We start from the raw sequence: 143,164 nt of genomic DNA on the forward strand, positions 1-143,164 counted from the left end.
TAAAAACCACACATCATACCCTGTGTACAACTGTTGATTGAACAGAACAATGTCAAGAGAAAAGAATCCATTTAACTGCTTTAGTCTTCCCAAACAATCCCAGAAAAGCCAGTAGGGAACCCCTCCCTAAAGAATTTATTTTTTCCACACAGAAAGGATGAAATCAGTGGATTTCATGCAAATGAGCAAGAAAAAGGACAGTGCACAAGTTTCCTGTCATTGCCTCAGGAAGGCACCCCCCCATCCTGTGAAACAGCACATTAGAGATGGTTTTCTGCAGCTTTCTCCATTGCTGCACAGGTGATTTTTGTCTGCATCCTGATGCTACCACTGCATTATACTTTGACAGACTTGATTTTCCAGTGGTAGATTCCTAGACTGCCTCTCTTGCAATACCTGACCTATTTTCCCATTGCTGCAGTTGGTTATTATGTGAGCAGCTCATGAGTGGGTTCCCTTCTATGAAGTGCTTGGGAACTACAAGTTAAAAACACAGTAATTGCTTGGATATTTGCATATTGCAGACAGTTACAAGAACAAGTACAGAAAACTGCAGCTCCTTCCTATTCCCTGTGCCAGGAGTTGCAGTGATGAACTCGTGCCCACAGCTGCCTGTGGGTCAGCACTGGAACAGCACTGCCATCTGCCTCCTTGGCTGTTTTACAGACTCCCTTGGCCAAGCAGAATTATTGAAAACACAAACCTCCCTATCCCACTGAAATTCCTGCTCAGAATGCTGCTAAAACCATCCTTCTTGTAGCCCTTTTCTTTGACTATTTAATACTCTGGTGTAGCAATTCTCTTTGTTGTAGTAAATTAAAGTGGCTTACCTACATTTTCCTGACCTTTCAGAAGATTATTCCAGATTTCCCATCTACCACTCCTAAACCTGCAGGCCCATTTTCTTCCACACTTTCCCCAACATTTAGGAAAGCCTCCAAGAAGCCACTTGTGAAATCAGTGTGTGTGGCTTGCTAGAAGGACTGGCAGGAGAACAACAGTTCTCATATTTTACATAATGGTAGATTAACCACTGCTCCTTACAACCATTACATGTGGACAGGAAGAAGTATGCATTAATTGAAGGAAAGATTAGAAGAAAATGGGAGGAGAAAGAAAAAATCTGAGAATAGTTACAAAAAAAGATGGAATCTCCATCTACATTCAACTCAGGATGCATATTCCTCCTTCCCAAACACCCTCAAAACTCCTTCCTGAGTCTGATAAACATTTCATACTTTAGCAGATCACATGAGCTCCTGAGGTTGTGCTCAGCCACTGGTACCTCCCCTGTGGTACCCAGAATCACATCTGCATGGACAACTAATCAGAAAAGGAGATTAACTGCAGTAGAAGAATGCTACAGCTTTCCTGTGTGCTTTAAAGGACGAGATAATTGAATATAACCACAAAATAAAGGGACATTTTCCCCACGTTCCTATTAACACACCAGCTTTCAGCTGGCTCCCCTGTCTGTAAATGGTGGAATTCCTAGAAAACAGCACCTGCTTGCTCTGCCCCTCTGGAAGTGTCTGCAAGCTGATGCTCCACCTTCTGCTGCTCCCACAGGAGCATCTCACCAACTCAGAGTGCCCACCACTGCCAAACCCTCTTTTCCCCTTTTGTAAGTAAACCTTTGATGTCTCTGAAGCCAAACCAAGCAGAATAACTTCAAAGTGCTTCAAGTGCCACAGTATTTGGTAGGCAGGTGTGTCAGAATATCCTCTGTAAACACTGCAACAAAAGCCTAAAGCTCCATACAGCTTTCACTGTTACACTACAGCTGATCACCAGGGTTTGTGCCAAGCTCTACTGAAGCTCCTCAAGCCACAGCAGTTTTTGTCCAAAGCACCCAAAAGCCTTAAAAGTCCCATTCCTATTTGCAAATGATTTGACCCTTCCAAATCCCAGCAATAAGATGTGTCAGGGTGCTGAGCTCAATAGGGACCTGAATGTGATCCTGAACACTGGGCTGCCATTAGAACACAGAATATTGATATCCCTGACTGCTCCCCACCCAGCTGAAATGGAATTTGCCTCCCAGACACACACATTGACCACTGTATCAGCTGCTAACTGATAAATCCTTCTGCCTCAGAGAGACCAAACAGAGGATGGTGGCCAAGACACTGCAGTGTCAGACCAGGGAGCCACAGCTGCCTGCAAAGATTGAGCCAGCAGGGCAGGGGGGACAGACCCCACCGATGTGACCTGGGACCCAGAGATGCTGAGCAGGATGATTCACACAGAGCTCAGGATGCAGGATGCAGCTGTGCTAGGAACTGCTTTATTCCATAACAATACTACTGCAATTTTAAGGTTCTGGATTCAGGGATGTCCCACCCCTGGGAGTGTTCCAGGCTATGTTGGATGAGACCCCGAGCAACCTAATCCAAGGAATGACAGCTGCCCATGACAGAGGGGCTGGAATGTGATGGTCTTTAAGGTCTCACATTCCAATCAAATTCCACTTCTAGGATTCTGTGGATTTAAACAACTGAAGGAGTTTCCAGTGCTGCCACAGCATCACATGGTGCAGTGTCTGCTCAGAAGCCTCTGACACCTTGGTAGTGTCATGTGGGAGTTCAGAACCTGAAATTCCCCAGTGTATCTGATCCCATCACAATGAACAGAAAGAGATGAACATGACAAGGGGAAGATGACATCTTTCCACATCAAAAGTAACAAGGTACCTTTTATCTCTATTAAAGAGGTTTGTGAACTCCTAAATGAGCAGAGGATTCTTAGTTTGAGCACCCAGCCCTGCTACACTTTGGGTAATGTCCTCACTACCTTTTCAGACCAACCTAGGTATAATTGTTACCTTCTTTGTGTCACAGGTTCTTAGATACCTCCTAAATGCCAATTTATAATTTTGAATACCCAGCAAAATCCAGCTGGATCTTTGTATTTAAAACACTTCTCCTGAGGTCAATTGCCACACTTCCACCAGCTCCAGCAAAGCCAACACAGAATGTTTTATTTTGCTTAGCAAGGACATCAGGGTATCAAGGAACAAAAGGCAGCTGCAAGGTCTGCAGGACACCAACCAAACAAAAATCCTGGGCCTAGCATGGTGCTAAGCACTATGCTAAATATATTTCTAATGAAAGGTATATCACACAAGACAAACTAATTCTCAGTATGCAACCTGGTCCATTATCTCAGCCCCCAAAGCAGACTGTTATGAAACAGGTATTTAAAACTCTACTTTCTGTTATTCCTTGGTTACATTTAATTCCTTTCCTCCACATTTGCCAACGAAGTTTTTTATAGCCACAGCAAACTCAGACTTTTAACCAAACTTGTCTTGTGTCCACAATAAGCACATAAGAAGGACTTCATGCTGCAGACACTTCATTAAAAGTGTTCCTGAAACTCTGTGCCACTTCTGAACCCACAGTGCTTACCCGCTGAGATCCTTTTGCCCACAGCTGACCTTGAGTGTCCTCTCACCTCACTGCAGAAACCTCACCATGCTGCAGCTCTGTTCCAAAGTCAGAGCAAATTAGAAGCTGTAAATGCAGCATTTATTATACACTGGCAGAAAGAAACACTGGGTCTGGTCAAGGGCTGGGCAGGGGCTCCACACCCAGTATAACAGGTCCTTGTCCAGGCCTGGATGCCTGGGCTGACAATTGGAAAGTTTCTGACCACAAGACCAGGAAAGTTCAAAACTAGCTTCCAAATGACCACAATGGAATGCAAAATAAACAAAAAAAATTCCTCTCTGAAACCCCAATGCTTTTAAAACAGAGCTGAATGTATATTTACAGGGAGTCCATGCTTGAGCCAAGCTGCAGGAAAGGAGGATACAGAACAACCCAGAAGGTCCCACTCAGTCCCAGCTTTGGTTTGAGGACAGGGAAAAAGTACAGAATTTCTTCTGCTTCTGGGTTATGCTTATTTATAAGGAAAGCATAATTATCTGTTTGAGACTGTCAGTTTATTATTTAAAAAATCCCAGCATTGCTATTTTTACTCATGTTTTAAACGTGGACAGAACTGCAGCTTACAAGCAGAAACTCTTGAAGTATGAATAGGTGCCTGTCAAGGCTCAGTGTGAGAAGACTGTACTGCAAGCACAGGGGGCAGGGGGAATGGAAGGAAAAGGAATGGGAAGTGATACTGGATCTGCAGACACACTGCAAAGAAAGGAGAACATCTAAAAACATTTTAAAAATGCAACAAATAAAGTTAAGTACATTAAGAAAGATTAAATGGCCCTTAATTGCTCAGGAAACATTCCCCAGAACACACACTGCTGACTGGTTCTGTTGGTGACAAGCATGACTACACCTTGCCTTTATTTTTAGACATGCTTTTTTTTTGTCAAATCTTATTTTAAATGTAATTATTTGATTAGCTGTTGCCCAGCCAACCCAGGGAATGCAAATACAGACTGTCTCATACAGAGAGTCACAGCTCTCAGCTTCTAGGGAGGTAAACAATGGAGCAGTGTATCCCATTCCCAGCCAGAGGCAGGAACACAAGTGGGATATTCTCCCTGCAAGCCAAAGGATATGGGCAGCAGCATCCAAGAAAGCAGCAGGAAGCTGGCACTGGATGTAAGGCACTGCATCAATCTGAACAGATGATCTCCTGTGAGAAATCCCAGTGTTCATTCAGGGCCTGCCTGACTGGCACAGGGACACAACAAAAATGGCACCATTCTAAATGGGGACACATCTGCCATCGAGGGTGCCCTCAAAGAGAGTGGGATAAACAGCACCTGAAAGGGCCACATCACATCCTCAGCAAAACCTCCCACTGCTGCTCTGCAACAAGGAACACACTGCCAACCATTTCTGTACATCAACACACCCACAGTGGGCCACCAGGAGCCCACCTGGGCACTAACCTGCCTTGGGAAGCACTGCTCAGATGGTCTGAGGGGCTGGTGCCCCTCTTGAAAAGGAAATGCTGCTGATGTCTCTGCCCTGCTGCTACATTCCTGTCAGCAGTGAGCATGAAACAAACCCCTCAGCCTGGCAGCAGCACACAGGGATGAGACTGGCCCTGAAGTGCCTCATGTCTGCGACAAGCACAAAAGAAAACACAAAAATTAAATGTTTTGACAGCACAGAGCCATTAAACCTGTGGAGCAGAGCACCCTGCTACAACAGACATAAAGACTGTTTTGCATTGAAATATGAAGACATAGTCTTTCCTAGATATTTCTCTTCCTTCTTCCCTTTTTGAAGACTCTTTTTCATGTATATTGCAGGGTATGTGTCAAGATAATGCAAGAAAAGATAAAAACCTAACATTTAACACAGAAGTTGACTTCATAGTTAATTTATTCTGCTGTGCAACATGGAAGGAACTGCTAGTTCTTGTTGAGCACTAGTCAGTATTAGCAAAAAATGAAGGGCCATGGCAAGGCAGGAATCTAAGCCCCTGAAATCTAGAAAGAAATTTATTTAATGCATGATGGAGAAGAGATGCAGCTTCCCTAACAGTTTCATACAAGACAGAAACATCTACTAAGCCATCATAATGCAATATGCCAGCAGAGTTTTCAGCACAGGGCCATCAGGTATTAACACACTGCCTCCAGCAAACCCTCCCTCCTCTGGCATGCAGTCCTGGCCACTGAGCATTGGTGCACTCCAGTGACACACATGAGAACACTGCTGAACAGCTGTAGCACACCTTCCCACAGCTAAGGCCTCTTCAGTGCATTCAGATAAAGCTTTCAGTTTGTCCATCAATTCCAGAAGCATAACTTTAGATGAAATGTACTTCTGGGCAGAAAGAGCTTTTGCTCAAGAGAGATTCAACTGCCCAGTCCTGGGAGACTTCCTGGCTTGTGTTCCCATGGCCCTGACAGCTCTGCTCTGCTCTCGGGACCAGCCTGGCCAACAGGGACACAGGAGCTGCAGGAAGGAGAGGTGGGCACTGATTCCAAGCAAGGCCAAGGCTCAAGAAAAAGCAATTCCAAAAGGGTCACTTAAGGGCTCATCACCTCAACTCCACTGAGAGAATGAAACTACTTGAGTTGGAGTCCAAAGATGATTGCTACTCAATAGGAACAGGCAATGAGAAGCATTATGGAAAACCCTTGAACAGCACCAATTCAGGAGGTAAGAGACAAAACTCCAGTGCTGATTTAAAACTGCAGGAACATGAGCAGCCAATATTAAAGCCACTGCCTTGGCCCTCAGTACCATGTCCCAGCATGCCAGGACACACACGTGGCAAAACAGCCAGAAAAATAAAATGCTCTGAATATTCTCTTCACACCAGTTCATTTCCTCTGTGTGTTCTTGGTTCCCTCAGGCTGGAAGTCACACAGATACAAGCTCAACACATGAACTTGGGTTTCTCAAGTCCCACAGTTGCTCACAGAACATAGCAGCCTCCCGGCCAGCTGCTCTCTCCCTGCGGGCTGGCAGCAGGAGACAGCCCAGGGCACTGGGGTGCACAGGGAGGGGTAAGGAGAGTGTGTCCATCCCCCCCTGCAGCTCAGCCCCTCAGGAGCCAGCAGGAAGGGGCACCAGGGCACAATGGCAGCTCGGGGACATCCCTGGCCCAGTGTCCTCTGGGTGCCACCCCTGCAGAGCAGCCAGTTCGTTCCCAGTTTGGATGCACTCCCAGCCTTTCCACCCCACGTGAGGGAGGAGCCTCATCCTCTATCACCAGCCCCTGGGCACAAGTGACTTTGCTGCTGCCTGTCAGGCAGGCACGAGATGAGACAGGCAGATCTTCTGTACAGTCCCTCCAGCATTCCTAGAAACACCACAGCAGCAGGGACAGGGCATTTTGGAGTGCTGCAGTGAAGGCTGCTTGTCTCTCCCTCCCACCTCATTCATCTCCTCAGCTTGATTTATTTGCTGATTGTCAGGAGTGTGAGTAATTGGTTTCTTAGGTACCCTGACAGGAACTGCCTTAAGTGAGGACAGATAACAGCAGGATTCACCACCCTGCAGAAGCAGCACCCACTCCTTCTCCCAAAGCACGAGTACATCACTTCCCCAAGGGAGCGGTGTGAAAGGGAAGAGGGAGCAGAGGCTGTGGAAAATGACAGGAGGGAGAGGCACATCCATAGCAAAGGGGCTGCTGCAGCTCATCATGCAGCTGCACTTCAGCAAAACCCCGAGGAAGGACCAGAGGGTCCACGGCCAGTCTTGTGTAACTTAAGGCCAAGACACCCTGGGACTGTGCCCACACCTCTGTGAACAGCAGCCAGACCTGCAGCTGCAGGGCCTTCCCTTGGCACACAGGAAGATCATCAGCTCTCATTCATTCATTCATTCATTCATTCGTGTCCTTGTCCACAAAAGAGGCACCTTTGGGGCTCTCAGATCCTAGACAGAATCCTGCTGGGAGGGGAGAAAAAGTGGGTCATCTTCATGACAGCTTTTGAAAGCAAAACCAATGCTCTATAGCTCTGTAAATATAAATATAAATATTTATATAAATATGTAACTTCTATATAATATAATATAATATAAATGTATTTTACATGTGCATTAAAACCCAGGTGGCTTTAATTACAGAGCTATCCAAGGATTTACTGCCTCTGAGTCTTTATCTGCTGCATCTCGGTCAAACCTCATAAGGCTGCATCTGAAATCACACTGTGCTAAGAAAACAAATGATTAAAGCAGAGCTAGGGAGTCAGGGGATTAGACTATTCTGCATGGCCTTGAGCAAGTCATTTTTAGCTCTGAGGCTCTAATCTTATAGTGAGCCTGGGGCAGATGAAACACTCACACACCCACACAAACCACACTTAGGTTTTTTCTCATCCAAAAAATAGAGATGACAACACATACCTCTCTGAAGAAGCATCTTAATCACTAATCTGCATTAAATGCTTGGAAATGTGAAGTATTACAATGATTAAGTACCAAGCCAAATTAACACTTTGCAATGCCATCAGAGTCAAAAAGGTAGAATGACAACACAGGCACCCATTGTATTCAGCTCACAATCATCACTGGAAAAATTCAACTCTAGGAAGCTCTAATAGTCTCTTCCCCCCCTAACAACCAGCTGTAACTACAAATAGAATACAAAAGATGAGTGACTAAATGAATTAGTCCTGAACTGCATCCTCTATCTTGTTAAATGCAGGAAGCCCACACAGAGCAGTTTCAAAGGGACTAATGAAGGAGAAAAGCAAGCTCCAGGATCTCAGCTGAACTGCCCAGCTTTCAGACAAAAGGTACCAGTTCTGCAAATAAAAGAGCAAATCTTGCACCTGCTATGATTTAGAAAACAACCTTAAAATGCAAGACTTGTCCTTCATTAGGGCCATGACAACCTCACTGTCCAAGGAGTAGAGTGAATACTCTGTATTCAGCATGAGAGTTTGTGGCCCGCATGCTTTAACAGTAGATGCAGGTCTGGGTTACATTTACTAGAAGTTGCCACTTTTTTGACTAGTTTTCCACTTCCATGCATGTACAGTGTATGTCATAACACAAGTGTGATTTGCATCAGACAGCTGCATTGCAAATCTCTGCATTTTCCTGATCTATAATGCGCTAGAAATTTAGCAGAGGGTTCTCAGCACCCTCTTGTGGAGCTGTGCTGTGGTCACCACCACGCCTCAGTAAAATCTCATTGCAATTCAGAACTACAGAACACTTACTTCTGCAGTAAAGCCAAAATTGGGAAGTGAAATGTGAATGGCAAAACTTGGTAGTTTATTGACTTTTAATACCTGACTAAAACCTGGGTCTTGCATTAAAAAAGCTGCCCAGCTATACACTAGCTCTATTGCAATATCTGAACTGTAATGCTGTTAGTTCAGGGCTGCCAGCAGAGCCTGTTTCTATTAGAACGTGCATCTGTGCCTGCAGGCCTAGTCAGGATCAAAGCTATTGTCATTTAGAAAAAAAATTGCCTCTGCTGGCAGCACCAAATAAGTTCCTTCCAAGAGAAAATAGGATTCTTGCTCTGCTTATTAGGATGCCCATAGCCAGCAGCTCTTCCAACTCTGAACATCACTGCCATGCTCCTGTCAGGTCCGGGAACAAATGGCAGGCTGACTGCTGCTCTGGGTAATGTGTTTGTTTGAGAAAGTGCCCTTCCTCCCCCAAGTGTATGCCTGCAGTAAAATGCCCTGTGGAAGAGGACAGAGATAGAAACAGTCTCTTATTTTGTTCCTGCACATATTTGGAAGAAATGGCCAGTGTCCCTCTGTAAGCAGCTGTTTTCCACACAACTGACAGATCACACCAGGTTTTTAAGCTCAACCTGAAGAATTTGCCTATGTCAAGAAAGACTGTTACATACAATAATTAGTCCTAATACACACACTTGTGGTAAGGGCTTGCCTCAGCAGCTCCCAGCAATTTTACCAATTTTAATTTTAAATCCTTAAAGCACTTGCAGTGCAGGCATTAGTGATGCTGCTAACACTCACAGTGAATTAGAACATGCACAAGGTTTCTTGAGCAAATTCTTCAGATTTTGCTCTTCTAAAGAACCCACAGGTGCTAAAATATGCTCAGCATTCCATCCTTCCAGTTTCTGGGGTTTTTTTTGGACAGCAGCAAAGCAGTTTCTGCTCCAGGTGCACTGAAATTTAAGATGTTCTTCCCTATATGCACACAGCATACAGCTCAGCCCTGGGAACACAGTTCTGCAGGTGGCTGCTACTGCATCCAGCCTCCTTCCCTTTCACTGCACCCACCCCTGAGAACCTCTACAATCCCAGGTCTCATTACACAAAAAGGGTTTAGCAAGGATGCCCCTCAGTCACCATCCCTAATATCCACTGCAGGGACCACGTAATTTCAACATTTATGTAACACTGATAGCAAAATACAAATTCCCATCAGTGTGGATTTCTTCCCTTTGGCATCTGAACAAATTTATGTTTTATGTTTTCTTAGGAAGTACAACTCAGGCACATCCATACACAGTTACCTTTGAGAAAGTGAGTACTATACAATAAAATACTGTGAATTTGATTGTGGGTTTTTCCTATCTTATTTTTTTCAAACATATAAACTCTAATGTACTGCTATTAGTTTTGTGTTCCTGATAGAACACTGTACACTTTTGCTGGATGCAGAATGACTTGTGCAGCTGAATGCCCTTTCAGAAGCTATTCCTACTGCAGAACAAGAACAGCAGCTCCAGCTTTCTGTGTCAGGGCAGACACAGGAGTTACAGGACACAGCCAGGAGAAGAGCAGCTGTACAATGCCAGCCTTTTTCAGCCTTGTACAACTGTGCCTGTGCCTTTTTAAAAAAACACAAAGGGCCAAGCCTCTACTATTTTAAAGGCTTGGCCATATTACTGTTCCCTTTACAACTGTGCTGTGTACAATACAGAACAGATTTGCTACCATACTTTCTGTGGGCTAGGCACAGTGTATCAAAACTAAAATAACTGTTTCATGAACAGCAACCTTTGTATTCCAGAAAAGTCTGAAAGAGATGACAGACTGAAGTTAAGCATCTTAAAAGTGCAGTTTTGAAAAGTGAAATTCTCACGCCTCAGCAAGAGCTGCAAGGTTTCTGTTCATTAGGAAAATGGATCTAAAAATTTGAGAATATTGCAGATGGCTTGTGGGTCTATAAATATCATCACAGCATCAGGGAAAAAAAAAAGGAAGAATGTTTACTCACAAGAATGATGTACCATGGTGACCAGGAAAGCAGAGTAGGGGAGGCTCCTGCTACCTTGTGGCTTTGTTATGATATTCCTTTCACTTTGCTAAAGCTGCTGCTCAGAGAAATAGGAGTAGCTTTGGTAACTGTCATCCCTGTGGATGGCTGACATAATTTGGGACTGGCAGGACATTGATTTTCTATCAAAACTTTAATAGGTCACACATACAAAACAGGTACCAATTGATTCTTCATCTAAAGCAGAACTTACTTCACACAATGCCACTGCAGCCAATGCGATCTGGAGAGCAACTAAGAAAACCTCAGTAGTGGACATGTGCTACTGCAGAGCACCTTACACCTTAGCCAAACTGGCAGGTTTTATTTACAACTCTGATGGAATGAGTCATTTTTAATCATATACTGAATATTACCTACCTCATAAAGTTTTGCTTTTTGCCCATGACTCTTCTTCTTTAGTTTCTGGTCAGACTATCATCAGTTTGTCACTTCCAATGATATGAACATATACTTTCTAATATACAGCTTTCCAGATTTTGGTCAATTTTTTGCACAGGACTCTTCAGAAATGCAGCATCTCAGCTCATCAGCTGCAGCAGAACATCAGTGCACCACAGTTAATTCCCTGGCCATTTCAGTTTAGACCCAGCCACAACTTAGACAAGTCTGACAGCAGCTAAGCTGTTTCCTTCTCCCTATTAAATGTACTAATATACATATGTAGCTTGACTTGGGATTTCTTTTTGTGCAGTCTGGAAATTATTTCCCATTTTACAATGACAAGAGCACAGCCTAGAAATAGATGTGTTTAACTAACTTTTCTCTAATGTCAGGGTAAGGCCTGGTGTCCTTATCCAATGATATGCCATGCAATAACCTGCATCAGCTGCTATGGTCAGATAACTGTTCTGTATCTCCTAAACACTATGTAAAACCCTGAAAGAGATGATGAAAAGCATGTGTGTATGTATGTATATAAACTCTGACAAAAACACCTGCCCCTAAGAAATGGTTCCTCTCTTGAAAACAAACCCAAAAAGGTTAGATGTATGTTAAAGAAAAGTTTTCTCTGTGAACACAATGAAAGAAACCCTCTGCTGTACAAAAAAAGGAAATACTGTATGTTTATTATAATTTAGGAATGTGAGCAGGAGGAAGGGATTTCATAATAGCTTAAAATCCATGGCAATCTCTCCTGTCTTTGTGTCAAATTTTATAGCATATGTGACAGCAGTAGGGTCTGACAGAATTTCTGATTCAATAACAGAGCTGAAGAAATAAACAGCTTGCTTGCAGTGGGGATTCCATTCACAGTTTCCCTACAGGAGAGAGTTAAAAGCGAAAGCAGTCAAAATCTGCATTATTATTATTGTTATACAGTAACCATGCAGTAAGAGTTCTTGTTCCCAGCTGAGCATTCAATGATCAACAGTTATCATTTACACTGCTATCCACTCCACTATGGAACACATAACTTGAAATCCCATCTGCTACACCACACACTGAAGTCACTGACTTCAAAATGGATTTGGCCAAAGAATACTGAGATAGAATACTAAAAATACTTACTCCTTTCCCTCCAAATTTTTGTTCTTGTTAAACTGAGGTTATTTGTATGAAAAAACTCTGCTTTGACCTAGCATCCCATTTAAATTCTGAATTTGATTCCCAACTAGGGAGCACTTGGATGCAAATCAGACTCTCCCATTTTAAGGTACATCCCCTGCTCCCCACAAAAACATGAACAGATATTTTTAGTAATTCTGATAACACAAACAGTGTTCAAACAGTGTGAGAAGGGGTACTACACAACCCAGGCATGGCCAGCAGAGACCCCCTGCAATCCTACAGACTTTGAATAATGAATTACAATGAAGATATACCTTTTCATTGGACAGTTGCACCAGTCCTGTACTAACAGAGATATCAGCAGTGAGATGATATTCCATCCACAGAACTGCTCCATGGCTCTTGCCTTTCCTGGGGAGAGATGCAGGATAAAACCTGTCACTTCACACAATCCTGGCAGCTTAAACACTGCACTAGTGCTTAAGTGAGAGCTGCAAAAGCATGAACTTCCTTCCTTCAAAGAAAGCTGAACAGCTGACTGAGTTGGTAATTGGGGGCAGAAACTTTAAAGTATTTGCAGATATGAAATCCAAAACAAGGCAAGAAGAGAACATGTCATAACTACATCTGCTCAGCAGCACAGCCACTTAACCAGCACTGAACAACATGGCATGAATTACACAGCATACACTGAGAACTTCCTTTAGAAACCCCAGCTTCTACTGACTCTGAATTTAGAGGAAATATTTACCACACACACGGTGTCACTTCAAGTGCCTGCTCCACAAGAGGTCACGCCACTGTGCTGCCTGTAAACACAACTGCTGCAAAGGCACAGAGACCCCACCCAGATGGCTCTGCAGTCTATGAAAGCTTGAATTTTGTTTAATGAGAAACACTGCAGTGTTTGAGCTATGTAAGCTCTAGATAGTTAAAAATAAAACCTTCTCATTTTAAAATTCTTAACAGCATTGCAAGTTTGAACAGAATTAAGTACAATCCACAGTTATAGTTGAAAGTATCTCAGAAGATGTGGCAAAATATAAAGACTGCCAGGATTATAGCTAGAAGGAAGAATAACATATATATTAAAAGCTATTAACATATATACAACAATTATATGCTACTAGCATATAATTTTAAAGCTATTAAACATAATAAGTTATTAATTATTAAACGCAATAATTTGACAAGCTAAGTAGAAGCTTTTTCTTCAAGAACTCAGCAGTAGGCAACAAACAGAAACACTAAAAAACATCCAGATAATACTTTATTTTCTCTAAACTATAAATTAATCTATTTAAATTTTAAATCATGGTCAGAGCTATTAAAATGTTATTTTTTAAACAGAGGTATATTATCTAATCTAATAAAATTAAATATTATTGTATTATTGTTATAGCCTACTGTGAATACCCACAGGAAGCTTGTGTCAGGGCAACTGCCACAATCTCAGGTCACTTATTAAAAACTGCCAAGTACATTTGCACCAATTAAGTGTAATACACTTAAGGAGCTCTAAACTCAACTCCTCTAAAGAGCTTGACTGTGAGGTAAAGAAATGGATGATGACAAGAGTATTTATTGCAGTGAGACAACTTACCTTAAGAGCTTCACAGAGCCCTCTGTGCTGAGACAGTGCTGTGGCACAGTCTTTGTGAAGTCAAATGTCAAAACTTCCTGGGGCTCTGAGAGTGACTTGCAGGGATATTCCCACAGTGGGTGAGGTTCTGCTTCCCTGGATTCCCTAAAGTTCAGAGAATCCTGAAAAAAGGAAGGAATAAAATTAACTGAAAACAACAACTTTGAAATGTAAACCCAGAGTATTCCAGCAATAAAGCTGCAAGAGGGCAGGACTGCACTTCTTAGGCACTAGGGAGAAAATGTCCTACATGCATGAAACCAAATACTGTGACTGAGGCCCTCAGCCCTGAAACAGAATTGGGCACTTTCAAAACACAATGCATTGAAATTTTCTTTTCCCCCACCATGAATTCCATTCTACAACTGCCTGTACTCCTCCAAATTAATCTAGAGCAAAGCTCTAGAAACTGATACAAATGAATCTCAAACAATGGTGTTCTGCCCAATACACAAGTTTTTCAACAGTTACTAAATGCTTTATTAAGCCAAACTGAATTTTTATTTTGCTAAGACTTGTGGTGAAACTGATTTTCTTACTTTAATCATATCATCCATAGTCCGGACATCAAAACCTTCACAGGTGCCACAGGGACTCCGGATTCTCCACAAGTCCTGGAAGAAACAACAGGATTTTCTTTGGCTTTATCAAAGGAAATGGGAAGTCCTGCAATAATTTTAGCTGTAGCTCAGACATTCAATAGCAAACCACAAACTATGTGTATCTTGTTAAACCTAAACCATTACAACTACTGCAAGAATAAGAAAGTAATTCTAGGAAAAGGTTTCATTAAGTTGATAATTCTTTAATCACTATTTTCAACTCCTCTAAAGAACATTTCTTACCATTTCTGTGTGTAGTTTACTTTAGAGCAGCTATGGATTTGCCAAGATCTAACCCTCACAGCCCCTCCACTTTCACTATCCAGCACAGGTAGGTGCTCCCAGCAGTATCAAACACCTCCCAGCCTACCAGAGAACCACACTTCCCTTTAGCCCCACAAACTGGAGTGAGATCATTTTAGCCACTTCATCCCATGCCTCTCATTGACTTTAGCAACCCACTGGACAGACTGACTCAGTTCAACATTTGTCTTTTCTTAGACCTCATTAATGGTCTCTCACTAGAACAAACATTCATTAGCTGTGGATACATACATTTTATTACCTGTCCATTGTCACCCTTAATCTCAAATGTTCCTGCTTTACAAGCTGGCAGCAGGACCACTCCACACTTAAACAAATACTGCTATAATTTCTGCCTGACTAGAGCATGAACTAGAGTGACTTATCAAGAGTCTCTGGACCAAAACAGGCAGGCAGCACCCTGCTTCCTAAATGCAATTATGGATGAAACAAATTAACTTCATAACTAAAGTAATTCCATCAAGTTTTTTCTCCTGGATCCAGGTTCTGCTAATTGCTTAACCACGATGACATATCCATTCTGAGAGGACAGAACAGCCTACAGAACTGGTACTGCAGGAGACCTTGCAACACTGTGTCTGTTCCCTCTGTCTAAACAAGAACTGGTAAATGCAGAGGTTATTTTTTAAATCCCACAGATTCCAGTCTTTGAGTCTAGATTCACCACTGAAAGAAGATAATGTAAAATTAAAGCAATAGCTTTGGGGTAGCCTACTGGAACAAAATAAAAGTTAAATGTTCAACCAAAAATTTTATGTGGAATGATCTCTGAACAAACCCTGTACATGAAAGTATAAAACTGAGGCTTAGGTGACATGAATGTTACTCCACATTCTGCTGCTTGCTGAATAATCTTCAGTCACTCTGCATGCTTTGGTTTACTCATCCAGAACACTAGGAGAATAATGCTTATTAGAAAATGCTGTGAGTTCTAGGGAAGTAAATGCTCTAGATAAGAGAGCAAGGAATGAAAATTCACTGCTTATTTCAATCTGATTACTGCTGATTACTCTAAATATCTGCTCCCTTTTACAGGGTTGAGATTTACATTATTTACTCAGCATATAGTAAAACTCTGTACACTTCTGCAGAAAACTAAAAAAAGGTCCACCACAGCTGATTAGCCCCAGAGGGGAAAAAGAACAAACCCAAAATTACTTGAGTTAATTTGCTGACAAGAGATGGCTGAAATAGCAAAATTCACCCTTCAAGATAGCAAATACTCTCTTCTCAGATGGTAAGCACAGAACATACTGGACAGTATTAAGATGCAGTAAACTGCAGAGGACTCAGTTTTAAATGGATTTGTGTCAATATCTGAACAATCTCACCTGGAACTCCACAATCATCATGTGCAAAGAAGCAGACTGAGGTAGGACAGTGACATTGCTGGCAAGGTGAGTGCTCACAGCTGTCCTGGCATACCAAAAATACAGGTTATGCCATGGCAACAAACTTGTTGTGAAAAACGGCTCTCCCACGAGGACAGAAATCTTGGCAAAGGAGGGAAGAGATAAAAAGCATTATAATAAAGAACAACAACTCACAACACAGCCTGTTTAGATCTGCCAGTGCAATATATTAAGTGAAATCATCTAGACTGCTGCACAGGGATTTACTTATTGTACACTGCATGTACAGCACACTGGACATTTTTCTGTGGGTTTACCTACCACATTTTCAATTGAATTTTCCTACAACAAAGTTTGTGAGAAAATATTTCAGTTTGAGTCTGGAAGGCTTTGTAATGAGTCATAGAATTCTGAAGTTTTGAAGTGTGTTATTACTTCCAAACAGACTGCAATCTTTTTGAGTGGCCTGTGAAAGAGTTACAGCCTTGTAGAACCAGTTAATCTGCCTTAACTACTGGGGCAATTGTGCAGCAGGGAGAGCCAGACCCTTCAAAAACAAAGCAACAACCCTCCCACACTCTTTAGTCTCCTTTATTTTTAGTGGCACATGGTGTGAACCATTTTAATTTTAGATTAACTGGGATATAACAGAATTCATTGTGGTTACAATTCATTTTTACCTTCTGCTCCCTCCCAACCCCTGAAATTCAATATAATGGACAACTGTAACATACCTTTTTATCTTCCAAATGAGAAGGCTTCAGCAACTCAGGACGAGCTTCTATTATTTTAATTTTATCTTCAAGATGATTTGCTTTAAAAAACTAAAATCAAAAAGTAACACACTGTCTTTATAAAAAGCCACAGCTGAGACCAAAATAACAATTTTATTGAAAATAAATCGAAAAAAACCCCAGCAGCCAAAAGGAATTTTAACAAAACTGCCTGATAACACAACAGTTGCCTTGCCTTCATTCATTTGTATTTTGAAGCATATGAGAAGGATAATCAAGAAAGGTAAGAATCACTTCACCTATGCATACACTGCATATTTGGCTTTTCTTTGAGACCAGGCTCCAGCCCTTCCCTGCCCACCATTCCTGGTTCTGCACTTCAGAGAAACAGGCTGAGCCAGATCTCTTTCAGATACACAGGGCCAACTAAAGGAGCCACAGCTCAGTGATGACCCCAGAAGATGCTTCCAGTCACTCCTGAGGCACCAGCTGCCTCTCCTGAACAGCCTCCACTGCACTGGCAGAGCCTCCCTGCCCTTCCCCAAGGCAGGGCAAACATTCCCAACCTGTCCCAGCTGGAAGAGAGAAGTGCTGGATGCTGCTTGCCAGGTGAGAATGGTGCAAGCTTTGGGATGCTCTCCCTAAGCTCACAAACAAACAGCCTGGCTTTCATCACCAAGGCAATGGCAGCAGCAGCTCAAGCAGACAAGTCAAGAGGCATCTGCAAAGAGAGATCCAGCTTTAACAGAAAATGGAATACTCACTTTTTCCATGACAGAATAGGACACACCAGAGTTTTCTAGTGTAAACACCTAATGAAAATACACAGTTAGTCAAACTAGCTTTATAGTTTTTAATTAAAAGCATATGTAACTGAAGAATGAAGCAACATTCTGATGCCCTGGTGAGAACAGTTCATAAGAACCATGCATATATTCCCACTATAACGAATTTTTTTAAGAACAAAACACCCACCAAAACTACAGGCTAAATACTTCTGCTTTCACAGCTATACAAGAAAAAAAAAAACAAACAAAAAAAAAAAAAAAACAAAAAAACCCCAACAGAATGCAAACACTTATTTTCCATTTTTAAGTTGGACACAGCTATTAACATTTGTCCTAAGCACATATTCACTCATGAACAAATGAAGGCATATCACCACTGTGCCGAACTGCAAACACTGCTTAGTATGACCTGACTGTATCAGCTGGAAAGTGCTCAGAAGCCCTTTGCATACAAGAAAAAAAAATTAGTTTTTATCCAAAATCGATGAATTGTTAGGCAATATGCTACATTCCTCAGGATTATATTACTTACACATTCCCAGACATTCAGTTCAACTCTAACAGATTTAGTTTAAAGAGCCCCCCACTAAGTAGGGCATTTATGTGTGTGAGACAGCCAGGCAGCTCTCAGTTACACACAGACCCTGTACTCTTACTGCTTCCTACTTGGCTCTTACACATCTTCCCCTAAAGACTAGGTAATAAATGGAATTATAGAATTGCTAACATAAAAGAAAAATACCCTCCCTGACATTTAGGCATAGCTTCTTCAGAGAAACAAGAAACAAGATGGCAAGCAGGAAGCAGTGGGGAATAAGGAACAGCACTTTCCCTCAAAACTAAACATTGGTAAATGTCCAATCTGGTAATTACTATCTTCCTAGACTTCAGCTTGACCAGACATGAATTTAACCACCCCTTCAGCACAATGTGAGCCTATTCCTCACTTGTCCCTGAAGAGGCATTGCAAAAAGTTAAATAAAAGGCTGGAAATGAACTACATGAGAGAAAAATACCAAGATAAAATGCAAAGATCTGAAAAACAGGACAAAGTACTGTACCTGCTTTGCTCCAAGATAATGAGCGAGCACGGGCAGCAGACTGCCATCACTGATACAAAGGCAAACACTATCTGTTTTCAGAACCTACAGAAAACAAATAGTCATTGTTATCCTTATTCCAGATGGGAAAGTTTTCCACACTTTATACACTTTCATATCGAATAACTGCAAAAAAATTCTCACGTCATGCTCTTGGCTTAGGTCTGAAAAAGTTTGTTCAAAAATGTAATGGATGCCTTTATTCAACCACCAATACTATGTCTAACAAACACACAGAGCTACTACAAATCCTATGCAAAAATGGCTGCTTACCATTTAAAAATTTAATACTAAAGTTTTCAAGACAAAACTATAACTTCCATCTGCTGATGGAAGAAAAAATACACTTTGTGAGCAAAGTCCCTTGCAGGGGACAAACAAATTCCATAAACAATTACATAAATAAGCCAGTGTGTGCATCCCTCAGAGAAGGCAGCAGAACCTGCAGGCAGCAAGACTCACTTTCCTCAAGGACTGGATGTACTGCTGAGTTCGGTTCTGATCATTCAGCTCCCCAAAGCGGGGCCTGTTCCACAGCAGATGGGCACGACACCTACAGACAGGACTCTCCACACAGACATCTGCTTTGTGCTCCTCTTCATCTGCTCTAGCCTCCCCTTCCCTGGAAAAGATTTCAATGTAGTATCAACCACAGCATCAGTAAGACATTTTTGCAAACAGGCACACTGATACATTTTGGCTGATATGCACAGTAATGAATTTGATCTCTGCTGTCACTTTTGTGAAGTTACTGGTTCTCCAGAGACATTTCTGTAACTCTGCATTTTCAAATGAAGAGGGGTCAAAAAAAATTTTCACCTTCTTTAAAAGACAAAACCAAGAACCATCCCCCATCCCCCACTTTACCACTAACTGTGATGGTTAGGCACTTTAGGCTTTGCCCTTTCAGCAAACAGTTGCTTGTTGGATTTTGGATTCCCAAGTAAAAAAGGCACAGCAGATTCAGACATTTTAAAGCTAGCACTGGTTTTAAAAATGTTTGCTGCAATTGCCATGACAACCAACATGATTAAATTCATTTTAATCTGAAGGCAGTAATCTCAAAAAGGCAGTGCTGACTAGGAAAACAGAAAATAAAAATGGAATGGCAATTATTTCACTTCTTTACCTGTATGCCACTTCAGTTGTGCTGTATATTAGGATTTCCAGGAATCAACCAAGATTGTTTTATGCTTCTTTGTCAGAGAATGTAACCAGGTACAAGGCAGGAGCTTGCAATCCAACAGTTTTTAAGCATAATGTGTATTTTCCACCTTTGCAATTGCCATTTGCATTGAAGCAGCCTTTAATATTTTTCTATTCTTTAGGTTCTAAACTTGCATTTCTATAAAAGGAGGTGCTTTAAGTGCAGCAAATACTGCAGCCTGGAGTAAGAGAGCAGCCTTTTTCCCACAGATTGTTACCTGGCTTTCTGCACGTTGTACCACACAGAGTACTCATCACGACAGGCAGTCAAGTACAACTTCTCACCCTGCAGAACTGGCTCCTCACGCGGAAGAAAATAAACACACTGCATCCAGTGATCCCTCCACTGAAAAGGGTAAATACACAAAACCTCAGAAACTCACTCATAAAGAGGAAATGGAAAGCAAACAAATAGCAGGAAATCAATTAGGAAGAATTTGCACAACTTTGAAAATGCATGATTAATTTAAGGAATTTTGTTCAATTTAGCAAGGCTGAATAAAGACCAATATCACATAATGAATAATGCTGATTTCTTGCAACAGAATAAACCCAAGACCATTGGCTTGCTCACGGAGCAAGCTTCTCTTGCAATCAAATGAAAAACAACCCAAAATTCCTTTGCATTTATTAATGCTGTTTACCCTCCACAGTTAGCTGGTGTTAGAAACCTGTACTGAACTGCTGACAGCCTCATGCACCCAGAATTGTCACTCAGTGTCACTCTGATCACAGCACAACTACTTTGTGTTCCAAAAAGCTGGTTTTTGCACTGCAAATATCCTATGCTGATGAGTCACTCTAAGCTGATTGAACACCTCCAATTTGATAATTTCAAATTTTATTCTCAAACATGCTAAGTGTAGACAATCATTTTGTAACTTCCTTTTGACTAAGTTCATCCTACTGATAAATTTATTCACAAAAAACCACAGGAATCTGACTTAATAGTGACAGTATTTCTGTAATTATCTGTATCAATCCAACACTTTCCTACACCAGCCTCTTTTTTGTTTAATGAGAGTATAAATATACTTCCACAAATATAACACTTAATTGGAAATTTAATAGAAGAACTACAAGGAAGCAAAGCACAGACTAATATTTTAACCAGGCATAGAGCCTATTGAAGAAAAAAGATACAGAAATCTTTATTTCTTGAACATAAAAGAAATAATATCTGGAAGGACAGCTTCAATCTTTAAGCTTTACATAAAAGATGACTCTTTTACGTTTAACATTAAAGAAAACCCAAAATGGGCATATGGAAGATGCTTATTTAGCATCTTCCAGTACATTAAATATTAGCCAAGTTCCTAAGCAATTTAAGGCAGAGCTGCTTAAACCCCCCAGTACTCCAAAGAGTTGCTCAGTCATCTGACAATGGTATCTGAAGGCTCAGTATCTTACCTGCAAAACAGAAGTGGGTTTTACCCAGTAGGGAGCCATTGAGCAATTTATCATCCCAGAGGGGTCCATGTCAATATCCCACCAGGAAAGTACAATTTGTGCCTTGCCAGATTTCACAGGCTCCAGCTGCACTCTATAGCAGGTAGAAGCACTCTGTACTGGCTTACTGAAATCCACACTGCAGGGAAGCATGAAAATTGTAAAAAGAAATATTAGAAAGGAAATTGTAAAAAGAATTCTTCAGAAATTCTCACTAGTTTTTTAAGCTCAATACACAGCTTATATGAAAGGCATAACAGGATAACTTTGTTTTGAACAAAACAATGTCTCCCTTACCTGAACATTTTCACCACATCACTGAGGATACTGAAGTCACTTGAAGGCATCTGGTTCAGTTGGATATCACAAACAGAAGGAAGACCTGGACAGTTCTCCATTTCTGAAGGTGGAACAAGTATTTTTTCACCATCCTCTGCTTCAACATGAACAGGAAAGAGTTTCTTCCAGGACCACATTCTTCTGGATTCCACTAACTGGACATAGACTGTTGCCCTGTGAGGCACTGCCTCACACCCTTCCTGGGTGTTCCAAACAAAGGGTAAACACGTTCAACAAGCTTCACTTATTAACATAACTGAGAATTAAATCAACTGAAATGCAAACCCATTTAAAGAAAAGTTGGACTGGGAGCTTTGAAATCTAAAATACAAGTTATTTTAGAGACTTTTGTAACATCAGAGCAATTTGTCTCTCTGTGAAATAGAATACACATATCTGTCCTGTTCAGTGTGGTTCAGCAAGGCCAGATTACTTAATTAACCATGCAACTTTTAACTAGCCTCAGTTAAACCTGCACTTCCATTCTTGTTCTGAAATAACAGATCTACCTTGAGCTTCTCAGGGCAGAAAACTACTAAGCTATCAACAATAAAAGAGAGTTGCTGATTGTAATGAGAAAATAAGAAAAATAATGGCTCAAATATTGATGCAAGGACAACTTTGCATCCATGTTTAAAGAGTGGAAAACATACAAATTGTCCTAAAAATCCCGCTATGAACTAAGAGCCAACCATGAAGTCCAAAAGCAATGCTTTTACAGGAAAAAGACTAATTGCAATTTAAGAGTTCTATATAGAGAGCAGTACAAAGTTATGGAGTGCTATTGTCTTTATATGTGTCTTTTAAACTGATGAATGGAAATCTGAAAACCGAAATAAAGTTCTGCCATCCACATTTTAACGAAGGGAAAATATTAGAAAATGCAAAAGAGAAAGTCCCAAAATTATACCCATAGATTATAAGTCCAAAAAAAAGGATATTATTTAAATAAAGCGTTTAAAATATTTTCACATGCAAAATGCATATGGAGTAGTAAGAGCACAACAGAAAAAAAAAAAAACAACCAAAAACAAACCAGTGCCTGGGAGGTGAAGCTCATTAAATTTAGGATAATTTTTTAAAATATCTTGGGACAAAGTTGTTGTTAAGGAGAGCTTCAAATCAGAACTGGATGCCTTTCTGAAAGACGTTTGTTAACCAGCAAGTTATTGGTTTCAACACAAAGCAACTAGCTGTAATTTCAGAGCCTGTGACTTACAATATGAACTCAAATAGCTTTATTCTAGGAATGAATCTAATAAATTATTGACTGAATAAGAAACTAGCAGAGCTGATGGTGCATTTTCCAAGGGATACAGAAGCCTAAATTCTGTATAATCTCTATTCTACTTCAAAAAAAGGCAGAAGAATTTCTCTAGTGATAGACGTGACACACTCCCTATTTTCTTACCTGTACAAGGTATTTGTGTGCATGCTCATAGGTTGGTAAAGCCCCTTCTCCAATCAGCTCTGTATCAAATAATTCTGTTACCAGGATGTTTGCCCGACACTGCATATCTCCATCTAAAAGACACAAATTAACATTGTAATGTTAAATCTCTTACCTGAATACATAAGTAATTAAAAAACTTATTCCTGTTGAAGAGTCTGCTGAAGACTGGAAATTATTTCCCACTTGAAATACAAATGGCTACTGAGATACTACCAGAACACTTTCTCCTGAAGTAGATCTCCAGTGTTACTTTCTAGAATGTAAAGTATCACTGAAACCTAAGATTGAAGGAGACCTTTAAGATCAAGTCCAACCACTAACCCAGCTCCATCACCATGTTCACCACTAACCCATGTCCCCATGTGCCTCATCTACACGTGTTTGAACACTTCCAGGGATGCTGACTCTACCCTCTCCCTAGGCAGCCTTTTCAATGCTTTACAACCCTTCTTGTGAAAAATGTTTCCTAATCTCCAGTCTAAACCTTCCCTGGCACTACTTGAGGCCATTTCCTGTCATCCTGTCACCTGGGAGAAGAGGCCAACCCTCATCTTTCTCAACAGCTCCTTTCAGGCAGTTGTAGAGATGAGGTTTCCCCTGAGCCTCTTCTCCAAGCTGAACCCATCCCAGCTCCCTCAATGTTCTTGATGCATTTGTTTTAATCAAAAAAATATATAAGAAATAAGAGTAAGACCTATTCCTTCGTGTTTTTCAGGTACTTGCTAATTTTTTTAAGCCTAGCCTACTTTTCTCACCTGGGCCAACTGTGACTTCAGTGGAATGCTTGTTGATTACTTTGATCTTGTCAGAAAAACCATTTTTCTCCACTATCTTCACAGCAGCATTAGCCATGGGCTTGAACACCTGTGAACAGCAAGTGTAACAAAATGGTACCCCTCAAGTCAGCTTTCAAAAATGGAAGAGCATCAACACAAAATGCAATATATTTAGTTCTGAAAAAAAATTAACATCTTCTTATCTTTTCCTATGTTAGAAGTTCACTACCATGAAACAAGGCAATGAGCCTCATTTGAAATATTTAGAGCTTCACTTTTAGTGATCAGCTGCCTCCAATTTAACTTTTGAAACACAAGAATACACACTAACACTATAGCATTTACATAAAAAAAATTCATTTCTTTGTAAAAATAAAGATATCTATACATGCATGAACAGAAGCCCCTAAAGACTTACATGTACTCAAGACACTATGTCAATGAAACCAAAACACCCAGTACTGAAATACTCACTGAAGGATGCCAGAAACCTGCTTGTATTAACAGTGTCATCGTGAAGAGAATTTCTATTTCATTCAGAACAAAAATAACAGAGATAGTACACAGCCTGAAAATAAGAGCATCACAAAGAACATGTTGAATATGTGCAACCCTAACAAACACTCACCTCAATGGCATAGCAGAAATCTGCCCCTGCTGAAGCTGCCATCATGGACAGGAGTCCAGTGCCAGTCCCTATGTCCAGCACAATTGCCTTCTCACCTCTCTCTTTTACTCTGCTCACTGCAGCACGAATACCTTGGTAGTATTTCACATTCTGTGGAAAAGAAAAAAAAAATCAGCAACCTTTTATCCATTTATGTTTTAATTTTTGTGCAGAAATCTTACACTCTTTGTGTGTTTATAATCAGAAAAAGTCCTACAGACACTCCTCATGCCAAGCAGTCACATTTTCAGCAATTTCAGCCATTTTTAGTAACTACAAGGGTACCTAGCAGAATCAGCCCATTTAAATACATCAATATTTATCACAATGTTCATATTACCATTGGTCAATCAGCTATTCATAACATGTGCATGATTTCCATGATTGGGATATATTTTCCCAAGTAAATAATAATCAGACCCATGGGAGATACTACAGGTTTTCTGACTCATTTTCCCCTGCAGGACCTATGGCAGTACAAGAGCTGAAGTATCTTGGTTTAAATTCCTCTCTTCATCTACTCAGAAAGGTTCATACCTGAGAATTAAACCAGAATTAAATGCTGGTTTTTAGTTACAGGCCATTAAATGGAGCTATGAGCACACCAGCATCAACAACAGGAAGAAAATAAATGCTGTCAGCCACAAGATACAGACTGATATATATGGTTATATTTTCTTTATAACAACCTAGTGCAACACATTCCTTTCCAAATGATTTATCAAGCCTTTCCAAGGAATACAAAACCTTTGAACATTACACATTTGCAAGGTCTGCTGGATCCCTTTCTGAACAATTCTAGTCAACAACTTTGATACATGTAACTCCAGTAGCTGTTTTAATCACTCAGACACAACCTGCTGCCTCTACACAGTTTATTAAATGCCTGATCCCACTGACATGTTTTAATTCAATATTAATCCAAGACTCATCATGGAGGCAGCCCAAAAATCTTTCAAAACGTTATTGATGGAAGGCTGACTTAATGGCTAGAGGAAAATGAACATTTGAACTAACCACTCCAGACTTCATCATGCCTGTACATATGGTAGAAAACACCACAGAAGAATAGACTTTACTTTTGCTCCTATAAAAACTAAGAAGCCCAGCTCCACTTTTACAGCCTCTGAAATTTCATCTAATGAGTTCTCTGTCAAAAATGTCAAACACAGAACAGCAAAATTGGCTGCTGAATATAAAAATGTTCTGCAGTAAACAACAGAACACTAGTCAGATGTAAGAAGGCATCTGTTGATCTAAGAGTAGGTCTGGTACCTTAGAAAGTACAAAAATGTGATCATTTAATCTTTCAGAGAAACCCATATAATCACACAGTGAAGCCATTCAAGAGAAACGCAATGGCTCTTTTCCCACCATTCAAAAGGGTTTTGGTTCTGAACTTACTCTGTCCTTATCGTGAAGCATATCTGCATAGCGTGACCTGCAACAAAAGATAATAAAAGATATCCCAGTTAAAATATTCCATTCTGCAAAGCAACTGGTCCCTGTGCCCCACAAATGTACAAACAACTGACACACTCTTTGAGGACCTAAAGTGTTTCTCTAATCTAAGGGATAATGTAATTTCAGTCATCTGGCCACCAGCATATAAATCAACTCATGAACCACTGGCACAAATCCTCTCCACAGCAATGGATCCACGGCACAGACAGACCTAGGAACAAACAGCTGTAAAGTAGCACCTGAGACACACATAGAATCATACAGAGCAATGAAAGACAGACTACTAATGACCTATTTTTTACCAGGACTTCAACTTCTTTGGTTCCCATTTCTTCATGGGTAGCACTACCCAAAAATACCCCAAAATATATCTTCTCACCTTCTCTGGCTATTACACTAAGCTCTTAAAAAGCAAGAACAAGAACAGACAACTGGCAGTTATATGTTGCACTGGCACTTAAAAGAAATTTAGCCAATGCATTTTGTCCCAACTCAGTCAGTGTCAGTATTAGGATCAGCCTCACAGAAAACATTTTAAAAAAACTTAAAAGGAAACTACTTTGGGAATGGCTAACAACATTCTACATAGACAGCTCTACCCTGTACAACACTGGGCACATTTACTGACATTTACAGTCTGTTCACCTCATGCCCCTGGAAGTTCTACAAAGACAGACCCACAAACTGCCCTTAAAAAAATGTTGGATTTGCTCATTTTTCGGTGTCCTTTAAAGAAACAAGCTACTTTTCCAAGCATACCTTGCAATCTCCTGGTGGTAGTCATAGTCCTCACCCTCTTCCAGCCACTCCATCGAGCCAGTGGTTGGATTGGCTCTTCCACAAAAGGTCTTCATGATCAATCTCAAGCCGTATTGTATTATTTATGTATTGTGTGCAGCTCTGCTTTCGCTTCAATATAATACACCAAATACCGGCTGTGAAAAAAACCAAAGCAACCATAAAACTTTTCGCAAACACAACAAGTATCACTTTAGCTCTTGTACATTTCCCCCATTACACCTGCCTTGGCCAGAAGTCCTAGTGACCGCTTTCTGATTTTTCCTAAGGACGTTTTAAGCTAAAATCTGTCACTTAGCCCTACACTGAAAGGGGACCCTGAAAATCATCCAGGCGTAACCCCTGAGAACACAACGCAGGAAAGAAACCAAGGCAGCAGTAAATCCTCATGGAGAGCATCCCGTAAGTGAGCACAGCAGGCCGGCGGCGGCCCCTCTCTCGGAGTCCCCTCAGGGGGGAAGCGGCAGAGGCCCGGCCCTTCCCCGCCTCAGGAAAGAGGTGCGATGGGCACGTCCGGAGCGTTCTCCGCCATCCCGGGCTCGTCCCTCCCCAGAGCCCCAAGCCGGCAGCTCCGCAAGCCGCGTGTACCCTCCCCAGATGCCGCGTGTGCCTACCTTGAGCCCCGCGTGTGTGCCCGCCCCGGACACCGCGTGTGCCCGCCCCGGCAGCGCGTGTCCCTGTCCCGGACACGGCGGTCACTCCCCGCTGCCGCTCAGCCCGACCGCGGGGCCGCCGCTGTGCGGGCGCTCCGCCCCTTCCCGCAGTCACCATGGCGGGCGCGGCCGTGCTGCGTGTGCGGCGGAAGCGCGGCGGCCCCGAGCCGGCCGAGGCGCTGCTCCTGGCCTGCAAGCGGCGCCGGGCCGAGCCCGTGGAGAACAACCTCTTCAAGCTGGTGGCGACCGTGTCCTCCAAGGTACCGGGCCGGGCCTGGCCGGGCCGAGCCGGGCGGGGTGGAGTGGGCCGGCGGATGCTCCTGGAGGGGTTTGGAAAGCAGCGGCTCTCTCTGGCTGCTCCTCGCGGTCTTTCAGGGCTCCGCTGTGGGTGCGGTGGTCTGGAGAGCAGCCCGGCCGCGGGCAGCGCCGTCCGGTGCCCGTAACCGAGGGCACGGCGGCTCCTCCCGCGCTGTGACAGCCGCGGGCCGGGCAGGAGCAGAGCTCCGGGCCGCAGCACGCAGTGACCCCCGTGACAAGCTGTGCGCAGCACTCGCTTTTCTGCACTTTTCTACACTGTTCCTCACTTGGAAACTACGGAACAGTCAATAAGTGAAGCTTGAATTTGTGCTGTGTGAGATGCTGAAGCTCAGTCCTATAAGGATAACAACTGCCATCCAGCCTTTTATATTGAGTAAGACTTGTCCATCTTGGGAAATGGTGTTCTTAGGACACTGTAAATGATACTATGCCCTAAATTTAGGTCCGATGCAGTCTTCCTTTTTGTTTGGAGAGCTGTTCTGTACGAAGTTTTAAAAATCAAATTGAAACAGTCTTAGGACTTCTGTACCTTGTACTCTCCTCTCCTCATAACAAGAGAATATTATGATTGTCACGTTGCTTAAATTTGTTGCAATGTGTTTTTATTTTGCAGGTTATTGTTTGATTTGTCCTTTTGGGTTTTTTCTCCTCCTGATTTTAGACTGACACAGACCTGCCTTTGTTATTCAATTGAATAACAGATGTCAGTTTATGTCTTTGCTACTTAGCTACTTTTCTGCCAAGTTTCAAACCCCTTCCTCCCACATCCAGTTGTTAACCCCTCCTGTCCCAAGCAGTTTTCCTCCCTTGTATCCCTTGCCCTTGTGTTCCACCCCCAGTACTTTTGATTAGTCGAACATTGCATCCTCCCTTGAGACCTGCCCCCCCCTTATAAGCTGTTGTTTGCCCCCAAGTCGTTGCCCGGGACCCCAAGACTTGGGAAGTTTAACATCAAATAAAGTGATCCAGTGCCACCCCAGGCCGGAGCCCTGGAAAAGGGGGACTGTCGTCCCCCCACTGTCACCATCTAGCCAGGACGTGCGACATAAATTAATAGTAGAAGTTACTTGAATGTTGTTAGGATTATTGGTACTGTGGTTCTTCATGCCTTCTGGGAAGGAGTATGACTTGCAATGTTGATGTTATCATTATATTCCTCCTCCTTTTTGTTCCTTTCTCCCAGAATGAGCCAGTTCAGAATTACGTCAAAGATGCCATCAAGCGGGACAAGGCAGCTCAGAGCCTGCGCCCCACTTTGGGAAGCAGCCAGCGAATCCTTCAGGAGCTCCGCTGTGCCAAGCAGGCAGAAAGGAAGGAGAACCGGTACCGGGTGATTTCCAGCCACCGGCCCCACTGCACCCACACAGCTGCACCTGCCACACACGGCCAGGCTGTGCCCCACGGGGACAGGTCAGAGCCTGAAGCACTGCAGGATGCTTCACCAGAGGAGAGTGGTGCTGTGGAGAAGAATTCAGACTGCTGTGGGAAATTCCAGCTGTTTGATATTATACAAGAAGAGGAGACAGTGGGAGATTCCAGTGTAACAACTGCAAACCCACAGGTCAGCTATGAACTTGGGGTACTTGAAGTACTTTGGTATGGCTGTTGAGTGGCACGTGTGGGCAGATTGCTGTGGGTGTTTTCTTGCACTGTAAGTATTCCAATATTTAATAGGAGCTTTAACTAGTTGGAATGTTTCATAAGGATTCTGAGTGCACTAATGTTGAAACAGACAGCGTGCGGAGCTGCTGCTTAAGGAAGGGCTTGGATCACCCTGTTTTTCTTTGCCCTGGTCTGATGTAAAAGTTCTCTTTTCATCTGAAAACTTTTGCCTGTAAATGAGACTTTGCATGACTTTAGTGGAAATATTTTTAATTTTTTCTCTGCAGAAGACCAATCCAGATGCAATTCTCTGCAATGCAGTAGAGATGATCCGTGAGCGTTTAAATGTTTCTGAAGATTGCAAAAAAGAGCACGGTCACAAAGAAGATGAATACGTTTATGACATCTACTATAAGGAAACATCAGCCCCTGACTGGATTGAAAATATCCTTTCTGTACAGCCTTATAGAGAAGAATATGAATGGGTAAGGGTGCAGAAAAACAATCTTTCTCAATTAGGAAGACCACAAATAAAAGATGTTTAAAATTCTGCTCTTAAAAGCTGCCATGCCAAGAAAGGTCCTTTAAGGTAGACACTACATGTATGCTCAGTGACTTCTGTGTTAGGCCTTTTGTAACTGCCAGTCCCACGTTCCTGCAGGTTACTGTTGATCCCAGGACATCATATGACAAAATGGAAGGGATGGTGCTCATGTCATGACAAGAATCTGTCTGGTTTCAAACTGACAATTAAATTTTGGCACAGGAAACTTGAGTAATTTATGTCTTGCTTGCAATGAGGAGACAGCCATTAAAATGTCATTGTAAATATGACTGAATGAAAAGAAGAGCAAGGGGGAACACACAACTTTTACAGTATTTGAGAATTTGACTTTAATCTTCATAAGAGATATTTTTTCATAATAAATTATTCTTCAGTGATTGTGGAGTTAGGAAGTTTAATGTAAGGTTTAGTCTTGTGCTGTATAGTTCCTGTGATCAACAGACTTGTATACTGGGAGCCTGAAATGATTTTCTGTCTTCCTTGATCTATTACACTACTGCTGAAGTGAGTAGGACTAAGCTAGACATTAACACTGAAATGCTGGAGTGGAACACATACATGTGTGACTTCACTGATTTTTCACCTAAAGCAGACTTGAAGTGTTGTGGTGAATGTAGTGACAACTCAAAATTCTTCTGCAGTGTGCCCTGTGTCACTGCAGAATTCCTTCTGCCTGCCATCAGTTACTATTTCCTGGCTCTTTCTGATCTCTACAGTATTGCACAGGTGGATGAAAACCCACTTTACATTCACTATAAACACAGACACTCAGCATTGTGTTTTGTGTTGACATGCAGGTAAATGATGATCCTGGTCCAGAGGAAGTGTATGAAGATGAAGATGATGAAAATGATGAAAATAACTGGCGTAATGATTATCCTGAAGAAGATGAATTCTTGCCTGAGGAAGATGGAGAAAAAGGTACACCTATCATAAATACTGTTTGCTTTCCTGCTGTGCATGTATACATCCTCTCTTTTTTATGTGCCATCCCTAGTAAAGCAACTTAACTGAGCACTGCTGGGGTAGCATTCTGCTCTTACAGTGGTGAAATGTGCATAGAGGAGGATTATCTTTCTTGAACTAGAAGAGAAATTAGTGTTTGTGAACAGACAAAATTCAGAAGTCAAATTGAGGCTGCTGGCATTGCAAAGGTTTGCTTGCTTACAGAAGTAATCTATGACTTGGGTCCACATGCTTCTGAAACACTACCTTCTGAAGTCCCTACCGCAGAGTCCTTCAAGCACAGTTCAAACCTCAGCTCGTACAGAAGTTGTGCAGACTTCGTTAGTTTCTCAAGAAGCTTAAACTAGTCTGATTAACTTAATTTTTTAAGTAAAAAGAAGGGATAATCTACAAGTGTTGATGCTTTCTCTGCAGACTCTGAAGAGAGCTTCAGTGATGAGGACCAATGTTACAGGAGAAGAACATGGGACAAATATCGACAGGAAGTTTTGCACGAATTTGGGTATGACGAGATTGAAGATTTGGGTTCTGACTAACAGCCTGGTTTTGGAGATGAAATGCATACTGAAGGGGAACATTTGTTGCTGTAGGAGTACATACTATCTGAGCAGCCAACTTCAGCTGGTGGATATTAAACAGATAGGTGTGTTATAAATGATCAATCGAAAAGCCAGATTATCAAAATGAGAAAGATTTTATGTTCCGTGATCAAATATGGTCCTCAAAAACCCCCAGCCAAAGAGCCAGCGTCGGCCGTGTCGGGGCTGCCCCCCTGCTATCTGCCAACTTGGGGCTGCCCGGGGGTTCCTGAAAGGCTCCCAGAGAGACAGAGACAGAATGGACCTTTTATTTAGTTTTGTTTTCCCAAAGCTGCATGCCCAAGTTTGTACCTGTAGCAGATGTACAGATATGGAGGTACTGTTGGCAGCAGCCCTTCTGGTCATGACTAACACGTCAGGTTTCACAAGAAGATCGATCCGTCTGCCCTGATGGCAAGTGGAAGTCCTGGAAGGCACCCTATCCTACTGCTTCCTACTTCATTTTTTCTTAAATGTCAAATGTCAAATGTCACTTTCTTCACAAGTGTTTGAGCATATGGAATGCCTTGACCTATCCATTACTCTCCCCAGTGGTTTAACTGTTGGACTAGAACAATGTGCATTTAAATTGTAAATAAATTTTTTTTTTACCAAGTTTTCTTTATTCATTTAAAGGTCACAGAAGTTGGCTGAACACAGCTGAACTCAGGTCACCATTTCAATTTGCATTTGTACATCTTTAAACAATTCCATTATATCTGTTTGGACACATGAAGTGTATTGCAGCACTCTCCTACTTGAGTCTGTAAAAAACAGCTGATAAGATTAGCTCTTAGCTAGTCAATGTCACTCATGAACTGGAGGCTGCAGCAGTACTTAGGCCAGTCAGTCTTCACTGGTAATAACAAAAAGGAGTGGAGGCAAGGTATTTTTGTTTGCTTCAGGGAAAAGTTAAGGTAGTGCAAAAATCCAAATATCCCCACTCTTATTCAGGTCACTGATGGAACTGTGGTGCACCCTTTGAGGTGTGTATTGCTTCAGCCATAATCTTGTAATTCCAAGATTTAGTTCAGCTTAAATGCACAAAACCATACATGTGGCCAAACTCAGGTCAACTGAGACAGGCATTCTGAACTAAGGTAAAAATCTCTGGTATGTTTTTGAAGTACATCTCACTTTGCCAGACAAACAGGCTTTGTATTGCCTTTTGCTGCACCAGAATTCAGTATCAAAATAGTCCTGATTTTAGGCTTACAGCTTTGGAATTACATAGACAATGAATCAGCATGTCTATGCTACAGTAGTACCTTTTACTTGTGTTTTTATTTCTAGTTTTTCTCCCTGATACTTAGCTGTCAAGATCTAGTATCTGCCACAGAAATTCTGCTAGAGAATGAAAAAGTGGTTTCTGGGAGGTTTTAGATGATCACTTTCTAGTGAACAGCACTGAAATCTTTGAAAGAAATTTCGTCTCTGCTGAGGTAACTCAGCTACTGTGTCTTCACTGAAACAGTTAACAAACGTTTACAGGCTTCAAAGTGAACATTTGCATTTTGGAAGCTTCATAAAACCTAGCAGAAATCTGCAAAGCTGTCGCAGTGCCTCTGCGAGTGTGTGCTCGGAGTCACCCCAGCTTGCTCTGGCACAGCGAGCAGCTGGGGACACTGGGACACTCTCCCGTTCCTCGGGAGCTCGGGAGAGCGGCTCAGGCTTTCACCTTTCGGATGAGACAGCAGCACGCCATTGGTAGAAGAAGGAGAGCGGACTCCAGTCGGAGCAAAGGCCAGGTTTATTGTGGAGCTGAAAGGAGACCCTATACCCAAGGGACGCAGCCAACTGAAGACCCAGAATTGGGGTGCACACGCTGGTGTACAGGGGGGAGTAAACCAGGGAGGGGTTTGTCCGCCAGCCAATGGGGATACAGGAGGGCGGGGGATCAGGGAAACGGGCAGGTGGGGGGGCCAATAAGGGCTACCCGGGGGAGGGGCCCTGGTGCCTGAACCAGTCATTCGACGCTCCTGGTAGAAGTTTCTAGAGGGAGGGGCTGGGCCATTGAGTGATTGACAGGACAGAGGGGCGGCGTTAAGGGAAGGGTTCAGCCACTTTTGGGGAACAGGGGGAGGAGGTAGGGAGATTGACATTAAAAAGGAGGGAGGAGGCAGCAGGGGCAGAACCTTTACAACAGGGGGAACTGGGATAAACCAAAGTACAACTTAATGCAACTAAAACATATGAGAACACAATACAACACAAAGTACTAATGAGTTAACAAGAAAAAAATCAACCACTAATCAAATCTTCAGTGGCAAGATGCTTAGTTGATTAAATCCTTGCCACAGTCAGATACATTTCCATGTAGCATACAGAATAAAATCTTTAAGGGAGAAAGGTTGGTTCAGTCTATAAATAATGGAGCAGAACTTAATTTATCATGAGGAGCAGAAAAACAAATGAAGTAGTTTGTTGTTTCCCAGTTTTCTTCTGGGAAAATAACTGAGACAGTACAGCAAATCATTTTATGCAAGCATCCATCAGAATTAAGCTGGAAATGACTTAGTCTTTGGAGTCAAAGTGGGTTTCAGTCTGATGTAATAATGCATTACTTCACCACCTGGTTCTGCAGAAATCTAATTTGATCCATTAGCTCTTACCATTTTTGTACCAATTCTGAAGAAGAAACAGTATTGACACACAGCTTGTGTGAGTAGGTAATGAGTAGGTAATCATTATCCAATGAAAACCTGCCCTGAAAACATGCCACAGTTTAGGAGGATGACACAAGGGCATGACCCACGTTGGAACCCATCTGCAAGTAAGAATATTTACAGCATTTCTGAAAGACCACCAAAAACAGTTTTTTTGTGTCTTCCAGTTCCAGCTCTTCCCTTTCATTTGTGCAATTGCTTTATCCTCCCTCCTGCTTCTTGTAATGGCTTTAAACTTTACTTGGATTTGATTTCTGGTTTCTTTTCTTCATTTGGGTCCATCTCTGTTAAAACACAGTAACAGAGCAGCTGTATGTTTCGTGTGATTGCACCTGCAGAGAAATTGGAGATAGATTAGAACAACAACCACCTATCTCAACTCTAATTACAAAACACATCTGACTAATGAAAGCTGTCAGGAATGCTGTCTCACCTCTCTTAAGGGAAACAAACAAAAAAAGCTAGTACAATAACTGTGTCCCACTCATTTTTAACAGAATTTTAAACTGTTCTGTTGATATCCTAGGGTATTCTGCTTCTTAGGCACCCTGCCAAATAACTGAATTAAAATCTTTTTTCTCTATAATTAAGAGTGTAAAATTGGTGGAATAAAGAAAGTAAATATAATAGCACACAGGGAAAGCTACAAGATTAATAAGTATTTATTTACATACATTCTACTACTGCAGGACCACATCCTGCTTTCAGGGTCAGGTTATGCTATAAACCTTCCTTACCACATCCCTCATTATGGCTGTCTCACATAGTGACAATAACAAAAGAGCACTGATGGAGAAAAATTGAAATTTGTGTAATTTAACTGCTGTCATTCAACAGAAGGCAAAATTCCATTCTTTACTGACATAAAATCTATCTATTTTCAAATAACTGATTCAGTAAAGCTGGACAGTTTGTGCTACCAAGAATGTTCACACTTTTTACAATGATCAATCTTGGCTCAAATAAAGACTTTTTCCCGATGTTTTGGCTATTGCTGAACAGTGTTTGCACAGTATCAAGGCTTCTTTTCTTTCCTCTTACTCAGCTCTTCCTGCAGCTGGCAGGATGGGACAGGGCAGATGTCTGGCAGGAAGATGGCCAGAACAGCTCACCCAAACTATGCAAAGGGCTATTTCATGCTATCTGGTGTCATGTCCAGCAATAGAAAAGGGTTGAGCAAGAAGTGTTTGCCTGTGGGAGTGTTTCCCCATACAGCTATTGCTTGGAGACTGGCTGCACACTGGGCTGCCTGTGAGATGTGTGATTGATTGCTCTTGCAGCAGCAGGGTTTTTTCCCCTCTTCACTCACTAAACTTTATTTGACTTGACCAGCAGGTCTTCCCACCTTTGTAATTCCTGTTCTGTCCCTCATGCTGCTGGGGGTGCTGATGAGCCAGCCCTGGCTACTCAGCTGGGTCAGCCCACCACAACCATTTCCATGAACAGACCAAGAGTCACCTGCTTACCTTTCCTTTTTCCTAACAACATCTCCAGCTAACAAAGAAACTTACCCATAATCTTGTTAATAAATTGAGGTCTCCTTGATGCAGGTAAATAAACTCCCAAGAAAAAGAATGGAATTCCAGATAAAGCAATGGCAATTCCAATCACTGAATTTATAAAGTCACTATAGAGTGGCACTACCACCAGAAATATTGTGCATATACAGAATATTATTGGGAAAGCCAGACTCAGCTGTAGACAGAGAAAAGAGAGCACAATGTTAATGAAATATTCACTGCTATAGTTACAAACATTATGATACAGACTTTTCTCTCTGAAACCTCTCTGTAGAATTCGCTGTTCTTGCTCGCATATATCTGGCTATTTAGGACTATAAGCAAATTGCAGAATTATTTGCTAAATATTGCAAAAGTAATCAAGTATGGTAACTCTGCTGTGCTGAAAGAAAGTGCATAGTGGCATGAAGTGCTTTCAGACAAAACCAGTAAAACTTGGGAAACAAGAATTACTGACTCTTTTGAGTAGAGTATCAAAGTATGAAGTTAAAGGATCAGATACCATCGGAGCTAAAGGTGATCCACAGAGTTACTTAACTTGAGCATTTCCAATGAGAGATTTCTGCTGCTAGATAAAAGGCTAACTACTAGGTTAGGCTCTTGAGACACTCTCCAGTGGGCAGACAGAAAGGGTACTTATTGAACTAGCATATAATAATGAAGTATACTGACACAACAATCTCCTGTTCTTACCTAGCAGACAAGCTAACTTTCATGGTACAACATCAAAGGGAAACCACAATTTATGTCCTGATCAATCTGTAACCTTTACATTTAACATGTATGGTCCAGATTTTAGACAGTACTTTTATTATATGGAAGGTAGGGATTTGAAACAATTGTGAAAGTGTTACCTTAAGAGGTCTTGGCCGATCTGGTTCTTTCCAACGTAGATATAACTGCCCAGCAATAGACAGACCAACAAAAAACCAGTAACTGAAGCTGAAGTAATTAATCAGCTTGAAGACATCTTCCACAGCCAGGTAAATAAGGGTCATAAAACACTGTCAGAAAAGAACAAGAGTAAGAATCTAAACCCAAAGATTTGAAACTTACTGTTTATCCTGGTTTTGCCTTTAAGTAACACCTTATACTCCTTAGTGTCTGGCATAATTTTATGCCTCAAAAAATTACTCTCTCAGCAATCACCTTGATGATAGTATATTTTATCTCTTGTAAATTTTTTTAAGTTTTCCTTTCAATAATTCATATTCTTGTTCTGAAAAAGTTTCCTTAATTCAGTGACTGGATCACAATAAATGACATTCTGCTTCAGGGAACTGGGTTTCTCAGCTGCATTTAGATGCAATAAGGATCTGAGAGAAGCACTTTGGGCTCTAGGAATTACTCAGTCTTGAGCAGCAGAAATCTTTTATACAAAATATGTCAGTTCTTAGTTGCAGTTTCAGTTGGCTGAAAGTGCAATCCATTGTAAACAGAACACATTTCTTATGGCATGGCCTTCTGCTAAACTGATGTTCTGATTTCAGCATGAAATAGAATACGTACATGGACTAGTTCTTTTATACTTTTCTCATCTTATTTTTTATACATATATATCTGTGTACATTTTTCTAGCCCTGTGTTGAAGCTCCATTTTGAGGGAAGCTGTGCTGTGTGTCCCATCTAATTAGTTGAAAAGAAAAGCAAGAACTTGCATTGAAGAGCAGAGCTGGCACAGGTGTGAACCTCTTTAAGTGGATCATAGACAACAGATCAGGAAGGTGACCTTCCCGAGATCCTACAAAAAATAGCCTGAAAAAAAGCAGTAAAACACATGTTGAGACCACAGGCAAGAGAGAATATATTACAGAAAATCAAAGAATAACACCGGTCAAAATAAATATTTACAACACCATATTTCTGTCCTTTAAAGTGGAACCTTCTTATAAAGGTATTTTGTACAACAACCATTGAAAGGTAGCTAAGCTTTTAGAAACAAGCTGTTAACAACCATTTTTTTAAAAAATCATCCTACAGGTAAAATAGGCAGTATCTCCAGTAAGTGAAACAAATTTCTATTGTTTCACAAAATTCTAAAAGCTAGCACCGAAATCATTCCAGCTTAGGGAAGAATAGTTTTCAATGCCAACCAGAAGAGATTGCCAGGTCCCTAAAATGATGTCACTCAACCACATGCTCAAAAAACAAACACACTATTTTATTACCAACTGTTCTATATTGACTGCTCCACCAAATGATCATATTTCTTCTCCATAGAGGCATTGCAAATTCATTCAATGGATAGGAAGAATATTAAAATGCCTGAATAAATCTATTTAAAACTTTTGCTAGTTACATCCACAATCAGTGCTCAAAGAAAAGGTTCTACACAGTATCCTAAGCTTTCTGATTGCAGCTTCATAGCAGTAGCAAGTTTTTTGGGGTTTTTCCAAGTACAAAGTTTTAAAATAGTGATTTTAAAAGGTCAGTAAGTTTTAGATAAATACATTTGAAAACAAAAACTTGCTAGAATTATTTTATCAATTAAAATGGAAGGTAATGCAAACAATCAGAAGGCCTGAGGACTCACCATACAGACAGACAAAATTCATTTGCTCTTAGAATCATGCTCTGCATACACTCAGGAATGCTTTGGGGAAACAAGGCAGTGTTAATGTATGCACAGACACACAGAGGTTTATTTAGATCTGTGGTTTTATTGTGGCTATTCATTATAGGTTGTGTTTAAAAAGTATTTTTGCCTCTCTGATAATAGATCAGCATAACATAACATGTAAAAAGACTTATTAACATTTGCCAAACTGAAAGAGATATGCTCTACCTTGATGATGCTAGAATTGAAGCATTAAGTCCTCCAAAGCAAGAAAAGGCAACAGCAATGGGAATTGTCCAGCTGAACATACCAAATATCCTGTCAGCAAATGTCTGATGAAAAGGAAAAGAAAAGGAAGCATGAAAATATCTGCAAAAAAGAATATGTAAACCCATGACATCAGAGCTTTTGTAATACACTTGTATGGAAAAATAGCAACATAGTAAGGACAGTCCATAATGCAGCACAAGAAAAATCACAGAGCTGTCTTATTTATTTATGGATTCTAAATAAGCACAAACTTCTTTAGCCAAGCATCTGAACTCATATTTTCTGATCACAAGGGAAAAGAAAATGTTTAGAGAATTTTCTTCCCAATCCTACTATATTTTATTATCTAAATGACGTACAGAACAAAAGTGAACATTCTCTGGATTACTAAAAATATAACCTAACCAAAAGAGAAGTGTAGTGAATAACCACTGTCAACATCACAGCTATTGATAGATTCTACTCTAGGAATCTACTTTAATTTCCCTTTTTTTTCAGTTTCCTAAGCAGCATCTTTTTCTTTAGCTCCACTGGCAGGGCCTCTGGACTCCACTCTCACAACTTGGCAAATAACAGAGCAAGTGATCTTATCAATTGCTCAATACTTGATGTTGCTAGACAATACTTCAAGAAACTGTGGCGACTGTCTATGGTAGAGCTCTGAAACCAAGAAGTCAGGAGCATCAAAGTTTCACAGCAAGTGGTAAGAGCCACTGCTTGACAGCAATCTTGGTCTAAAACAAAAATGGGTAATAATTTGCTATATACTGTCCTGGTCTATTCTGTTCAACCTCCTGGATGGAGAAAAAAGGCAGAGAGACCTAAAGTATCAGACAACACATTTGAAACATGAAGAAATTTAATTAATGCAGACTGACAGGAATTCTACCTCCCATCCTGGTCTGAGCATTGTACATATCTGGACACTAGCATGAAGTTAGGCAGAAATGCCCTCACGCTGTGTTCAGAGGATATGGGTTGAAGCTTTCCTACCCATCCCAAGCCTACCGACATATAACTAAATCACTTCCATCATTTCTTTTACAGAAGCAAACTAACAGTCATAGTAGCAAAAAAATCATGTCTACATTAGACAGCATGAAGTCACTATTTTAGGAAACAGAAAGGTACTCATGTATAAGTAGTATTCAAACAAAGATTTGAACATTTTACTTCTTAGCAAGCAGCAGTAATCTAAACCTTTTATGAACCTTTCTCTAAATCACTTTCTTATCTCTCTCTTGGTTTATAAATTTCAAGATCCTCAGACATAAAAAGCATAGATAGTAATTCAGCTTTCTGCAGGTCTGTCTATTATAAAACTTTTCTTCAGTTTTTAGTATTTTTAAATACCTTGCCCTTGACCTCTCCCTCAACGCACTCGTCTTCATCATAACATTTATGAGCTAAGGAGCTCAATCAAAGGTGATAAACACTCAGAACTGGCCTTTATCTGTACCATATGAAGTTATCTCTATTTAATAGTGGTCAAATTTTGATTTAGTTACTCCAGGAACCAGATCATCAATAGCAGTGCACTACAATCTGTTTTCTTAAATGTTTTTATAGGTCAAAAAAGCCTAAAAGACTTAATATAGTTGATTTGGGGTTTTTTTTGTTACATGAGTGCTTGATTTTCATGAGACAAAACCCTCTAAATAATGTCAATCTTTAGGTCACAAGATGCTGAGAAATTCACTGACATAAATGAAGGCTTGGTCAGCTATAGTTTCCTGTTCTTTGTCTGCATTGAAAAAATGCTTTGCCCATCACATTATACAGGTTGTGGGTCAGAATCTAACTCTGCTGTGTTCCATCCTTAACACTAAAAAGCAGAATATATTCCATCCCTTTGTGTCATTTAGTTGAGCCTCAAAGGTAGACAGGATTCCCTGCTGCTAAAGGACAATGCAAAACCACATAATTACTTCAAGGGAACCTTGCCTAAAGGCTCAGAATAATGCATCAATTGTGTCACCCTGGTTCTCTTCCTGAGCTATTTTAGTTTATCCACCTTTGCACAGCTTCCCTCAAAACGGAGCTTCAACATGGGTGGAAAAATGCATACAGATTCCTACAGATATTATAAAAAATAACATAGGAAAAGTATAAAAGAACTAGTCCATGTGCATATCTACTTCGTGCTGTAATCAGAACATCAGTTTAGCAAATGGCCATGCCATTAGAAATGCATTCTGTATACCATGGATTACATTTCCAGCCCACTGAAAATGCAAGTAATAATTTACATTATTGTATATAAAAGATTTCTGCTGCTCAGGACTAAATAACTCCTAGAACCCAAAGTGCTTCTCTCAGATCCTTATTGCATCTAAATGCAGCTGAGAAACCCAGTCCCCTGAAGCAGAATGCCATTTGTTATGATCCAGTCAATGAATTAAGACAACTCCTCCAGAACAAGATTAAGGACAAGAAGATAACTCTAGTAAGCAATTGTAATATTTTAAAGGAATATTTAAACCTGAACTGCTGATTTCTGAAGCCAAACAATAAGTGAAATAACCAGACACAAAACTCCTGGAGGATTTTTTGTTTTGATATATAAAGTTAAGCTACAGATCAAGATGTTAGAGAATTAAGATGTTTAGTAAAATTGCTTAAAGGATAAGCATTTAGAGAAGTAATATTAACAGCTGAAGCTAAAGAAGAGAGAAAAAACCTATTAATGCAATCTTATGCTGAAGGATGCAAATTAGCTAATATATCATTTGGAGAAATTTTTTCCCCCCAAAGATGTTCTTTGCAAACATTTTCTATTTCCCTTTGAAACATCTGGAAATAGGCCAGTGTGAGTGACAGGTGCACTCAACTCAAAGGCTATTTCTGTCCTGTAATGTGTATCCAATTGTTCTAGGAGAGGCTAATACTGTTCCACACATCTTGGAAAACAACATTTAATTCATATGAACAGTAAAACCCACAAATTATATACAGACCAAAATGCTACAGATTCAATGTATTCTGGATGCAGGCTATGTTCTGCATCAACTGTTGACCCAGCTCAAAGCCTAAATAAGTGATTTCCCTAGAGCTGTACAAGTCAGACTCTTCAACAAAGAGAGTAAAGTAGTGACAACCTCTACCAAACACTGTCATTTCCAATCTACTTTCTAATGCTGTAGTTGGGATTCCTCACAGAGCAAAGGGTAGAGAAACTTCAAGAGCTAAACTTGAGGTGAGGCAATACAAAAGACTATTTTAATTGAGAATCATCTAAAAAAAAGTTCAGCTTGGTTTGCCAAGTAGATCTATCTGCCTGCAAAATGATCTTTCAGGAAAACAAAGTTGAAAAGTACCTGAAGTTTGCTAATCTATCTATTGATATTAACATGAACATAAAGACCCACCTGCCTTTAGGCAGGTGTTTTCTGACAGGGTTTCACCTTTATTTATAACAAAAATCAGCCAACTTCATTACTACTACTCAGGCACTTGAGTACAAATTTATAAATCCTTCAATATCCTCCCTTTAACAGATGCCAAGAAATGTCTTCTTCAAAGCTCAGCTATAGTCTCTTGTAAACAAAGAGAAACCCAAAGAACTCCACAGCATTTCTTGCTAAAAGAGTTACTGAAGTCTAAGTAAAAGCAGCCACAAGAAACATTCACTGCAAGCATATCAGAGGATTACTTTGCATAAGAAGGCAGGGTAGAGGAAAGTACAACACGAAATCAAGTTATCAAGCATGCACACTGAGTGCACTGCACCAAGAAGGGAAAGGGGGAGGGAAAAGTAGAAGAGTTAGTGGTTGCTTTCTGCTAAAACCACAACTGTAAAATCATGGATCCTCCAGAAATGAGCCAGATCTGGGCTTTGAGCTGAGCTCCTCACCAATTCTACTTTAACTGCCACTACTTCTGGGAGTTGTAAAGTGCATTTATAAAAACAAATGAGCTGGCAATGGAGGAAAGAATAGAGCATTCACAAAGGTATGTGGAGGATGACAGAGGAGCCTACCTGGAGGCAGCTATAAGCAGAAACATTTAGTCCACCATAACAGGAGAAAGCCACCACTATGAGGATGGATATCATCTCAGGATTCTTCTGAGAAAGTCTAAAGAGCAAGAAGGATTAAGAGATTAAATTGTCATCTCTGCTATAGTCTGACAAATCCTGTAGTCCAGACTTGAATTATAACTGCTTCTAACAGCTTGGAAACAGAGAATTCAGAGAAGTGCTGATGTAACCCTTGCAATTACAGATACAGTTCTTTTATGCCCTCCCATCCATTGAATATGTAAGGTATACATGGATACATGCACACTGTAGGACATGCAGCTGGAATTGTCCCCTTTAGTTTTGACTCTTTTTTTTTCAAACATCAGGGAATAATAATGAAGGAAGAGGCTTTCCAGCCAGGCACTTCTAAGCTGAACTGCCCTTATTTAATCATAACTAAAATGTTACATTACTCCCAGAAGAATGGTCAAAAACTGAATTACAGCTTTGTTTCAAGGCATGAATGACTGAATAAACTACATTTTATTTTTGTCTTGGGGTTAGTTTGATCTCATGATCATCAGCTGGTAAGTTGTGAATGGTTTGCAAGAACACTTTTTTGTCCTTTTAAAGGTCCAAACAACAGTTCTGTACAAACAGGTTGAAGTAAAAGCAGCAGAAATTCCAGCATCAAGAGCTGCCACAGCAAAATACACAGGATATTGCCTCACACTCAGTAATTCAGGCACACAGATGAGTAGCAAGACTCACAGTCATATTACAAATCACAAGATGAGAACCATTTCATCACACTTAGCTGCACATTAGAAGTGTACTTAGAGGCACACAAGAAATGTCAGACTACACTGAGAGCACATGGAGCCACACAAGCACATGTGAGGCTGGCAAAGCAGCACACAGTATTGATTGGAGAGAAAAATGGAGAAATGCAAAGAGAATGTAGCCTAACATGAATAAGAAACTTAAACCAAAAAAATACCCAAGGATTATCAGGTGTTTCTATTAGGAAAGTTTAAAAAGCATCTACAGAGCCTTTTCATGTAACTCATTTCAATCCTATTCCCCAGGAGCTTTTCCAGACCAAGGTCTATTAACATTCTGACATGAAAATCATATAGAACAGTAAGGGGATATATATGAATATATATATATGAGCAATCTGACTGGTAGTTTGGAAACACAATTAATTCTTCTTTGAAATTTTTCTTGAGGTGAAGTATAAATACATTTGCACATTAGAGGAAGATCTGGCAGTCAGAACTACAATATGTTTTCTTAATTTTGAGCTTCTGAGGACTCTAGGGTGCTATTGCCTAACAGAAACAAACTCTTGATTTATGGCAATGAGGAAGCTGCACATGAAAAAAAAAAGCACCTGAGCAGAAGTTTTGTCCCACTGCCATAGATTACATTGTTAGGATACTATATGACATCTGTCCCCAAATGAGATTTAATGTCACATATATTAGAAGAAAGAGCGCCCTTCAACCAAACCCAGAAAATTGTAAAGGTGCAAAAGAAAACAATTTAAATGTGTGTCCTGTAATTCTTGTTTCAATTACCATGCTGTTGATCAATTCTACTCAAACAGGCATAATTCTCTCATTGTATTATTGGCAACACCTTTACTGGGAGAAAAAGGTACCAGAGCAGTAAGAAGTCCAGCATTGTCACTTCATTTTCAGGTCACTGAATACAATCTTATGGCAAGAGAAACAGCACTACTCTGCTGTATTAATACACATGCATTCCTGCTTGCATGTAAGTTCTCTTCTGTACAGCCCACATTAAAATTTCCAATGTCAGCTCCAACAGTAAAACATTCCATTTATATTTTCATGGAGGTGCTGAAGCTATTTGATCTAACCCTTCTTAGGTGTTTATCCTCTTCTTAGCATCTTTCATAGCTAGCTGTAGAACAATGGTTCAGTGTTTCCCAAGTCTCTTACCTATCTCATACTGAAAATATAATATATCATTCTCAAGTTCAGCTCAGCTTTTCAGCTTGGACTCCAAAGCCAGAGAACTGCCATGCAGCTGCCATCAGGAGTGTTGCATTGGCAGTGAAGTACAGCTAGCTCCAAGAAAGAAGGAAAATAACTTTCTGAACAACTCTCCCTCTAAAAGCAACTGCCTGCCCCTAATGAAGAGTTCTTCAGTTTGAAGGTATGGAATGTGCTCTTCATCCAAAGAAACCTTACTGGGAAGTGCCTGTGCAAGCAAAGAAGAGGAACATGACACTAATGGCTAAGGACAAGCAGATTTTCCTTTTCAGAAAAGAAGCCAGTGAAGCCAATGAAGGAAGAGAAGTAATACCCAAAAGGTCTAAGAAGAACTTAAAAATTTCCATCTGAATTCCATTAGAAAAAAGATACTCAACATTTATTAAATACACCAAAGAAGAATAAAACAGCTAAAACACACAGCCTCCCACGTTCCAGTTCATTGAGGGAGCATGGCAAAGCAAAGCAAGCCTGCTCTAGAATATGGGAGCACCAGGGTGAACTGATGGATCTACACTGGACTCACAGGGCGATACTCAAAGATGCAGTTGAAGTCATCCTCTTTATCCCCAGTTTGCTGACAAAGTTGTACAGCTCCAAGAAAGATGACAGCTGGCTATGCAAGACAACTGTTTGCTTCAACCAGTTTTAGCTCTTCCAAGTAAAAGAAGTAAGCTGCCAAACACCACCTATTGTGGGAACTCAATCAAGCCCCACAGACATGACCAAACACAGGAAGCAGGTATCAAGCTGTGCACTGGCAGCAATATGCTTCCTGTCAGGAGACAAAAAAGCCCAGAAAGTGCTTGTGGAGCCAGCTGCCACTTTCACAGACAATAGTAGTCTCAAAAAACGTAAAAAAGGTTCAGTAATAGTGAAAGATGAGGTAAAATGTCTGCTCTTCCTTATTTGTGTTTGTGCTACAGAGTAATTTTCATCTCCATAAAAGTTAATAGCAAAGGTTGTAATGGTTTCCATAAGGAGGTAAAAGAGAAGTCAACTGTGAAACTCTGACAGAATCACTGAAAAAGGGAGTGATTTGACACGATCAGCAACCATCTGAAGAGCATTTGCAGAACTTTTAAGCTGGCTGTTGCTGTATCCCTTAAATTTCTTCAACAAAAAAGCTTCAAAAAATCCATTTCTTAGCCCCAACACTGGGGCTATACCACATGAAGCCAATTGTGTTGTAAAAGGAGGGCATTTTATAATTTCTTTTCCCATATAACCCCTTGAAACATCTGGGGTTTCTTTTGCCTCACAGCCACCAAGAAAAACAGCACACAATGTGATCTGGAAAGATCCATTTAATACTTCTTTTACTCAGAACTTGCAGTCCATTCAGAAACCGGAAATAGCTTCACTCCATCCCTTCAAAGCCTCTTCACTGAAAAGGAGAAAGCCTCTTCACTTCTTCCCAAAATAGCAACAAGGAGGCTGAAATGTATCTGCTGATTGATTACAACAGAAACTCTAAAATGTAGCAATATTACGACCATGTTTCTTTAAAAATTCAAGGATGTAATTTTCAACCTACACCAACTTGCACCAACTACATCAAGGGCAACAAGCAATCTGTATCCTGTATTACATGTAGAATATCTGAGCATATAAAAGTGTTTCATTTTCATCAGATTTTTTTGAATAGCTTAATTCTCACCTCCTTTCTTCATTCATCCACTGAATACAATGCTCTAAATCTTCTTACAGATTCCACTGAGGATAAAATTCTCTTCCATCACCCAGAGAATCTGGTTTTTACTCATATCCTTACAATGATTTTTTTAAGCATCTCAAACACTCACTTGTAACACTTGGTCAACTTACCACTGCCACAGCATCACTAGAGAGAACAGCGTGAGCATCCAGCACTGTATAGTAAGCTATATTGGTCATAATATAGATAATAGTCACAATTGGCATAGACACTGCAATAGCCAGGGGCAAGTTCCTGTAAGACAAAAAAAATACCAAAACTCCAAAACCCACAACTGTAGAAAAAGAAAAATTACATTGGTAACAGATTATTTATTTGTATCATTTACAATACAGAGAAAAGTAATGAGACAGCATAAAGATTTCAAAAAAGGTATCTCTGGAATCAGAGTTTGGTTTCTTCTATAACTAGAAATTCTAATATAGAAGACTGGAAAAAATCAGATTTTTGTAGTAACTTAGAACCTAAGTTATGTGTAAAAAGGGATTCTCTGCAACTGCTCTACAATCACTCTAACTTCAAGGTTTCCACATCTGTAGTAACAGCCTTCAAACTTACATGCTTTAAATGATTTCCTAATGTCCAGGTTAATTACCACACCTAGAACCCAAAGAGGCAGAGCTCTGAGGTTCTGCACTCCTTCTCCCTGTGGAATGGGGCTGTTCTTTCAGCACTTACTTCTGGAACTTATGCAGGAAGATTTATTAAACCAAACCCCTGTTCTTCTCATCTGCACTCATCACTGCAGAGAACAAACTAACTGGGCTGCACAACAGAGATGCAGATCTAAAATTGCTGAACAGCTATGAGCCCCAACATGTGGTGTATCCTACTAGCAAACACATGTCTAGAAAGCTGTACAAAAACAAGTCAAGAGTAACAGGAAACTGCTAACCTTTAGATGTGAGCAGGTAAGAGTTAACTGTGAGATAAACTCACAGCCATGAGTGTGCAGCTCCACAGAAACACATTTTTAATGTTGGGCTTTGGCTTTTCTCAGTCTTGTTCTTCCCTCAAACATTACAGGAATATTCAAACATTTCAAAAGGGGAAGCAGAATTGAGAGTTACTCTCACATTTGCCCAGTTTGAAATCAAACACAGCAGGATGACATTGAAGTGCATCTGCCACAAACATTGTTTTTAATAACAACAACAAAAAAACCTCCAAAAAAACCAAAACCCCAAAGCATAAAAATTATCAGTCTGACTGAAACTTTGAAAGTTTCCTCAAAAACTTCCTGAGGCCCAGAAGTCCAGCTGTTTCTGTCTGCTGCCATGGAAGCAGAAAAACAAACAAAGCCCACAATCCTCCATATAAATCAGTAAATTAGTAACTGGGAGTTCTGACTCTTCTTTCAGGTTGCACGCTCATAGTAAGAGACCCAAGAATCCCAGCACAGAGAAGAAAAAGAAGCAGAAAACTCTGAATTTCATTCAGAAATATTACACAATGTAAGAAAAATCTGAAATAGCATTTTAAGAGCTTTGCATCATCCAAGATTAACACCAAGGGACAATGTCAAACATAATTTGTGGATTGCAACTTTTGGGTGGGCAAGCATGAAGGCACTTCCAATCAAGTGAACATGAAAAATATGTAAGTCTTGTAGTAATTTTGTAGAAGTCCAGAATACCTCATTATTCCCAAGAACTGTCAATGCAGCAAGCTGGAATTTGAAGTTCACTTTACCAGCTACCATTCTACCAAGAATGAAGCTTGTATTAGGCACTGATGCCCATCTAGAGCAAATGATTATGAAGAAATTTTTATCAGCTAATATCCTGTGAGAAAAATTGTTTTTCAAAACAATGCATCTAATAGAATAGCTATCAAACTGGTAACAGAGAACACTATACTAACTCTAGAAAAAGCCATTGCAAAAAAAGCTTTAAAGCAGAAAAAAAACATAATTTGAAGACCAAATGACTTATGAAAATACAAAATGTGTGTTTGCAAGAGGATTTAAAGAAACAAACTGTCAATCTGGAATTCAATCTAACTAAAAATAGCTAGGTTGTCTTTAAAGTACTTATCCACCATTTTAATAGATAGCTTTCCTGGTTAGATAAATTCCCAGCATAAAACTCAACATCCAACATAGAAGGGAATAAACTGCAAAAGTCAAAATCAGTTGGGAGAACTAAAAAAACCATCTCATTCTTCTTTCTTCTCTATCATTCAGCTATAGCAATCTGGATGCAAAAATTATCAAAGGGGATTCTAGTCTAACATAAAGGGGTCTGCTTACAGACTCACAACTGGGCAAGATTAGCCAGTCACACTTTTAGAGTATAAATTCATGGAAAATATTAATATTCTTAAATATGAAATCAGAATGATTGCATAGGTAAACACAGACAACATTTAGGTTCCATTGCAACAATGACACCTATTATAATAAATTGTAACAACATCTTGAACTGAAAGCTTATCTAGCACTGAATACAGCATCCTGCAATCATCTGCACTTAACTGTTCTTGTGTTTTAATTTCTTTTTCACTTTTAATGGAGTTTAGTAAATCTTTGCTGGTGGACATCCACAGCCTCACCAGTAGAGCAGTTCTATGCATTTCTGTATGAGCTCATAATTTATTAGTGAATAACAGCCACAAACCCAGCAACCTGGGAACCATCCCCATTTAGAAAGCTCAAACCACTTACCTTTCTGGGTTTTTGATTTCTTCTGTTACATAATTGAGTGTATCCCAACCAGAGTAAGAAAACAAGGCAGAATATAATGCAAGGGAGATTTCTCCAATATCAGTAGAGGATCCCTCAAAAGAGTTCTTAAAGTGCCATGTGTGTCCTGTGTGGAAAAGATGCAGTGAAGGACAGGATACTAAAATACAGTAGTGAGTATTATTCCATGTGCCACACAATTACAAAAACACCTCCGAAACCCTAATTCCTTCAAATCTGCTTATTAAGAACTTTCTTACAATTCTACTCCAAGTTTCAGCCATGAAAATAAGCATGGCATTTAAAATTACTATGAATTATTCTGTTTGTATGATACCATTCTACAATTAAACACCTGGTTTGTCCACAGTAGCACAAGAAATTCAGGAACATTAAATTCAGACTAAGCTATAAACAAATGGCAATGACAGTACTCAGAGTTAAGTGTGGGGTTTATAACATATATATATTTAGAAAATAACCCACTAAATTCTTCTATATCCTTTTAAGTTTTCAAACATTTTGCCTAAGCAGAAAATAAAGATTGCAAGTGACTTAGATAACTATGACAAACACAAACACCTACAGGGATGTTTAAGGTTTTGCTAGAAATAATAGAAAACTGAGAAAAATTAACAGATTATAAAGTATTCCTGTTAAGATAAAATTTTCCTAAGCTAAAAGAGTATGTGTGGTTTTTGGACCAGTATTTGTGAAAACTTGTGCCATCATTTGACTGTAAGCAAGTCAAGACAAGTTCATCAATCACAGTTTAATATTCAGACTCTCTCTCTCTCTCTCTATATATATATATATAAACACACACAAAACCACCAAAAACAGAAAGGCAAGTTATTGTGCAACTCCAAAGCATGCCCTATACTATGCATCCTGAAGTGTTTAGACTCCATTAAAACTGTAATATTTGAAGCCTCTAAAATATCTCTACTTATTTTTCTTTTCTCCTTTTTATCCCAATCAGACATTGCTACTCCCTTGGCACAGACACAGGTGGAGCAACTGCTGAGTTAAGAACAGAAAATGGAGACAATGTCAAGGAAATCAGATGTGAACAAGCTTGGTTTCTGTGAAACAAGGGATGGGCAGATGTGCTAAGGACTAATGCTGGTGCTCACATATGCCTATTCTTGATTGGTTCACTATAATTATCTTGCTCATGAGCTTTCAACAATAACCAGTTAAAGCAAAGGACATAAATTGTCTGATTGCCAGGGAAAGGCAGCCCTTTATGGCAGCTTTGAAAGCAGGATAATTTTCTTAAGCTAACACAACAAAAAATTCATCCCAAAGGAAGAGCTAAGAACAAAACTAAGTTCAGAATTTCTCTTAGGCACAACTTGAAGGCACAATGCCCAACACACACAGACTTTCTAATTCTCAACAGCTATAACAGAACTCAGGCTTTGAGCAAAAACAGAGCTGTAGCTTCACAAATCTACCTACATATTCTTAGCACATTTGTGCCCTAAGTTCAGACACTTTCAGGCCACAGATTCATTTTGTAAAAAGACTATTCAATTGATTTCACAGTAAAGTAGATGTTCCTTAGAGAAATTTATAACTTTCACCACTCCCGCTGTATTTTGCTGTCTCTGTGTATTGCTGTTTTCACTTCCTTTTTAATTCTGTACTGCAGGCTGTAAATAACACAACATTGCTGAGTAGTCAGTTACTTCCTTTCACCAAGTTCAAAGTCAACTGAGATAAGATGGATATCTCACGACACAGTATCATGATAATGCCTAACACTGGTATTATGGGTATCTTCAAGGTGGCTGTATTATACTTTTTTTACTGAGGCATTTCCTAAAACATACAGAGGTAGTTCACAGTCCTTAGATCAGTCACTCAGCTTAATTGATAAGCACAAACCTTTGCTTCAATTTTACAAGCTTACCCTGGCAGATTTGAACAAGTCCGGCGATGATGATGGCGATAAGAGCAAGGACTTTAGCGTAAGTAAATACATCCTGCACACGTGTGCCCCACTTCACATAGGCACAATTTATAAATGTTAAAAGACCTAGGGAAGGAAGAAAAAAGAAAAATTAAAAGACTATTTGAACAATGCTCAGTTTAACTCACTTTTCAAAGCTTTTAATTGTCATCTAAATATGCACTGACTTGTTATACTAATACTTAGGTTAAACTAAACCAAATACATTGGGTCCTGAAAACACACTGGTTCCAACAAAACAGCAGGAAACATGTTTTAAACAATGTTTCAACTGACAGAAGGAAATACCTTCCTGTTCTCTGATTACATGTCCATTTTCATAATGTTACCTCTCATCAGCTGTGCTCTGCAACTACCCTGAAACTAAAGAAATTGCTACATGAAATAATTCATTTCAATGTAACAATATTGTTCTAATAAATGAAAGATTATCTAGAAATTCCTTTGGGCAAGTGTATGAAAAGAGTGTTTGAAAAGGTTTCTTTATGCTTCATTGTTAGGTTGAGGGTGAGTTCAGCATCCATGGAGTAGCTGCAATGCTAAGTATGCTTACAGGTGATTCAATACTCTTTTCCAGTTCTACTGAAGTGTATTATGGAGAGAGAACATATCAATTTTACAAGGGCATGCACTGAGAGGACAAGGGGTAATGGCTTTAACCAGAAAGAAGGAAGATTAGATTAGATTAGATTGGATTGGATTAGACTAGGTGTCATCAAGAAATTCATCCATGTGAGGAGGGTCATGAAGCACTGGCACAGGTTGCCCAGAGAGGCTGGGGGTGCTCCATTCCTGAAAGTGTTCAAGGCCAGGTTAGATGGGGCTTGGAGCAACCAGTGATAGTGGAAGGTGTCCCTGCCCATGGCAGGGAGTTGGCACGAGATGATCTTCAAGGTCTCTTCCAACCTAAACCATTCTGTAGCTCTAAAGAGCATGTGCCTTACAGCTAATACAACAGAAGTCTGGATTTTTACAAACTGGTAGGAAGTAATGAGGATTCTGAATGCCTTTAGTCCTCTATCCAAAAATAAATTAGTCAGATGTATTTCACAAGAATACAATGAAACTTGAAATGAGACTTTCAGATCTCACGAATATTTTGTAGTTGCTGACTAAACTTACTCACATGACCAACTTCCCCAAGACAGTTCTCATGACTCTCAACATTTTGCTTATGCATTCATTACCTTTCTCTGAAGTTGAGAACCAGACAACCTTTGCCTGAACTCAAGGACTGGATACTGAACAGGGTTCAGTATCTTCAGTATTCTTTATTTAACAAAATCGTAATTTGGTACATATTTTTCTTAGCTAAATTATCACTATATAATTGAAACTTCTGTATTGAAAACAGTATTTCTCCCAAATCTCAGTTTTCTCTCTAGCTAGTGAAAAAGTGTTTATATACTACTATACTTTTTATGTCCATAGAATCTTCTTGTACTGTGTATTTTAAATATGCATATAAATAAAAACTAAACTTGATTGTTTCAGGAGTAAGATAGCAGTAAATAAAAATTATATATAAAGATGTGATATATTATTTCCTTTCCCCTAATCCAAGATTACCATGACACTATTGAGATAAAAACGACCTTAGCACAGCTACCAAATTGAAAACAATAACTTTTAGAAGCTAACAAAAGAAAGGTAATGATCAGATAAGCACAGCACTAGTATGTTACAGTCTGGACAAGCTGGGTGAGCTTCAACTGAGTGTGGCAAGATGAGGGAGGGAAAAAACCCAGTCTTATCAAATTTCAAAAGTCAGAGTCAGGACTGCTGCAGCTCCCAAAGAGCCTTCAGGGAAAAAAAAAAAATAACAACTCTGCTCAGTCTTTGCTCTTCAGTATTAGTGACTGGAGTATTTGCTTGCTGGATTTATTTCTGCCATATTTTTTAAAGCAACTTTCATTGGGATTAATTATTATTAGTGAGTTAGGGCTTGGTCTCTGATGATGAAATGATACTCTGATACCTTATAAGGGAAAAAAAGAGGTTATATTCTGAATAAGCCACATCTCTCTTTTGGTAAAAATACTGTTTTCTTCAATTTAGTTATTGTTTAGCCACTTAAAGTTTCTGAGAACTGTCAAGTTTAGTTCTGCAGCACCCCACTGCCAAAATGATTGTCAAAGTAATGCTGTATAACACAAAGGCTGTTTTCACACTAGCTCTGGTATTGCTATTACTAAAATTTAAAAAACCCAACAAACAAAACTAAAAGTAAACCCCAAAACAAACACACCCAGTCTTACATACAATCTGTACCTAGCCAATGTGCAGACTTCCACTCCCAGCAGCTTCATTATTAAGGGATTAATCATATCCAGAGCTAGGGATGTGACAAACAACATCAGCGGTGCCAAGACAGGGAGAAGTCTAAGCTTTAACAGCTAAATGAAGCTGTACAGCAGGGGTGAGTCTTAGCACTGACACTCAGAGCAGGGCAGAACAAGCATTTAAACCATAAAACAGGCTGTTAAAGTAAATTGTTCCACCTGCCTGAGAGTGATCCTGCTGTCATGTGTCTCCACTAAAAAAAGAGGTGCTAAATCCTCTTTATTAACAGCATATGTAGAGGACATCACAGTATTTTTCTATAACTACTATATAATAATTTCAATTCAATCACTTTATCTTAATTTATTGCTTTTTAAACAACTCTTTTTTATAAGGGCTAACTGCCCTCAGAGTGAGGGGATACCTTAAATGGAAGAGCAGATTCTCCCACACTCCTTAATTTGTGCCAAGACACCTTGGGACAATACCTGTTCAAGGAATGTGAACATGACACCACAGGCCCTTCACTCATTTGGAAGAAGGAGGGAACAGAACTGATTAAACTGACAGATTTCCTGGAAAATGTTTGTGATTATTTTTCCCCCTACCTGGTCCTCAACCAGCATATTAATGCTTCCACAGCAGTAAAAAATAACAAAAATGGAAGGGGAAGCTGCAATCATCATAAACCAGTTACAGAGGTCAAATATCCAAAGTACATGCTCTGACATTTCCCTTTCCTTATCCTTTATAGACAACTTAACAAGAAATATTAGAGCTCTTCCAAAAGATGCCTCAAACAGGAACCAGCTAGAAGCAGCACATATCCTTGCAGCATATTGTTGGCAGTTAGAGTCCAAGTTCTGTGTTAGATTTTTGATAGAAAATCATGTCAATACAGGTGACAGGCTCCAGAGCACACAGCTGTGGATCAGTACATCACAAAGCATTGTCCTCCACACTTGCTGAAATACAGTTTTCACTGTTTACTGGAAATGTAAAATATGTATATAAACACTTTTAATAGGAAACACCTAAAATTAAATAAGACACACAGTTCAAACATACAGTTTCATTCTTTTGATACAGCAGAAGGATGTGGGCAGCTGTTCCTCTATATTGACTAACAGAGCTGGCTATATGAATACAAATATTTCAATTTTATGTACATACAAAATTTCCACTTTTCAAAACAGCTTTACCACACATACTGCTGTACTGATCTTACAGTCAATCCCAAATATAAAGAAAAATCTTGAATGAATGATTTTTTGAAACCAGAGTAGTAACTGAACCATGTAACTGTTGAGAAATTATTGCAAACCAGAATACATCAGACTTTATAGCATAAGAGCCATTCTGCAATAGCTCTTAAGACCACATCAAGAGCATCCCAAGGTTTAAATACGTCTCTCAAGTCAAAACAATTTTTACCCCCATTTTTGCCAGGTAAGTAAGCCTGGAAGAGTTCAACACCTTGTTCTGCTTTCAACTGAGAAAATGGTCATTCACTGACTGAACACCTACAAGTTTCTCATGCTGGGATTGTTCTTTTCCCCACTGTAACTCAAACCACTGCAGATCCAGTATGCACCAACTCTGAGTGTGGGTAAGATGTTTTAAAAAAAACATACCCTGGATAAAAACTTACCACAGTAAATTTCAAGAAATACTTACATTCACAAGCAGCTGCTATGAGACGACAAGCCACATACGGAGGGTCACAAGAAGGGAAGAAAGGCTGCACGATGTAGTTAGCAAAGGTGATGGCAATGATTGCTTGACTAGTTGGTTCAACAATCAGGAGTGAGGTCCACAAACGAATAAAAGCAATGAAGCTCCCAAAAGATTCCAAGATATATGCATAGCTGGCTCCCGACTTTGTAATAGTGGTTCCAAGTTCAGCATAGCAGAGAGCTCCAAAGACTGAAAATATCCCTCCAACTGCCCAAATTATTAAAGACAATCCATAAGATTTGCTGTAGATGAGAACTCCTTTGGGCGACACAAAGATACCTGAACCAATCATGTTGCCTACTATAAGGCTTATCCCATTTAATAAAGATATTTCTTTCTTCAGTTGCAATGTATTTTCGTCTCCATCCTGTTTTCCTCTATGATCTGTCCTTTTTGATTTGACAGGGCTGTATTCAGCCAGTGAAATTTGTGATTTTGTATAATCTGTCCTTTCTGCCATAGTGGAAAGACTGTGAATTCTCCACGACTCCAAATCACAATCTAAAACAAAATATAGACAGCTGAAATTAATTTTATTCTTTTAATCCCAGGACTTTCTTGCAAAATCTTATTTCCACCTTTTTACCCTATGATTTACAAATATAAATTAAGGTATTTCCTTTTGTTGCTTCATGTTTGGTTCATTTTACACAAAGTCAAATTCATGCACAGTTAAAGAACAGAACAAATCCAGACAAACCAAGAGACAAATTCCTATATAACTTAGAATGAAAGAGGAGCTGCTACCATCAGGAAAACAAAAAACAAAACTGTAGGAATGACAGAATTAAAGGTCTCCTGTCTTGAGAAAACCAGAAGAAAGACCAGAAAGAAGGACAGTGAGACATTATAGATAAGGAAGCACCACAAGACCAAGATGGAAGTTCTAAGCATGAACACAGATGTATTGCAATACTAAAACTACCAAGCCAAGTACTGTGCCTACACAGGTAATTTATGAGTGATCTAGCAACACATTATCAATTGCTGAGGGCCACAGGCAGAGGTATTCACTCCAAAATGCCCTTGATCCAACCCCTGGACTCTGACTGACACCACAGCCCTTCACTCCCTCTGTAGAACTCTTTATCCAGCTCCCACTGCCTCATCACTCAATTATCTAAAAGTACAGACTGTACATAAAAACCCACAGTAGTTTCAATCCAAATTCCTCCATTAGCAGTTGTATTTAACATTATCTGAGGACACAGAAATCAACGTTTTTCTTCTGCCTCAGAAGTGACTGACTGGCACAGAGCCCCCTTCTGAAGTCTCCAGAAAATGCTCCCAAATGCCTTCCAAAAGCAAGTTACTGCTAATAAAATCTCTCAGCTCAAGAAGACATTGATAATTCTGAATAAGACCCATTAGATCCATTTTACACAAGTTTAAGATCACTAGCTTATCAGTTGCATAAAAAAAAGGGCTCTACGTATCTACCAGAATTATTTTCATAACTATTCATTTGCCCTGCCCCTGATTAAACCTTTAGTGTATACTTCAGCTACTTACTATAGAATAGAAAAAAAAATTTGAAAATCTGGGTCAATTAGAATAAAGCAGCTAATCTAGCGTGGGGTGGATTTTGTGCTTTTTTGGGGGCAACACTAATTTTACAAAAGGTTTTCTAAATGCAACAATAAACTTGTCAACTGTGACAACAAAAGACCTGAATATGGGAATTTTGAAAGTCAACATTCAGTCACCCAAACCACACATGCATCTACAAGCTCTTGTAGGCAAACCTTTTTGGAGAGAGTACTCCTCCTCTATCATAAAACCAACACCTGTATACTAAAGCACAGAGAATCTGACCAGACATCCCTGAACTAGAATGAAAATGTGAAAATTACAAAGATTCTTTTCAGTCAATTAAAGAAGTAACTTCTACTGAAATGGAGTACAATTTTTTATTGAAAAATATTACATCATTAATCTCCAACTCATGAATCTTTAGCGACTGTGTTCTTTTAAATAATGCAAAGTGAGACCCTCAATCTGTTTAGTTGGATGCCTTCTGGTTTATTTTTCCCTCAATACTACAAATAAACACTTTAAAGATGCTGAATTACTAAATACACATTTCATCATTTATATGAGTCAACATCAAATCTCACAGATACATCAGAAGACATCAAATTTCACACTTTTAATCAAACAAAAGTTTTTCAAACTTCCAGAAACTAATCCCTGCCATATCAGAACTTAAAAGCTTGAGTGTTATAGTGAGGCACCTCCAACAAAATTAATTTGAAGAGAGGCATCCCCACAGTTTCTACAGATGAGTGCCAGCAAAACTGCAAAGGAAAAGCAAAGTCAATTGATCACACCAGTTGTTACCTGTTTCTCTTGTTATTTATTCTTCCATCTACCTTGTGCCAAATTCATTTGCAACCACTTAAAGCCTGACTTTCTGTTAGTGATGTAGTAGAGCAGTTTTCAAAAATACACATGCTCTATAAATTCACAAGATTGTTTGCTTTACAAGAGGAAGTTACTATCTGTAAATGCATATAATCATTAAGCAATTATAGATATGGTGCAATCATCAGAAAGCTCTGCAAAACAGCAGAACGAATAATCAAAGCAGATGTTTTCATGACCGATTTGGCTGTAAGAAGTGGATTTAAAAAAACATTTGTGACCCATAAAATTATTATTCAACTCCAAATTGAGTCTTTTCATTTCCGTGAAAAGAACTCGGGACAGGACACCAGTTGCAAATGTTTTTTAGAAGGCAATTCACCCTGAACAGATGTCAGCAGAAAAAACTAGAATACTACAGCTATTATTATGACATCCAGCTACCATTTGAAAACATGCCATGTTCATTTTCAGCCCTTGAGCAAAAGGACAAAACTGCATAAATATGTTAAGAACTGATCATGAATGTAAAACACTGTTTTGGTGGTAACTACACAGCTTTAGGATTTCTTGCTCACATATCCTAATCATCATTTCAGTTTCCTCCTGAACACCTTCCAAAGTACAAATTCATCAGAAGCATACACATTACTTGGAATACCCAGGCATTTTGATGATTTAAGTCAATTGAATAATTCTAATCCCATCAAACCTGGTGTGTTAATGCAGAGCCAGTTTTGCACAAAGAGTAACCATGATTGATTTACCTCATGGTCTGGAGTTCAGAGGTGCATTTAATTACCTGCAACTGCAGACTCAGTCACCGTTCAAATGCATCCACCTCAATTAGCAGCACGTGACTGCAGTTCTATACAGTTTTGTTACCTATGACCTTGACTGTTTCTTGCCCTACTATCTCCACCCAGGAAAGAACAATTTCAGTATCTCTCAACCTAGACTCTTTTGTCCCCCAATTCTCCTTCTTCCCCTCTGAGCCTGCTTTTGTTATTCCCAACTTTGGGAATCTGCCAACAACTAGGATTTGCCTGAAGGTGTGTACAACAGCTCAATGAAGATTTGATACTTCATTCTCTGCCCTAGTCTTGTTTGTTTTATTTTGAAGCTTTTTAAAGCCTTCAGGACAGGAATTGCTTGTTTGCCCGACTCACGTGAGTCACCACGTAGTACCACCAAGTACTTCACTTAAGCCTAAGAAGAATCAGAATCTGCAGCTTTGACCAATTGCAAAAAACTAACCAAGAAAGGGAAAGCAGAGACTAGAGAAAACTGAAACTATGTCAGAGAAAAAACACACATATCAAAATCCATTTTTCTGTCACAAGATCATTATTTCAGTGGAAACAGAAGAGAGGCTTGGAGGAGGAGAAACAGAGACAAATAGTAAACATTTTCTAACGTACAATAATCCCAATATACAGCAGCTAAAAATACTTTCAGAACAATCTCTAACTCTGCCAAAGCCTGACCACAGGAGTGCTATGGCTAATGCAGGGCTCTGCCTCCACACAAGCTAATCAACATGTGGATTTCCTCATCACTCACCCTTGTGCAACACAATGTCTTCAACTCTTTTTTTTTTTTTTTTTTTTTTGCTGATCACTGCAGCTGTGAGGAATCTTTTTGCTGATATATGTAGATTTTGTTTTGTTTTTTTTTTTTTTATGGAAATGACTCTGCTGTTGGTATAGAAAGCTATGATATGAAACCAGGACATAGTGACCTGAAACTAGGATCGCTTCACTGTTTCACCAAAAATGTATCTTCTGGTGAGACCTATCACACTGCAGCCAGGTCCCAGAGGAGCTGATGAAGGTTAACATGCAATTAGCAATGTACTAACACTGCATTACAGGGTGGCCCTCCTTTAAGGGGGGGAAAAGAGGAACCATCTGCCAAGATCCCCTTTCTCCCACCGAGCAAAGACCCGTCAGTTGTTTGACCTCGGATGAACCTGCAAGTGATTTAATGACCAAGGTGAAGTACCAAACTGCTAAAAGCTTACTGTGTTTGCTGTGCTTTTATACAATACCTGCTCATTAGCAAAGATTTCTGGTGCTCTTGCTTCTGTCTTCCTCAGCTGTTGATTGCATAAAACAACTCCCATTGTAACAGAGCTTTACATTGGCTGTTCAAGTATACCAGATGTAAGGCTCCTGTTTCTGAACACGACTGGCCCTATGAGCAATATTCAAGATTGCTCTATACAGGCAAACAGCATCAATGTCTTCAGGGAGTTAAGCACCAACAGAGCAAAGGCTGCAAGTCCAGAAACGCTTATTCGTTGCAATGTATATATTTAGGCACTTCATAGTCTGAACATTTACAGGGAAAGCTTAGAGTTTGTCTAGGACATGTTTTTCTTTTTCTGGTGAGAGAAGAATCCCTGCCCTACCATATATACGCTTAACAGACAGGAAGCCCGTGCAACAAAAACAAGTCCCACTGTTAAGATCTGCTCAACCAAGTATTTTGTGCTTGCATATGCAAACATACAATCTTTAGCACAATAAAAAAGAAATCCTACCAACAAACTTTTGATCAAATAGAATTGGCTGTAACATCCATTTAATAAAAAAGAACAAGTTATGTTTATCATGTAAAAAAGTATGAAAGAGAAGTTATTAGGACAGTCTTTACACTTGATAGTTATCAGTATGGTAGTTAAGGAATATTTTCATATATTTCATTTTTTTAATTATTTACACATTTCCAAGGAAAAAGCCAGAAGTAAGCTCACAACAGGGACTTTGATCATTTAGGCTGGGAGTGCACAAAGCTGCTGCAGTGACAGGAACATCTGGTGAAATTTATACAATAAGCCCCAGGTAAAGACAGAAGGAACAATCGTAGAGTTTGTTAAAGTAATTCACCTTATTTTTCATGCTGGGAAATGCGGAAACCTCTTCAAAGGAGGAAAAATAACGCCAAAAGGCACACGCTACACCCATGTGTACTCTTTAGGTGGCACTTACAACCGCACCTGATCAGATTGCAGTTAATACCCTCCATTTAAAAACACATAAAACAACCAAAATCACTACTAAACGTCAGCAAGAAAAGGAGTGCTGTCCTGAGGGTCTCGCTAAGCCCACTTCAGCGCCCTGCCAGCTGAACTGAGCAGTGACAATTCTCTGCATCCACCACCAAAAGGCACTAAAGGAACACGTGGCTTCACAAAGCCACCCTCGAGTCGCCATAAGCGTGACCCCAGGGGCTGCGGCCGCCGGCCTGAGCGCCGGAGGGCTGCCGCAGGAGCGGGGGCATTTCCAGAGCTGTCATCGCCACTCTCGGAGGCCGCTCCGCTCCCCACAAGCGGTGGTGACCCACTTTATCCTTATCAAATAAGCGAGGTTCACACAGCCCCGGGAAGGAAGTAGCTGCAGGCACCCGCCTCACACGAGGGCTGTCAGAGTCGGGGCGCCCTTTAGAGACAACACAGAAACACACACGGCATTCATCTGGCTACCACCGCACGCTTGCGGCAGCCAGGGTCGCCAAAGCCGCCGCCCCAGATGCTCCACAGGGCAGGCGCTGCCGCCGCAGCCCCTGCACTGAGGCCGCTCCCTGCTCGCCTTCCCTCAAGGGGAAGGGAGCTGAAGGAAAGCGGGGAAGGAAAGCCGAAACCCCACCCGGGCCGTGCCGGCCGGAACCGCGTTACCTCCGCTCCCGCGGAGCTGTCTCGGGATGCTCCCCGCCCGTTGCCGCCCGACAAGCGATGGCGGCCCCTCAACCCCGCCCCCCCACGCCGGCATCGCCGTCGCCGCCTTCCCGCCGCGCCGCCCCGGCACCGCCGCCTCCGTCACCGCCTCCGTCGCCTCCTCCGTCCCCTCCTCGCCCTTCCCCGGCAGAAATCCGCTACCTCCCGCATGGTCGCCCCGAGGGAGAAGCCGTAAGGCGCCCACCAGCTCCGCGGGGGTTGCGCGGGACCCTCCGGCACCCGCTGGTGCGCAGGGAAGTGTTTGCCGGGCCGGAGCTCCCCCCGGCCCCGCGGAGTTCGCGTCGGCCCCTCCGCTACCGGTGGGTGAGGAGAGCCGCGATCGCCTCCCCCGCCGCTGCCGGAGCGGGGGACCAGCCTCCCCCTTCCCTGCGGGAGCAGGATGAAGAAGAGCCCTAGCGCTGACGGTACGGCACGGCGCCTTTGCCAGCCGGGCTGGGGGCCCTGCCTCACCCCGCGCTCCCTGAGGGCCTCGGGGACACGGAGCTCTCGTGGGGCCCCGGCGGCCGCTGCACAAAGTTCCATCCACATGACTTACACCCGCATGAGTTACACCTCCTGAAAGGCCCTCACGCTTGAGACTGAGGAGCCTGAGAGGGTGGAAACCCTAAAATATGTTGATATTTTGGGTTTCTACTGCATAGGTCCTATGCGGCAGTCATAGAGGATATGGAAATGAAAATAGAACAGTAGCATTGGTGTGTTCCAGCCTCCAAGAGGGGCATAGCTACACCCAAAATTTGGCCTTGTTAAAATAGTAATGGACTTCCCAGAACTGTGATTAAAAGTGACCCGTGGTCCCTGATTATAATAGTAAGGACTTGGTCATTCAGCAGATTTATCTGGGGTGTAATGAAAGCTTTCTTGTCTTCCACTAGCAGATTAATAGTTTTACCCTAAGCCAGTGAACCCCAGGCCACAGCCCCCTCTTCATGTTCTTTTATCGCCTTTTTGCTGCTCCCTGCAAGGCAAAGGGATGGTTCCGTGCCTGGAAGAACAGGGTTCAGGAGTCAGGGTAGTCTCACTCTAAATAATTTAATTACTCCTCCCTTCCCCTCCCTTGTTATCTACCATCTGACACAGATAAGTAAGACGTGAAGTTTTTCAAGAGGGTAAAAATCTTAGGGGCAAATAAAAATTGTAAGGCTGTAAAAGAAGAGGGAAAGGCAAACTATGCACTGTAATACCCATAAACGTGCTAGTAAATGCAATAGTGGAGTCCAATTTTATTGCCACAAGGCTTACGTTTCTGATTTCCGTTCTGCTTCTTCTCTCAAAGTTTGTGTGTTTTATCAAGGAGTTGTTTTCCTTCGTTGTCACAGAGACAATCAAGCTACCAAGCAACTGCTGCACTCATCTAGATCTCCCAGATATTCATTACACTGTGTTAGGATAAAAACGAATTAAGAAAGTTGTTTGGATTTTTTTGTTAAAAGTTGGCTTTTTAAGTGCACACAAAGAAGATAATAACATTAGAATTTATTTCTAAACTGTAAAGCAAAACAAATTCTCATTTGCAGGACCCTGATAATCTCAGCTCTTTAATTATGTTTGTCTCAACTCTTTGTTTGGCTTGTCAAATACAAAGTATTCTAAATCTATTACCTGCTGAAGCTACTGACAGTGTTGCAAAGCAGCAAACAAAACCAGTCTGCTGCCTTCTGGGAGCTTAACAGCCCTGATAGGCGACTTCTTTGTTTTTAAACCACTTATACAGGACTGACAGAAGATAAAAACATGGATGACATCCCCAGAATATAATCAAATCCTTACAATATGAAACTGATTGCTGTTACAAAGATAATATGAACCAGAAAGCAGACATTAGATGGTAATAGTGCTAAGTGATTCTACAAATGTGCTGGTGCCCTCTGTTCTGTAGTGCAGGATTTTCAGCTACATGGGTGTTTGCAACAGTCTCACATGTCAAATAAAAGGTGGATTGAGTGTGAATGTAAAAGATGCAGCTGATTTCAGTTCTTGGTAGACTGCATTTTAAGCTCTCCCATGATTGAATCTACTGTAGACAGCATTCACTCCTCAAAAAAACGGACTCATAAAATGCGAGCTAATTATAAAATTGCCTTTAGAAACAAGAAATACATGAGAATTGACAAGGCATAGGAAATAAATTATTAGGCATATGCCGGAAGTATAGAGAATGACATTTTTTCCTTAGAACTTTGAAAAGTATTTGTTAGAAAAAGTGCCCATATGAGGTTTCAAAATAGAAGTTCACCACCTGGATTATGAGAACTTAAAACACTGTAGAGGTTGGTGTGAGAAATCCAAGTTAGGACAGCATCATAAGGCTAGACAATGCTTCTGAAATGTTTGCATGTGAGCAGAAGCAAACCTCAGAATAATCATCCAGATAGATATTTTTGTTCATTTTGGTAAGGTTCATATTTTATAAATTACTTTTCCATTTTACTATGGAAGCAAAATGTAAATCTGGACTCCTTTATTTCTTCTCTTGTTACAGATTACATAAATTGTGTGGCTCTTCCCTGATGCTCCATAAGTGGCCACTGGTAAGTTATGTTTGTACAGGAGTGTGTATTCTCTAAGTGCTAGCAGACAAAAAACAGCTAAAAAAGATTTTGTTTCCACTAGGGTTTTATCTGATACCAATTTAATCAAGTTAAGATTTTATCTCCTTCAACTAATGAGAACAAAGTCAGACTTAGTTTTGCTTAAGTCTGTGAGTTTTGCACTATCTGCTTTTTTTGTTTCTGACTAATATTGCCACTAGATACATCTTAGAAAATGTAATTCAACTCACAAAGCTTGAAGAGTAAAGATTAAAGATTAAATACCCCCAAACAAACCAGATTGAAATAGCATCAGATTATGGGAAACCAAATCCACATGATACTCATTAAATGGTTTTGGAACATGAAAGAAAACCAAGGTAAAAATTCCTATTAAATCCAAGTGAGTTTGGAACCTCGTACATCAGCTTTGTGCTTGTTCACAAGTTCATTCTGGTGAGTTTAAGCATATCCTCACAGCATAAGTCCCCCAAGAATGTGTTGCTCATGCACTTAATTAATGGAAGAATGAGCATGCACTGAGCTCCTTAAGGGTCAGCACTGAAGGGGTGCTGTGTAAATGTAAGCAGTACTCCTTGCAGCTTGGAGCTTATGATGGAAATATTGCTTCCAGCCATGTGTTTGATGGTTCCTTTAGAAATTTTACCATACAGAGTGAGTCCTGGGACCACTTTGATGTTCGTTTTAAAATGTACATTCTGTTGACACAGGAGTTATTCACAGGGGTCATGAAATTATTCAGGACAGTACATCTGGGAGTTTATCCAGATGCCAGCAAATGACAATTTTTATAAGCACTTAAAAGCAGACATTATTTTTTGTTAGTTTTTCAACCTTAATAATTTCAAACAACAAACACAGTATCAACCATGTATTTCAGGAAACAGAATCAGTTCAAAAATAAATGTAAGTGCACCTGTTTCTTTTCTTTGGCTAAAGCTGAGTGACTTTGTTTACAAAAACAAATTCACTGATCCTTTGCCCTTTGTTTTTACCTTCATCTTTCTATCACACAAATTCTGCAGTAGGTGCTTTAAGCAGGGTAAGTGTGACTTACAGATGAGAGTGACTATAAGCACCAAAGTGCTATGCAATTAAAAAAGAAGGTCTAAATTTAGGTTTCTATATTTACCTTCCCCTGCTCCTAGCTGCATGTCTCCTCCTACTCCAGTGGCCTTCAGCGTTTGACTGGTGCTGGCACTTGCCCAGCCCCCTCTGTAAGGCAGTTCTGCTCGCTAAGCTGGCAGAAAACAATACTTTAATGAAGGTTGGTTTTTTACTATCAAAATCACAGAAGTACAAACATGGAGTAAGCTAGGAGCAGAGGAGGAGGTGGTAGAAAATATCCCATTAAGGAACAGAAACGGTGGGATGTCTCTGTCTTGTCCAACTGCAGTTATCTAATGCTCTGAAGATTAACATTAGTTCTTCCTTTATGGAAAACTTTGCTTCTATATACTTAAGTTTTTAAAAACAGATTGTAAAATGAGCTTTGACATCCCATCTTTAATTTTATTTGTCCTATCTGGTTCTGTTGCCTTTCAGGTGACTTTTCATTTTCACTGCCTTATCTACTCTCACCAAAGTTTATTATTTGCTTACACATATCTTTGTTGCACATTATTGCAAGCTGGTTTTGTTCAATGCTGTCCATGCTGCAATGCAGAAATGGGAATAGATGTCTTCTAAAACATGGACAGGTTTTCAAATGTTAACTTTGCTAGGAAGGCAAAAAAACACCAGGAAAAAATATCTCCATCTTCAGGTAAACTTTAAAGGTCTCTAGGACTTTTTTATCACTATTTTAATTAATGTCACAAACTTTGTAGTTTAATTTTACATTTCTCTTGTTCATGTAATCTTCTCTATTAAAAGGGGAGTGAGCAGTACATAAAGTTTTTCCCAGTCAATTTTGGGAGTTTATTTGGAAAAAATAGTCCCTTGTACATATACTTGTTTTAAAACAGATGGTTTGACTTAATGTTTTAGACAACGAAATCATTCAGCTTTGAGACCCTACCCTTTGATTATACAAATTGTCTTATCTATGTTGAATTACTTCATGAGCATCTGGCTATTTATTAATGAGAGTGAATGAATCCAGTCTTTGTTTTCCTGGAAAACAACATGGCAGTTAGAATCATTGTTTCACAAGTCTTATAACACTGCAGGGATTTTTAAAGATAATGCTCTTTGTCCATGTCTAATTTGAATGCTATTAAAAGTGATTATGTATAAAAACAAACTAAGGAGGATTTGTAGCTGTAAAAAATAGCATCTTAAGGATAAGGATTTTTTCTTGTTTCAGGTCCCGAATTAGCATGTGGATACTATGACTGAAGAATATGAAGTCCTTAATGTTGTAACCGAGTTCAACAGCATTTAAATAAATTTCTTCTGGATGAGACAGTTTAAAGACATCTGTTGGGTTGGGTTGTTCTTTTATCTTAAGTAAACTCTGGCCTTCTAATACAACTGCTCAGACTTTCTTCAAAACAGTAAAGTTCCTCTCTGTTATAGATTCCCCTGTATTATTGTCAGTTCCTTATTGATATACTTGTGGCACCTGTCGCTCTCTCTCTGATTAAAAGCAGGAGTATTCTGAGACTCTGATCCTGCTCAGCAGTAGTTGCATTGACACTCTGTTTGCAAGCAGCTGGAAGAGGCTGAAGCCAATGTCATCATTTTGTTTGTGTTATCATGCTGAGTCCAAACTTTGCCATTTAAATACAACCAGGTGTTCCTTAGCAGAGCCATTTTGAATGCAGAATATTACAGTACGACCCCATCAGTGCTGATCCCACTCTTCTATCTTTGCTTTTAGTGTACTCCTGTTACTTTTCTCTTAATTACTGAATTACCCTGAAACGTTTGTACAATACAAATAAATTTGGACCTTTAATAAAAGTCCTCTGCTATTTTATTTAGAGACCTTATAATAACACAATACTTTACAGTGTAGGAACAGTTGTTGGATGAACAGAAGTAAGGACAGCCTTTATTCCCTAAATTTTCAGACTTCTGGGGGATTCTGTAGTTGTATTTGATCCAAAGTTTTCAAAAAAATAATCTCAAAGACCTTTCTGTATAGATTCTGCACAGTGTGTGCTAATCAAATGTCAATACATGTTGATCTCATACATTTTGCCTCTAAGGGGAACAGACTAGTGTATATGTGGTAAGAGTGACAAATAAGTTCTAATTAGCGTGCCTTGTAAAAGAAAGAAAACCATTTTGTTTCACAAACATAAGATCAGAACACCTTTGAAGTTTTCACTTAAGTTCTTGCCCAGGGCTCCATGTTCCATGAGCAAGATTTTCAGAATGTCTCACTATTTAAAAGTATACCTTAAGAATTGAGATGTAAAATATCTTAATGCTAAAAGAATCTTTAAGAGTAGGGCTTTATTGCCAGTACCTTTGCCTTTGCAGTAAATAGGATAGCCCTATTAATGGGTTTATCAGTCTTTTGTCTGCCAGCATAGTTGTTCCAATTTCAAATCCACTCTTTGCTATTATTAGAAGGCATCCAGCCCTAAAATTAAAATTATGGTTGACTTTGCTAACTTTTCAGAAATGATTTCTCAGCAGGTTATTTGTGAGTGTTTTGCACTTTGCTCCTTTGTTCCCCACTTGGCTCTTGATTACTTGGTATGTACAGTGTCCCACAGAGCAAAACGTAGTGGACTAATTAAGAACTACCAAGAGTTTCTCAAGTTATGCAAGATCCCCAGAACTATGAAAAGCCTTTTCAGATTCCTAGTCACATACTGTGAAGTGCCATAAATCGAACTTTTGAAAACACTGAAAGCTGTGCTTCAGACACTTACAGGTATACTTTAGTTCCAGAAGAAAGTATTTACTTTTGTTAAAGTTTACTACTAGGTTTTTTAGTACTTGTGTTTCTTAGCTGAAATCCCACAGGCTATGAACATTCTGAATACCAGTAACATAGATTTAATGACACATGATCACTTATTGGTGACATTGGTGAAACTGTAGTCTTTACTTTTACATGAGTCTGGAAGACTAAATAAAGTGAGAGCAAACACTTGGGCTTTACTGTTGGAGCTTAGGCGGGAGGATAAAGGAAACTAAACCTCGTGTGTCACATTACACTCTGGAGGTCAGGGAGTTATTTTTACCCCAGTGTCACTAGTACAGGAAAATGTGGAAGACCTCTTCCACATATAGGAGATGGCCAAGTTATTTGTTAAGATGGGTCATCAGCGTCATCTTGTGCAACAAACCTTATGGCTGGAGTCCTGCAAGTGTCCTCACCCCACACATCGGTCACTTGGCCACGTAGGGTACTCGGTGTCACACTTCACAAACAACTCTGTGTTTGTCCTTACTACAAAGGACACATTTTATTGCTGAAATGTTGTATCATTGGGGAAATTGTTATTTTGTATTATTCTGTGCTAGAATGACATACATTGTAGATAACTATGAGGTTGTGTCATTAAAACAAAACCCAAAGATTCAGATTAGGGGTTTGTACTGAAGCAATTGGGAGCCAGCTACATTGCATGCTGTTAGAGTTAAATCCAATGTATAGCATACAGTAAAATTACAGCTGTGAAACCCTGATAATTGCCTTTTATTTTGTTCCTTAAAAAGGCTTTGTCCAAGAAAAACACCTGTGATTAAAAACAAACAAGAATAATCCTGTCTACATGCCCAAGCATATATTGAAGTCTCAAATGCTGTGAGTGCACCTTTCCCTCTGCAGCTGTGTCTGTGCACAGTGACTGGGACAGTTCCTTGGCACTTTTACAAGCAGGAGAGTCCTGGCCACAGGCCAGGTGCTCCTTCTCTTGCTACTGAAGATGGACAAAAAGAATACTGAACAAGAAATGGCAGCTTTCACTGATGGGGTCTAATTTGGGTGAAGAAGATGACAGTTACCATAAGATTTAAACCAAAATAAATAGTCTCAGACTAAGAATGCAGTGAACTTGGCAGTGTTAGGTTTACAGTTAGACTCAATGATCTTAAAGGTCTTTTCAATCTAAATGCTTCTCTGATTTGAAGAATTCATTAAATTGCTATATTGATATGCTAGTAAATAGAAAACAGGAAAACATTCTTACTTAACACATCAAAATGTAACAGCTGAGGAGTTAAAATGCTATCATATATCTTACAGAAAATTAAATATAACTTGAGTTTGAAAGACATAATATAAAACAGCATCCAAATCTCTCCTCTCTTGTTCATTTCATAAATTCTCTATATAAGGGAGAGTTTTCTGTAAACAAATAAATCTGCAGGTTTGAATACCAGTACATGATCGATTGGAGTGGAGAGAAAAGGTTTTAGCCAGAGTTGCCAGACTGCATTTGAACCAGCTCTGCAGGAGTCAGAGCAGAAGGGAGGAGAGCAGAGCAATGCCTTGTTTTGCAGAAAGCCTCCCTGAGTTGAAATATTTCTTTGGCTGTAAATCTTTTAGTCTCATACAGTGTTTAATAAAACCTGTCCAAGACATGCAGTCTGTCAGAAAAACAACTGAATTTCTCTGTGAGGTCACACCCATTCAGCACAAGTAACAACCCTTTTTTTTTTTTCTGTTATTTCATTTGCATTTGAATATGTCATAAGAGGTTCTTGTTTTATGTTCCTGTGGTTGCATGAGAAAACAGGGAAGAAAATACATGAATGTGAAGTAGCTCTCTCAGCAAACATTTAATGGACTGGACAGAAATCTTGCTGGATAAAGACTGCATTTTAATAAAAATGGAAACATTTTCATTATATTTGAGAGAATATGACCAGCCATGATCTGCTGTTAAGTAAAAAATGTAGGAGAGCCGTATTTTCTTTTAAGAATTCATAGCAACACTGTAAAGGGTGGAAATAATATCCAGGGCTCTTGAATTCAAGTTACCTCTATCCCATTGTCCCAACAGCTGACCTGATAACAGACCCATGCCTTCACAGGTGGGTGTTAGTGGAATGAATAGTGATTGAGTTAAAGGGCAGTTATAACTATCCATGTTATTTAGTTCCAAGCAAAAACACGTTACTTTTTCCCTTAAATCACTTCAAATATTTATAGTTTGCATAAATAAACTAGACAGGCTGAGGGAAAAGGTTTAGTAAATCAGTGTTGTTTGCATGAATTTTGTCACCTAAAGAAGGCTTGATAGGTAAAAGAAAGTTCCATGAATATTGCTAATTTCTCTGGGTATGGGGAAGGAGCCTGTCTTCATGATGGCCTTTAAATCTTTTTTAAGCCCCTGCTTGAAAGCCAGTCCAGAATGACAAGGCACAAGAACAGACCAGGTGCTATTTCCTCACTGCATGTTCACTGCCTGTGCTCCAGACTCTGTTGTGTGCCCTTCATCTCCTGTTTGCTAGACCAAACACACACAATTTTATCAGCTTGTCCCTAACATGAGGTTTCCTCACTGCTTATCAAGCTTTCCTCTCTTCTGGGTTCTGCTCAGTCCATGCTCAGAGGTGAGCACTGTTCTCTAACAGCTCCAGCTCTGCCTGCAGGGAATGGCAAACCAAGGAATAGCTCCTTTGGCACCTGGCACACACAGGGGAGCAGGCAGGCACTCCCCTCCTCATGCTCTCCTTCCACATCCCTGGGCTTCTGTGACATGAGCCTATCACAGCACATGGAAGTGGCATAAAAACAACTTTCTTGGGAACATATTTTGCAGCTGTTACAAGGTCAAAATTCTCATACAATTGGGGTTTTTAAAAATATTTTCCAGGTGTATTTCTTAGTTACTTTTCTCATTTTGTCCCTCCACCAGGTAATGTTCTAATGAACTGGAAAAAACCCTTTGAGTCCCTTTTTGGCAAAAGGACAACAAATGTATTGTTAGTAGTCGTTCTGTTAACTAATATGGCATTTTTTTCTTGGTATCTAAAGAAAGAACAAACTGTACAGAACTCTCTAAAGTACAGCCAGGTTACTTCTGAAAGGGTAAAATTCAGGCACACTTTCTGCTTGTATGAATGTTGCTTTTGCTTTGTGGAAAGTTCAAGTACAGCAGTTGGAAATAGGTGTTGAGATACTTTGGAGTGTTACCACATTTTAAGGGTTAAGTTCCTATTCTAAATTACTGCCATTTAATTCATCCTGGTTGAAGGAGTCCAGAAGTTCTTTAACTCATGCATGCCTTCTCTGAAAGAAGAAAGGTCATTCTTAAAGCCCAGGGAAAACAGCAGTTTGAGGCTACAGATTTCTGTAATATTACTTTGCATGTATTCTTGGCAAAGAGAAATAAAGGCAGGAAATAAAATACTGCTCACAAATCGTATCAGGACAAGAGCTGGAAATACTATGGCTAAGCTTCTGATCTACCATTTTTGCTGGGGTTAAGCAAAATGCCGGCAATTAATATGTTCTTGCAGCTGTGCTGAATTTAATGTTACCCAGTTAAATCATTAAATATGTTCTTTTCAAACCTTGTCAGGTAGTTTAATTTATGGTGGACTTACCTTCAGAATCCAGGAGTTTTGTTTAACTCAGCTGACATACCATCTGTCAAGTCAACCATGAGCTCAGTTTAGGGAATGTAGTTCCAGACAGGCAATGAAGGAATTGCTTCTCTAGAAAAGGAACAAAATCAAACTGTGCCAGGGCCTTTTTAGCACCAGTAAAGTATTTTGCAAAGGGGGAGAGGGCTGGGCACAGCTGTGTGCAGGAAAAGAATGAAAGGGAATATAGTCCCAAGGCAAGATTTCCTGAGGCATGAAAGACACCAGCAATCCTGGAGACAATATGTATTACTGGAGGAGAGCATAGTTAATAGCTGTAGAGCTCTAGAGTCAATAAATAGCAATAAAGAAATCTAAATTTTCTGTGCCTGTCTTGATGATGTTTGAGTCCTTCCCTAACATACCAGGCCCACAAGTATTTATTTATGCACTTCACATAATCTTCACATGTGACGCTCAAGTGACTAAGCCTGGGCAAGCATGAGAATTTTACAAGGTTATGTAGGACTCAGACTCAAAACAATAAAATAAGAACCCTTGAGATTTAGCATGTTTTCATTAGTGCTTTAGGTTTTGTGCATTTTGGAATATTTATGTGGTATAAAATTCTTCTGTATATGTTAGCAGTCCATTAATGCATTTTTTCTAAATTTGGTAAATTAATATTTTATGAATATGTACCTGTTATCTTCCTCTGATGTTCTCTGAAACTGTTTTTAACAGGCCCTGGTAAGAACATTTGAGTGGTATTTATAGCTTTGTTTGCCTTGCTCTCTACTGGAAGAACTAATCTCTTAAACATTTTATTCCAAGACCTCAGATTAATTTTCCACAAATAAACTTCAAACAAATTCTAGTGCAGACATTCTTACACTGCAGAAACTATCTCATCTCAGATAAAAGTATGGTTTAGTTAGGACAAAGGGCAAGGGACAGTCATCTTTTTGCAAATCAGCAAAAGATAACTACCAAAAGATTGCAACCAGTTGCAATCAAGAATAAAATTACATTTCAATACATCACAAAAATAAGCATCTGCCTACTCTACACACCATTCCTTTAATAAATTCAAATAGCTTCATAAAATGTGTACAGCTTGTCATTTTTAATGACTATTAATTCTTTTCTGAGTAACTGCAACAGAGTTTTACTAATCAGTTTATATGATCAGTCCTGAAGTGACTTGGTTTTATTATCCTCCTTGCTGTTTTCTAGAGATACCCAGGTTTCGTATCTCCTTCCTGCAACTCCAGTTGTTCTCCACATTCAAGTCTTCCCATAGATACTAAAGAACAGTTTGATTCTTCTATCTTTACTCCTGCTCAGTGCCATTTATTCTACATTGTTTTGTAGTATCAAGGTAACTGCAGAAAACTGCAGAAAACCCAGAAATCTTAGCTAATGAACAAGCTTGGGCAGGAGCAAAATACCATCAGCTTTCAGCAGTTTGATATTTCATACCAGTGATCAACATGGGACATTTTTAACAGCTCACACTACAGGCCTTAGGAGAGTATGTATTCTTGGTCAGAAAAAATGCTGCTAGTTTTAGATCACTGCATTTTAGTTTGGTAGCAAAACTTTTTGTATTAACAACAGTTTCATTTCAACAAATGTGTACCATCCCTTGAAAAATACCACACTGGAAAAGGAGACAGCTTGTGCTCCCACTGTTTTGATGCCAGTTCTTCTATTAACAGTTAAGACTGGGCTTGGGTTTGGCATCAGATTTTATTCTCAAGTAGGCAGCTGCTTCTAGAAAAGAGCCAAAATTGTTTCTGTGTCAAAACCACAATGACAAAAATTCAGCATAGCCTGCCAGCCAACATATCTTTCACAGGAGTATAAAGTGTCCAGCAGAACAACTAAATGGAATGATTTTGAAAGCTGCTATTAAGTTTCAACAGTATTGCTAGTTTCTCTTTTAAAGGTGTGTAACTATTTCCTTCAAGTGAATGTTTATCTGTTTTACTGAGTATCTTATGCCTTCTAAAGAGGCAAAACACCATGACAGCAGTTCCTTTCCTCACAAGCAAGACATCCTTTTTTTACCAGAGACTGTTGAAATTTCCCATTTAAAGTGACAAAAAAATTCAACTGTGAAATAGATATTTAGCAGATATTTAATATCTGTGAATAGATATTAAAATATATCTTTTAATAAGCAAAACTATTGTCAACATATTTCGATAGACATTGCTTTTAATTGTAACAATATTTTAATTCAAGGCAGTTTTAAAGTTCAATGCAGTTTTGTAAAAAAAAAAAAAAAAAAGTTTATGGTTCCAGCAGCATCATTGCTGGAAACTTTGATGTAACACATTTCTTATTTCTTAACTGTGCCCAGACAACACATCATTACTGCATTTGCAATCAGCCAAATGACTGAATTCAATGAGAGCTTTGAAACTGCAGAGAGAACAAAAGCACATAGGGAAACAAATAACATGGTTTTACATTTTAAATACCTGTAGATGGTATAACAAGTTCTCATGTTCATCTGGTGCCATGAAGCTTGAAGAAACTCCACTGGGCCTTTAAAAATCCAGCACCCTATATCATTATTTTCATTATAAAGAAAGCAATCTTACTATTTCTCTTTCAAATTATGCTGGTTTTTGCTGGGATAGAGTTAATTTTCTCCATAGGAGCCAGTATGGAGCTGTATTTTGAATTTGTACCGAAAACAGTGTTGGCAATTCAGGGAAGTTTTGTTATTGCTGGACAGAGCTCACACAGAGCCAAGGCCTTTCTGCCCCTCACCCCACCAGTGAGGAGGCTGGGAGTGCACAAGGAGCTGGGGGAGGACAAGCTGGGACAACTGACCACAGCTGGCCAAAGGGATACTCCAGACCATGTGGCATCAAGCTCAGCTAGGGGGAGGATGGGGAGGATGTTTGGAGTGATGGCATTTGTCACCTTAAGTAACCATTACGTGGGATGGAGCCCTGCTTTCCTGGAGATGGCTGGACACCTGCCTGCCCTTGGCAAGTGGTGAATTTATTCCACGTTTGCCTTTGCTTGTGTGCAGCTTTTGCTTTACCTGTGAAATTGTCTGGCTCTCAACCAACACACTTTCTCACTTTACTGCTGGGGAGCATAGTTGTTCACTGGGACAAATGTTCTTTTCAGCATCCAATGTGAGGCTTGAAGGGTTCAAGGTAACAACAGATTTTACTGGAATGTGCTGGATCACATTTGTAGCTGCTGTTGCTGTTGATCTATTGACAGACTCCTGTGTTTGCCATGGGCCTTGTTTGCCTTCTGTACACGAGTGTCTGGTGCTCGTTAGTGGCTGGGCTGTTGTTTTCACTGCCTGTTGTACCACTTATCATCTTCCTCCACTGTGCCTGGGAACATTCTGATAACAGCAGTGTTTCTGTGCTGCTGTCCTGGACAGACTGGAACTCCATGTGAACTCAAGTCAAAGGGTCCATGACCTGAGGATGAGTTCAAGCAGCAGCAGGACACTCCAAAGCATCTGTGACCATGGGTGAGTCCAGGCCAGAGCTACAAAACCTCCCAGTATTCCCAGGCTGTCTCCCATTAGACTACAACCATGACAACAGTTCAGCAGAAGCACCATTTCAAAATTATCATCTTGGCACCTCTTCTGCCTGGTTCAATTTTACATTTGAGCTGCAGACATGTTTAGAGAGATACAGGGATGTAAAGTGTTAACGTTTCTCCTTTAATGAGTACTCCAAGTCCCACATCTCTGAAGTACTGATGAAAGTACTGCTACATTTTCATATGACCATTTGTGAGGAAAATGAAGTAATTTATATGCATAATATAAAACTTCCAAGTCTTACTTAAGGCACTACTGAAGAAATATTTCTTGATTGTCTGAAGCCTTTCACTGTAACAGCCAGCTCAGATATGAGTGCAGTGAAAGGCAGTCAATTTTTTCTCCTCATCCAGTATTCTGTTGTTCATTATCCTGATTTGGAAGTATTTATAAATAGCCATTCTTCCATACTGTGACCTCCAAAAAGTAATGATTCATTTTCCTCCCTTCATAAGAAAAAAACCAAGGAAATAAGGTGTCATCTCACTTGAACTCTGTTTGCTCTGGCACATATTGCACTTTTCCCATCTCTGAGGTCCAAATCAGCATTTGTTATACCAGTCTTGGCAATTTCTGCTGGCAGCAGTTGACTTGACCTTTTTATCCAATTGCTTTTTCCACTACAGTACTCAAATAATGGGCTGTAGGAAGAATTGCCTTTGGTCAATGGCTCACGAGACACCAACGTGAATCTTTGCCATCACAAATTACCAGAGCTCAGATGCACACAACAGACCGTGAAAAAAATCAGTCACAACAACAGCCTGTTTACCTTGGAAGGACAGCCTGGGCATGAATGACTTGTCCCAGAGGACTACGCTTGTTCACTGAAAGTGCAGTCACTACAGCTTGTGCTGCCCTCTCCCCGAGGCAGAGGCAGGTGTCCAGCAGGGCGCGGGCGCGGGCGGTGACGGTGGGGCAGGAGGCGATGCTCTCGTAGTCCGCTCGGGACAGCGCCTGCTGAGAGCGCAGCACGTCCAGCACGTGGTTGAGGAGTCCCTCTGTCATGCAGCTCAGTATGCTCTGCCTCTGGCAGGCAAGGATTTGACAGCAGTTTCCATTGCTGCAAGGACCTTGAGTGAAAAGGAAAACAAAATGAGATAAACCAAGTGCTTTTGTCATCCAGAAATTGTTAGCATTCGATAGCATCGACACCAGAAATATAAACTTAGTAGAGGAAGGAAGGAGGAGGAGTTAGTTTGTTTGCAGTCTAGTCCAAAAGTATTTTCATTTCCTGTTTGAAATTCACAAAGACCAGGTTACAGCAAATAGGTGTTTCTAAACCTCTGGGTGCTCAGATTGTGTGAGGGAGAAGATTTTCAGGTCATGCCCTATTCATCTAGCATCTGTATTTGACTTTATACAAAGCATCTTGACTGGACACACCTTCTCCTATAGAGGTGGAAGGACAGGTAACAGGTACTTCAGGGTAGCAGGCAAGTTTGAAACATGTAACATGAAACCAGGACAATGAATATATGTCAAAGCCAAACTAATACCAAAAGTAATACTCTTGATAAAATGGTTGAGAGCTTTGGGTTCTGCCCCTTTTCATGAGGTGATTAGAATACCTAGTGCTGAAATTAGGGGTTTTAGTGTACAGTAAAAACCATACACCAAGAGAAAATTAATAACCAAAACTTGTGTTGCTTTGGAGAGTGTGCTTCTGTCATTCTGATTTCTGATGTTGCCAGGAGAGTTCTGTGATGAACTTTTCTTGAATGGTCTAGTCTGTTGATTTATTAGAAATTATGTCATCACTCAAGTAAATCACCATGGAGAAGGACAGCCAGCTAGGCTGAGAGTTGTTATAGGGCAGTTTGCAAAAAGTTAGCACAAAAACCTCACAAAGCTTTAACCACAGGCAAAGAATCTTCACAAATCAAAACTGACCCTTTCTGCCTCTGTTCTGCCTGAAGACCTGAGATGATGTGAGGGCATGAAGGGTCCCCTACCGCCTGTTTCTGTAGGCACTAGCTACTTTTGCAGAGGTAGGCAATATGCAGCTTATGATTGCAAAAGAATATTCCAGACATAAGCAACTAATGTATTTCACATTAATGTGTGATGTGGTTTTTGTATTTTTATCATGGTCTTTTCAGAACTGTTCTCAGCCTCACTGTGGTCCTAAAAGAAAACAAGGCAATGTTCTCAGGGGTCAGTGCCTGAACTTCTGAGAACAGAGGAGCAGATATACACAAATAGAGAGACATTTGTATCAAGTAAGAATCAGTTATTACTCTGAATACCTGAAAATGTGCACAAAATTTAGAAATATCTGTTTCCTCCAATTAAAACAATTCAATCACTGAGATGTGGCCAAGGTGAGTACTGCCAGCTCAAAGGGGCAAGGGTGCCTTACCTGTCACTGCTTGTCCAAGGTGCATTGGTTGTGGTCTGTGCTGAAGAGCCAGTGCTGGAGAGTTATGCTCACTGCTCTCTTTGCCTGCATTTGAGCCAGATGAAGGATTTGTGCAAAAGGAGCTTGGTTTTCTTCTCTCAGAGCCTGGGCGATCTAGAAAAAGTTTAAGATGAGCAAGATTAGACTTTTGAATTGAACAACAAGAAAACATTACACATATGTCAGCCACTACAGGAGACAGGAACTGAAGACTGACTTGAGATTACTTTGGCTCTTGTTAATACATCATTATTCCTAGGAAAACTTTGGCAGTTATTACTACACACATCTGGCTTTTCTGTCTGTAGGAACTTGTTATTGAAGTTATGGAACATTTTATTTTCTCCATAAGTCTGATGGCTATTGATCAGAACTGAAGTGCTTGGAAATGCAGATGTTGCCCCAGGTGAATTGACTTCTAATGTCTCAGTTTTTGTACCTGAAGGCATGAGAAATACAGGCTGTCTACTCTTGACACAAATTTAAACACTTAGGACAAATCCACATTGGAAAGGTAAAGAAAGTTATCTATATAGGAACAGTGATTATCAGGAATTATTCATATGTTCCTGCAACATTGCCTTTTAAAAAATATCTCCAGATAAGATAAAGGCTTTAAAGATATCTCTATTTCTTAGCACATTACAAAAAAAAAAAAAAAAAAAAGCAGTTATTCCTGGTGGCACAAAGCAGCCTGATTCCCAGAAGGGACGTTCTCGCAAAAGCAGCAGGCAATATTTGATGTGTGAGAGAAAGGCAGCTCTACATTTACAGCTCATTATTCTAAAAAAAAATAGTACTTTTTTTTTTAATCTATACATCTAAGTGGAAATCTTTGTGGTGTCTCTGGTTTCCTGCAGTGAACTCATGCTTCAGATGATACCAGTAGAGAGCACAGCTTTCATCTGAGAAGCAACAATTTTACATGAAAAATTACATTTCTATACAAAACAACTAGTAATATTTGTCTTTTTCTTGTAACAGCTGGAGCTGAATATAACTCAAGACAGTGACCTTTGGTTGCATTCTGTGGGGTAGTACTTGACACACCCTTCTCAATATTATCTCTTCCTGCTATATTTGCACAGCTATCAGGTGGAACAGTTGACAAGCTTGGCACTACAAGAGGAATTTTCTTGCTGATTAAGCGGTTGCCTTTTTGTGGACAGATGATCTGAAAGAGATCAAAATAGAGAAGAGTTAACTTCTTGGAAACTTGTGTTCCAAAACCTTTTCTAAAGAGGAGAGGTTCAAAACAAACCCTAAGAGGAGGAGGTTGTTTTTGCAAGAGCAGTGTCAGAGTGAGCTGCTTGGAACAAGCTAAAGCAGTGGGGTTTGTTGGACGGAGTTACCCTGGCCAGGAACATTTTGCCCGAGTGTTTGCATTACACAGCGTCAGGCTGTCAGGAGGAATAAGCAGCTGATGAAGTACTCTGGAGGCTCCTGTGCCCCAAACTCACCTCGGAATTGCGGGTGCCTCTCTGCAGGGTGTAGGTCTCTGAGCCTTTGCATGCGTTAAGTGCTCTCTCCTGGAAGAAGAAAGCCACAGTTACTGCAGGAAATGTAGGTGTGGTTTGTGCCTTTCACAGCTGTCAGGAGCAGCAGTTTTTAGTAACATAACTTCTACTGGCAACATGTGTTATACTGTAAGGTACACTCAATGAACAGCACAGAGAGAATGGGCATGGGATCTGACAAAATTCTACCCTGTTATTCTTCCCAGTGTTTCACATTTATTTTAAAGCCCAGTGTTGAATCATGCAGGGGAAGGGGAATATAAGCTTGTATTGAGACAGACTGAGCTAGCTGGAACATGATTGCCTTTAAGTAGCCAAACAGCATGGCCATCCTGTGTTCAGTGTGCCAAACTGTCTGCAGTAAGGATGTGTCAATACCTGTAACTTTTTTCCAATTCGTACATCCACAGCAGATCTGTTAAACTATTTTTTTAGATTTTATACTTCAACAGTTATGAATCAATTTCCCAGAAACTTCAGTTATATTTTCAGAGTAAGTTTGGATTTATCAGTTCAGTTGTTTGAACAAGAAAAGGTGCCTGCTAATAAAATAAATCTTCACAACCTAAAAAATTAAAAAATAAAACCTTGCTCTAGGTAGATTGAAGCATTAAATTATGCAGTATTTGGCAGTACAATCTTAAATAAACTTCAACAGTTGTAAAAATTACTTTGACTCTAACTATGCCACCTATTAAAGCATTGATCAAGGCTGTTCTATAAGCCCAGAATGTGATTGCAACTTATAGAAATGGTCCTGCATGCATCAACATACTCAACACACAGTAATGCAACCAACAACACAGCATGGGTTGTGTAACTCCAGCTAGAGTCAGAGTCTTGTCCAAGAGCCAAAACATGTCAGTGTTTTCCCCCAGTGCCTACATTAACCAGCTAGGATGCAGCTCTGCTTGTGGCAGTCACATTTGTGCCAGAGCTCCCATGGCAGTGTAAGCAGATTTGGAGTTACCTCCATCCCTGTGTCCTTGGCTGTTCCCCATCCCCTCCTGTGGAGTTAGAGAGCCCTGAGACCCTGGGATGAGCAGTGCCTTGGCCTGAAAGCCTGGCAATTTAGAAGAAGTGAAGGGTACAGGGCAGTGCTGTTACTGATATCGCTATAGGTACCAATGATGTTCAGGTTTTGAACTAAATGCTTTCTAACCAGTAATACAAAAAAACTGTCCTTGGTTCTAGCTCTAATCTGCAGCACTTGAGCTGATGTTTGTCCTCACTCCCATGGGTTTGCCAATCTGACGCCAGGTGGCGACCAGAAAGAAGTTGTATTTTTAAAATAGCAGGTAGCAATTGACTAATATTCTAGAGAACCTCACCATATCCTACAATATAGGATATATCCTATATCCTACAATTTCTGAATGAACCTGAAGTGCCAAAGAGAGCTCTCTGGCATGACGAGTAAATAAGAAAAAACCTTCACTAGTCTTGGGTCAGAAAGATTGCAATTGAATGAATCAAGTAATGTTGTAGGAGAACAAGAAATCTTGCACTGACCTTTGCATCCATCAAACTGTAGATTGCTGCAGAAATTACCTCCTTATTTATACTAGTCAAAACTCCGTTTAGAAGGTGTACACATTCTGCAGGGGTAATAAAGCATTTTAAATATCACATTGTGTATGAAAGCATGTATACATTTAGGCATCGTCATATTGCAACTAACTTTACTATTAAATTGAGAAATTGGATGAAATAGAGGAAATTAGTTTAATACAACTTCCACCTCATACTTTATAGTAAACCAAATTTTGGAGACAAATAAGTCAATTTCTGGTAGGAAGCTTCAGTTAGAGGAAACATCAAAGGCAGTCTGATGATCTAAAGACCACTTTCACTTCAGTTGTTCAGATTGCTAGAGCAATGCTCCTATAAAGACTGTCTCCATTACAGAACTTGCACAGAAAGAAATCCTGAATGTTACCTGCAGTATGTGGTCTATAATCTGGTTCTTGATGCCAGCACAGAGCAATGAGGTGCAGCAGTCTGTTCCTCTCAGGCAAATGGCTTGGTATGAACTTTTCTGAAATGCCTGGCCGCAAACTGCTGCAGATTCCTCTCAAAACATCAAGCAGGGTTCCTTGACCTGCAATTTAAAAGAAAATGTCACTGCCAAAAAATATTAAAGACCTCTTAAAATGACATCCAATGTAAGTCATATTGTGTATTTTAAAAGGAAAAATATATTAATGCTCTTGTAAGTAGATGTGCTAGCCCTTAACATTAGCTATAGTTGCTTATTGCAACAGGACTTCATCTTTCAGGATTGAGAACTCTGTTCAACGCTGAGTCACAAATGGTTATGTAACTTGTACTGTAAACTACATGCACAGATTCCTCAGGAATACATGCTGTTGTTTTAAGCAGAGTTTTATATAAAGCTTGCATTACAAGAATGGAACAAAATAATTGCAAAAAAAAGGAATCTGCTTTGAGCAGCCTCAAGATGGCAGCCATAAGCTGTATGGGCATTTAGATATTATTCCATGCAGTATTTTTGAAGGTCCTCAGTAAAATGCAGAAGTCCTTCAATCAGTTTTGCCATGCAGAATGAAGCCCATAGCAAAGAAGCCCTTACTGATCTCCACTTCCATGAAACAAGGATTATTCCTAGACAGTGACAATTATTATAAAATTCTTTGCAAACTAGGTTCTCTAAGACTGCTCACACTTTCACCTAAGAAAGTAAGATCTCCTGCTTCCTTGAGATAATTCATCATGAACTGACATTTCTGGATTGGTATTTGAAACTCACAGCAACTGTAAAAATTACTATTCTGCTCATTCAAGTAGCTACTTGTCACTGATTTTAAAATTCCAGCTGACAAATATGAAGTGACATTCCTTCTCACTGAAGGTCCATGGAAAATCCAACTCAGTGGCAGTGCTTCAGCAAGCATAGATGGATGATACTAGTGGGGGAAGAAGCTCTGCCTTTTCCCTTCAGAAAGAGCAGCTTCTTTGGAAACATTTAGGATTTAGTGAGGAATTGGAATATTTACATCCTCTAATGTGGAGCTTTGTACTGTAACAGTAAGAGAAGGCAAAGGGACATCTGAAAAGATGGTGTTTTTATCATAACTGCACTACAATAAGGGAATTTGTGGACAAGGTGTGGACAGCACAAAGTCTGACATAAATAATAAATACCTTCAAAAGGTTTCTGTCTGCTGAGGCTCTCCCAACACAAGATTCCAAAACTGAAAAAAAAACAAAAAACAACAAAACAATGAAAAACCATTCATTAGTTTGCAATCTGTATCTACATTCTCGGTTCCAAAAGCAAGTTTGTGGCTTTAAGAGAAAGGAGTTTTTTCAAGACGAAGTCTATCCAAGTATTTTCTAATTCAATGAGACCTTTTTCCAGTTCTCAATTGAGTTGCTCTTATAAAATCATCAAGTTGAGGGGTTTTTATTGTTTAAATATAGGCTCAATTAGAATTACATTTCAGGTTACTACCTTAACTCCATTTGATCCTGTGAATTTTATCCTCCCTTCTCTATCATTATTGATTTGTTTTCGGGTAATTTCAATATCAACTGGACTTTTCAGCAGGTACCAACAAGCACATCAGTTAATGTACAAAAACTTGGTTCTGATGCACTATGTTTCTATTTTCTTCAGCAAATTTTGATGGGGCTCCAAATACCTTTTTCCTTTTCCAACATCCTAGAAGTAGTTGCAGTGGGATCATAGATCTGTACATATAACTCACAACTCAGATGCTATGAAATACAGTGGTTTAATGAAAATATCAAAAATCAGAGGCAGAAAAGAGGAGGCTGCTGGATGAGAAAAAGCAGTCTACAGATAAGTCAGAAACAAAACAATCAAAAGGGGAAGAGACAGTCCTAGGATAAACATGTCTGCTTATTTATATATCTTGCTGTAGTGGTTGCAGTAGTAAAAAGAGCCTCCTCTTCTGCCTTACTTTCACATAAAAATCTGGAAAGTATTAATGTAATGTGGACATACATGTAACTTAAATGTACTTTGTATTTCATGTATGACAGATTTCTGCCTCTTCTGTTGCACCACTGTTTAGATGCACACAAATCTCATGCATCTGAGTCACATCTCAGCACATTATTATATAATGTAGTATATAATAAATGTATACATTAAATTATATATATGAATGCAATTTTGGAAAATTAGTATGCTACCTGAAAGTAAGCCTCCACTCTTCCTGTGCAAAACTTGTGTTTGTGAACAACATGAGGTTATTTATAGGTCTCCTCAAGTGTATGCATTATTTGACTCATCTTAGAGCCTGCCTCTATGACAATAAAGCAAGAGTTTAAATGTATAGGTTTCACAAAAGCTCAGAAATCAGAAGAGTGATCTCCTTAGAAGTTATTCAAAATAATAGACCACAGCTCTGTGTGCTGGTCATGATGATGTGTGTCCCTCCAGACCATCCAGACCAGTGGCACCTCGAGGTCCTCTCATTTATTGAGGCAGCCACAATGGATGTAAAATACCCAAAAGGGACATGTGGCAGTGAGAAATCTCCCTCCTTGGTATAAATCACTTTGTTAAAAAGTATAGGTGCTTCAGTGGCTTGGTAACTCATCCCAGCAGAGATTCCACAGGATCTTAATGGCACACTGTTGAGGGAAAGGCCTGATCTAGGCATAAACAATTCTTTCTGAAACTAAAGCCAGCAACAGTTCACACTTATAAACTATGTGAAGCAGTTATGAGGCTTCTAAATATATCTGAAAGTTTTGGCAGCTGTTGCACTTTTAAAACATTCAAGTCCATTATATAAATATTTATATGAGTGACTTTGAGAACAAAGTATCTGATTCACCAAATATGGGAATTTAAAATCTAATTCACTGCTGTAATTGGCCTTGTGCCACACTATCCTACTGCATTATGTATGTCTGGCATTTTTACTGTAATGTCTTTGAAGAGAAGAGTTTTGGCAGCATTGTAGAGTGCAGCATGGACTAGGTATGACGTGCCCTTAGAGACTCCATTCACCTGTAAATATCACCTTCCTGGGAAGGGAGGCCTCCTTCAAGTATTTCAGGAGGAAGATACACTAAATTCTGGCAGTTTCTCTGCTGGCAGTTCTGCAGGTCTGACCTCAGCTGCTGTTTCCTCCAGTTGGTCAGGCCATAATCTGATATCTATGGAAATGCCAGCAAAAGTAATTTTAGTAACAATAGAACAAGTCTTGATATCAAATGTTGACTATTAAGATCAATATATGCAACAATAGGACAATCACTGGATTTTATGTTAATGGACTAAAAGTAGAAGCTCCTACCTTGGCTCTGTACTGCACATCCAAAAGCACATTGGAAGGTTTCAGGCTGCAGTGGCAGAGGGCAGGTTCAAGGCTGTGAAGATGATGCAGCCCTTCAGCCACATCTGACAGGATCCTTATGAGTAAGGGAAAGGGAAGCTCTGGGTACAGTTGATGCTAAGAAACACAAAATACAGGTTTTGGTACTGTGAAGTTGTTGCTATTCCCGTTTTCATTTAGCAACAAACAGAGCCACAATACAGAAATGCAATGCAGAAACTGAAAAACAGATTGTGACTACTGTCCACAATTTACATGCTGATTGTTCTTTGATCTTGTAATTAATTTTATCACCTCAAAGATGACATCTTTTATCTACCTCATGGATGAGAGATTGGAGGGATCCATTGTTCATCCATTCAGTCACTATCCCCACAAGTCCATGGCACTGGTAAATCCCAAGGAAAGGCAGGAGACATTCAGACTCACAGCGTCTGAGACTTGCTATGTCCTGAAGTAGCAACTTCCACTCTCTGTAAAAAAAAACAAGTCAGAGGCAGGTTAGACTGAAGAAAACTTCAGCAGGAGATGAGAGTATAGGATGTGGAAATGAGAGAGAATCCTATGGTTGAGCACAAGCTAGCATTATTTTACCAATAAACCCAATATCATATAATCTTCCAAACAATTGTAAGAACAGGAAGCAGTCATAGTGTAGTGTATTTTTTCTGATATATGATGAAAGACCTCTGGATGCTTTAGTATGAGTGTAAGAGCCCAGCTTGAAGAAGGATTGAAGTGTGAAGGCAGGAAAAAGCTGGAGTATGTTAAATGCTAAACCAAGAATAAAACAAAGATTTCCCTTTACTGTTCCAAATAACTTGTATTCTTTTGCTATTAGTGACATCCACATTTGCAAGGAGATGATGTTTTTCCATGCACATCTCACTGCTGTGAACCCCGGCCATCCTTCCCTCCTCCCATTTCCCCTGCTCTCATCTGTGCATGCTGGTTTAGATTAAACTCAACTGAAGTCTCTTCAAGGACCTCTAGAAAAACAACACCTTAGCATACTGGTATTACTGATCCAGGTTTGTAGACACTATTCCATTAGATTAATTATTGACTTCAGGATTAAACTACTTCATAAAAAATTGTAAAAAACCATAGAGCTTGTTTCTCAGTAAAATTGCCTTTGTGTTGCCTCTTAGCTGGTGAGGATTTCTGGGAATGGAGATGTGCTCAGGGATGAGGTGATGCTGGATATGCCAGGATTTGTTCTGGTGCCAGCCCTGCAGGTCTGTGCTGCCCACCTGTGTGGTGGGTTGGGCAGATAAGAGCCATACCTGTCTGTAGTGTCCTGGCTGGTCAGCAGCTTCACAGAGATGGGAGTGTTCCAGGAAATATGAAAGGCTTTGAGGGCAAAGCCTGAGCCTGTCCTGCTCAAGGTAAAGCTTTCCAAATCTTCCTGGGCTACCACAGGTAATGGATTGGCCATTTCTTGATGGCTTGGGGGAAAAATGTGGCAGAAAAGAAAAAACTTTTAAGAGGTTTTTTTGTCACAATTAGCAAAGCACAGTGAAGCTCCACCAGTCCTTACTTCCCAAATAACAAATCCAACAGCCTTCCTTCCACCACTCTGTGTCAGACTTTCCTTACAGAAGGAAGAAAAATGCACTAATTGCAAAGGAGTGTCTGGACCATAATTTGCCTTCTGAAGCTGCAAGGTGCTAATTAATTGCTCATCATTATTTCTATCTGATGCCTTTAAAATAGTAGACCAGTATTTATAATATGAAATGTGATTTTAACATGATACTGAATTATGTAGACAACAAAATAGCATCTTACAGTTGCATATCAGGCAAATAATTTCTCTGCTTTTCATAAAAAAGGCAATTATTCAATAACTGATGTCAGCATGTTCTGTATCATTCTTGCATACCATCTTTAACACATCATATGTAAATGCAAAAGCAAAAAAAGGAACATTTTCTGCGGTTGTGACCTGTCAGAATTCTGCTAAATGGAGTTGTGTCTTTGTAGCTGCCAGTAATTTGGGCAGTGCAGTGTCTATGCTGGACCTCTCCAGGGCCAGCTGCACTTCTCAGACCCTTTGCATGGCAACACACACAGATTAGACTTCTAAACTTCTGGCTTCTGCAAAGCCTCACTGTGTTACTGCGTGAGTAACCCTTCTAACTACAGCTGTGAAGCTCCATTAGACTGGAGATAGCCAAAAAGTGAGTGGTAAAGGAGGAAAACAAGCAATCTAAGATAACAGATGGCATAAACCAGCTGGCAGTGGTAAGGATTACTGCAGCCCAGTGGTCAGTGAGTCAGAACTCCTCAAGCTGGAATACTCCCTTTGGGGTCCAGTAGACCAGGGCTAGAAAGGGAAACAATGAGGGAACTGAACTGACTGTGAAGGATTGTTGAATGAGAATTGTGTCCTTTGAGGTGTGCTCTACAAAAAGAGCCTTTCTGCTGGGATGCAGAAGGCCTCAAAGCCCAGGTAACTTTTTCTCCACAAGTAAAATAGAAACAAAAGCCTGAAGGTAAATTTGCCTGTGATCTTGCTTCTAGTTCATGACCATTTTATTGTTGGTTTATCTCAGTCTTGTCCTGCAGGCACATTCACAGTATAAGCTCAGTTTTGCCTCTAACCACAACCAAAAGGCAAAAAGCAGCAGCTGATTTACCAGTTGAGCCTTAACCATGTTTGATTCTGGTAGGAAAGCACAGTTGAACTTTTTGCTTTTTTGTTAGATTATTGTAGTTTGAAAGCAATAACTGCCTTGGGTGCTTCTCTGAAGTTTCCTTAAAGAAGAGATGAGGCTGACAGTTTCATAAAATTTGAAAAGGTTCCTCTGAAGGAAGATAATTTTCTAAATGAGCAATTTATTCCTTAAAGTTGCAAACAGACCACACAAATCTACCAATCCTGAATGTAAAGGAGGTAATCAAAACGCTGGCAGAAGAAAAATTATGTCTCATTTTTATTCTATACAGAAGTAAATAATAATTTAAATAGCCAAAAAAATTTACTCAACTCCAACCATAGTGCAAAGAAGACCAAATAATGGTTTTACCACCTAAACCATTCCTGAAAGTATTTATTTTTATTTAAAATTGAATCAAGCAATAATATAAGCCTTTTTTAAACTCTTGTTAACTGGCTAGTGAGACAAAAATTAAAGCTAATCATCAGCTCCTATTTTGGATTTGCAAAATCTAATAAAACTGGAGATTTTTTAAAGTCAAAACAGAAACCACTTCAATGTTTATTGTTACAAACCATGTCATGATATGCTAAGCACCATTCTCCCTGTGTTTGAATTTCTACATCTTTGTATTGCAAGGTACCAAGATATTCTTTCAATAATTCTGCTATTTTGAATGCTTTTTCTCCCATATCTATTAAAAATCTCATTATCAACCCCCAAAATCAATATTCCAGGGGTCACCTATGCAAGGAAACAGTTTGCATTATTTTTTTAGTAAGACACTGAAAGTCTCAGATAACTTTGACATCCTTGCCCAGCTGTGCAGGCAGAGGCATGAAGAAGACTGCTATAAAGCCATTTATTTCAAATTTCTAATTATAAGGTAATTTTTAAAAATTAATTCATAGCTAAGACATTTCCTTACTAAGAGAGAAAATACGTTAATGTGCAGATGTCTCAGGGAAAGAAACTGGAAAAAAAAAATCAACTTACCTCTGGGAATACAAACATAAAAGTACGGAGTGATGGAGTGAAACTGCTGAGACGCCAAGAGCGAGTCGGCTTTGCACCGCATTCAAAAGCAGCTCTGGATTTCCTGCCGGTGAGTCAGCTGGGCTGTTGATCTCTGCTTTATTGGCTGCCTGCAAACACAACATTTCCTGGTCGGATACACAAACTGTAACTCTTTAGTGCCTGCTGATAAGAGCGATTACAGAGACAGAGGTTGGACAGCTGCTTCTTCCACATCATGGAATACCAAGAGGGAGAGGTATAAACCAGTGTATGGAAGGTATAACAGTAATAGCAGATTGTTATAATAATATAGCAATAATAACAGCCCGGGTACAGAACGATGTGGAGCTGTGCTCAGACTGTGCAGTGATACTGGTCTCTGCAGTGGGGCAAGCTGACAGCACAACTTAAAAACCCTGTCAACTTTTTAAGCCAAGTCGATCTTAAAAAAGGAAATAAATGCTGGGTTTCTGGTAGGAGGGTGGGCAGGCACAGGGTGATGCAGTGTTACACAGAACTCAGGTTCAATGGGCTGTCAAACAGCCCTCCCAAAGAGGACGTAGGGGTTAGGGTGAAAGTCAAGCTGGTCAAGAGCCAGGAGTGTGCTCTTATTGCAAAAGGAGAAGATTACATGCTGGGCTGCATTAGAAATGCAGCCAGGAAAGTGAGATAAGTCATGGTGCCTCAGTGCCCAGAAATGGTGAGGCTGCTGCTGAAATACTGGAATGAGCTTTAGGGCCCTCAGTTCAAAGCAAATGTTGAGGAACTGGAGAGGACACAATGCACAGCTGCCAGGATGGGGCCCTGGAGCACATTCCTTACCCCAGGGGCTCAGAGGGCCAGCCTGCTGGGCAGGTGTCAGAGTCCTGCAGCTGTTTGAAAGTCAGTTATGAAGACACAGACAAATCCTTCTCCGTAGTGGCAGATAACCACCAGTGGCATAGGCAAGTGTCTCAGCTTCAGAGGTTCAAGCCAGATGGTAGAAAAAGAATCTCCAGGTGAGTAATGCAGCTCTTTATGGGCCACCCAGGTTTCAGAGCCTCCATCCTTCAAAGGTCCTGTAGACTTAGCTGAACAAAACCCAAACCATGGCTGAGCTGACCCAGCACTGTCAGCAGTCCTGCCTTTAGCAGGAGGCTGGACTAGAAATGACAAAAGCTCTCTGCACCTTTAATTTTGTGAAAACCTTAGAGGGCCTAATTGTGTTCCTGCTAGGCCCCTAAGGTTCACGTTCCCACTGAAGGTTGATGGTTCTGCTGGATGCAAGATAGAAACTTGGAGAGAGAGCAGTTGTTTCAGCTGATCACATTTCATGCAAATGTCTCTATTTATAGAGTCTGACTTAAAACCAGTGTCAGTCAATGAGACTCTGTCCACAGACTTGTGTTGGTTTTGGATCAAATCCCAGCCTCCGCCTCTGGCAGGGAGGGAAGGAGCAGTGAGGCAGTTAGCTCATCCTCCTGTGATCACAGGAAAGCCCCTTATGGCATAAAATCATGTGGCCAGGGCTGTGTGGCTGAGAGGAAGCACACCAAGAGTGGGAAGTTCACAGTGTCCTTCTGCTGATGCTGGAACTCTGCCCAGCACCAGCTTGCTCTGCCCAGCACACCCCTCCTGAAGGGAAATGTAGCATGAGGGAGCAGAAGCTGCAAAGGTGAGACAAGAGTCCTGTAACAATCCTAGAGAAGGCTGGAAGCATGTCAGGGTGTGTTGCTGGCACCCCAGGATCCTCCTCCCCTTGGCTTTGATTTATCAACACCACATTAATTTTTGTCCATATTCGATACTTCTGTGGAAAGTACATTAAAAATGTTTTCCTCTTTATAAGGTGTTGGCCTGTCTGGCTCAGACTGTGCTGCAGGAGAATCACAAACTCTTCAAAATCCATACAGCTAATTAAGGAAAGTTCTTCAGAGGAGCTTTGTAGATTAATTTGAAAGACTTAATTTTACAGAAATTCTTTGACACCTAAAGTAGTTTCAGTTACTTCTGTATTTTTAGAATATCATATGATGAGGAAACAGAGTACTGGAACAATCCCAGATTTGTTTACTCCTTTTGACTATTGTTTTCAGCTTAAAAAAACCCCTTAGTATAAAACCAGAAAACTTAATTTTAATCCATATGTCAAAAAAGCAGAAATTTACAGGCCAATTTGCAGTGCAGGTCTGAGCTAATGAAACATCATTATTAACTGAACATGTTAATTTAAAAAAATAATCAGTATTTTACCTAAATATAATTTATCCAGAGAAATGTAAAGCTTCTCACATAATATGAATGCTTATAAACAATGGGCAAGGAAATCCTCTATAGGCTCCCTCAAGGCAGAAATGTCTTATGCAGAAATCAGAGAGTTAAGAAAACCAAAGTTTAGTTTGACTGTAAATTGTTGCATTTGTTTGGATTTTGGTTTACATTGTAATAATGTAAAATGCTTGGAGTAAGACCTTGCAGCAGAGAGTAATGGGTAGGACAGACATTGAATCATTCTCATCTGCCATGCACAGCACTCATTCAGTGCCATGCTGGCAGCTCAACACACTGAGGCTGGAGAGGGGGACACTCCTGCCAGAAACAGCAGCTCTTGGTGCCAGGGGCTGTGTGCTGCTCCCAAGGACAGGGGGAGACTGAGTTCCTCTGGAAATGCCACTGGGTGCACTGCCAGCCACAGGGAAGGGGACACCACAATGAACAGAAAGGGAATCTGAAGAGCAGCACTGAAAATGATCAGTATGTGAGTGCCTGCAGGATTCCTCCCAGTGAGTGAACCCAGCCCTCACAGAGGGCTTGGCAGAGAGCACCTGACTCTAACTGCAGGAGGAATTCTGAGACAGTAGGTTACTTCTTACATGTACATTCCTGCTAAATGACAGCACAAGTCTTTCAGCAGAGTCATGGATCTAAAAAAACCCCAGAGACCAGTTTTTATTCTGCTCAGAAGACAAAACTGGCCCTCAGATTGTCAAAGAATGAGCAGCTAAAAACCATCTTATTTATTTATTTATTTTGCAAAGTATCCAAATAAGGTCTTTTATAGCATAACCATAGCAATGCAAGAACTAGAATTTTTGCTTTTTTAATGCAAACTTTTGGATTAACATTTTGTGACTCACTCAGAAGCTAAGAGAGTTTATAGGGTACATAAATGTGTTCTTAACAACATCTTAGCATCCTGAAAGCAGGAGTAATAATATACCTAAAGAGAAACAGTTTAAGACACAAGTAGTTTATAAGTCTTCCCCTCATAAAAGTCAAAAAGAGTGAACCCAGTTACAATCAAACTTAGAACAAAATGAGGGGTTTACAAGCAGCAGCATTAAAGGGCCTTGCCATAAGACAAAGCACAAATAGAGTGAGTGTGTACAGTGAAAGAATGACACAGGACCAGAAGACTGGAGCACTGAGATGACCCAAATACCAAAGCCTCTGATGCATATTCAGTAAACACTACACTTGGATATCTCAGAAGAGTTCCCAGCACCATTTCTCAATCTGGCTATTCCAGTTGAGCATCTGGGCAGGATAGCTTGTGGCAAAGAGGCAGGTTCTAAGGTGCTGTTTTCTTTGGCATCTTCTCTATTTCAGGAGGACTTACAAGAAGGTGATGTTAAAATGCTGTAGGTTTGAGATTTGCAGGATTCAGATGCTGTGCAGTTCAGTTTCATAAAAGCTGGGCTGTTGTACATGAGTGCAGCCAGTTATTTAACCATCTTGCTCTGGAAGACAGAACTCCAAGCAGGCAGAATGCTCACTCACTGTAATGGGATACTTTAAGATACAAAAAATTATGGTGTCCCTTTTCCATTTCATGGGTTTGCAGTTGAACTGAACCTTCCTTTTCTACTTTGTTTTGTTTTGTCAAAAAAAAATGTTTCTTCAGGTGCCCATACCATGGTATTTTGGGAAATATTCACAACATTCATTAGCCATTAATGAGATGACTAAACGAAAATTACCACATCTTCTGGCCTTAGGCAATTTCCATAAAGTGAGTAGTGCCAAGCACCTCTGCTAGTTAAATTCTACCAAAGACATTTATTGATTCATTACCCAATTATTTATACAGTGAAATCTTAAACAGGTATGATGCAATAATTCATGTAATTTGGAACAAGATGAAGAACTCCCAGACTCCCAGACTACAGAGGGCTTAGGGACCACACTTGTTACAGGTGCCCTAGTCCTCATCCCAAGCATTTGGGATCTATTTTGGAACACAATGTCCTAAGCAGTGTTAAGACAGGGTGGAGGAATGCAAAACCTCCAGGCCTGTCAATTATGTACCTTATCTGCAGATAAGTAGTTCTAGTAAGCTAATGATGAAATGTCAGAGGCCTGCATTGTGTGACCTTGCTGTGAATGTGTGGCAGGGGTGAGGCTTTCATTAGCACCTTTCAAAGCCTTCACCCACGCCAAGCAAAACTCAAGCTCTTCTAGCAAAGACTTGGTGAATGCTCCCTTAGGCTTGCTCCCCTAAGGATGCCTGTCCCAGGGGGAGGAATACTGCAGCCATATTCACCAATCCCCAGAGGTCTTTCCTCCAGGACAGCACAACAGGAATATATTTTCCAATGCCATGCCTGTCTCCTGGATTTTTCCAGCAGAAAGTGGGCAACATTTTAATTGGCTTGATTCTGAGAGTTGCCTTTTCTCTACCTGGCAATTCTGGAGTGTGAAAATACACACCTGGGCACAAAATATCAACAGCATTTTTTTAAAAAGTCTGACATTGACCAAATGCTGTTTTTCAGTTGCAGGGCTGATTTGGGTTCATTTGGAGATTTTTTTGTTTGGTTGGGGTTTTTTTAAAAGTTGCAACAACATGTAGATTAAAAGCATCTGAAACATACAGATTGCTACTGGTTTCCTGTAAGTATTGGTGTAATCCAGCCTGCTTGGAGGCCACTCAAATGGAGTGTCACTTCTGAATGGCTGCAGTAAACATCTGTGGGCTTCCAGACACCTAGGAAAACACTCTGCTTAAGGTGAAATATATTCTTTCAATTTGGTCATTAGCATACTGAGCTGGAATTAAGTCCAACACTGCCAGAGATGAGAACTTCCTTCTCTTCTGTGGAAAGCAGCCAACTAAAACAGAGGATGTAAAAAGTGGAAAATTTATCTTGATTCCCAACAGTTTTTCCACCACCAGTTGTATAAACCTTTGCATACCAAAAGAGCCTTTGTCAACCCTAAAAATTTTACCTGGGCTAGAATCCAACATGAGTGATGTGAAGAGACAGCATCTAAAAAAGTGAAAGGAGGTATTTTTAAGCAAAAAAAAAAATTCTGCTTATGGAACTTCAATACATTTCAAAAATTATTAACGAAGTAGTTTTAACAGATCTTGCAGTACTCAAGGGGCTAACTAATTCTGTAATTTCAGCTTTCATTTGGAGGCTGCCAAATCAAAACCTTCTGAAACTCTATTCATTACAGACCCAAAACTTTGGAAGACAATGAAAAGAACGCAAGACATTGTTTGTTACACACAGTTTTATCAACTGCATATTAGTTTGATTGGCTGAGTTTTTGAATGTTTGTAACACTACAAACAAGCTCCTCAGAGGAGGGGGAACATTGCAGTTCTTTGACTTCTGCTTGGCACTTACTTCCAGTAAATTTTTTCGTGGCTTAGTCCGGGAGATCCCTCTCACTTCTCCTGTGAAAGTGATGAGAGAACAGGGACACAGACACAGCTAGAGAGACACAGGCAGTGTCCACACAGGCTAGAGAGCCCCAGTGCTGGGTGCCCTGTGCTCCCTGGGTGCTAGCATTCTTTGGAAGTCAGCATTTCATCTGTAGCAAAGACACTGGAGCCAAAATATAGTAACAGTCACAGAGTTTAAGAAAATGTTGCAGTAATGCAGCATTATCTTTTGGGATTGATATTTTGACTGTTTTGACTTGTCAGTGGTCAATCCATTTTAATACAGGCAAACAAACTTCACTGAAAAGTAAACAGTTCTAATAATATAGCTGGAGGTACTTTTTTTGGCTTTTGCACTTTAAAGCTGAAAATAGCAGTGTGGCATGAGTCAGAATAGCCTCTACTGGGTGGACTTTGTTCTGTTGTGTCCTTTCAGGAAGTGGCAACAAAGAGAAATGACCTATTGCAAATTTCCCGATTGTACTGCAGAGACAAAATCCCCCGAGGCTTGTGCATGTCCTCAAGTGACACGTACTCCCATTCGTACTCCCATTTCCTCTCAGCTTCGGTGGCACAGGAAAGCAGGTATCAAAACAGACAGCTCCATGGCAGACACTGAAAGGAAACATTTCTGATTCATGCAAAAGCTGATAACCCCTAACACTGGCAAGCTTGGGGGAAAGCCCATGGTTTTCCCAGCTAACACAAATGGAGGCTCAGGTCCTTGATTGTGAGGAACAGCTGGCATTAAGTGAATTTGCACATCTCCAGGACATGTTTTCCTCTAAAAGCAAAATACAGCAGCAGATGTTTGGCAGTGTGCACACCAAACTCAGAAGCTCTCTGGATTAATAGTCAGGGGTGTGCTGCCCCTCAGAAGCAGCTCAGGAGGATGAAGGAAGGCCCAAAGAGAAGGCATATGAAGGTCAGAGGGGAATGTCCAGTGCCACAGCCCAGAGGCTGTGGGAATAACCCCAGGCAGCTGTACATGCTGGCAACAAGCAGGTGGAAAGCAGCTCTGCAGGAGAGAACTTTGGGGTGCTGAGCAGCTGAATGTGAGCAGCAAGGAGCCTTTGTGGCTGATGGAGACCAGCTTCCAGAAAAACACTGCCAGCAAGTCAAGAGAGATCTTGCTCAGCACTGCTCAGACCACATCTGGGGTGGCATCCCCTGCTCTGGGCTACCCTGTGCGTGATGGACATGGAGTAAATCTAGCAAAGGGTCAGGAAATTGATCAGATAATTGGATTATCTGACGTGGGAGGAGAGGCTGAGAGAATAAAGATTGCTTAGCTTCATGATAAAGCTCAGAGGGATCTTTCTGATGTACATAAACACCTGATGGGAGGAAGCAAAGATGGGACAAGACTCAGTGTTGCCCAGTGAATGCACAAAAAACAGTAAGAAGAAATTGGAAGTACAGGAAACTGTTTAAACATAGGAAAACACCATAAAGGTGATTGAACAGTTAAACAGGTTGTCCAGAGAGGTGGAAGTCTTTGGAGGTGTTAAAAACTCAGCTGAACATGGTCCTACAAACACAGATTGATTGAATTCTTTGGGTTTTTTTAAAACCAACTTTCTGCAAAATAACAGTGAAGTGTTGCTCTAAGAAAGGATGTGACATCAAAGACTCTCTTGTGCAATGTCCAACATTGTTTTTAGCATTGCACAATTAGGAAAAACCTCCACTGGACCTGTTAACCCCATTTGATTTGAGTTCTTACATATGTCTCCATCATACAACCAAAATAAGCTTATCTAACAGCTTTAAAAATATTTTTTCCTGCCCCATGACATTATGAGGAAATTGGGGTCAAAGGCTCATGGGTTTCATGACTACTTTTTCATGCTTGCCTGTAGAAAACAATTGCTTAATTTTCCTGTCCTATATCTCCAATAGGGTCAAAAATTACTTGTGCTATACCTGGTCTTAGCAATAGAACTGGAGACTTTGCTGTGCTACTGTAACTGTAAAAACTCAGTTCCTGACACTGTCAAAGAGAATCAGCTGATTCTCTCTGCAGTGAAATAAAAAGGAATGAAGCCATCAGAAGTGGTGACAATAAGAATTGACAGAAATATTAGGTCCTGACACACCAACAAAGCAGCTGAGGGTTTGAGCTCAAGTGCATCTCCTGAGCCAGTGGGCAGAGCACGTGGGTGAAGGTCCCAGATGAGGCAGATGAGGACTGGGGGATTCTTGGTGCTCTCAGGCCCTGACAGAAGATAAATCCCAGTAGTCACAGCTTATCTTCCCTTAAAGGTAGGCTCTCTGAAAGGGCTGTGTTTGTATTAGAAGGTTCAATGGGGATTTACTAGGCTGTAATGAATTTTTAATCTGTAATTGTTTAATAGGCTTTGGTAGGATCTGTTTCTGAGTGTCTAACACTGATCTTGAAAAGAATAATTTTAATAGCATTGTAAACCATAATTCTGCTTTCTTGTAGTTCTTATTAGATGTTGGCCAAAGCTACAGAATTCAATACTGTTATCTCTTCTGAAAAGGTCTCTAATTTTAGTGCTCTGGCTTCTCCCTACTCTTTTGGTGATAAGCCCAAAAATGCATATTTTGACACACTAGTGAATAAGTTTTGTTCCTTTTAGCACAGGGAATATTTCACTGACGTTGGAAGTTTTGTGTCTGTAATTTCCTTCTAGAGAAAACAGTAATGATTTATTTAGAGGAACTTCATCAGCTGGTGGGAAACCATGAGGAAAGTATCAGAGAAAACAAGTTTCTCTAAATAGTTTCTGATAGGCTTTGTATGAGTATCATGAAATAAAAATAAATACTTAAAGGTGAATAAAGATGCTAAAAAATAAACTAACCTTGTTGAGTGAATATACCCAATTGAGATTTAAACATATTATATCCCATTTGCTGCTCTGTTTCGTCTTGGAGAGAATACTTTGAAAAATCAGTGTACATGCTGGATCTCAAAGAAAACAGTGCTTTAGTTTCATGAGGTCACATGTGTCAGTTTGAGAATTAAAAAACTTTGCTTATTTTTCAAGCCACTGAGTTCACAATGCTGTATTCCACGAGAATAAAAAGTGTTGAATGAAATTTATTTTACCTCCTTGTAACTTGATATAATTTTGTCCAGCTGCCACATTACTACGACTTCTCTCTCATCCTTTGAGTACTGGGGAAAATGTGGTTGTGTTTCTTTTCTGCTATTTCACAAGTGGGGTTTTTGGGTGAATTTTTGTAGCCTTGGGTGAGTTTTGTAGCCTAACTGGCAAACATCCCCTTTTACTCTGAGCATGTGGGAGTTAATTTCAGTTTCACTTTAGAGGGAAAGCTCTCCCTTTCAGCACAGGGGAACATAACTGCTTTTCCTTTTCACCAGTTCCACTTCCAGGTTGAATCTCAAGATGCTTAGCAGTGTTGCCCATGTAAGGAGGAAAACAAGGACTACAGCAGTTTAAAAAACCAGCTTGGAAAACTGTTGGTTTGTTTTAGGCCCTGGGGCAGTTCACATGTTGAGAACAGTGTCTCCCTTTCTGGGCTCTATTGAGTAGCTGCTGTTTTCTCTTGCTTTCCACAAATCTGCTTTCTCTGCCCCGTTTTTACCTCATTGCTTGGGAACATTATAAGCTGTAGCTGAAGCAAGGCTGATGTGCATTTACAGTGCTTAGCACAGAGAGGTTCTCAGAGAGATCAGAGTCCCTGGAGCAGTGCTGAACAGGCAGGTTAAAAATGCCACGACAGAGATACTCCAAGTGGAAGGCACTGCCAGTAATGGTAACAACAGTGAGATGTGTAGGGGACTGGGGGTGACACGGAAAACAAGAATATGGTATTTTCTAACATTATCTAAGGAGGTATTTAAGCAGGGAGGCACATGTGAACTGGATTTGGAGCTCACAGCAGAGCTGGTCAGTAAGGAAGGGGGCAGAAATCATCCCTTCTAAGGTCAGAAGAGATAATTTTTGTAAGGCTGTAGGAGGCAGAAGGGTTAGAGGGTTCCAGCAGGCATCAGGGAGGGTGCTGGGTGTGGGCAAAGGGCTGCACAACAGCAGGAGCCTTAAGGGACTGCAAACTGCAGGATCAGTGTGGGCATGAAGGATTCTGAAGAGAACTTGTCCCTCCCTTGTCTGAGTGCTAGAACAGCTTCCAGGGCCCTCCCCAGCTTTGTCAGGCACAGCCTCTGCCTGTGGTACACACATCCCCAGGGCAGGGATGGGAATTATCCCCCCAGGAGGTGCTGGTTGTGCTGAGCACTGCGCTGTGCCTCACACTGAAAGGATGCATTCAGGCTGCTTAAAACCCTCTCCTTAAAACCCTCTGCTGGAGGCTGGATGGAACTGCTGGGGTGGGCAGCTTCAACCTCCCTGGCTGTGATGGGCACTGAGGTTGGAAATGGTGCATTGCTTCGTGTGATCCAGAGTGTAAAACAAACAAACAAACAAAAATATTAGGAGGAAAAGAGCAGGTCTGTCTCATTTTAGTCATGGCAGCAGTGGTAAACTTATTTGTAATTCAGAAATCTAAAGCCAATGTACAAACCAATTATTGTGCATTGATGGTAAAAGCAGGAATCTGATTGCCTGTATAAGCTGAGGATGAAAAAACACATTAATCCTGAAGTAACCATAGAGACTAATAAACAGTGTCAGCTGTAAGTAACATTTTCATTGGGCTATGAATCATTTGCAACAAAAAGTTCTCAACAAGGCTGCTGAAGAGATCTTGAATCTCCAGATACTTCATTCTGCCAAATCTTAGAGTATAGTGATAATGCATTTGTTGTCTAAGAAAGATTTAGTATATTTTTATAGTCGTTGTTTCAAAAAGTCAAGCAGCTTTTTATTGAGTTCCTAGATGAAAGATATAAGCTGAAAAACACCACTTTACCTATTACTCCTGAAGAGGGATGGTATCACAGTTGCTGCTATGAACACCAGGCTGACACCAGGCATGAAGGAGACCATGGATCCAGCAAGCTTAGCAGGCACATTTGGAACTCATTTGGAGGACAGCACTCAGGAATGCTTGTGAATATACTTACTGGTACAGAGTACATGCTTGGTATTCTCAAAATAATATATTCATCCCAGATTTCTGGGTTGTTTTTTTCACTTAGCCCCAAGGAATGTTACAAACACAGTGCCAGTATGGCAGAAGTACAAAGCATTCTAAACATATAAATCCAGATTATTATTTGGCTCAACCATGAAATATGTTGTAAGCATTAAATGTTTTGTAAAACTTCCAGAATTTTGTGAAACCACAAAAGTGTTGGTGCCAAGATTTACAGAAGGTGAATCCTGACTAACAGGATTAAAGGGAAAATGCGATTACAAAGGAGTTTGGTTGATGTAAGTTTTGAAAAAAATCACAGGAAAGGGAGTAAAGGGTTCAGCTGCGAAGCAATCAGAATATAAATTCACAGAGTAGCTGCATAGATAAACATTGTCAGAAGTTTCACAATACTGTGAGATTTCAAATAAAAGTAAAGAGGTCCTTTACAAACCTTAGGCAGACGTGAAGGGGAGGATGAGCTAGTTTGCAGGAAAAGCTAGGAAAGCAGGTGCTGGGGAGAGCTGCCATTTATTGGATTTGTCACTAGTAGGGCTTCATGGGGGTTTGTAGAAGACTTAATATCCCTGTCCTCTAATCTGAGAGGGAATGTGAAAGCTGATAAAATTTTGTGACTGATACAAAGAAAAGTGGTGAAATATTAAAAAGTAATACAGAAGAGAACTAGGTTGTTTGCTTGCTGGGCTCATTCTGGCAAAAAACATTTGTCCTAAATGTAGGGCTGAAGCTACTCCATCATGCAGAAAAAAAAAAAAAAAAGAAAAAAAAAAGGAAAAAAAAAAAAAAGTGAGCTTGCCTGGACAATAAGACTTATCCTGGAAGTCAGTATCTCCAAAACTGAAATGAAGGCAAGGGAGATAGAAACAGGGTGGTGATGTTTGTGTAGAGAGCACCAGCAAGGTGGAAGTCCATACACAGCTCCAGCACATCTCTAAAAAGAATGCCAAAAAAACCTGAATAAAACAAAGAATGGTTTGCCAGAAACATTCTGGTTCAGCAAAAACACTTCACAAGAAGACATTGGAGAAGGTTACCTTTCATTTATCAAAAAGAGAACAAGACATAGCTTTTTTAGGGGGGTTAAACTCTTCCCTGGGAAAGGAAAATGGGACTTTCACAGAAAAAGTAAGAATACAATGATGAATGAATGCCTGAGACAGAACCACACTGTTAAATAGGGACACACCATTTTCACACTGTGGGACTGATGACAGGAATCTGCTTTGTTTTGTTGCTTGTGGCTGGGGGGTTTGAGTGCCAGTTGGCTCTTGCTGCAGCCTGGTTTCACCACCCAGGGCTGGAGTGAGACCACCCAGCTTTGCTCTGTGCCAGCTCTGGGGTTTTGAACAGAGGGCAGCAATGCTGGCCCAGTGCAGGGGCCAGACTCAAATTCCTCACCATGAAATAGCCAGTCCCTTGGAGGACTGAGGGGAAAGAGAAGGTTTAGTCATGGGAGGGAAGGAGAAGGAACATTTTCCTTCTTTCCTCTGCTAATGTAGCAGAATTTGTGGTTGCTCAGGACTTTGTGAAGATGCTTTAGGACAATTGTTTTCTTACAGGATCAAGTAGAGTCACAAGCTGAAAACAAGCCTCCTGTTTTTCCCGTTTGTATTGCTTTTCCTTGCCACATGGATGGTGTGGAGCATAATGTACAGGCATTCTGCTTTTTACAGGTGGTTGATATTCTTCTGATCTGGCACAGGAAAGGGAAAGTGTCATCCTGTGGTTAAAGAATGGGGCTTGAAATCATGATGTCCCCTGAAACTGATGCCTCTGCCATAGACTTTGGGTGTGACTGTGAGCACAGCAGGATTTGTGCCTCAGGTTCCTTCCCAGTAAAATTAACAGAAATGTTTTTATGAGGGTAGTTCAGGGTTCATTTAATGCTGATACTATCCTCGATAACCAGTGAAAACTTTCAAAATAATTTGTGGTATGTTCATGCCAGTAACTTCAAAAATAATCTTCTGGGGTTTGAAGCCCTCCTCTTTATTAGGAAAAAGAGGAATGTTCTTAACTTGAGGCAAATATGCTTGTTTTTGAAAAAAATTATAGTTTTAACTGATGTGAAAGAGAGCTAACAGTGGGTTTAATTTAGCCATGAAACAGCATCAGCTGTGCAGCAGAGGTCACTGCTGCATCACTTGAATAAATTCTACCACGTGCCAGATAGTCCTGATCAAAAGGACTTCTGGTCTACTAAAAATATTTTGATCTCAATGAAATTAATATTTCCCTGAAATTTTTATTTCTTTGAAACAGAGAATAAGCACCAGGTGAGCTATATATACACAGCTTGTACTGCCAGGATTCTGCAGCTGTTTGAAAAACCCTGGACAGCTCACAGATGTATAAGGAAATCTCACAGACATTTATAACACACTAGATATTTTCACATGATGTGAAAATACTGTTAACACACAGAAAATTGACATGCTGAGCCAAGTTAGTATTAAAGTAAATTTCTGGACTTCATGACACAGGTCTGTACATTCTGGCTCCAATCTGAGAGGTTATTTAAGTGCGTCCCCAATCTCCCTCAGGAGGGTGGTGGAATTCAGGAGGTGCATTGTGAGATCAAGAGTTGAGCTCTCCAGAGAGGCAGGACCAAATCTGCACTCTGCCTTTCTGCATCCCATGCTCAGTTCTCCAAGCAAGACTTTCTTCCTGTGACTGATTCTATTTAACTGCTGGTTAAGAGAGTAATACCTTTGGGCTGTAATTTCCAACAGGAAGTTCTGGATTATTGGATCCTTAGCCCTTCAATACAAGTCACAAGCTTTCTCTTCTCTTTAGCAGTTTACAGCTCTGTTTGGTGCTGTGAGTCCTCAGGCTCTCTGAAGAGCCAGTCCAAGCTATTTATCAAATGAGCCACCAGCACAAAGAAAAGTATAAACATAAAACTAACAAATGTGGATCTGCCCATACCACTGGTAGTTCTGAATGGATGCAGAGGATAGACCTCCAGTCATTATGGATTTTGCTGGATTCAGTTCTCTCTGAACATTGTTAAAGCAGGATTGAATATGGATTCCATCATCAGTTTATACATGGAGCTTGTATAACTCTTTCCTGGAACTTCACCAGATTTTACAAAGTAGATTTTTGCATATTAGGATCACACATACGTGTTGGCATGAGATAAAAATTCCTACAGTTAATAAATAAAACTAAAATGTCCCAGGAAACCATAACATAAGCCCTGTTCCAGAGTGATTCTGGCACTTGTCCCTGGCCTTAAAAGTCCTTTATACTGTTCCATTATAGTCCGATCTGTTCCTAATTATTTAAGAAATGAAGCACCTTGGAAAAATTCCCACCTGATGCTGTGGAGACCTTTACATAACTGTGAAAGACAGCAAACCATTAGCAGTAGAGGCTGGAGAGCAGAGTAAGAGCTTTAATCAAGAATGGGAATAAGTGCAAGAACATGTTGGTGATTCCAGCAAGTTGCACTGGAGCTGTGCTGCAATCACACTCCCAGTTAGCCAGGAATGTCTGGAGCAGATGCAGTGTTCAGCTGTCTGAAACACTGACACTGCAAAGCAGCAGAGAGGAGCTTTTCTAGAAGCATCCAAGGGACTTGTGTGCCTTCCAAAACCTTACTCAGAAACTTCTGTGTGTAGGAAATGAGCTATAAAAGATGATTAGTGATATAAAAACAAACAAACAAAAACATTGCTTTAATATTTTTGTTAGCTCTTAAGTAAAGCAAAAAAATGTGAGATATTTCCTGAGTCAATAGTTGTTCTTGCCAAGGGCCACTATTAGCACTCAGTCAAGAGTGGTACTTCTTCCTCATGATCCCTGACCATGCTGAAATGGTTTTAAAACCTCCTGGTCCTTGCCCATGGTGTTTTCCTGCTCATTCACCTTCCTTCTGATCATTCTCCTTGGTGTATCTTTAGTAGTTCTTCCAAATCCTTTCTCCAGTTTTCTCTGTGTGGGAGGCCCAAATGCTTTTCTGCTCTATTTTTTGCTATGATTCATATACAAAATTATCCACCATCACCTGTTGAGGACTAAGAAAGCTACATTTTCATTTCTACCTTCATCCAGAAGAGAGCCTTAGCTAAAAGTTATACTTGTGAATAATTTAACCATGTGTGAAATCCAGCATGGCTGAACAGAATGGTTGAGGTTGAAAGGACCCTCTGGACACCACCTGGTCCAACCCCCTGCTTAAAGCAGGGTTAGCTAGAGCAGGGTACACAGGGCCATGAGCAATTAGGCTTTAAATATATGCAAGAATAATCTCCAGAACACATTCCAGTGTTCAGCCACCTTTACCATAAAAGCAGGGCTCAACTTTCTCCCACCTTCTGTGAGTCATTTTGTTCAGGTCCCTGTGGAGCTCGTTGTCCTGCATGTCAAAGAGCTCACTTTGGGTTTGGATTGTCACTGGAAGCAAGGAGAAGACCCCCCCAGACAGTAATTAAGGTCTGACCATGGTGGTCCTGTGCCAGACACAGTAAATTAGGGAGGGAGGGGTTGTCCCCCATCCCACAAGTGTCACTGTCATATTTTCTGAAAAATCCCTTCACCAGGATTTCTTCTCCTGGAATGCTGAGAAGCCTCAGAAAAGAATGAAAACAATAATTATCTGAGTGCTTTAGAATGTGGTCTAGAGATTATTTACCAATAAGTGCATGCTTGATTAGTTCTGTGTGAATTGTTTCAACTTAATGGCCAATCACCATGGCCAGCTGTGTCAGGACTCTGGAAGGAGTCACAGGTTTTTATTATTCAATCTTGTTAAACCTTCTAATGTATCCTTTCTCTATTCTTTAGTATATTCTTTATTCTTTAGTATTCTTTAGTTTTGGTATAGCATTCTTTAATATAATATAATGTCATAAAATAATAAATCAACCTTCTGTGAACATGGAGTCAGATTCTCATCTCTTCCCTCATCCTGGGGACCTCACAAACACCACACACAGGGGCAGCTGCTTTCTCTGAGTTCTTATTTTAGCACTAACAGAACCCTGCACCTGCTGAGGGAAGCATGACCCTACCTTTGCCAAGCAAGGAATTGCAGGGATTTACCAAAAAGGCAATTGCCTCCTCTGCTCCCCTTGACCATAGAGTTTTCCCAAGAAAAGTCTCCACTGCCCCAAGTAAAATACCTTCCCATCCCCAGTGCATACAAAATTCTCCTTGTTACTATGGTGAAAGGAGTAGCCGTGACTCTCCCAGCCAGATCAGCATCAACTTCCCCTCTGCCCTCATGCACAAGCTCCTCAGAAGACAGAAAAATGGTCAGCAAGACAAAATCTGCAGGGATCCTGTAGAAAAGGGTGTAGTCTTCCTCTGAGGATCCAGTGGAAGAAGAGGCAGCTGCTGTTGCTCTGGGAAATCCAGTGGAGAAGCTGTGCTGGTGTTCCAGAATCTGCAGATTATATCTGGGTAGCAATGGTTGGCTCCTCCCTCTGGGCTGACATCTGCCGATGGGATGCTGCAGTTCTTATCAGTCGTGCAGTGACATTCCCTCTGCTGAGGGAAGAGTGGTTGTGATCCCTCAGAGAGAGATAAGGACAACTGCCCATTTGACACAAGACAACTGCCATACAGATGGTGGTAGAGTACATCTTGCCTTGCAAACTGGAACAGCCAAGCAGAAAGATAGCACAGGCAAACAAGCCTGATAATGTTGCAAGAAATAAATGCAATGAATGCCATATATCTCCCCATATAATAATTGCAATATATCGCCCCCAAGTAATAAGTGCAACATATCGCCGCCATGTAATAAGTGTGATATATCTCCCTCATGTAATAAGTGTGACATATCGCCCCATGTAATAATTGGAATATGTATTGCCCCCATGTAATAAGTGCAATATAGCACCCCATGCAATAAATGTGATATAGCTCCCCCCATGTGATAAATGCAGTATATAGCGCCCCATGCGAGAAATGCAGTGTCTATAGCACCCCCATGTGATAAATGCAGTATCTATAGCGCCCCATGCGATAAATGCAGTGTCTATAGCGCCCCATGCAATAAATGCAGTATCTATAGCGCCCCATGCAATAAATGCAGTGTCTATAGTGCCCCATGTGTTAAATGCAGTGTCTATAGTGCCCCATGCGATAAATGCAGTGTCTATTGCACCCCATGCAATAAATGCAGTGTCTATAGCGCCCCATGCAATAAATGCAGTGTCTATAGCGCCCCATGCAATAAATGCAGTGTCTATAGCTCTCTTGCCCACTCCCGCCCTCCTTGCACACTCGCGCTCCCCCTGCACACTGGTGCCCGCTCTTGCACACTCTGTTGTGTGCACTTACTGCTGTCAGACAAGCTGGAGGACATGTGACACCCACCCAGGGCGCTGTGCGTGGGTGTGAAGGGAGAGCACAGCTGTTCTCCACACCCTGCTGCCCAGAGAGCTGGCTGCCCCTGCTCCTGCCTCAGCACTGACCACTGCAGAGGGACCAGTCTCCACTGCAGCAGAGGGTGGGCACCAGGGTCAGGATTGCACTGAAGTGTTTTCCTAAGGGGACCTGAGAGACACAATCAGGTCAGGAAGGGTGTAAGAGTGGGCTTTTCTTACTTTATGTCTTTTGAATAAAATGAGTTGAGTTTCCTTGTCCTGTGTTCACACCTGTGCACAGGTCCAGCGCTATCCAGCTGCAGCCTCCCTGGCTCACACTTTCCCTAGTTTGCTGACAGATTCTTCAGCATGAAACAATTTGATTGCCATTTATCATAGTAATAGCTAGGGATTGCCATAAATTATTTTTGTGTAAGGGAAACACGGCCCTGGGCCTAGCATGAGCAATGCTGCTGTTCACCATTCGTGCAGGTACGAGCACTGGAAGGTCACAGACTTTAGTAATACTAAGAGCACTTGTTACCCTATTACTCACCTTTTCTGGGACTGTGCCCCAGCCATGCTCAGGATGGGAACATGGTGACAAGGACCAACTCTGCTCTCAGCAGAACATGGGCTGCCAGCTGCTGCTTGTCTCACACGCAGTGCCAGGGCTCTGCTCTCACAGGTTCTCTGAGCCTGAGTGGGTCTGGTTTTAAGTTAAGATACACATAGTCATATCTCCCTGTAGGTATACAGTTTGTGATAACTGGGAGTGGGGCTGTGGCCAAGCCTCATCCCCAAGGGGTACAGCTGTGAGCAGCAGGTGAGCAGCATTGTCACAATGAGCCATGGAGTGCCCAGGGGCACTGACCAACCACCAAAGGTTGGTGCTCACAGGGCACCCAGGTGCAGTGCATGAACAGGAGGGCTATAAAAGGTTGGGCAAAAGAACAAGAAGGGTAGATGCTTGCAGCCTTTTGAAGCTGTATGGTGTTACTCTGTATATCCTGGCTGTCTCACCTGGGACATCTCCCTTCCTTTTTAACATAATTATTCACTTAAAATGTAAGGAATTCAACAAGGACTACAGCTTACACACTGTAAATCTCTATTCAGTGAGAAATTTTACCCCAGTTTTATATTGCATCTTTGGTTACAAAATCTGAGGGACAGCATCACTTCACCCCATGTTAAGCACTAAGTTGAAACCTGGACTAGAGAAGAGAGTCATGTGAACCATGAAGATCACACGTGTGTGACAGATACCATGTGTCCCCCACAGCAGCACCATTACAGACATCCCTTTCTTTTGTTCTTTCTTTTAGCTTCATTTAGAGTTCTGAGGCATCATTCAGACTGGAGTGAATAAATGAATTTTTGCTGATTTTATTGGTCCTTCAGTTAGGGCCTGAGAGCTTGTGTTAGATGCCAGTCTTTCCAAATGCACACATGTGTGTGCATTTATAAAAACAAAAGCTTAGGCAGTACATTAAAACCATGGAGATGGAAATCATCTGTTTATCCATACAGCACACTGTAAAATGAGGAAAAGTTAGCCACATTCTCCTGAATGTGTTTATTTTTGGTATAAAAAAATGAGTTTCAGAGTGTTAGGGTAGTCTTACTGAAGTGATTAATTTCTTTGCCTTCCTGAACAGACTGAGAGGAGTCTTGATGGGGTTTACTTTTATAACTGTGAGAACCTGAGGGCAGGTTTAATAGCCTGGCAGCCTCACCTGGGATCTCCACAGCCCCAGGAACCCATTTCAGCTCAGCCCTGGGCCCCTGGGCCCTGCCTGGGCTCTGGACGTGCTATTTCTGTGCCTATCACTGGTGCTTGCTGCTCCTGACCTGGGCAGTGAGTTTTTCACTCTGACCTTGTCCCTGTGGTCCTGTTCATCAGTCACTGACCTGCCCCTGACCTTGGTTATCCTCCCTAGAGCCAAGCTGCATATTGAATTCTGGGCTTGACCTCGGGCTGGCCCCGTTACCATGAGCCTTTCTCATGATCTGGGCTCTCAGATGGCCCTGCCTGTCCTCCCTTGACCTGCTCAGAGGTGCCTTCAGGCAAAGCTTCAAGACCATTCTTACAACTAACTAGTGATTTCCATGAACAGCCTTGATATTTTGCTGTTCTCACTCAGGCTGGAGTCAGTGAAGTATTAATCATGGGGTATAAAGCAAAGTAAAACCCCAGCTTGTGCTGTGGCGACTAATATTGTCATTGCAGCCACAGAACAAAGTTAATTGCTGTTCTCTGCCTTAGAGAAGGTGCAAACAAGGTTTTCTTTTAAAAAAGGTGTTTGCTCCTGATTCTAATTGTCTGTCACAAGAAACAGTGTGTTGATACGACTGAAGGCAGAGAGTGTGTCTGGTGCAAAACCACTGACAGGAAAGGTGAACAAAAAGAATGTCTTAGCTTTTTCTGTTGCTGATGGTTTGCATTATTAAATCATGTTCTGAGAATCCTTTTCTTAATTTCAGCATGGCTTTGGAGGTGACAGTGGAACACAGATTATAGAAATGATTTCTGAGTTGAGATTTGAAGGTTGTTCACAGTGAGTATGGACAAGTACAATGAGATTAAATTCACTGCAGGAGCACAAGGAGGTTGTTGCTTCCTCTCAGTGCCAAGGCTTCTTCATTTTAACTGCAATGATGACTTGATTTTTAAACATAAACATTAATTGAAAGAAAATTATTTTAATGGGTTTTTTATAGCATTGAAGTACAAGATCAAATATAGGTCAAATACATATAGGTCAAATAGCTCTTGAAACTCTCCTGGAATTGTACAGTAGCGACATAATCTGTGACAGAGTAATTGGATCTGAATCTTCTGCTGAGTGATCTTCTCTATAAATAAGTTTTTATTCCAGATCTCAGGAGCTGACATCAAGCCTCAGATAGCAGTGTTAGAGTTGCAGTAACATCAGCTGCCAGTGGCACTATTACCATAGGTGAGACAAACTCTCCTATGTGAACACTCCAGTTAATCTTTAAAACCATGTTAGGCAGCTGTTGTGAACAAAGTTTTGATTTTCTAATTGTACCATTCTGTCAGAAACCTGGAAGTGTGGAGTTTTAGCAACTCAAAACTCTTGCCTGTGTTTTTGACTGAGAATGCCACATGACAGCAGTCAAGTTTGCTTTTGGGCTATTTTTAACAACAATTTATTCAGTGATTCTCAAAGCACTGATTACACTGGAATCCATAACATCTGCCAATGTGTAATATCTGAAACCAGCTGAGGATTTTCCCAGTCAGGTGACTTGAAATCACATCTTTAATAATGTCTTTATGCACCCAGAAATGACAAAAAGCAAAGGATTTCCAGTAGCTGAGAAGTGAAATGAGAGATGATACAAAGATGCTGTAGTGTAAAACATGCTGATCTTTCTAGCATTGCCTGAGTGTCTGAGGTAAACTAGTTGGTTATCTTTGGAGTGGTGTGACTGTATTTATATTTGGGAATCATAACAGCATTTCTACTGTGCATAAACAGCAGTGATGTCACCTAGAAATGAGCACCTGATATTGGACTGGAATGCTACAAAGTGTTTTTTCTGTAGTACAGAAAAGCAGACCTGGTAAAAAAAAAATCAGGAACATTACTTTTGTCTCTGTATATTTTTTAAATCATAAATTTAATTGCTTTTCTTGCTTGCACTTATCCTGCATGGACTGGAGATGAGTTTATTATTCATGCTCTAGCTATGCAGCCAGGCCCTGCATTGGTGCTTTCTTGGGAACATTGTGGGCACAGGATTTTTCTGTCTGCTGTAGCTGATGCTATATTATTTATGTTATTTCAAATGCAAACCCTCCTACGTAGTCCCTGTCATCCAGAAAGTAGCCCATAGCAATCTAGAGCTCTCTTGTCACACCATGTATTGTTTGGGGGGTGGGGGGTTAGCTCTTTTGGCTGCAGAGGAATGGTTTCTGATTAAGCTGGGCTCAGTAAACCATCTTCACAATATCCATGTATCCATAATGCAAACACTGGAGTGAGAGCCAGCATCTTGTGTTGAATGTTGCTGTATTCTGCTAATTCCTCAGGCTGTAATGACAAAATCTGAAATGGACCATGATCCTACATCTGAGTTTCTCTTGTAACTGGACTTAAAATGCCTTCTCTGGTTCTTTTGGTTGCCAATGTCTCCCAGGAGCTCAGACTGACCTTCCACATGATGACCTCCCACCTCAAGTATCCTCATGGATTCTTTTCACTACTTAAAACCAGATGCATTATACAGCTCAATTTGTAATGTGCTGCCTTTGATATTTCAGGATTTTAAATCTGGAATCAGGATGGACATCCCCAGGTACCAACCCTCTGCATGCAGTCACACTGTGTAATCTCCTCCTGCTCAGCTTTTATGCTTGTGATGCTGTTTTTCTTGGAAATTGCATCTAGACAAGGTTGGTCAGTCCTGTTGTGAGGCTGTATGAGATGAAAGCTTCAGGAGGGATGGCTGCAGGCTACTCAACACACATGTCAGTGCTCTGAGTGTGCCAGCTGGAGTTCACAAGGACCACGCTGGGTTAGAGGAATGACAGTGAAATACCACTGGAAGAGAGGCAGTATTTTTATGGAGGGTAATGTATCTTATTGATGCAATACTAATGTAACTGTATATAACTTTAAAAGCCCTCAAGAAACCATGAATATATAATTCTGGAATAGGTTCAGTTTCTTTTGTGGTGTCAATATATACCAAGTACTGAGATTTTCAGACTACCCAACCAGAGGCATGAGTAATTTTTGAAAAAGGCCTCTAATTATGTGGTTAAAAAAAATCAGATGCTCTTCATTATATGTCTGTAGGAATGATCTTTTTAAACTGCTTGTCTTAGCTCTTGAAGCTGTAAAAGGAGTTGTGATCATGTTTTTCTCAGTGCTGTACAAACATGCTTTGAAAAATATTCCCTGGCCATGCAACAGAACTGCAGTCAGAGGACAGGAAATTCAGAGAATTCAAGTGACTCCTAAAATGTCATTCAAGTCTGGAAATAACCATCTAGGTTGTTCTTATCTATCAGATAATGCTTTTGTTAACTAACAATGTAAACTCTTCCTTTCACATAGGTTCAATAGCCTTCTGTTCCTTCTCTGCATCTTTCCACTGGTTGTGACATCAAGAAGTAACTCTTTATGCTGGAGTGATTTTGTCAAGACATAGGACTTCCAAATCTTTGTGCCCATTGCTTTTGAAGTCACATTCAGAGTTTAAATTACCACATTTAATATCTAGGTATAGCTGAAAAGTGCTCTGGAAGACAGCACAGACAGAAGCAAAGCTCTTTCTGCAGCTGTGAGGTGGCTGTGGCAGTGTTTGAGTGCTGGACAGTGAGCAGAGAATATCCAGGGAGTTGTAAGGAGCTGTGTAACTGAGCTAACCCCTGACAAGGACAAAAGCCTTTTCATCCCTCTCATTGCTTAGTGCTGATCTTGCTGAGGATGCATAGGTCAGAAAGAGAGGAGGTGCCCAAGTTGTGGATAGAGAACTGCTGTGGATAGAGAACTGCTCTAACACTGTTCACTCTCTTGGAAAGCTGGATGCCTTTGCAGAGCAACAGACCCATTCCACTTTTGAATTCTTGGATAGGAGTTTTTCATCTTTGATTATGTAGTGAAACTGAACTTGGAAATGAGGGGAATGTGATTACAAAACTGTGGATACTGTTGTCTTTATTGAGTTCAGCACTGCTTGCAGCTGATCTGATCTGAGTTGCCTTATACAAGTTTTTTCCAGGCCTTTTTGCACACCTTTTTTTTTTTTTTTTTAGCTAATCAAACACCCTGAATGGGGCAGTTAGAATAAGGGTAAAGGTGAATGGAGCTTGCTGGCAGACATTTAATGAGTCAGGGAGGAGGAGGCCAGACAGAACACACCTGATCAGTATGGTCTTACCAGCATGGCTGAGGGCAGCATCCCATTTTGTCAGCATGAATAGAACCCTGGAGCTGAAAGGTTAAAAATGTACCTGCCAGTCTCAAACTGGCATGTCAGAAGTTGTCTGCCCTTCTTTTGTAAGGGGCTAAAAATGTGCAGATGCTAGGCTGGAGAAATTAGAGTCCATCTGTGCTGCTCAGCAGCAGTTAGGGGATTGAAAGAGCAGCTGAAGATGTTTCCAAAGCAAGAAAGGGATCTCTGAATGTCTGTTTGCACATAAATGGACACAGCATGTGGTGGGCTGAAGCAGACTGTTCAGATCAACTCTAAATTATTTGTGCAGGCTGCTGCTGTGAGCCAGAGGAAGAAAAGACTTGCAGCTATAACTTAAAGAAGCTGCTACCATAAATACAGCTGCAAGCATGTTGAGGTTTCTATAATCTATTTGGTTTTATTTACTAACTCAATGTTTTGCACAAACTTTTGATACTCTTGCATCATGTAGGGCTGTGTGTTTACTGTGTGAGCAATTGTGCGCCTTGTTTTAGTTGTCTCGGTTTCTGAGAAGAGTCTGGAGAGGTTATTTCAGGACAGGCTAGGAGTACATCCATAAGGAATTGAGAGGGACTGGCAGTCCACAGAGGTGTAGGCTGTACTTTTCAAACTGGTTAGCGTGACTGTGTTTTACCTCTGTACATGGGCTTTTAAAGTTTCTGGACATTCCTTTGATAAATGTAGGATGGAGAGAAGCTAGTCTAGCTTAAAGCTCTAGAAAAGACTTATGCCCATTTTTAGTATTCATTTTGGTTTTTCCATGCTTAGAAACTCAAGTAAGTTATTTAGGAAAATGTAATGTCCAACTATAAAAGCAGCAGTCTGATCCTAGTTTGATTAATCTTCTTTTTACCAGGTTTCTTCCTAAAACTGTGAGATTACTGCCTTGATGCATGGAAAAGCACTGTACTTTTTCCTGTATTACAAAACCATCATGACATATCAGTCGTACAGGAAGGCTAATCCAAGTGCCCTTGAAGCTGGTTGGAATGTTTACCTTTGCTTGGACAGGCCTTTCTGTTTAGGGTGGTGTGATTTGGCTCAGACCTCTTCTAAAAGCAAAAACCACAAGATGTTCCAAAAGTAAGGTTTTGGTGATGTGGACAGACACCTTACCCACCAACAGCCTCCCTCCTGTTAGTGCTTCAGATGAGGAGATTGAAGTGAGTAATTAACATGTATGAGCTGTATTTACAAGCTGAAAAACTTTATTGTTTCTTGCCTAAAAGACTGACTGCCTTGCTCAACAATGAACAAAACCTGTGAGAAAATGATCCTACTTTTTGTGACAAATGTAAGGAACTAACTGGGTAAGGTTGTATGCAATTCTGGCAACTACCTTATGGTGTCTCAGCTAACAAATTCCCTTTCATCCATCACTGATACTCAGTGATACCTGACACTATACTTAGTGATACCTGACACTAGATTGTCATGATGAAACTCTGTAAAGCTGAAATTCAGGCTTGTTTTCATGTCTTGCTCAGACACGTGTATGTTTTGGAGTTCTTTCGAAACAGCCTCATGTTTGTAAGGTTACATAAACCAGCAAGGTTTTGTACAAGTTAGAGGGAGGTGATTTCCTCAGTAGACAGGAAGGCATCTCTGGAGATGTGGGGTAGTGCAAGACACCCTGATCTGCATTTCCCAGTTTTAGAGTGACTCTGTGGAGAGCAGTGTCCTGTGGAACAGGATGTGCGGTGTGGCACCTCTGCCTGCTGGTGGAAGCTGATTGCTGCTGAAACCAGCAAGTTTCCTCCAAGGAGCTACTGCACCTAATCAGCTGGAGAGATGGGTTTGTTTCCCCTCAGGGTCTTTTCTCCCTCTGCCAGCTGTACCGAGTGAAACTGCCTTCCTGTGCAGGCACATTCTTGAGATGCACCAAACACTCCTTCAGCAAGTTGCTGAAATATCCGCTCTGCACCAGTGAATGTGCCAGTGTTATTCCCAAAGAGGTATTGGGCAACTGATTTCCAAAGACTTTGACAGAATCTATAGAAAACTGGAGCTGATATCAGGCTGTGAATAGTTTTGCCTGACTCAGTTGTTTCATTTCCCAGCAGAGTCCCAAATGCAAGCTCTCTGCTTCGTGCAGCGTTACTTTTGACGAGCTTATACCTGTACCATGGCACAAAGCCATCTTTTGCAAGTTTTAGAAAAGAATGTTGCCTCTTGGATGAAGAAATAAGGAACAAGAAAAAAAAAATTTGGCAGGTTTCAGTGAGGAATTTTTGTGAGGAAAAACCCTTGGAGGCAGCATAGTTGCCCTATATGAGTCATCTGAAACACATAACTTGAACTGGGTAGTAAAGTAGTCATCCCCATCTCAGAAAATTAAGTTAATTATTATTTCTAGATGATTAGAAAGAGTAGGGGAGAATGGATAGATGTTTAACAAGTTGACCTTCCAAAGTTCATGGGAGTAATTTCTCAGTACAGGCTGAAGATAAGATCAGAAGCTGTGAGACAAGCATGTCTCCAGAATAAATGCAGCATACAAAGAGTTTTAACACAGTCCAGCAAACATGCTGAAACAGACTACTTGTTTTAGCTATTCCCATATATACTAGGAAATAAACCCTTGTATATTGGAAAATATGCAAATTTTCTGTAGAAACTGCAGTTCTGTAGGAAATTGCAACACCTTGGAGATGTGAAACTGAGAAATGTGAAATGATAAAGACACAGAACAGCTGTATCACAGGCTGTGCCTGTAGAAGCACAGGGCTTGTTGGGGGTTTTGGCAAGGACTGAGTGCTCTGAGGTGCACTCTAGCCCAGTGATGCTGCAGGGTTTAGCCACTGCAGCAGAAGAGATGCCCCTGTACAGAACATGCCTGAACAGAGCTTGGGTGTGCTCCAGGCTGTTCCATGGCTGAGGGGACTGACAGATGTCTCGGCCCAAAACGAACCCACTGAGAGCTTGCAAATGTGAATTCATTCCTGGGGGATCATATGCCACAACTACAAATGAATCTGTACTGTAAATAACTATAAATCACTTAGACAGATTAGCACTTTTAATGAGGGGCTCAGTACTTCTGAGGAGGCACAGAAAGGTGTGACACAGGTTGGTTGCCTGCAGCACAGTAAGAAATCTGGATAATTTTTGTCCTGCTGAAGCACAGGCCAGAGATATGTGTGCATTTCTTGCCTCTAATAGGGCAATTAATAAGCAGACATTTAATTTCTGTATCTTTAAATGATTAAAAGTATCTGTTTGATAACCAGTCACACCTAGATGTGAGTCAGACGGGACAGATTAACACCCTGTTCAGATTAGAGCTGTTCCTTATATTATATCATTCTCTTATTATTTTGTAAGAGGATTTCTGCTATTACATGTTCATTTGTGTGCCACTTGGTTATTTGATGGGATGTTTTTCTTTTTTGCTACACTTCTGTGTGTTTGAGGGGAATGGTGCAAGCTGAGTGCCCTCTCAGGATGCAGCTCAGTAATGACACTCCAGCTTTTATTGTGTTCCAAGACTAACAGCAGTTTGGTGACAGCTGGGCAAGTTTGTTTACACTTTCCCAAATGTCAGAACAAGGAGAAAGCCATCAAGGCTTTATACTGAATGCACGTCATTTGCAAAATATGAAAGCACTGCAAAGCTGAGTGGGACTCAAAGTCCTCTAGCAAGGCTTTATGGGAAAATAAAAAAACAGGGAAAAAAAGGCATTTTCTAAAATAGTTTGCATTAATAACACATTCAAAAGTGTAAAATTTCAGAAAAAATTGAGATGTGTATGGCAAGCTTGCATAATTCTGTAAATAAGTGCAACTTAAATTATTTTCTAAAGTTACATTTTTCTCATTCTTTCTTGAGATCATTAACTACTATAATAGTTGACCTCACGGTTGATATTTTTATTCACAGGCTGAACTCTTGAGTTGAATGAAGTGTCATGTGTGCTCAGGTACACAATGGGAGAGCATCAGGAGGGGTTAGCACTGCAGTGTGGGTAGCAGAGAGAGAAGCTTTGCTGTCCCAGGCCCAAGAGTCCTGTCTATGTTTCCCAGGCACCATAAGCATAGGGAGACTTCTAGAAGTCCTGGACATTACCTTTGTGCTGCTTTACATCCATTGTCCCCATTCCAGGTGAGGGAAAGGTTCATTACACTCCCTGCTGGTGCCTGTACTTTGTCTCTTTCAGCACAACAGCCACTCCTGAGGCAACCCTAGGTGAGACTTGGCATGAGCACCTCATGAATGCTTTATTCAGGTGAGAGGATAAGAGCAGATCAAGATCAGGCCAGGGGATGGAGTGCAATGAGAGCTCTTTGAGCTTCTCTGTTGTGTTTACCCAGGGGCTCCTCCCCCCTGAGGGACCAGGTGAGAACATGCTTTTTCCCACACTCATGCCCTTCAGTTATTTTGTTGAGGTTTCTTTGTGAACCAGGAGTATCCAGAAAGTCTCCCAGGTTTGCCACTTTGCTTTTTATCAGGCATGTGGCTGACTGCATTGGTTTGAAGAAAAGTCTGTGCAATGCTTCTGTACTGGGCTATTACTTCACACTTTTGCACAATTCCTTTGTGTTTTCTCATGCTCTGGCACGGGTCCAGGCAAGGAAGCTCAGCCAGAGTAGGGACAAGTCTGAACTTGAATCTAAGGTCAAGAGAAATGGTCCTGTGGAAGTGTCAGCTCAGTGCTAACTGGTGGTGAAACAAATTAAGTGCTAGGACAGGATGGAGGCCAAACCAGACAGCTGATGCATAAACCCATGGTTCATCTGGGCTTAGATGGCTGGGTTACATGCTGTTCTTCTCAGCATATGAGATGAGCATCTGGAGAAGAAAAAACAGGTTGATACAGGGCATGGAACCATTTCTGTATTTGGAATAAGTCAGAAGACTGAGAGAAATCTAATAGAAATGTGTAAATATGATGCTGTGGAGAAGGATCAGTTGTGTAATCTCCCTTTAGCACAAGTGCTAGAGGCCACATGTGAAACTACTGGGAACCAGATGAAAATAGATGGAAGGAGCTACAAGAGAACAAACCTCCTCAGACTTGGGCCAGCTGGCTCAGCTGCACATACCTGGAGGCAGGGGAAGACAAACGACAAGCATCACACACTTGTCCTGTTCCATCCTGTGGGTGACAGCTCTGGCCACTGCTGAGGGGGGCACAGGAGGCTGAGGGGACCTTTTGGGTCCTTCTGGCCTGCCCTGTGCATGTCCCAAGGGGCAGGGCAGCTCCACTGAGCTCTGGTCACCCAGAGCAGCTCAGGGCCACCTTCAGGCACGCTGAGCTGCAGCAGCAGAGACAAGGGCACGAGTTTCTGTGCCACAGCTCTGACCTGCAGTTATGCTGCAGTTATAGCTGCAGTTATTTATTGCTGACAGCCCTGAATGTTCCCCTTCAGGGTGGCAGGGGTATAAAAAAGGGCCGTGGAAAATGCCCCAGTCAGAGCTCCCAGGGACAGACACCAAAGATAGCCCAGGCTCTGGTCACCTTGGGGCCACATCATTCTGCCCTGGCAGGCACATTTCAGGCTGGGCTGATAAGCAGAGCCACTCAGGTACTTCTCTGTCACAGCACTGCTGCATGGCCTCAGCCTGAGGTAAAGGGTCACTTCATATTACAATCCCCAGGCTCTTTGGCAGAGTTTTACCTGATGATTCAAACTTAGCATTTTCACAATCAAGACAAATATTGACCAGGCAATGAGAAACACCTCCTCCTTTTCATCTGTGCTTGGGACAACTCCTCTGTGGAAAAAATAAAAACTGCAGCTGGCCTGACAGCTGCCAAAAATGTGAGTGGATTAAAAATAAGTTATTTCTCATGATAAAATAATTATTGACAAGGGTGTGAGATTAATCTAGAGTGTCTCTACTCTACTCTACTCTACTCTAGAATAAGCTGCTCAAAAGACAAAAAATAAAGCACACTAAGAAAACACCAACAAAAAAAGCCACCACAAGAACACCCAAACCAACCAACCAACCAACCAACCAACCAAAACCCAGCAGAACAGTAACAACAGAACATGAACAATAATTCAAGCAAAAATACACCTGCAACAGAAATGGTAAGTTTTTTGTAGAGTAGCTGAGGATGAGAAACAAGGAAGATATCGCTAGTTAAATTTCTTCAAAAAGCAGAAGTACAACTTGAACAAGATCTTGGAGAAATTGGATTTTAATCTGGCACAAGCTGAGTATGTCTATTGACAGATAATTCAGCACTGCACACTTGTTTCACTGACATATGTTCAGCTTTAAGCTTTGACACGTGCAAAAAAGGAGTGTCTACCAGTTAAATGTGGAATTACATAAATTGCAACGTATTTCTAAACCAAATGCTTTGGGGAATTAGTTACTGAATAGCTTTATTCTTCTGCAGAAATCCTGCCTCTTTCTTACCTGTAATCCACTGTGCAAAATCTTTTCAGACCTCATAGTAAATATTTTTTATGTTCCTAAGACACAGAAATGACCCCAGAACATATTCATGTGTTTCAAAATAGGACATTCTGTTTTACAGGCAGTAACAGCTCATTTCGTGTTCCAGCCACCTTAAGCTGGTCTAGAAACATCTGTCAATTACAGGTGAGAAACCCTGACCTCTGCAACGATTTTGTTACACTTCAATGCATTACTGATTTATTGTGACTAAGTGATAAGATTGTCTATGTAGAAGATGCTGGCTCACCCAGGTTCATGCAGAATAGTCCCAGGAGACTTTAAATTTCACTCCTGCCAGTCAGTGTTGGAGCTACTGTGAAGGGAAATTGGGGTCTAAGAAAATACCACTCCAATTGACCTTTTAGTGTGCATGAAAGGACTCTTAAGAAGGAAGGACTTGAGTACAAAAAGCACTTTGAACTTGGACTCAAAGCTATGGCAGAAAGGAAACGTTGCAAGTCAGGAATATCAGATTGGCTAACCTGGATCCAAGCAGCTGTTATCTCTGATAGAATCAGGTGCTTAAGAGGAAGATGAAAATAAACCCTGAGGGCAGGAAGCTGCAGGATAACTCTAGTCCAGTCCTCTTCTAAACCTTCACAGCTAAAACATATTGTGCTCTGCTACAGAAAATCTCATTTTTCTTTGACATAATTGAAAATGCTGGCTGCGTACCTCTGGGTGCCCTTAGCTTTATGTGTTTCAAAGCCTTTAAGGAATGCTAAAAATCCTTTATCTTGATTAAGTGATTCTTGGTAAAGTAGAAAAAACTAAAGTTGCCTTCAAGAGCTGCAGAATGGCTTTAGCTGTGGCAAAGAAATGAATACAAGAAACTCCAAAGCCTTGCTGCAACCCTGTTTATGACAGTTTCTGTTGCTGAGTTAAACGAGCTCAGAGCATCACATGCTCCTTTTCCATCTTTGAATTACTCACTTGTAGTTGGAAACTACAGTTTTGCCCTAAGGAATCTATGTACAGAGAAGATGCTCAGTGCTCACAGTTCAGCTGTACCTACTATATCCAGTTTTCTTCTCTGTTAGTTATTCCACTCAAGAAGCTATGAACATCAACTTCTGAAGGACATTTTGTGCTTTGGGATGTATGCACACACCATAGTATTCTGCAGCAGTTTATTAAATTAATCAGTTGCTAAATGCACTAAAAGAACATAACTAAACTATGACTGTATGACTAAAGGCTGTAGCTTCAAATGATGCAGCTCTCCAGAACTCATGTAAATATTTAGAATATATTGACATTTAGATAAGAGGAAAATTCCCAACCAGTTTAATGTGTAGTTTAATCTTTGACTAGGTCATGGATGCTGTTTGTTTGACATGAAAGTGTATGTGTTTACTTTTCTCCAAAACATCAATGATGAGCTCAGGATGGAGCTCTGAGGGCAGAGCACATGAGCTGAGCTTTCCTCTGCCTGAGGCATTTGGGAATGGAGAATCTGCAAAGATCCACTCCTGGGAAACATGCATGGCTCTAGTCCCTGGAGCCTAAGGACTGCACCTCTTTGCATCCTACTCATTTCTGAAAGGAAGCACGTGTGCTGGGGAGTAGAAAGCACCCTAGATTTGGCTCTCACCCAGCCATCTGAGGAGGGAAATGGTGATCCTGGCCCATTCTCTGAGGAAATGCCTGCACAGCCACTTGGCACTCTACTACTTCTCCACAAGGATACACCACATGTGAACTATTCTTGCAAAATATCCACTGCTGGCTCTCGGTGTTGTACTGTTGTCTCTTTCAGGGTGTGCTTGTGGGGACTCCCTTGACCACTGTTCCTGCTCCCTAAGCCTGGGCAGACAGGAGGTGGGGAATGTCCCAGTGAGGCACTGGCACTAGAGCACACAGTGGGTGCTGTGCACAGGTCCTTGCTGCAGGGTGGCCAAGGGCATGACTGAATGCAGACAGTAAAGCTTCATAGCCCTCCTGGGCAGTGTGATTGTCACCTCCCCAAGTTTATTTCCTAACAGCAGCTTTTAAGACAAAATGGTGGAAGTGGCTGATGCTCCTGGCCAGTGAAGGGTGGTGAAATTCTATGGTTTCATCTCATTGCTTTGGGAAGACAACCCTCTTCAAACAGACAGGGAATGACTTCAAGGTAATGAATTGAAAGCAGGGAAAAGCAAAAATCACCATCTTACAGCAGTTCCAGCAAAATGTAAGGTTTTGCTTTTTACTTTCCTCGAACAAATTAGCAAGTTACTAAAGCAAAACCATTTCAATCACTTATGTGACTGGGAGGTCAATGTTCCTGTGAACAACAAAAGGGTGCAGTGAACCTTCATTTCTCTTCCTTTGGACCCAGCTGCCTAAACAGTGCAAAAAGAGGTATGAACACATAACAGATATGGCCTTGGCAGGGATATGGGAAAGCTGGGACATGTGGTCTGGGCCAAATCTTTCTTTAGAGGAAGGCATGTGAAAGCACAAACACATGTAGGAAGTTTAACTGAGAGCAGAACTGGGTCTCATACTTCCAGCATTGCCTAAGCTGCTTTTTCTGTCAGACCTAGCAATTGTCTGGGGCTTCCCAGCCTTTTTTACCTCTGTCATTCAGCAGAGCAAGCCACACATCTCGGACAGCCACCAGAAGTGGTATGGCCACCACTTGCTGCTTCTGACTGGGGGCTGCCACAACATTTACAGGGAACATCCTGCTGATGTGGTCTGGGTTGTGGTGTTGGTGACAGCTGTAGGCTTTCTTAGCTGAAGCAAAAAGAAACCAGGTAAACTGTCACAGAATTGATGTCAAACCATTTATTATCATTACATATGTGGCTCCTAGTTTTGGTAAAAAAGCTAACATATACACTCTAAGTGTAAGCTTTTCTGGGTGATAAAGGTGGAGATGCTTTAGGCAGCAACAAAGTGAAGCTGGATTTTAGGTTCTGCACTGAGACCAAGATACTCAATCAGATTTTCCAGCACTTGATTTTGTATTTTGTCTTAGATTAAATGATGTGCATTCTGTGTGTGAGTGAGTGAATGGAACACTTAATGTTCTCTTAGGCAGAAAACATGCAGAATTCTAGATTTCTGTTTTACCATAATTGAGAGAAACACCAAAGCATCAAAGCACTACTGTGGCCCATGGAGGATCACACTGGGAGTGTTCCTCTCATTATGAAAAACCAACAGAACATGAAGTTCTAATGACTGAGACAATGTAGTTTGTCAGGATAATTTAGCACAGTCTGGTACACCTTAAGGCTGGCTGGAGGGAAGGGTGGATGCTGGAGAGGTGCTGTAGGAAAAGTTCTGCCATGAGCTGTCAGCAATGAATTCTGACACAGAGCATAAGCTCCCCAAAACAGGAGACAGCAGAATCAGGGCTATCTGACAGGTTTCATAAGTAGGAGATGGACAGGTAGAACTTACATAACCAGAGGTGAAAAGTCAATAAGTAACAAGGAAATTTCTTTCTAATGAAATAAGAGTTGGTTCAGGTGCAAAGTATTCCCCAGTACAATGTTATGGCTTTGTCCTTAAATATGTGCTCCAACAAAATGGCTTTGTCAGTTCAGGAAAGAAATAGAAGTGAATTGCACAAGTTTGTAGGTCAAGGGCTGGCTGCAAGGCCAACTACAGATTGCTCAATTACTTCTTCTAGAAAGTTCATCGGAAGTGTTGGGCTGAATCATTTGTTTGAGGTCAAGGTACTCTAGGAGAAACAGTTACTTTGATATATGTCTATTCTGTGTGATGTGTTTCTTGGGATATCAAGACAGGGATATCAAAAGGGATATCAAAAAAGAAGCCCCCAGTTGCTATGTTCAATGGTCTTATTGTACCAGCAAATAAAGGGCAGTGGGTTATTGTACATTAATGTTTTCCTGTAAAGAACTGCACTGTGCACAAAACTAGGATAGAGCTTGAGGTTTTAGAAAGCAATCCTGGCTTTATTTCCAAAGGTAATAGAGATTCTAGTTTTGTCAGTTCTGGAAGGAAATGGACAGAATCTCCTATTTTTTACAGAGAGGACAACTTTATTTCTGCAGATTTGCACACACAGGAAATATTCCTTATTTTCCTTAGTACAAAGCCAGCCAAAGCATCATATATGTTTTTGTCTTGTATCTATGGTAGCAAGTATGGACTTGAACATCTTTGTTCTACAATGTTTGACACACAACACTGCAATGTATTAAAGACAGATTTGAAACACCTAGTAACAAGGCAATCTTAAATCACCTAAGCAAACAAATGCCTTAATTTCTCTGAAAGCTTAATTTTTCCATGGCTGACATGGACACACTGGTTACATGCCAATAAATATCTGAATAATGCATATAAAAGCCTTTGCTGTCAAAAAATCAGTATGAGTTATTTAAGAGCTCTGTGCAAATGCTACCTTGGATTAAGGCCCAGGAAACTTGAAAGAGTCCTTACCCCTCTCCCCCCACCCTCTTCAGTCTGACAGCATTTACTGAGTCAGATTTTTTTAAAAGATTGACTGGTAACTAAACTTTGAGTGAAATAATTGCTTCACATTTATTAAAACAACTTATTGTGGTGGAATTAAAACAGAGTTTTGTATTAAGTATTCTGCTCTGATGGGAGTCATGAGAGCAGAGAAATCCTTCTCATGAACTGCTCTTATCTTTTAGATCACATGAATGAAAGTATGCATTTGAACTGTGTCTCAGCAGTCCTATTTCCTGGAAATTGTGGTTTCCAAACAGATGGCCTCAGAGATAAACCTGCTTCATTTACTACTTGAACTGAACACTTTGGGATAAAGGTATTTCATTTGTGAAGGGCATTTTAAATTTAGCAAGCCAGATCAATTATTCCCTGAATTGAGTAAGATACCTTGGATGAAACCCCTGGTGAGTTCTGAGTTTTATGCAAGCAGTTTGACTCATTTTACTGCTACTGTGCAAAAGGCTTATAACATTTTATCTCACTGAAGAAAAAGAAACACAAACTGAAATCAATCTTTTCAGACCCACTACATATCTGTGTTGTCCTGAGGGTTAATAATGGAAAATTTGTACAGTGCAGGACTTCTGACAGGCATGGTTCCTGTAATCCTGCTTTTGCTGTAGTCACATTAGTCAGCTGAACATTACTAAGGAAGTTTCTCTACATTCATTCAGGAGCTGGGAAGGGAAATATTCCTGCTGACTCATGCTTATTAGTATTTTCCTTGCTCCACCTCCAGTGATTTTGGCTCCTCCTCTCCTCTCTTTCTGCTGGTTGCCTACTATATTTAAACAGCTGTCTTAGAGCAGAGAGAGGATTCCAGGCTTGTAGTCTGGTTGGCTCTCCTGACTGTACAGTCATTTTCACAAAGATCCCACCTCTCATCAGACCTGCTGCTAAAGGTAAGAAGGCTCCAAATAAGTACAGAGAGCTCTGTCTGGTGTACCCTAACATCAGTTTCTGAGTATCACAGGGGTGTTTTTAGAAAGCTGTTATTACATACCACAAAGTAGAATTTTTTCCACATAGTTTAATTGTGTTTGGGGGGTAACTGGCCTGACATGCAAGAGTGATGCAGTAAGGAGAGAACAGCTTCTGAAACTTGTAGGGAAGTATAAAATGTAAAATCTATCAAGATCTCTGCCTTTTTAAAAAAAGTACTAACTAGTTAAATATTAACCTTGTGACACAAGTGAGTTGATGAGGAAATTAAGCTGAAGAAAACTATTGCTGCATCTCTGTTGGAATTGTTCTTTAAAACTGAGTGTTGTGGTGCCTTTTCTAATCTCCCCCAGTGTTTATACCCCAACTGCATTTCTCTCTTGAGCTCTCCCCATGTGCTGTTCTGGCCACACTTGGTGATTCTTTCTTTAGCAAAACCTCATGGCTGTTACAGGGAGAGCTGTCTGCATATGGCTGATGTAACCTGGCTTTTTATTTCCCCAAGGATCACAGAGTGTCCTTGTCTTGCTAAATGTGTCTTTGCTTTTTCATTTGCTCCCTTAAAACCTGTTTGAGGCTTGCAGCCTGGAACTAGTAAGAGCCACACTGACCGAGTTTGTGAGTTATGGTCCCTCTAGACATGAGGCTGTGTCAGGAAGGTATGCAGAGTTTGGCCCAGAGTGAGCTGGGAGCTTTTCAGCCAGAAACAATTATGTAACATCACACAGACACTGGAATGCTTTGGAAGCAGCAAGAAGCCAAGTTGTGAAACTTGCTGCATTCTCCCAAATGGAGAAGGAAAGGGACATTAATTTAAAGTAGGAAGCTCAAAGCAGGAGCCAAACTCAGTGTCACAAAGCTGACTAAGTGTGAATGCCCAGCAGCCCACACTACATAAAAGGAGGGTGAGAAGAGCACTCTTAAGTTTCTTGCTATTTCAGGCTTTTCCCTGGTGCTAACTAGTTCAGTTTAGATTGGCAATCAACTCCAATGTCCTGTTGCTTTGCAGTGGCCTCTGCAAGAACAGGCTTTCCTCTACACTGTATTAGCTGCCCAGGTTTTGAGGTAATGGAGTCTAAGACTAAGGGAAAAAAAAAAAAAGGTAATTAAGTAATTAAAATAATCCACCTTAACATCAAATGGCAGGAAAGGTCAATGTTTGGCCTGAAATTAAATTCCTGAGATGCTCTGAGTTTTACCCCCAGAAGTCAAACCTTTAGCCAACAGGAAGGGAATAGCTATAAACAGGTTCAGCACCAGATTCACTTTCTACTTAAGAATTAAGAAAATGTTAATTAATAACTATGAATTATAGAGATGGCAGCTATAGGATGTGAAAGAGACTAACCCTAATTACATCAGACTAACAATTGTGCTCCCCTAGCTATTAAAGTTTGGTTTAATTGCAGAAAATGCTCTTCTATCATGTGCCAAAGGTGCAGCAAGGAGGGGGAGGGTGGCAGCAGGGAGTTATCAGTGCGCAGCGGCTGCCTCTGTGCTTTATCAGGGTGGAGAGGGCTGGCACAGTGCAATGGCCAGGAGCCAAGGCAACCTTCCTCTAAAGTAAACAGCACTGCCAGCCTCTGTTCTCCTGGCTTGTGCCTTTTTTGTCCCCTTCAGGCCCCCCCAGAAAGGTGCTGGCAGGCAGCAGCATGACACTGTGCTCATGCCTTACAAGCAGGCTGGCAGGCTCTTCTCTGAGTGTGCCTCTGCTGCTGCCCTGCAGCTGCTGCCATGTGCTCTGCTGGGCTGCTTCAGCAGGCCTTGCTCCCAGCAAAAACCCCACCTGCAGCTTTCCCATGCATGCTGCTGCAGGGAGCTATGGAGCAGAAACCTGGGAGATTGCTTCCAGAGATCCTGCTTTCCTCTTCCAGGCTCCCAGTAGTCTCACAGAAATAAGATGTGTACTCTGTGTTAGGAAAAATTAATAAGAACTTCTTGTGTAATACTGTGATGGAGAGGGGGTTATTTGTTATCATGGAGAAGAAACTTCTGCTGATCTGCAGCTAGGTGCTGTAGTTTACTGGTTTGAGGGGAACACCTGACTGGTCACACCAGTGTCCTGTTCCTTTGGTGTCTCTGGCAGTCCCAGCTGCTGAATTCTACTCATTGCAGCTCTGGAGCTTTGGGGGAAGGAATTATTTGGGGGTAAACTTGCACCACAGTCTGCTGAAGGTGGTGCAGGTTTTGGTTAACGTGGCAGAACCTACCCAAAAGGCTAGGGAGAGCCTTGGGTGGCTGGGCTGTGCTCCCACAGCATCCAGGGCTGTGGGGAGGCCTTAAGGGGAGTTCATCTTCCATAGTGAATACAACTACCTTTGAGTTCCAGTTAAATTGGGAACATAAGTTTCATTGAGATCCAACTCTCTTCAAAGCTAGATACTTCAAATTACTTAAATTAGAAAGCACGACTATAAAGTCCTTTAAATGGTTCATGTCCTGTCAGGCAAAATGCATAACAGTCTTAGACTAATGCTTAGTTAAGTGGTAACAGGCAACCAGTGTCACTAAACTTGGATCCAAAAATTTGGCCAAGGCTGCTAGTTTTGAATTCAGCTTGTAAGCCCTGTGTGATGAGCCCAGTTATTTTGGAATGGAGCTGTGGAGCCCAGCCATGGCTGTACATTGGTGTGTATGAGAACTGTCACATCCCTGCGAGCAAAGGCACTCACAGCACTCCTGCTGAAGCCTGGAATCTGTGAACTGTAGGCTCACTGGTGGTTTCCTGGCTGCCCAGTCAGTCAGTCAGCAGTGTGCTGTGCTTTGCTGTGAGGTAAATGTCAGCCCTAAAGAGGGGCATTACGCTGCAGGGAGACATTTGCTGCAATAGCTGTGTCAAAGGCAGTGATGTGCCAGGCCTTATGGAAGTGTCTGGTGCAAAGATCTGTCTGCACTTGGAAAGGGTGGGGAGAGTGTGCCCTGCTGGACAAAGTCATGCCATTCCATGGACTTTGCTTAGCTTTCCAAAATGACAGTAAGGTTTTTATAAAAGAGAGTATTTTCTGTAGAATAAATTAAAAGCTTATGCTGAATTTCAGAAATTTCATGTTTATTGTGCTAAAAATAACTTCTCTAGGTTAGTGACAGTGGAAAATTAAGTCATTGTTTGAGTGGTAGGATTCCTGCAGGAATGGCAGAAACATTCACTGTTCATTAGGGGTTTACATAATGATTAGATTAGTTTTGTAGATTCCTCTCTAATGACGCCTTGGTCTCCGAGATAATTATGATGCATATTTTGTTCAAAGACTTGTTATTTACTTGTTCAGACCTAGAACTCTCCATCCTCTGGAAAACTGAGAAAGAAGGTTCCAGAACTAAGCTAGGACTTCTCAAAAAACCCCATAGTGATAGAGTGGTACCTATTTGAAAATTCAGCCAGGAGATTTCCAGCCTCTGGGCAAAAGTCTTATGTCAGGTTTGCTTCACTTATCAGTAAATGCACAAGTTACTGTAGAAGTGTTTGTGATAATGGTACAGTCTTCTACAGACTATGGCCAGAAATGAAGTTTCTATAAACATGTTTCAACACTTCATTTAATGTACTCAGAGGGTTGCTAAAATTGCCAGCTGTCCTGGAGTAACTGAAATTCATGTCTGAAAAAGAAAGATGACTGTTCTCTCCCCCTTTTGTGGGGCATAATCAGAGAATCATCCTTTGATTTTGGGGTCAGGAGGAGAAGACAAGGAGATCTGTCCTGAGTGTTGAAGTGTAATGTGACAGTCTGCAGTGCAAGGGTAATAATACTTTAGATCAGTCTGAGTTATTGGGCTGGAAAAAATCTTGTGGGGGTTTTCTTGTTTGTTTGCTTGTGGTTTTTTGTCAAAAAATGAAAATAATTCAAAACACATTTGTTCCAGCAGGTAGATTCCAGAGCATAAATGCTTCCAGATGTGAAGATGTGTCCATTAGTGACCAGACCCTCAAACAGGAGTGGGCTCAAGACACTGCCTGTTGTGATCATAGGTAAGCCTTCTCCTGCCAGCACTGCTGAGCTCTCTTGTGCTCTTGTTGCTTTGGACTTGCTGTCTTTAATTCTGTTCCACTTCCACATCTTCTCACTCAAACCACAAATGCCTGGCTACTGTTTCTGCATCCTTTCCCAGACAGCCAGACTTCCTATAACACCAAGGGACTTCTCAGAGTTGTGAGAAGTGAGGAACGTGATATTTTACAAATTAAAACACATATCTATTTTTAATGGTGAAATTGGTAACCTTTTGAGCATCAGTTCATCTGAGCCTGCTTTTTCTCTGTTGGATATTTAGAAAGATTTGAAACCTTTTCAGTACAGATAGGTAATCACCTTGCTGGGATTATCTGTAGTGCTTGAATTGAAGGTAGATTTGTGTGAGTTTTTCCACCATTATGTCTCCTTAGAAAGAACTCCAGATGCAGTTAAACTTTCTTGAAATTTTTCAGAGACTTCTTTTAAAACATGAGTGAGCTACACTGATTTTGTACAGATTTAATAGACTGATAAAATGCAGTTTTCTACCAGTTAAAAAAACCCCAGGTTATATGGTAACTGTCTTGCCTCCCTTGCAAGAGGGAGCTTGCAGTGTGAGGTGATTCTTGAGCAAAGTGATGATGTCAGAGCCTTCCCCTCTGACAGCAGTGAGCTGTGGAGGTGCTGGACCTTGCTCATCTGAGCATGTGTTCCATGCCCTGCAGAGCTGGCTTCCCTCCTTATCTGGCATTGAATTCAAAGCACCCAAGGGAGCTGCTCCAAAGTTAGAGCACTGCATAAATCACCCCTAATCCCTGCTAACAGCAACTGTGACAGGGATACTGCTTCCAGCAAGTTCTTGTCTGAGAATGACTTTGTGCTGCTCAGTTGTACAAGTCTCTAGATGGCAAGGAGGATATTTTGGTACCTCCCCAGTGCACCTGTACAGGGAGCCAGGCTGGAGATGCCCCTAAAGCCTCAGAAGCAGCAGTGTGAAGGGGTGCACTCTGAGGAGGCTGCTGGACTGAAGCAGCCCAGCTGTCTCACTGCAGCTGGACAACACTGCATGAAGGCTCCAGCTACTTCCCCAGGCCCTGCTCCAGGAAGGCAGTGTGCTGCCTCAGCTGTGCTGGCAGCCTCATGGAAGCAGTTGCATTTTAAAATATCTTGAGCCCCAGATGTTCTTGTGACCATCCATATCAAACTTAGATGTGGTTCAGAATAAATCCTCTGTGTATTGCTGCTGTGTGTTGAGCTTCAGGTGGTCAAGTTTGGCTTAGGTACCTCCTTGTACTTCCTAAAGCAAAGAAGTGACCTGAAATTTGTTATATTTTACTATAGCTGCAGTTTAGTTTGTTTTTAGTGTCTGTTGCTGTTGGTTTTGGCTAACTTTCCTGCAAGTGGAATATTCCAAACAGTGACCTGCAGCTGCTGGTTTGTGTCAGCACAGCAGCCTTTGTCCCCAGCTGTGACATGGACTGCCCTTCACATAGCTCACTGCTGGCTTTACAGCCATGACCTCACTTTTTCGGGATCCTCAAGGATCAGCCTTTGCTCCAGTCACCCTTGAGCACTGGCACTGTGTCAACAGGCTGCTGTCACTTGGGCTCTCCTCCCCTCTTCGTCACTGCACTGTCATGGCTTTGGTCACACAGCAGCAGAGCCTGGGCAGCCAGACAGGCTGGCAGTAATACAGACACTGTAAATTATTAAACATGCTGGAGAACAGCCATGTGCAAACTTTCCATAGGCTGCTCTCACTGGGCTTTGGAGTCACATTTATCTAGTTTTTCCACTGGCTGTTGGGTGGTCAGCAAAGGAGTTCAGCCATCCAGTGACCTGTTCAGTGCTGTGTTCTGAGGGCTTGTCTTGGCATGGCAGAGAGACTTTCCTTAACACACTGCAGTACCACAGTAGGGCTGGTTCCCATTTGAAAGTGTCCTCAAGACCCATTAGTCAAAGCTGTATTGCCAAATATCCCTTAAAAGATGGAATTTCCTCCTGAGAAGAACTGGTTCCCCTCCACTTCAATAGTCACAATCTTTTCTGGATCTTGTATCCTGTGCACAGTGAACTACTCTGCACTGGTGTGAAATGTGCTTCCAGGAGAGCTGAGGCCCCTGGTCAGCCCATGATCAGTATCTGGACCACTAATTTTAGAGAAATAACTCCATTCATCACCATGCTAGAGACTTCAAGCTTCAGGTGAGGGCAGCCTCTGACTTATTTAACCCTGTGTCTTTTCAGCAAGTTCTAAGGACCTTGCAATGCAAATAGGAGCAAGTGAGGTAAAGGGTAAAATGTCTTCCCCAACTCCGTCCAAAAAGTGCATGCTGGAACAGGAAATCCCCTGTATCCACAGCAGTGTCATATCTTTTGAATTGGTCTGCATCTTCTCAAAGAACTGCTCTATCTCCAGAAGTATAAACTCTTCTCAATTGTTTTTTCAGGGAATGGACCATCAGGAATCTGTCTCTCATATTTGCTGTCAGGTTACACCCCTTACTTCAAAAGACACTCTCTTCATCCTCATCCCATTCTTCAGAGAAAACTGGAAGAGGCACCAGAAGTCTCTGTTTTGGACCAGGTTTGTGTAAAGATAAACTATGACATCCCAGCAAAGCATCCCAGGGGTGTATCATAAGTGATTACCTTGTTTGGATTTTCAAAGTACACAGACAGAATGAGCCTTAAGCAAATTTTGCTTTGTAATCCAGATCTCCCTTGTCTGAAATGCCAGCATTGCTGCTAAGATCCTCGAGGCAGCCCTTGGGCAAGAGCAGGTCTGTGTGCCAGTAAATGAGCTGCCAGAGCACACCAAGCCCACTGATCAGAGATGCTGGAGTCACAAGCAGTCTGCTGCCTGGCACTACATGCCCTTTGAGCATCTGGTCCTTCTCTCTCTAGGATCTGGAGTATCTGTCTGAAGGCTTGGAGGGACGATCCCACAGCCCTGTGGCTCTTCTGTTTGACACTCTGCAGCGGCCAGACACAGACTTTGGTGGGACAGCAGAATCTGTGCTCACCTGGTGGCATGAGCCTGACAGAGCCATCCCCCACCTGGTCCTTGGCAGGAACGCTCCTGGAGGTGCCTGGCACGTAAGTGAAGTGGAGCCAGCTGGGGTCTGTGTGTTGTGTAATGGCCAAATGTGCTGATTGGAGAGAGAAAAGCTCCTCTAAAATCCCAGTCAGCTGTGTTACATCATATATAGACATATATATTATTTTGACAAGTGGAAGTTTAAAAGGAAAACAAGCCTTTATATTCCCCATCTCTTGTTCTTTTTGGAGAACATGGATGGTTTCATCCATGACAGCAGATCAGAGGAAATTACTGATTTCATCATTTGTGCCATATTGAAACATGGAAAATTTGCCTTTCAGTTTTTACATTAAAAAATTAAAGTCATTTTGCTTTGCTTCTCGTTCCAGTCTATAGAGGGCTCTATGGTTACCCTGAGCAGAGGGGAATGGATGGGACTCCCAGATCTCCCTTTCAAAGAATGGTTAAAGCAAAAGAAAAGGTGAGATACCCATGTGTGATCATTTGCAAACATCTGGAGATTTTTAGAGAACCTGGAATGGACTTCTTAAATGTAGATACCCATCTGTTATGGATGATTTTAGTAAGAAAAAAGACACTCTCCTGCACCCCAAAACCAGTCCATTCTAATTGAGAGATTCAGATCAAGTTGCAGTGCTGCTTGGAATGTGTCCTTCTCCACACCCACTGGGGAGATGAATCTGTGACCATGAGTTCTGAGCAAAGCTTGAAAACATGGTCACCTGGCTTCTGCTGCTGCTGCCCCTGATGACAAACACAATCAGTTCAGCTACTGTGCATTCTGAGGTGCTGCTTCTCTTTACATGAGTCACAATTAATCTTAAGTCCAAGTGTTAAAAATGGAATGGAAGCAAGATATTAGAGGAAGGCTTAAATAACCAACAGTGTTCTTGGGGCTGGGATTAATGCTACAGAAAGCTGCCTCTGTTCAACAGCTTCTGGACCTGACTGTTAGCTCTGTATGTCAGGAATAACTTTGCTAAGTCAGGGAAACTAGATCAGTCTTCTCTGGTAGTGCCAGGATAGATGGCTCTCGGATACATTCAGTGCAAGAGGGGACAAATTCCAGTCTCTTACTTAACTGCTGCTTGACCTTTGTTTGTCCTTTATTACAGAGGCCTCAAAAACAATAGAGCCACAGCAGAGGACATTGCTCAATATTACCAGCACTATGTGGTGAAGAAAGGACTGCAGAAGAATTTCAGATGTGGCACTGTTGTGACCTCTGTGAGGAAAGTGAGTGCAGAGAGCATCTCCAACCACACCCAGAAAGATCTGCAGGAGGATAGTGGCCCAGTCTGGAACTCTAATGAAAAAAGTGCAGAGGTCTTTCAGGTGGATGGATTTTTCAAAACTGTGGAAGGTGATAAAGAGCCCTTCTCCATCTATGCAGAGAATGTGGTCTTGGCTACAGGAACATATGACAATCCTACCTGGCTCGGGGTCAAGGGAGAAAACCTTTCCTATGTCCACCACCAGCTGTCTGCCTTAGAAGAAGCAGTGAAGAACAGCAGTGTTGGCATCATGACAGATCCAGTCTTGATTGTAGGTGCTGGTCTGACAGCTGCTGATGCAATTCTCTTTGCTCACCATTGCAATATTCCAGTAATCCACGTTTTTCGGAGGCGAGTCACTGATCCTGGCCTTATTTTTAACCAGCTCCCCAAAACAATGTACCCTGAATACCACAAAGTCCACCAGATGATGAAAGAACAGACAGCTGCCTGTGCTGGGCCCTATGAGCACTACATCAGCCTCCCTGAACATCACGTGCTCTCCTTTGGCAAGGACAAGAAATGCATCTTTCAAGACAAGAACGGCTGTCAGAAAGCTTATAAAATTTCCATGGCTCTTGTTCTAACTGGCTCAAACCCCAACCTTTCCTTTCTGCCAAATAATGGCACTGACTTGGCTCTGGACAGTGAGCAGCCAGTCAATCCAAAGAGGAATCCCATCGATGTTGATCCCTTCACCTATGAATGCACTCAGGAGAAAGGGCTCTATGCCCTGGGACCTCTGGCAGGAGATAACTTTGTGCGCTTTGTTCAGGGAGGGGCTCTGGCTGCTGCCAGCTCTCTGCTAAAGAAAGCCAACAAAAATCCCCCCTAACAAAAATCCCCATCCCTGTACCAGCTGTACTAGGGTGGGTTAGTGCTCTTTCCATCAAATCATCTGATTTGTATGTCCTCAGTTCTAAAGGCCATTCCTGGTATTCTTCAAGGTTATATGGAGAGTTAGTAAGTTCTTGCCAAGTTATTTGAGAAGATTAAGTGACCAAATACAGGGTGGGTTCCACACACAGCAGTATTTTCAGTTCCTGGGAATTCAGCTCCTTTTCTGCATAGCTGTGCATGGTTACTGGGACTGAAGCTTGTGCTTGGAAAAGCAAGGAAAAGACAGGAAATGCTCTTCTATCTAAAACCCTCCAGGTGACTGAAAATTGGATTGAGGAATCAATGTTAATTATTTTCAGATAGCAGGCCCACAACACTGTGTCTGTTGGTGTCTTACAGTGTTTTACCATGAAACAAAGTAAACTGACCTGGTTTTATTTACCCCTGTGGTTTGGCTGTATGTCCTTGTTAGGCCAGGAACCACTGCCAGGTGCTGCAGGTCCCTCTTTGGCACATGGAGAGTATTCTGCCAGTAAAAACTGGCAAACAAACACTCAAAACTGTATTGTCTCACTGACACCAGCAACAAGTAATATATGAGTCTTTTAAAAAAATCAAGAGATTCCTGTGATGGGTTCTTCTCCTTCCTGAGGAGAAATGGTACTGGTTTGCAAATACTTGGTTTGCCATCTTGCAGCTTCCTGCTTTCTAAATCCTAAACCTGTGATAGCCAAACTCTTGGCAGCTGCTGTAGAGACAGGCAGAACTAAAGGGGAGCTGCAGGTCCATCTTGGGACTGCCCATGTACTGTATGGGGCTTCTGCTGCATAGAGCATTCTGGAAAGGTGCAATATGTTATATACTGGGTGAATTACTAATGCATTATGTTTTTTTTTTTTAAATAATGTTATTTGTATAAGAGGGGAAATGGCACAGTCACTTTTTGGTAGCTTTATACTATATATATATATATATATATATATATATAACTTTTTATACTGTTTTTCTAAAAGATTTTTATTGGCAGAATATTTTGCTATAGTCTTTCAGTCTGTTCTGAATCAGCTGGGGTAGATGGCAATGATGCCTTATGTTGTAAGCAGCATTCTCAACAGACCTACCGGGGCTTTCATACCTCTCACAGGAAAAATTTCAGTCATAGCTCATTTAATTTGGTGTAAAAACAGACTCTACTCCCTGGGCCTGCACTGAAACTCACTGACATCAAAAGGTCCTGAAAAACTGAGTGGGATGAGACATCTGCAAATGAACTGGCCTGGAGTTGGGATGTGAGAGGGGCTTGTCTGTGAAGTTACTGTATCAGTTACTGTATCACTTGAATCATTTTTCTGACTGACTACTCTTATATGAAACTTTCCAATAAAGTGTTTTCAGATTTACCTTGTGTTTGCTTTAACTCTCAATCCCTGACCCAGAGAAGACCTAATGAACTTTTCACCATCTTCCTGGTGAGTACCAGAGCATGGTTTGTGCCTGCTAAATCCTTCATCCCTCTGTTCCCTAGGAGGACCCTGCTGTGAATTTTCTCTCTGTTTATCTTTGTCTCTCCAGTAGGATGAAGAACCCTTGTGAAGTGCTGTGCCTGTCTCTTGTGAGGCTAAGAGAGTGCCAAACCAGGTTATTTGCCAAGCTTGCTCTTGCCTGAGGGTCTTAGATCTCTTTCCTGGTCACCTGCTCTCTCCTCCTGTCTGCAAAATAACCCCAGATCACAGCCCAGACCAGTAAATCAGTTAAGACAGTTTAGATCAAAAGGGACATTTGAAGGCGCCTGGTCCAACCCCACTAAAGTTAGAAGTTGCTCAGTTAGACTTGGTTGCTCAGTGCCTTGTTGGGAAAAGCTTTGACTATTTCCAGGACAGAGATTGCACTATCAACATCTGATTGCCCCGTTCAACATTTTGTCACCTTTGTGGTCCAGAATTGTAGGGTATTTTCTTAACTGGTTGAATTGTCCCTATTGCAGGTTATCTACTGCCTCTAGGTTTGGTGGTTTTGGCTTTTTTTTCACTGCACAGCTCTGAGAGGAGTCTGGTTCAATGTGTTAAAATATCAATACTCATTTTTCTCTGCAGGCTGAGACTGAAGTGCCCTCAATATTTTGTGACCACACAAGAGCAGAGGGAATGAGTTTCCTGGTCTGTGTCCTTGCTCACTGGCCAGAGGGGTGGCAATGCCCCCAGGGCTCTCTTTGGCAGCATTACTCTACATGAGCTGGTACTTTCCCCTGACTCTCTTATCCTGGCAATGTGGGCATTCCAAAGGAGGGATAATGTGGTTCTGTGATCTTCTGCAGCTAACCTTTGCTAAAAAATGTTCCGTGATCAATGCTCACCTCTGAAAATGCTGCTTTTGGCTACATCTTCCTGTCTCAAAAGCAAATGAGGAGGAGAACAAAAGGCAAAGAGCATTTAAAAAACCAAGGGGCACTGGCATGTGCTGGAATGAGGTCACAAGATTGGTGTCAAGTGAAATGCTGCCCTTCCCATCACGAAGATCAAAGTCACAGTGTTCATGCTGATCATTCCTGCATCCCATTTTGCATTATGCTGAACTAATTTGCCTGCACGGGAGAGCTCCTAACTAGGTCAGCAGCCTGAGCCTCGGCTGGGGGAGCTGAGTGTCTGTTTGAAATCACCTCCCTTCCTGCCCAAGAGGGACAAGCTAATTGCCTACCCCGTGCAGCACCGGAAAGGGAAGTGTTTTTCCACAATTGATGCTTAGAAAATATCCTTCATTGTGCCCCCAAGGGATGTCAAAGTAGAGAATCTCAATAGCAGAATTGGTGGTTTAGTCATCATCTGCAGGTCCTCAGGGCAAGGCTGTGTGCTTCCAATCTAAGTTGTCATTCAGCTCTCTGTATCCAGGGAGGCAACTATGAATTATTGTTCCAAAACAATCAGCTGTGAGAGTCAACAGATCCCAGCTTTGTTATGAGTGCAATTCACCCAGGCATTATAACCTTGACCTGCAGCATGTGACAGGACCAGGAATAAAACCAGGCTCCTCCTGGGCCCCCTGCACAGCCACACTCTGCCTGTGATGGTGACACAGCTCTGTCAGGTGACACCCTAAATGCCTCCCCCATCTCCACTGCTGCTGCTCAGGCCAGCCTGGAGCTTTCCCTGGGGAGCCAGCTGGGTGTTTGACAGCTGAGACCACTCTGCCTCTCCCCTGTCCCCTGACAGTCATTTGGTGTCCCCTCCCTGCTGCCCACTGGGGAGCTCCCTCAGCCACAGTGACCAGAGCAGGTCCCTCAGGGGAGCCTTGAGCAACTCCCTGCTCAGCTCACTTTGGGTAGGGCAGATTGGTTTTTTCATACAGAGCTCTAGCTGCAGCTAAGAAGTGATGTTCATCACACCACAACAAGGGCTCCATGTCAGGGACTCATTTTCCTTCTTCAGGGCTCCTCAGCCTCCTTTGGTCCCCAGTTGCATCCTTGCAGAACAAGCTCCTGAGCCCTGCTGGTACCTGCCAGGAACAATGGAAAATTATGCCTTCAGAACCCAAATGAAGATTTGAAGTTTACCAAGAAGACAAAAACCAGAACTGTGGTTTTTGATTTTATTGTGTTTGTGAGTCCTTGTGGTCATGGCTGATGTATTTTAATCACCTGTGGGTGTGGCAGAACTGAGTGTACAAGCCTGAACTCAGATACATTCATTATGCAACTAAAATACAAAGGTACTACTTCTGCTTTTTGCTTAGGTGAAGGTCTTGTGAGATGTCAGAGCATGTTGTTGAGAGCTTTTGGTTCTTAAATGAAGGGAAGGGTGGCCCCTATTTAAAAGGAACCATCTTTTATGTATCACCTAAATTGAAATAATTTCAGTAAAATAGTCTTGGGAGCTCCTTTGATTGTTCAGCCTTCACTTTTTTGGCAGCACTTGTGTGTTTGAGCACAGGACTACATCCAGCCACATCTTGGCCAGACCACTCTATTTAAAAGGTCTTGAGAGCATTATGATACATTGCAAGTCCAATGATTGCCCAAGTCTTAGCTTTAAAAGGGCCCTTAGGGAGCTGTCAGCCTGTTGCAGATGTAGTGGTTTAAATTAACCTGCTTTATTTGTGAAATACAGATATTTGTGGGCAGGCCAGCAGCCAGCACATCGCTGCTGACTGACAGCTCCTGGGGTCAGGCTAAGCTGCTTGTAACTGGGGACACCTGGGGAGTGGATGCTGTGGGAGAGCCTTCTAGCAGAAGAGGTTTCAAGGTGGAGCAAACCCTGCAGGCTCCAGGGAAAAATATCTGACTTCCAGGGCTCTTATGCAAGGCACAAAGGTGGAAGAAAGCTCCTGGCTAGAAAGCAGCTAAGTGGGGAGAAAGAAAAAAAGAGCTCAAATTTTGTTGCTGTTGTAGGCTGGCTCCTGCCTTCTGCCAGAGCCTGGGAAGCTGCACGGATCCTCTGTCCAGGAAGAGTTTCCTATGGCATTCCTGGGGACAAGCTCTTAGGGCTGGAACAGCACCTGGGCTGTTTGATGTGCAGCTCAGAGAAATTCTGAGAAATTCTTCTCTGGCATAAGAAGGAAAACCCCTCACAGGTGTTCTGCCTCTGTATGAAAGTGCCCTTCTGCTCCCACACTACACAGCTTGGCTTAGGAAGAAGGACATACGAGTATATTGATTTACAGGAGCACAGCAGGCAGCCCTCATGAACTTTTTGCAAAGAAAGCAGAATGGGTTTTGTTTTCCAGGCCAATTTTTTCTGGTTGCATTCATTTCTTGGAAGCACTGTCAACAGTTCTGCTTTGTTTTACGTCTACACCACAGCAAGCTGGAAACGGGGGAAAGGAAGGGAATCCTGAGCCAGGCAGCAACCATGCACGGGCAGCATGGCTCCACAGCCAGCATCCCTGCCAGCTGGGAAAACTGCTCTGGAAGGTGACAGGGCTATTTACTTAAGATATTTACCCTGCAGGTGAATTTCCATATCTCAGTCTCACTGGAAGTGCAGGGGCTGGGAAAATGAGGGCAGGAGTGGAGTTATTAATTGTTGCGGTGTTGTGAGGGTTTTAGGATGAAGTGAGAGATGAGAATTGATTATTTTCAGAAGGTTGATTTATTATGATATGATATGATTTTATATGAAAATTATATACTAAAACTATACTAAAGGAAGAGAAAAGAGACATCAGAAGGCTAGAAAAGAATGATAATAAAAACCCATGACAGACTTAGAGAGTCCGACACAGCTGGTTGTGATTAGTTATTAATTAAAAACAATTCACATAATAGATAAACAATTTTCTAAATCACATTCCAAAAAAGTAAAACATGGAGAAGCTGAAGCTTGTTAGCTTCCTAAGAAAAAAAATCTTGACGAAAAAGATTTCATAAAATATAGCAATAACACAGGAGCCTCCTTTAGAGCCGGGGCTGCATCTGCAGGGGCTGCGATGCCTGGGGCTGGGGTGCTGGGGCACAGCAGGGCTGGAAACAGCCTTAGAGCCAGGCTGGGCACAGCCTTAGAGCCAGGCTGGGCACAGCCTTAGAGGCAGGCTGGGCACAGCCTTAGAGCCAGGCTGGGCACAGCCTTAGAGCAGGACCAGCCTTAGAGCAGGACCAGCCCAGCCTTAGAGCAGGGCCAGCTCGGGGGGCTCTGCTCGGGAGAAGCTGCTGATGCAAACTGGGAGTGAAGCTCACCAGGGGTTGTGGCAGGGAATTTGCTGCTGATGACGAAGTGTGGGTTTGGGGATTTTGTATTGGGTAAATTTGCAAATCTGAGTTGTGCTTTTGTAACCCACTGAGGCTTTTGCCAGAGAGGCAAACTTTAACCAGAGGACAAGCAGAGGGCAGGATGGAATTATTCCTATAATGGCAAATAAATAGAAAATCAGAAGAGCTGCATTTTTTTAGGAGACCACAGGCAGTTCTAGATCTAAAACATTCATTCTTTTTGAGAGCCAGCCCAGTGGAGCAAACCTCATTTGCAACTTGGCACTAATACCCGAGTTATCCAGCATTACAGTAACTCGGAGTCAGCAGAGGTCTCAGAGGCACAGGGAGCTTTCAAAGGTAATAAACCAACCAATAGATCTTTCTATTGAAAAAGCCAGGGAATTTCTATGCCAGAAAAAAAACCCCAAACCTTTGGTATTTTCCTGGGGTAATAAATGGACTTTTCATTTTAAACAGTGAGGTCTAGCAAAGCCAAGCAAATGACAAAGTGGTGGGATGCTGAGTGCCGATGCCCCCATGGCTGCAGTGCCCCGGGAGCACCCTGCTCTGTGCCAGGTTCCTCCCATCCCTCCTTCAGGAATCCTGCTTGGGGAGCAGCAGGGACACAGGGCCTGCCAGGCCTTGTCCAGCTGGGAGGAACAGGAACACACACAGAGTGTGATGGACATGGTGACCCAGAGAGGGATGAGGTCTCTGTCTTCCCAAGCTGCAATGGTGGCAAAAAAGATGGACACGATGCACAAAGTTAACGTAGCAGTGTTGTTTCTAAGTAAATCTGAATTGGTGGAAAGTTTATGCCATGTGAATCCCTCATGCCGTGCAGCTGAGTTTTCTTTTTTTTTTTTCCCTCTGATCTGGTTGCTGGGATGCCAGGGGTGGATTTCCTGTGTTATCACACTGCAGCCTGGGAAAAGCAGCAGTGCTGGCAGATGCTGACGTGTCTGGCTCGGGGCTGGAGGGATTTCACAGCTGATGCTGCTGCGCAGCTCTGAGGGTGGGACAAGCTGTGGGCTCACTCCCAGAGGGAGTGAGAGCCCTGCCTGAGCTGGCAGCCCTCACAGGGCAGGTGTGGGGGCCTGCCTGGGGCTGGCACAGGGCAGATGGGAGAGGTTTGGCAGGGTCTGACTCTGCTAATAGAAAATCCAAGGAAAGGGAAACTGGATATCCGGGGAATCCACTGCTCAGCAGTTTTCCTGGTTGGGAAGGATGGTGTCAGCACAGCCAGGAGGGCAGAGCCAGCCCTGGGCTCTGGGATGAGAGCATGGTTTCAAGCTCAGATGTTGCAATTGAAGTTTTCCCTGAGCCCTATCCAGCATCTGTTTGCCAAACTCCCTTTGAAGTTGCCGGAGCAGCTTTCCTGTAAATGCTGCTCTTGTTACAGAATCTCTGCCCAGGAAATTACAGTGACAATGAACAGTGAGACACTTGAGCAGCGAGAGGGAAGGGTGGCATTTCATGTGAGTGAATGAATTACAGGTGATGGACGCTGCCTGAAGTACCTTACTTGCAAAACCATCCTCCATGCCCCATATTGCACCTTCATGAAACTTGAACAAGAGATTTCTCAGGAGGGTGAATAACTGGCATTGTTTTTGCTGGCTGGAGTATAACTGGGATGGCTTGGGGCAGCACGTTAATGCATGCAGGAGGCAACCTCTGCAATACATTGACCTGATCAAACATGTAATAGTAAGAAGGTTTTCTCATCTGAAAAGAAAATCTTTAAATTCCTTCTTCTGTTTTTTTTGGAGGGGAAAGCAAGACCTTTGGAAAAGTTTCACTAAAAGCAGAGGCAGAAAGCAGCATTTGATCAGGGACTTACAGCAGAGCCTCAGACATTGCAGTGAACACTGTAACCTTTGGCATCTTAGGGTGAATTTCTGGTCCCCTTTTGGGCTAATGCTTCATCTCAAGGCTGGGAGAAATTTCAGAATTGAGTTACAACAGAACTGATTTCTTCCTCTGCATAATTCTGCATTTGGTGAACAGATGTTTATAAGACACAAAAGCACAAAAGTGGTTCCCAGGCTGTGTTGTGGGGCTCTGCAGCAACCACTTGTACTGATTTATGGTGAAGATGACTGTCATCCTGAGGTTGATATAATGTCTCATTCCTGAAAATATAAATATTTATTTAAATGTTTTTCAGGGAGATGGAGAAGCAAGAGTCTGAGAAAAAAATTGAGTTATATAAGCAAATATTATCTGTCTGATGTAACACTCCAAATACCTCGTCCACTGAGTAATCTGGATATGACATAACAGGGGAGCTGGATGAGAGCAGGCCAAGTGACTTGTTCTCATCCTGAAACAAAGGAAAAGAAATCAAAGGGAGGTAGAATTGCCCATTCCCAGGCTTCCCTCTGACCTTCCTTGTGCTCTGTTACGTCCATTTCCACCAAAAATTTCCTCTTCCTTTAAACAATGCAGTGGATACCCCTCTGTCCCACTGGGAAAAGGCTCATTGCAGAGGAATTGATGCAGCTCTGCTGGAGCAGATCCCCATTTGCAAGTGGAGCATGTGACACTTTCCCAGTGTTAGGTCAGGAAAACTGTGGGAATTTAAAAGCAATCCCACAGCTAAAACAATAACGTCTGGCTCTGATCAAATGTCATCACAGATGAACCACCCCTTGTGTGTGGTTCCAACAGCCTGTGAGTGCTGCACTGAGAAGGGAAGCAGAAATGCACAGGATAAAAGTGTTCATTCTCTTAGGGGCTGAATGTCTGATCCCCACACTCTCTGTGAGGCTGGAAGGTCCCAGTGGCCCCTGCTTGGTGAAAGAACTAATACTAAGTATTTTCAATACAGAAATAGAATTTTCATATTCCTCTGATTCCCTAATACTCAGATTTTTCAGGATGATATTTTTCTAATTATCTCCTAGTTTGAAGTTTATTTTACACAGGGAAGGCTCAGTCCCATTGTATCATGACTTGAACCCCACCTGGATGAGTTGGGTTTTTTTCTTTTCTGACAACTCTTACAATAACAAATAACAACATTCTCAATAAACATTCCATCCTAGGAAACCTGACTCCCAGCCAAGATTGACTTAGAAATCCTTGCAGTGGCCACAGGTAGGCACCCCGAGGAGGATTCAGTGTGTCCCAGAGATGGACAGTGCCTGGTCCAGCAAACAGGGGTGTCCAGAGGGGGAACTGAAGGACAATCTGCAGCAGGGCAGTGAAGATATTAGAGGTCAAAAGATGACGAGCCTGAAGAAAATGAACTATTTGAGGAGACTTCCTTGGATTTGGGCTGGAGCATCTGAGCAGCCCTGCAGCTGCTGAAGGCTCTTTGGAGGCTGCTTCCATGCACAGCTCTGCTGCTGCTGGGGCAGAAACCAGCACAACATGGACTGCATTTTTCTTGCTCTCCTTTGGATGAGAAATGCAGCACATACATGGAGGTGGAGGAGTGATATTATTACAGGGAGCTGGGAAATTTTGTTGCTTTTAATTAAAGGTGGACATTTTCTAGGGATGTTTAACTGTCCTTCAGCAATGCCATATGGCCCTTGGATGAAGCTGATCCCTGCTGTGTTGTTAGTCTGGGAAGGGCAGATATTTGGGAAATATCTGCTGGAAGGGCAGTGCTTCACTGACATGTAAAGGTGGTGGGTTCAAAGAGAGGCACAGGTGGAAGGCACAGGTGCCTTAATCTTCTCTCTGTTTTCAGCTATTGCAAGCCTTACTTACACCAAGAACCCCTTAGTGCAGGGCAGGGATGAGCATCCTCCTGCTGGGTTAGGAAGCCCAGGATGGTGTTTATGGCAGCCTGCTTGCCCAGGGGGGGACTGCTGAGCCCCAGCCCCTGGCCAGCTCACCTCCTTGCCTGACAGCAAACGTAAAGACGCCCTGGTGCTTGTATTTCAGTGAATATTAAAGGCAATCACTGTTTATTTGTGTAAGGAACAGCCCCAACTGCAGCCTCCTGGCAGTACCTAATCCTCTGTCAGAGCTGGGCTCTGCCCATTCTTCTGAGCATTTTGTGGTTGATACTGGGCAAGGCTGTCACCCAAGCACAGGATATTGGGAGGGCTGTTTATGATGCTGGCATGTGAATCACCACAAGATTGGGCATGGACAGCCTGTTCAGGAGGAGGATGGATACGTGAGAGCATTGCATTGTCAAAAACCCATCCCCAGAACTTTTTGAGAAAACCTCCCTTGGCAGTGCACTCAGAAACATATGGGACTGTTCTGTTAGCCAAAGCTTTGGTATTTTGCCTTAAAAATGGAGCATCCAATGTTTTTTTTGCAGCCTGCCAGGGGAGATGATCACTGGTGCCTGCTTTGTGGGGTGTAGGAGGCAGCTCTGCTGTGACTGCCAGCACAACAGAGTATGTTCTAAAATAGGACTGAGGAAGGGGATGGGTCAAAAACCCAGCAGCACCCATGGAGCCATTTTACAAAACTACAGAATCCTTGAATGGCTTGGATTGGAAGGGATCTTAAAGATCCTCTGGTATCAAAGCCCATCCTTGGGCAGCGACACCTTCCATTGGAGCAGTTTACTCAAAGCCCCATCAAACCTGGCCTTGAACACTTCCAGAGATGAGATATCCCCAGCTTCTCTGTGCCAGGCCTCACCACCCTCACAGGGACAGTTTCTTCCTAGTGTCCAATCGAAGCCTTCCTTCTGTCACTTTGAAGCCATTCCCCCTCATCCTGTCACTCCAGGCCCTTGTCCAAAGCTCTTCTCCAACTCTCTTATCTCAGACCCTCTCAAGGAACTGCAAGGGGCTTTAAGGTCTCCCTGGAACCTTCCCTTCTCCAGGCTGTACAACCCCAGCTCTCTCAGTCTGTCTCCACGGCAGAGGTGCTCCAGCCTCTGATCATGTTGTCTCCTCTGCAGCAGCTCCCCATTATTCCTGGGAACTGAGAGCCCCAGCTGGCTGCCTACAGGGACTTGGCAACCAAATGTCTCCAGCACCCATTGATAATTTATCTCCCCAAGCCCTGGATTTCCTAGCAACCAGCTTAGTCCCAGCAGTACAGAGGCAGTGCATTGCTGCCCAGCCCAGGTGGCCTCCTCAGAGCCCCACAGGTGCCTGGGTGCTCTCAGCAGCCTCTGTGGCCTCTCCCATCCCACTCTACCCCTCCTCAAGCCAGCAGTTCTCCAGCCTGCTGCTTCCTGGGGACCAAACACGCCTGCTCCTCTCAGGGGGGTTGCTGGGAGACTTGTCTCTCTGCTGCAATCAAAATGGTCATGTCCTTGATGTTTACAGTGGGCCATTAAGGTGAGCCCTGAAATGCTATAAAACAAACAGCTCTGGTTTATTATTTTACAACTTTGGTTCTAACAGCTGGGAATGAGCCATAAAGGATATCTAGCAGGTCAGGAGCACTGAACTGGTATTCTGCCTGCTGGAATGGTTTTCAAATATAGAACAGGTTCCTGGAATCACTTGCCATAATCCTGGAGGCAAAAGTGAAGCAGTAAATCTGCTGTGACTCAGTGTGCACCTGGCAGAGAAACCTTCAGAAACATTACTGAAAGGGGACAGATTTATCCTGGATACAGCAGGTGAGGTGACTGGTGGGAATTCCTCTAAAATTGCTCAGAAAAAGAGGGGAACCCAAATGAGGAGCCAAAACAGCCAATGGATGCAACCCTTAAGCATTGTTTCCTCTGCCACAGAGAAAAGCAGAGAGAGATCCAGACAGTTCATCTCACTGTGATTTATACAAGCTGCTGTTTAATAGAACCACTCCTCACAAACCTGAAGTGACCCCTGGAGAAACCTGCTGGCAGATCTCTCAGCAGGGATCCTTGTGTCCTGGTGCCAGGCACCCTGCCCAGCTCTCACACTGCCTGCTCTGTCAGGAGAAATGACAGACACCCACCACATAGACCTTCTACCACCCATTCTTCTTCCTCAGCTGGTGCTGAGGAACCCTGTGAAGAAATCTCTCCTTTTGAAACTGAGCTTTCTGCAATGAACTCAGACAATGTGGGTGACCTAGGAGTCCTTTGCACCTACAAGTTGAGCATGGT

At 41.4% G+C, this 143,164-nt stretch overlaps 5 protein-coding genes and 1 long non-coding RNA gene across 11 annotated transcripts; 3 read left to right on the forward strand and 3 right to left on the reverse strand.

Annotated features, from left to right (window-relative positions):
* Positions 1-11,693: 11,693 nt before the first annotated feature.
* On the reverse strand, positions 11,694-27,612 carry PRMT7 (protein arginine methyltransferase 7). Of its 2 annotated transcripts, none has more exons than XM_059857150.1 (18): positions 27,473-27,612; positions 26,820-26,995; positions 26,001-26,037; positions 24,558-24,707; positions 23,909-24,017; positions 23,112-23,224; positions 21,659-21,900; positions 21,323-21,500; positions 20,131-20,258; positions 19,169-19,328; positions 18,668-18,751; positions 17,583-17,630; positions 16,819-16,908; positions 16,064-16,225; positions 14,346-14,420; positions 13,768-13,928; positions 12,479-12,575; positions 11,694-11,914 (listed from the first exon to the last, which is right to left on the reverse strand). In XM_059857150.1, exons 2-18 carry the CDS (start codon positions 26,912-26,914, stop codon positions 11,759-11,761), a joined length of 2,085 nt encoding a protein of 694 aa, XP_059713133.1. In that variant the 5' UTR covers positions 26,915-26,995; positions 27,473-27,612; the 3' UTR covers positions 11,694-11,758. The 2 variants fall into 2 exon arrangements, with proteins under 2 accessions (XP_059713133.1, XP_059713134.1); XM_059857151.1 differs by lacking the exon at positions 27,473-27,612 and adding an exon at positions 27,085-27,452.
* On the forward strand, positions 27,612-32,155 carry SLC7A6OS (solute carrier family 7 member 6 opposite strand). The gene is made up of 5 exons (XM_059857159.1): positions 27,612-27,771; positions 29,013-29,390; positions 29,719-29,916; positions 30,794-30,917; positions 31,377-32,155. Exons 1-5 carry the CDS (start codon positions 27,628-27,630, stop codon positions 31,496-31,498), a joined length of 966 nt encoding a protein of 321 aa, XP_059713142.1. The 5' UTR covers positions 27,612-27,627; the 3' UTR covers positions 31,499-32,155.
* Positions 32,156-33,272: 1,117 nt separating this feature from the next.
* Positions 33,273-61,055, reverse strand: SLC7A6 (solute carrier family 7 member 6). The gene is made up of 10 exons (XM_059857158.1): positions 60,980-61,055; positions 54,877-55,437; positions 50,857-50,982; positions 48,921-49,065; positions 46,366-46,489; positions 38,512-38,615; positions 37,385-37,481; positions 36,581-36,730; positions 35,718-35,901; positions 33,273-34,538 (listed from the first exon to the last, which is right to left on the reverse strand). Exons 2-10 carry the CDS (start codon positions 55,394-55,396, stop codon positions 34,444-34,446), a joined length of 1,545 nt encoding a protein of 514 aa, XP_059713141.1. The 5' UTR covers positions 55,397-55,437; positions 60,980-61,055; the 3' UTR covers positions 33,273-34,443.
* A 68-nt stretch (positions 61,056-61,123) lies between these two features.
* LOC132332653 (uncharacterized) lies at positions 61,124-66,498 on the forward strand. The gene is made up of 3 exons (XR_009487966.1): positions 61,124-61,443; positions 63,522-63,570; positions 65,900-66,498. It is a non-coding gene; the product is annotated as an uncharacterized LOC132332653 (long non-coding RNA).
* Positions 62,243-88,665, reverse strand: LOC132332650 (receptor-interacting serine/threonine-protein kinase 2-like). Of its 4 annotated transcripts, none has more exons than XM_059857153.1 (15): positions 88,380-88,665; positions 87,537-87,685; positions 85,164-85,325; positions 84,197-84,350; positions 83,839-83,994; positions 83,550-83,698; positions 81,707-81,756; positions 80,481-80,642; positions 80,054-80,139; positions 78,485-78,553; positions 78,039-78,198; positions 76,986-77,138; positions 75,396-75,696; positions 71,053-71,163; positions 62,243-62,418 (listed from the first exon to the last, which is right to left on the reverse strand). In XM_059857153.1, the coding sequence occupies exons 3-14, from the start codon at positions 85,313-85,315 to the stop codon at positions 71,121-71,123; spliced, it is 1,635 nt and encodes a 544-aa protein (XP_059713136.1). In that variant the 5' UTR covers positions 85,316-85,325; positions 87,537-87,685; positions 88,380-88,665; the 3' UTR covers positions 62,243-62,418; positions 71,053-71,120. The 4 variants fall into 4 exon arrangements, with proteins under 4 accessions (XP_059713136.1, XP_059713140.1, XP_059713137.1 ...); XM_059857157.1 differs by having other exon boundaries at positions 74,096-75,696; positions 88,380-88,659; XM_059857154.1 differs by lacking the exon at positions 62,243-62,418 and adding an exon at positions 66,489-70,735.
* Positions 88,666-122,140: 33,475 nt separating this feature from the next.
* Positions 122,141-132,859, forward strand: OSGIN1 (oxidative stress induced growth inhibitor 1). Of its 2 annotated transcripts, none has more exons than XM_059857160.1 (6): positions 122,141-122,291; positions 126,193-126,298; positions 128,732-128,868; positions 129,189-129,380; positions 129,714-129,805; positions 130,461-132,859. In XM_059857160.1, exons 2-6 carry the CDS (start codon positions 126,214-126,216, stop codon positions 131,452-131,454), a joined length of 1,500 nt encoding a protein of 499 aa, XP_059713143.1. In that variant the 5' UTR covers positions 122,141-122,291; positions 126,193-126,213; the 3' UTR covers positions 131,455-132,859. The 2 variants fall into 2 exon arrangements, with proteins under 2 accessions (XP_059713143.1, XP_059713144.1); XM_059857161.1 differs by having other exon boundaries at positions 122,156-122,291; positions 126,196-126,298.
* Positions 132,860-143,164: the final 10,305 nt, after the last annotated feature.

This window comes from Haemorhous mexicanus, chromosome 12 (genome assembly GCF_027477595.1).
Source record: "Haemorhous mexicanus isolate bHaeMex1 chromosome 12, bHaeMex1.pri, whole genome shotgun sequence".
In the NCBI taxonomy this organism is placed as follows: Eukaryota; Metazoa; Chordata; class Aves; order Passeriformes; family Fringillidae; genus Haemorhous; species Haemorhous mexicanus.

Excerpts from the sequence above, each read along its gene's own strand:
- PRMT7 (XM_059857150.1), bottom strand. The coding sequence starts at position 26,914 with ATGAAGACCTTTTGTGGAAGAGCCAATCCAACCACTGGCTCGATGGAG. Across the intron at positions 24,708-26,000 it reads TGCTTCACGATAAGGACAGA|AATGTGAAATACTACCAAGG; the intron begins GTAAGTTCAGAA and ends TCTTTTCCACAG. Across the intron at positions 11,915-12,478 it reads TGCAACTGTCCAATGAAAAG|GGAAACTGTGAATGGAATCC; the intron begins GTATATCTTCAT and ends TCTCTCCTGTAG.
- SLC7A6OS (XM_059857159.1), top strand. The coding sequence starts at position 27,628 with ATGGCGGGCGCGGCCGTGCTGCGTGTGCGGCGGAAGCGCGGCGGCCCC. Across the intron at positions 27,772-29,012 it reads TGGCGACCGTGTCCTCCAAG|AATGAGCCAGTTCAGAATTA; the intron begins GTACCGGGCCGG and ends CCTTTCTCCCAG. Across the intron at positions 30,918-31,376 it reads TGAGGAAGATGGAGAAAAAG|ACTCTGAAGAGAGCTTCAGT; the intron begins GTACACCTATCA and ends CTTTCTCTGCAG.
- OSGIN1 (XM_059857160.1), top strand. The coding sequence starts at position 126,214 with ATGCTTCCAGATGTGAAGATGTGTCCATTAGTGACCAGACCCTCAAAC. Across the intron at positions 126,299-128,731 it reads ACTGCCTGTTGTGATCATAG|GGAATGGACCATCAGGAATC; the intron begins GTAAGCCTTCTC and ends TTGTTTTTTCAG. Across the intron at positions 129,806-130,460 it reads TGGTTAAAGCAAAAGAAAAG|AGGCCTCAAAAACAATAGAG; the intron begins GTGAGATACCCA and ends CCTTTATTACAG.
- LOC132332650 (XM_059857153.1), bottom strand. The coding sequence starts at position 85,315 with ATGGCCAATCCATTACCTGTGGTAGCCCAGGAAGATTTGGAAAGCTTT. Across the intron at positions 84,351-85,163 it reads AGCCAGGACACTACAGACAG|AGAGTGGAAGTTGCTACTTC; the intron begins GTATGGCTCTTA and ends TTTTTTTTACAG. Across the intron at positions 71,164-75,395 it reads GCCCAGGCTGTCCTTCCAAG|AGAAGCAATTCCTTCATTGC; the intron begins GTAAACAGGCTG and ends TTCCTTTTCTAG.
- SLC7A6 (XM_059857158.1), bottom strand. The coding sequence starts at position 55,396 with ATGGCAGAAAGGACAGATTATACAAAATCACAAATTTCACTGGCTGAA. Across the intron at positions 36,731-37,384 it reads TGCCAGCTCTGCTCTTCAAT|TGTTTTATGACCCTTATTTA; the intron begins GCAAGTTCTTGC and ends CTTTTCTGACAG. Across the intron at positions 35,902-36,580 it reads ATCGGCCAAGACCTCTTAAG|CTGAGTCTGGCTTTCCCAAT; the intron begins GTAACACTTTCA and ends CTCTGTCTACAG.